The 116,199-nt window shown below is 35.8% G+C and overlaps 6 protein-coding genes across 10 annotated transcripts in view; 2 read left to right on the top strand and 4 right to left on the bottom strand.

Annotated features, from left to right (window-relative positions):
- The window catches only part of hopx (HOP homeobox), an 18,346-nt gene extending 3,532 nt beyond the window's left edge, over nt 1-14,814 (top strand). Inside the window, exon 3 of the mRNA XM_030145651.1 lies at nt 14,508-14,814. Within this exon, the coding sequence (XP_030001511.1) occupies nt 14,508-14,585 (78 nt within the window). The 3' untranslated portion in view covers nt 14,586-14,814. The remainder of the gene's footprint in view (nt 1-14,507) is intronic.
- An 8,837-nt stretch (nt 14,815-23,651) lies between these two features.
- spmap2l (sperm microtubule associated protein 2 like) lies at nt 23,652-58,004 on the bottom strand. 5 transcript variants are annotated; one of them, XM_030145650.1, is made up of 9 exons: nt 56,878-58,004; nt 56,769-56,799; nt 51,745-51,801; nt 49,166-49,300; nt 45,100-45,222; nt 38,109-38,250; nt 36,969-37,100; nt 36,350-36,504; nt 23,652-23,674 (listed from the first exon to the last, which is right to left on the bottom strand). In XM_030145650.1, the coding sequence occupies exons 1-8, from the start codon at nt 56,894-56,896 to the stop codon at nt 36,373-36,375; spliced, it is 771 nt and encodes a 256-aa protein (XP_030001510.1). In that variant the 5' UTR covers nt 56,897-58,004; the 3' UTR covers nt 23,652-23,674; nt 36,350-36,372. The 5 variants fall into 5 exon arrangements, with proteins under 5 accessions (XP_030001510.1, XP_030001507.1, XP_030001506.1 ...); XM_030145647.1 differs by lacking the exon at nt 23,652-23,674 and adding an exon at nt 27,151-27,657 and having other exon boundaries at nt 36,346-36,504; XM_030145646.1 differs by lacking the exon at nt 23,652-23,674 and adding an exon at nt 27,151-27,657.
- A 506-nt stretch (nt 58,005-58,510) lies between these two features.
- On the bottom strand, nt 58,511-65,447 carry LOC115427189 (ADP-ribosylation factor-like protein 9). Its single transcript, XM_030145645.1, has 4 exons — nt 65,025-65,447; nt 63,046-63,223; nt 61,875-62,050; nt 58,511-58,742 (listed from the first exon to the last, which is right to left on the bottom strand). Exons 1-4 carry the CDS (start codon nt 65,286-65,288, stop codon nt 58,566-58,568), a joined length of 795 nt encoding a protein of 264 aa, XP_030001505.1. The 5' UTR covers nt 65,289-65,447; the 3' UTR covers nt 58,511-58,565.
- Nucleotides 65,448-68,976: 3,529 nt separating this feature from the next.
- Nucleotides 68,977-70,109, bottom strand: LOC115426799 (snRNA-activating protein complex subunit 1-like). The gene has a single exon (XM_030145033.1). The coding sequence runs from the start codon at nt 70,027-70,029 to the stop codon at nt 68,977-68,979; it is 1,053 nt and encodes a 350-aa protein (XP_030000893.1). The 5' UTR covers nt 70,030-70,109.
- A 1,723-nt stretch (nt 70,110-71,832) lies between these two features.
- LOC115427356 (signal recognition particle subunit SRP72-like) lies at nt 71,833-83,654 on the bottom strand. The gene is made up of 20 exons (XM_030145883.1): nt 83,541-83,654; nt 82,744-82,863; nt 82,505-82,521; nt 82,265-82,381; nt 81,774-81,917; nt 80,968-81,079; nt 80,847-80,878; nt 79,928-80,052; nt 79,162-79,219; nt 78,913-79,044; nt 78,672-78,800; nt 78,216-78,288; nt 77,041-77,105; nt 76,778-76,873; nt 76,466-76,569; nt 75,211-75,288; nt 74,969-75,106; nt 74,789-74,826; nt 74,421-74,580; nt 71,833-72,885 (listed from the first exon to the last, which is right to left on the bottom strand). Exons 1-20 carry the CDS (start codon nt 83,638-83,640, stop codon nt 72,705-72,707), a joined length of 2,019 nt encoding a protein of 672 aa, XP_030001743.1. The 5' UTR covers nt 83,641-83,654; the 3' UTR covers nt 71,833-72,704.
- Nucleotides 83,655-84,531: 877 nt separating this feature from the next.
- LOC115427198 (leptin receptor overlapping transcript-like 1) lies at nt 84,532-88,896 on the top strand. The gene is given in 5 exon segments (XM_030145664.1): nt 84,532-84,631; nt 86,018-86,093; nt 87,208-87,394; nt 88,696-88,746; nt 88,749-88,896. Coding segments are annotated over 5 exon segments (396 nt in total). The 5' UTR covers nt 84,532-84,615; the 3' UTR covers nt 88,815-88,896.
- The last annotated feature ends 27,303 nt before the right edge of the window (nt 88,897-116,199 follow it).

The raw sequence follows: 116,199 nt of genomic DNA, 5'->3' as shown, positions 1-116,199 counted from the left end.
GAGTGTGTGATTTGCTGAATGCACTCGTCACACCAAAGGAGATTTCAAAAATAGTTGGAGTGTCCATAAAGACTGTTTATAATGGAAAGAAGAGAATGACTATGAGCAAAACTATTACGAGAAAGTCTGGAAGATACTATTAAAGAAGAATGGGAGAAGTTGTCACCCCAATATTTGAGGAACACTTGCACAAGTTTCAGGAAGCATGTGAAGGCAGTTATTGAGAAAGAAGGAGGACACATAGAATAAAAAAATGTTCTATTATGTCAATTTTCTTGTGGCAAATAAATTCTCATGACTTTCAATAAACTAATTGGTCATACACTGTCTTTCAATCCCTGCCTCAAAATATTGTAAATTTTGCTTCCCCACCCTGTACATTTGGGTTTTTTTTCCCCCCTACTTTCTCACATTAATCCTGTTCCTCTGCTGCACACATATACACTACAAACAAAAAGTTAAGGATATTTCTTTTTTTTTTTTGTCTTTTTTTTTTTTTTTTTTCCTCATTTTTGCCATTTATAAATAAAACTATTCGGTCATTTAAAAAAATGTGTTTCAATTCACACACAAAAAAGTAAAAAGCACTGTCCAAGAATCCCAACTTAAAAAAAAGAAAAAGACCAAAAATTAAAAATATCTGTAACTTTTTGTTTGTAGTGTATAAGATTTAAAGACCGCTTTTCTGAAAATTATCCCACAAGAAGAAAAATCATCACAGGGTTAATATTTTTCCCTTCTGTATTTATTTAATCCCTTATTTACACAGCTCGTCTCACTGAGGTCTGGATCTCTTTTTCAAGAGACATGTTTGCACTAAAAATTATAAACATATACAGATTAAGCACAGACAGATAATGCACAGAATTTCTTAATATTTAGAAGTATGATTACTAATAAAGTTGACCTCCCTCAAGTGAAATACAACAATGCAGCTTTTTTATTGTATGCAGCAGGGTATTTTAATGAGATCTGCAATAATGAATTGTTTAGTTGTTCACTATTAAACTAACCTTACAACTATTTGGATAACTAGTAAGTGATCCAGTGTGAAGGAGAGGAACAGCCTGTGTTAAGTAACCCCCAAACAGGCATCGGCGACCACAAGCTTCTCCTGATCTAAAACATTTAAGAATTTAAGAATAACTAATCCTATCAATACTGTTAAATAATTCAGGTAAAATGCAGTTTCTGAGCTTTTCACACTGATTCACCAGTAAAACCCACATAACAGTGGTTGTTGATAAATGTTTATGGTATATTTTGCTGAAAATGTTGGTTTTTCTACAGTTTTCCCTGCATTGATATGGAATCCATTTAATTTACTCTGAGCTTTTATGAAAAAGTACACAATCAGGAAATTAAATATAAGAAAACACCTGATTTTCACTGAAAAATGCATAATACAAAGAGTAATGTTATAATAAATGGTGACAAATCACTCAAAAAAAACTAAACACTTGGAAGTCAGCACAAAAACAGTTCTGGGTATTTAAGGGTTAATATGCACCAAAAGCTTTAACATAGAGTTGCTACACTTACCTGAACATCATAAAAAGCTGAAAAGTGTTGTAGTAACTCATCATCATGATGTTATTTTAGTTTTGTTGGTAAACTGAACACCTTTGGCTATTTTGGAAAGTCATTTAAGGAAATTACCTTAAGCTTATTAACTGTATTTGATAATAACCCTCAGGTATCCCGTCCAGCAAGGCTCTTACTAAACACCAAGTGTGCCTTTTTGGCACACTTGTGGAATAATGTCAAAAAAATTTTCATACAGTTTGTTTCTAATTCTTTTACACTTTTTTCTATTTCATCAACTTGAGCCGTAAATAAAAATACAAAATACTCAATAATTGTCACATTTTTTAACCCTTTAAATGCCGTGTTTGTAATGTAAACAAACCATTTTTTTGGATGCAAAAAACAAAAAAATATTTTTTTTCAATATACTACATAAAAAGTGGATCACATATTATTTGATTTTTTCATCCTGGCATATGTCAATGATTAACTCCAACATCGGTTACTTTGCATCATTATTTTTGGTGCTAGATCAAATGTTCAAAAATACTAGCATCTGTCACCAAGTGTGCCAAAAAGGTACACCTATAAATCAAACTATTAAATATTATATATTGATTTATTTTTCTGCTCTAATTTGATTTTATTTTTGTAAATCAAGGTCAGCTCTAATCATACATATCAAATGGAAGAAATAGTGCGTTTTAGGCACACTTGGGAGACAGATGCTAGTCTTGTAATTTTCTTTTGTTTACAATGTGCAAATTTTAGTTGGTGGGCAGAATTTTAAAGATCATGCAAAAATGAACAACTTTTGAATTCAAACCTTATTTAAATTATGAAAAATATTATAAAGTTTTTTAAAACGAAGTGCAAAGCGTGCCTAAAAAGCGCACCTGGATACCAGAGGGTTAACTTTCTTGGAAATAGTCTCAATCAAAGAAATAAATAACTTTGCATGGATTTATAGATCCACACTTAATATGCACCAAAAGCTTAAACATAGAGCTGCTACACTTACCTGAACATCGTAGTAACTCGTCATCATGATGTTATTTTAGTTTTGTTGGTAAACTGAACACCTTTGGCCTTTTTGGAAAGTCATTTTAGGCTTATCACCTTAAGCTTATTAACTGTATTTAAAATTAATTTTCTTAGAAACAGTCATAAAGATCAAACAAATAAATGACTTTGCATGGATATATAGATGACAGTATTTCTTCAATGCACATTTATTTTAAAGCTACTGCATCTAAAGCATTGCAGATGTTAATTATTGACCTTGGGAACATTTTGTAGGCATTCGTTCTCTATCACCCACATGTAAACACTCCCACATCACACTATCTAAGGAATGCCTCTGGCCTACTGTAAAGTCTGTAACTGTCACATCAGGAGCCAGATGTGAAGCTTCAGAGCGCCGATAACCAACCCAGTGGACGTAACGCCAGCTCCTCCAGTAGCATTCCACTCATAGATAGATCATCCTGTGCTTTCACTCACCATCTATAATGAGCTCAAATTTGGAACGAGACAGTCACGGTTCTATCATTTATGTACTTGTTGACACACAGGATAAAGTTACAGCCTTATATGTAAATTCAGACATGTGCCTTGACGTAATGTCATTTCACAGGCAAATCTCTGTCTGTGTGAAAAACTCCCATCTGTCACGTGGAACAGAGAATGTTGTTTGCATAATTGGCCTTTACACAGCAAACGTTTCACCAATCAGTGAATCATTGCTGTCAAACATGTGCCTGTCACTTGTTCTTCCATTCCGACTCTGCAAACTAGTTCGTCCAGATTTCTCAGAGCTGAGATAGTACAGGGAAAACCAAAAACAACCTGAAGGACATTTCAAGCACAGGGATGTCATAGTATCATTTCATTAAAAGCATGTGGCGCAACATGACATATAGCACCTATTACATGTCTTTCGCAACCTTTGCAACCCAGTACATGTTAATAAAACGTTGTCATAGTAGCATTTCTGAACTAAAAATATGTCAGCATTTGTAGTGTTTATCTAGCAAAGACACAGGGTGACACAAAAAAACGGGAACTTTTTAACAATCCAATAAAACCAAGAGTGATGGAAGAAAAATATTTGATTCATAGTAACTGAAACCTTAAACCATGCCATTTAAGAAACAATGATGGAATTTTCATTTTTTAAAAATTACTTCCTGTAGATGGCGTCCTCCTGTACGAATGCATTCTTGAAATCTGCTGTTGAGATTCCTCACTGACCGCTGCAACATCTCAGCTGGGATACTGTGAATTTCATCCTGAATTCTCTGTTTTAACTCATCCAGAGTTCTTGGTCGAGTCGTGTACACTTTACTCTTGAGATAGCCCCACAAGAATAAATCACAAACGGACAAATCTGGCGATCTAGGGGGCCAGGGAACGTTACCGAATCTTGAGATCACACGGTTACCGAACAATTCTCGCACAGCCGCCAATGGTTACTAAAATGGGGATATGTTTACTTGCTCAAGGTCACTGTCTCGCAGTGCTGCCACTTGCTCATGTCTGCCAATACGCACTTCAAAAATTCCCGTTTTTTTGGGTCACCCTGTATATCTTCTTAACCAGTCTGGATTTGACTAAATTTCTTGGAATGGCAGCAATATTGAATGCTTCATGACTAAAATTAGGCACTGACAGCATTTGGATTTGGTTAGAGACAAATGCCACTGTAAGTATATGATAGAAAAGTCTAAAAAGATGTGAAAAAATGACTTATTGTAATTAGTGATGTCCCGATCTGGATTTTTTTGCTTCCGATTCGATTTTTTTTATGATTACTTTTGCCAATACTGATCCGATACCAATACTTTTCACTATGAAATTTTGATTAAAATTTTGAGTCATTATTTATAGGTTATTATACTGTTCTTTTACTTGGGATCACAATTGGGCTGAATGTGGAACCTGAACTAAAACAAGTGTGACACCTTTGACTCTTATTAACTTTAGTATAATTTTTGCACTTTCCAAATTCATACCATGGGCTAAAGTAGAATCTTTGGTGGGCTAGTTTTGGCCCACGGGCTGTATGTTTGCACCCTTGCTTCAGCGCATCTATGGACAGGTCTGTTCAGGGATTATACAGGGGGTGCGTTCCGTGCCGTACGTACCTCACAATGAGTATGTGCAGCCCATACAACTGTACAAAGTGAAAGTGAAACTTAACATTCTTTAGTAATTCCTCTCAGTCTCGCACTGTTTTGCAGCTCATTTTCCTTTTGCCTATCTTCAGAAACTTTAATTTGAGTGGGGAGGGACATTTGTTTATTTGTGGTTTATTTGCCCCCCCCCCCACCACCCCCCCAAACCAGGCCCAGATTGGCCCAATCCCATGACTAAATCTGATCTGATTATCTAAAAAAAATGTCAGATTGGTTGCCGACTTACATCTGATCTTTAAATCAGATCGAGACATCCCTAATTGTAATCATTAAAGCTACAATGTGCAATATTTTGAAATTAAGCTTGTGCTAAGCAACAGCCATCAAAATTTGATTATTTCATGTTTTTTCCATGAGGTCTGTCAGTTGTGAGGGAGGATACAAGGTGCTATTACAGGATGGTATAGAACACTACAAACCTACAGTCGCGGAAAAAAATATTAGACCACCCTTGTTTTCTTCAATTTCTTGTTCATTTTAATGGCTGGTACAACTAAAGGTACATTTGTTTGGACAAATATAATGATAATAACAAAAAAAGCTCATAAGAGTTTAATTTCAGAGCTGATATCTATCCATTTTCCATGGTTTTCTTGATAATAACCAAAATCACTTCAGTTCTTACATCAATATCTATGACATTGTACTGACAAAAACAGTACTTTTAGGCATTCCATGTTTTCTTTTCTGTCTGTTTTAGTCACATGATACACACAGGAGTTAGAACTTGATTGCATAACTATTGTTTTTGATGACTTTTGATGGTCTGATAATTTTTTCCGCGACTAGTAATCAAGTACAAATAATGACAAATAAGTGTCTGTGTATGTGTTTCCAGTATCTTTCGGCATCTCTCCATTTCAAGTTCATGTTTGCTTTGCAACTAGAAAAAGGTTGCATACTGTAGCTTTAATATTTCAACTGTGCCATGATCTTTTCTGAACCCTAACCAAAATACCTTCATTGGCCTTAACTTAAAAACCTACAGGAGTCGGGATGGAAACCCCATTCTGTGAAGATAAAATCCTGGATCCATCCCAGCCACCTCATACTGAAGAACTACAAAAACAGCAGATCCTAGAATGATCGATTACATTCAGATTACACAAATCCATGTTCTGGACAAACACATGGCAGCAGTATTTTATTCTAGTGACTGTGTTGGAGCTTTTCAGTGTTGGTTATACAGTAAATCCAGTCAGTATCAGAATAGAAGTGTTCCTTTATTCGCCTTATCCTCAGCCTGGGTTGGAGGTTTAAAGTCTATTAGTTACGTGGTGTTAGAGCTCGTTCCCATTCAGTATATACAAACATTTCAAAGCAAGGAAGTGGAGGACAGGGTGAGGTAAAGGTCTGGTCCCTGATCAAAAGATCTGACTTCATTTCCAGCTGATGTTGTTTTGTTCTTCATGTTTCAAGTGTTTTGAATCTGTTAACAAAGCATTCACCGGAGAACGAACACTCCCCTTTTCACATTAACAACATTTACAATGTGCTTCAGCCTCGGCGCGGTGCGTTTGAGGTCCTTTCATAGACCATTTTATTTGTTTTCAGTGCTGCTGTGTCATAAGGTAGAGTCAAGTCTGAACGCCCTTGTTATATAATCTATTACAACTCAGTGGAGGAAAAATGACAGAAGCAGTATTGTGTAGCTCTGCAGGATTATAAATCTCATCAGTATTGTTCAGAAATGGCATGTGTATAATGCTTCTCTAGGCTTTTAAAGATCTTTTGAAGTTTAAGAAATGGACCAAAAACAAAAGAAAGTACAGAACTACCACTGAGAGCCCCGGATTTCTATTGAAAACTGGAAACAAAAACGGCATTAAAAGATAAAACCGTCAGAGACGTGATCCAGCGGAGTAAAAATATGGATTGATGAACTAAAATGACAAAAGAAGAGACGTTATGTAAATCCCAAAACACAGAGTGAATAAATAAATCCAGTCTTAAGAGAACAGTTGTAGGATTTATTTCGTTTCTGCATTGTTGAGCGCTATCCCAGACGACTCCAAATGGGAATCTCATGTGTTTTCACTGTAAAATGTGGAAACTGCTCCTCCTGCCAGATGCACATACTGCAAAGCCCAGTCCCGTGTCTTAAGGTCGCACTCCCAAATCCCTCCCTTTCCCCTCGGTGTTATCGGGATGATGTCAGCGTTGTTATGAATCCCTTGGCAACGTTAACCGCTAAACAGTGATGTTGCAGGTCATATGTGTGGAAGCACTAGCGCAGTCATCATCTGGTCAGAGCGTCGTCGCAGCCTTGAGCGGAGCGGTGAACTGGCTCCACAGAGAAACGGGCTCAGACAGTGCCAGCTTTCTCTGTTAACGTGATTTGGAAACATTCGTCTTCTGCGGTTTCCCTGACACAACTTCGCCCCGGGGTCACTGCCGCCTCTGTATGAGTCAGCGACCACACTTACATGCACCAAAAAATGTGACTGTGATGTGATTATTAAAGTAATTGAAGTCAGAAGAAACATAACTTCAGTTTATAAGCATTTTAAGGCATTGATGAATGAGCACAAATCACATACGCTGTGATTTTTGTTGTAGGAAATGTTCCTGAAGGGCAAAGTAAGATGCGTTTCTCACTTGTATTTGCAAACACAGCTGATCTGACTTGGCCCTTATTCTCCACTCCGTGAACGAGGGAGTGAGTGGGGGTAGAATGAGCAATAGATTAGGTGACATAGCAAGAAAAAAAGCTGAGAAATAGTAAATTAAAAGGTTATTTCTTGATTCTCTTGCCCACCAACCACACTTTTTCAAAACTCTATGGTAATGTTCTGCAGTAAAATACAGCTGATGCACACGATTCTTTATAATAGACTGTAGAGTTTTGTCTCAGACAGAACTGTGCAGTGCATGAGAAGAGTAGAAAGAGGAGAGAGCTGTGGAACCGGTTTGCTTTGTTTTTATTGTCGTCATGCGGCGTCCAGCGTCGTTGTTGTCTGTCATCCGTTACAAAAATTTCAATTGTCTTCTTCTCCGAAACTACAATTCCGATTGACTTCAAACTTGGTATACAGCTTCTTTATGATGATGTCAACAAAAGTTAGTGAAATTATTTGGATCCGGCTCTGATTCTGGATTTGGTGCGACTTTGAAAAATTTCCCCATTATAAGAGATAGGAAGTGGATCGATGCAATAACTCAGTAAATATAAATGATATCCAGTGTAAATTTCTACAGTCCAGCCCTGATGGGGAGATGACCAAAACATAATGGCCACATGCTGATCAGGATCTTCTTCTGGATCTGGGAACTTAGAGAAAATTTTACATGGGTTCTTATGGGGAAAAAATTTCAATCGTCTTTTTCTCCCAAACTACAGTTCTGATTGACTTCAAACTTGGTATACAGCTTCTTTATGATGATGTCAGCACAAGGTATTGACATTATTTCGATCCAGATCTGATTCTGGATTTGGTGCAACTTTGAAAAATTTTCCCATTACAAGAGTGGAAGAGGAAGTGGATTGATCCAATAAATCAGTATCAATGATATCAAGTTGGAATTTGAATTTTTTACAGATCTGATTGGAATATGACCAAAACATGGGCTGTTTTTGTAATAGAATAAATACACAGAACTGGGTGTAATAAATGGCATCTGGGTACATTTCCCAAAGCTTTTAATTTGGCTGGTAAGCTACAGGGCCATTGGCAGGGCCACCTTATCCTAATGGAAGGCCCCGGGGCTGAGGGAGGTGTTGTAGGCCCCCCAGTCCCATCCTTCAAAATTACTGAGCCTCATTATAAAATATAATATCTTAGTAATCTACAACAGCGAGTAGATTGTAACCAAGATGGATGGAAGTTTGACTTCATGATAAAAATGATAAAAAAATATTATCAACAACCATCAACTGTAGGGAAAAACATTTATTTAACAGCAGCAACAGAAACTATAAAGCCTGAGAACCCATGCACCTGCACATCGGCGTAAACTCAACCGCATGCTCTTTAATAATTCTGACTCCCGATCATGCTTTTCTCGTGCCAGTTTTCTTTTGTGGGCATCGCTCTCAAATTTCTTCTTCCCCGACATTTTGTAATTGAACGTGGCCTCTTGACACATGGGGGCTGGGCTGGGCTTACCGATTGGGATCAATAAGTAGCTTCAGACGTGCGTACAGTACGTATAAAAAGATTGACAGGAAAACTGACAAATTACAAATCGATGTTAGTTTATATGCTTATCGAGTCCGTAAAATGATAGGCCCCTTAAGTCAGTAGGCCCCTGGGCTTCAGCCCCGGTTAGCCCGTGCATTAAGGTGGCCTTGGCCATTGGTCCTATTTTTATACTCTTCCACCCATGTATGCTCCATGATGCAATTATTGACTGACTGGATACCTCCAGTCAGTCAATAATTCACTAATAACTCACTAACCAAAGGTTAACCCCAGAATCATCCCAAACACAACAAAACAAGAACAAAATATATAAACAAATGGTGCCAGGCACAACAAACAAACCCCGCCCCTTGCAAATACAGTATTGTAACTTATTTTGGCATCAGTCCAGCTGATGTCATCATGTCTATGCATGTGCCGATATCAGCATATCAATTGTCTCTATATATGTGCCAAGTTTGAAGTAAATTGAACCAAAATTGATGTTTTTATAGACATTTGAAATTTTGCCCATTATAAGTAAATGGGAGGAGAAAAATATTTTAAAAATTCATAAAAAATTGTAACTTTTACCTAATTTTCCCAAAATGTAATCACATCTTTTCTGGGTCACTGGCAATCTATAAAACCAGTTTGGTATGAATTCAACCAATAGTTTTGCTGCGACAGACATTTGAAATGTTGCCCATCATAAGTAAATAGGGAAAAAAAAGATTTTAAAAATTCATAAAAAAATTTGAACTTTGACCTACTGTTCCCAAAATGTAATCTGATCTATTCTGAGTCACTGGCAATCTATAAACCCAATTTTGGTATGGATTCAACCAACAGTTTTGCTGCTAGAGTGTTAACAAACAAACAAACAAACAAACAAACTGAACCAAAAACAATACCCCTTCCCTCTCATTCGGGGGGGGGGGGGTGTAATAATATAGAGATGGAGAGCAGGGTGTACACTAGTAAATATATCAGCATACACAGAAAATGTCATATCTTTGCCTTTACCGATTGTAAACACACTGTATTATGATGTTTCCAGAGTCATTAGCATAAGATTTTGCATCACAGCAAAGGTCAAAATTAACTAAGAAAGGTTTAGAAGTTCTGACCTTGAAGCTAGAAATCTGTATCTACACCGATCAGCCATAACATTATGACCACGGACTGGCTAAGTGGTATTAATTGTGATTATCTCACTCTAATGGGACCTGTAAGTGGGTGGGATATATTAGGTATCAAGTGAATATTTAGCCCAGAAACCGTTAGAAACAATGGGAAAGATTACCAATTATCCTGAGGTTGGGATGTCCTTCTTTAGTCCATTTTTTAGTTTTAGTTTTAGTTTAGTACTAACTACTGCAGACCAGGAACACCCAACTAGACCTGCAGTTGTGGAGATGTTCTAAACCCAGGCATCACCACCACCAAGATGGACCTTATTAAAATCACTCAGTTGCTCAATTTGCTGCTTCCAACACATCAGCTTAAAGGACTAAATGTTCAGTTACTGCCTGGTACATCCAACCCACTCAAAGCTAAGTAAGTAAGTAAATACAGCTTTATTTATATAGCACTTTTTAAAACATGTTACAAAGTGCTTGACATAAAGGGGAGATAGAGAAAATCAAATCAAATCAAATTTTAAGCCAATTTACAGAAACCCAACAGAATCCTCCAGGAGCAAACACTTATGACTGGTGACAGTGGCGAGGAAAAACTTCCCTTTAACAGGCAGAAACCTCGAGCAGACCCAGACTCCTGAAGGATGGCCGTCTGCCTTGGCCAGTTGGGGTTAGAGCGAGAACGTAAAGGAGGAGAAAAGAAAGAGCGATAGAGATAGAGAGAGACTGGGGGAGAGGGTGGAGAGGGGGGAGGTAGGGGGAGACGCATGCACAGATAACTGAACTAGAACATATATAGAGCAGTATAATAAACACTATCGTAACTATATGATGACGATAAAGGTGGAGAGAGGCAGGATCACAGCAGCAGGAACAGAGATGATCTTAGGAAAACCTGTGAAGATCCAGGGAAAAACCGGTGATGATCCTGGGATCACCAGTCTAATGGGATAATCAGTGTCATAATGTAATGACTCATTGGTGTAAACGTGTTAACAGAAGCAAAGATGAATAGTTTTCTTAGTATATCCATTGGTAACAACTACAAATAGAAGCTGAAGCACCAGTTTAAGTATTTAAAGTATCATACCAATGACTCTATGGACTCCCATTCAAAAAAAAAAAAAGGTATGAGTCAGTATAGTCTCATTCACTTTATTCAGAACCTGGACTGGCCTTGAATCGACTCCCGCTCCGATAACTAGTGATGCTGTCTGGTTCTGTCAGGAGTGCCATAAAAACACAAACCAAAGTCTCCAGAAACAGATAATTCTGAATCTGAGTCATCAACCTCATCATCCAGCTCTGAGTCATCTGTTTGTGTGTGTAATGAATTCTCTTCTTTATAACTCAGTTGCTGTTTTAGACTTCCCGACTTTCTATATATTGAGTATTTTTCCTCACCGTCAGCTTTTCTGCACTTTTGATTTTGGCAAGAACACGCTGTATATGATGAATACATTTACAGTTTATTACTCAACTCCTACAAGATCAATAGTGTGGGGTCAGTGTTCTGCATTTTCTCCAGAACACTTTCACTTTACCTCAGCCTCGGTGGAGCAGAACGAGAATACGATAACTAGTAATTTAACCGAACGGCCGATTGTTAATATAGTCAGACGCACCCGTGACTAAATGATGCAGTTTGTTGCCAGCTCTGTGTCTTTAAGCCTGTTTTATTTCCTCAAACCCTTCACATTTGTTCTGGTTTATAGTTCGTACGTCTTGTGAGAAATATGCAGCCGATCTAGAACTGTCCATGTTGCAATGGTTTGCCGACACCGCCTCTTCTACATGAATGCATCTAATAGATTAAAAAAAAAAAAAACTGGTCTGACAAAGCAAGTTAAGCTCTGTTGTGACAAACTACAGATTAGTGAGACCAGATACTCTGCACTATGGTTTCTTACCTGAATAAACACAAAGACTACAATGTCGAAGGAGATGATTAGGTTTCCTGTTTGTCATTTAGGTAGATTAGTTGCACCCTACAAATGCAAAGTTATTGTTTGCATGTAAATGTAGCTAATAGCCTAAGGATGATGTACAGTAAGTGCAAACAATGAAGCTGGAAACTCAGTATTTTTGTTTAAATCAACCTCGACAATACAGGAGCTCCACCTGTGTAACTTCTCAGGAATATTCATGTCACGGCTGTATTTTTCAGTCGTACCCGTTACCTCATCGTTCTTGTGTTTCAAGCTCTGCAGCAGTTTGGGCCAGAAGTACATTCTGTTTTATTTCTAAACCCAAGCTCCTACACTGTAAGCTTGGACTTTGTATTTACTAAAATGCTTTAATTACAATGGACTTAAATGATTAAAGTTTTATTACATTACTATAAAATGTTAAGTATATTCTACTAATTTGTAGACATAGCTGAAAGTACAAAAAAGTTTAAGTTGAATGGATTTAAATCACTAACTTTTAGTCATGACCACACCTTTTTATCTCCGCATTGCATTGTGGGTATTGGGCATGTTGTTGAAAATGTGTTATTTTTATGTGCAGGGGTTCATCGGGGTTGTGGCGTTAGTGTCAGTTTTGACTTAATGTGTGTATGGCAAGGTTATTATCGTTAACGAAAACTAACGGAATGACGAAAACTAGAATTGTAAAAGCATTTTTGTTAACTGAAATAAATAAAAACTATAATTAAAAGAAAAAAAAAACGGTAACTAACTGAAACTGTATTGTGTGCTTACAAAACTAACTAAAACGTATAAAAATTATGGATAAAATTACTTTAGTTTTCGTCTTTGCCAAAGTGGGATTGTTACGAAATCGATTTATTTCCCTGAAGCAATTTTAGCTGCTGGCACCGGATGATATTTAACGGTCCGTCACTTCTCGTCACTTGTTGTTTCCAGTCGTGTTCTGGTCCACACTCTACCTGGAAACATGGAGACTAAAGTTGGGAGAAAGCAGCAGAGTCCTGTCTGGGATTTATTTGAATTCGACGGCGAAGAAGAGAAAAGATATAAAAAAAAATAAAACTAAACTGAAACTAAGCATTTAGAAAATAACGAAACGAATAAAAACTAGCAAACCGGCTCTAAAAACTAATTAAAACTAACTGAATTAGAGAAAAAAAAGTATAAACTAAATAAAACTAAACGATAATGAAAAATCCAAAACTATTATAACCTTGGTGTATGGCAATGTTTACTGGTCTTTTTGCGTTTGTTTGTGTATTTTTGTAGAGCTCCACCATGAGTCAGAGCCATAGGCCGAACAGTGGCTTTCCTGTTCATTTAATATTGTGCTTGTTTAATGTAAATCTTTATGCCTTGCCAAATTCTAAGCATTTCCTGTACTGGCAAATTACTTTGAGCTATCCTCCTACCTAATTACTATCCATGCTGCAATATGTTAAGTTAAATAATTTCATAAAGCAATTTATATTACAAAAGATTTTACTTTAAATCATAGTGATGGGACTTTTGGCTCTTTGAAGGGAGCTGTTCAATCAGGAGCCGTTCACTGAAAAGAGCCGTTCAAAAGACTGGCTCTTTTATGTCTTTTACATTATTTTGAAACACCAATGTTTTAATGACTAAATAGGCTACATGTGATGATTGACATTACATTTTAAAGGTGTTTAATTGGCGTGGCAGTAAATATTATCTTTCCGTAAAAACAGAATAGTTAGTTCAAATGTGTGGGCTAAATACATGACATGAGAGGTGACATTAGGCAAATGCTGGAAATGGACCAAAAACATCCCAGTACATTATGTGGACTAGTCTGTAGCCTAAAAATGAAGAAGAAAATAAAACATTTTCTTATGAAATAACATTTTATTCTCCTCAAAACAAGAACAATAAATGGGTGTAAACATACGGAAAAAAAAAACTCCTTTTTCTTTGGCTCATTACTCACAGGTGGTCACTCACTCACTCTCAAACTTTTCTCCAGTTTCAACCAGTCTTCTAGCTCCGCCTCCTCCAGTATGCTCACCTCACGCTTCAAACTGTTGTTTTTTTGCTAACTTCTTGCCATGAGACATGCACTCTTTGTTTTCTGCTCGAACATTCTCCTCCTGCCCAATGCCTCCCCAGTGACGCTAAATTGACAGGCAATCGGACACTCCCTCCTTTTAAAAAAAAAAATAAATAAATAAAAATGAACTGCTCTTTACAAATACTCGATTCCCATTGTTCATTTCATAGACCCATTCAAAAGAATCGATTCGTTCGTGAACGTCACATCACTATTAAATTAACTTGGAATTGAGTCCAATGAACTGATGATATTAAGTTAATGTTTATACAAAGCAAGTGACATTGCAACAAATGTTAAGTTAAATTAATTTGGCTTTTGATGTGTTGCACTTAAAACAGCAATTCCATTCAAATCAAGCATTTAAGTTTAATACACTCAAGTTTTCATTACTCATTACTTGAATTTTTTTAGGCAACCGGTTTACTCATACTTTTTAAGTAAACTCAGCTCATCTGGTCTTACAGTGTATTACCAGTTTCCAACACCTCTTCTTTTTCTTTGTTTATTTCCTGCAGAAATGGTTCAAGCTACGTAACGTAAAGTGGAGGCAGGCGGAGGGTCTTCCAGCGCACGGCGGTTCGGTGTTGGACTGAGACTCTCTGACGACGGTGTGCCCTTGCCAATTCCTGAACCTCAGCGCTGAAATGTGTCTCTCCAGGACTCCCCAGGACTCCCCGATTCCCCCCTCATGTACCTTTCCTCTATTTTTTTTTTTTTTTTTTGTATCTATGAAGCTATTTTAACTTACAGAATGTGAAGCTGTCGATGTGTTGTTGCCAATATAATCTGTGTTTACAGAAATAAACCTATTATAAAGACTTACAAGAGTGTGCTTTGAGCTTTCATCTGGGATACACTGAGGAAGCTGGGTTATACAACGGTGGGATGAAGGTCCCATAGAGTGGGGGTCTGGAACTGTCTGCTTTTATTTGGCAGGGCTTTGTTTACATGCATGTCTGTCAGCAGGGAGCGGAGCTGGACGCAGAGCTGTTCACACGACTATAAAAGATGTAAGGAAGCACCGGCAGCACAATGGATGCTGCTGGAATCAGCTGCTGTCGTCCTGAAAGTTGTTGAGGCAAATCTGGAAAATTTCCAGCAGAGAGGGAGGAGGGGTGAGCGGACATGTGAGCCAGCTAAACTGAATGGCATCATGGGCTAAACAAATGACAGGTGATGTCATTTCATTGTCCCCTTCTCCCTGTGTGACCCAGCACTGTAAGAAGGATGTGATCTCACCGGCCTGTTTGAACCCGGCTCCAAAAAAAGACAGAATTTAGTCCAGCACTTTCCATTTCTGAAGCTGTTTGATTTATTAGTTTGTTAGAGATTTCACTTAAACTACCACTTATCTTGTCATTTGTGGCGAGAAATCCAAGAATGTAATGTGTTTGCACAATATCAAAGTAGAAATCGATGGTTTTCCTTCCTTTTTTTGATAAAATAATGGATTGTGTTCGTCAGAATGACTGTAGTTACAGTTATAATGGTCTACACGAACATATTTTAAGAAATAATGTCCCTTTCATGATACTTTTTTATGATTAAATAAGACTGTTTCCTTGTGTTTTTCCAGTTTTATACTTAACCCTCCGGTATCCCGTCCAGCAAGGCCCTTACTAAGCACCAAGTGTGCCTTTTTGGCACACTTGTGGAATAATGTCAAAAAAATTTTCATACAGTTTTTATTTCTTTTACACTTTTTTCTATCTCATCAACTTGAGCCATAAATAAAAATACCAAATACTCAATAATTGTCACATTTTTTAACCCTTTAAATGCCGTGTTTGTAATGTAAACAAACCATTTTTTTGGATGCGAAAAACAAAAAAAAAAAAATTTTTTTCAATATACTGCATAAAAAGTGGATCACATATTATTTTATTTTTTCATCCTGGCATATGTCAATGATTAACTCCAACATTGGTGAATTTGCATTATTATTTTTGGCGCTAGGTCAAATGTTCAAAAATACTAGCATCTGTCACCAAGTGTGCGTAAAATGCACACCTATAAATCCAACTATTAAATATTATATATTGATTAATTTTTCTGCTCTAATTGGATTTTATTTTTGTAAATCAAGGTCAGCCCTAATCATACACATCAAATAATCATTCATTTTACATTTTTTTTAACCTTTTAAACAATCTCTTTTCATCTTGATGTCACTACATTTTTTGATGCAAAAAACACAAAATATGTTTTGTTTTGTTTTTTTTTTCAAAATACTACATAAAAATTGGATTACATATTATTTGATTTTTGCAGCCTGGTATATGTCAATGATTAACAGCAACATTAACAACGTTAATAAATTAATTTAGACCCTCACCTCTCAAATGAAGCCCAGATATCAGTAAAAGCAAGATTTATGCCTTATTGGCTTTCAGATCAAAAACAGTGGATATAACAGAATAAATAGTGTGTTTTTGGCACACTTTGGAGACAGATGCTAGTCTTGTAATTTTCTTTTGTTTACAATGTGCAAATTTTAGTTGGTGGGCAGAATTTTAAAGATCATGCAAAAATGAACAACTTTTGAATTCAAACCTTATTTAAATTGTGAAAAATAATATGAAGTTGTTTAACACGAAGTGTAATGTGTGCCTAAAAAGCACACCCGGATACCGGAGGGTTAAATGTGTCTAAAAGTACCTCTAAACTTGCATGAATTTAGCTTGGAGAATCAGGATTTCAGTTTTAGGAAATGTTTTTAGATGGTGTCGATTTTATAAACATCAGTCATGTGCGCCTTCTCATGAAAAAACTCACATCCTTTTTTTCTATTACAGCGTCGCTTTAGTGTTTTGTTTGTGTATTTGCATTTGTTGTTGTATTGACACAGACAATGCTCATAAATCATCAGAAAGATTTCTATAACAGGGCTCATTTCCATCTGTTATCCAAGGACAGATGTTAAAAGGCAGCTTAAAAACATGAACCATCAAGAAAATAAAGAAAATATCGTGATTAATCTAAAACATGAATAAAACAGTGAGGGAAAAACAAACAAAAAAAAAAAGATCAAGTGCCAATCCATGCTATATATAACAATTCTAGCACAAAATGAATGAATGAATAAATAAATGAGTGGCTTAAATAGGCCAGCATAAATAATTGTATGATTTTCCACATTTTTCTGCAGATAAAACAACACAGAACTATGTTCACAAGAGGAAACAGACTTGTTTTTCACATTCAGACGTTCAGCCTCCCTCATTCTTTCTACTGAGTGAACTTTGTTAAACTAAACCCAGTGCTGTTAACCCTTATGGACTTCACAGTCGTCATTTTCTGACTGTTTTGGAGGCTGATCTCAGGAAATCCTGTTGTATGTCACTCCACTTCACCCCAACCCTAACCCCAACCCCAACCCTAACCCCAACCCTAACCCTAACCCTAACCCTAACCCTAACCCTAACCCAACCCTAACCCCAACCCCAACAATAACCCTAACCCTAACACCAACCCTAACCCTAACCCCTAACTCTAACCCCAACCCTAACCCCAACAATAACCCTAACACCAACCCTAACCCTAACCCCAACCCCTAACCCTAACCCCAACCCTAACCCCTAACCCTAACTCTAACCCCAACCCTAACCCTAACTCTAACCCCAACCCTAACCCTAACCCCAACAATAACCCTAACACCAACCCTAACCCTAACCCCAACCCCTAACCCTAACCCCAACCCTAACCCCAACCCCAACCCTGACCCCAACCCTAACACCAGCCCTAACCCTAACACCAACCCTAACCCTAACCCCAACCCTAACCCCAACCCTAACCCCAACCCCAACCCTAACACCAACCCTAACCCCAACCCCTAACCCTAACACAAACCCTAACCCCTAACCCCAACCCTAACCCCTAACCCCAACCCTAACACCAACCCTAACCCCTAACCCCAACCCTAACCCCAACCTCTAATCCTAACCCCAACCCCTAACCCTAATCCTAACCCCAACCCTGAACCCCAACCCTAACCCCAACCCTAACCCCAACCCTAACCCCAACCCCTAACACCAACCCTAACCAGTAACCCCAACCCCTAACCCCAACCCTAACTCTAACCCCAACCCTAACCCCAACCTTAACCCTAACACCAACCCCTAACACCAACCCTAACCCCAACCCCAACCCTAACCCCAACCCTAACCCTAACCCTAACCCTAACCCTAACCCTAACCCAACCCTAACCCCAACCCCAACAATAACCCTAACCCTAACACCAACCCTAACCCTAACCCCTAACTCTAACCCCAACCCTAACCCCAACAATAACCCTAACACCAACCCTAACCCTAACCCCAACCCCTAACCCTAACCCCAACCCTAACCCCTAACCCTAACTCTAACCCCAACCCTAACCCTAACTCTAACCCCAACCCTAACCCTAACCCCAACAATAACCCTAACACCAACCCTAACCCCAACCCCTAACCCTAACCCCAACCCTAACCCCAACCCCAACCCTGACCCCAACCCTAACACCAGCCCTAACCCTAACACCAACCCTAACCCTAACCCCAACCCTAACCCCAACCCTAACCCCAACCCCAACCCTAACACCAACCCTAACCCCAACCCCTAACCCTAACACAAACCCTAACCCCTAACCCCAACCCTAACCCCTAACCCCAACCCTAACACCAACCCTAACCCCTAACCCCAACCCTAACCCCAACCTCTAATCCTAACCCCAACCCCTAACCCTAATCCTAACCCCAACCCTGAACCCCAACCCTAACCCCAACCCTAACCCCAACCCCTAACACCAACCCTAACCAGTAACCCCAACCCCTAACCCCAACCCTAACTCTAACCCCAACCCTAACCCCAACCTTAACCCTAACACCAACCCCTAACACCAACCCTAACCCCAACCCTAACACCAACCCCTAACCCCAACCCTAACCCCTAACACCAACCCCCAACCCCTAACCCTAACACAAACCCTAACCCCTAACCCCAACCCTAACCCTAACACCAACCCTAACCCTAACCCCTAACCCCAACCTCTAATCCTAACCCCAACCCTGAACCCCAACCCTAACCCCAACCCTAACCCCAACCCCTAACACCAACCCTAACCCCAACCCTAACCCGTAACCCCAACCCCTAACCCCAACCCTAACTCTAACTCTAACCCCAACCCTAACCCCAACCTTAACCCTAACACCAACCCCTAACACCAACCCTAACCCCTAACACCAACCCTAATCCCTAACCCCAACCCTAACACCAACCCCAACCCCTAACCCCAACCCTAACCCCTAACACCAACCCCTAACCCCTAACACCAACCTTAACCCTAACACCAACCCCTAACACCAACCCTAACCCCTAACACTAACCCTAACCCTAACCCCAAACACCAACCCTAACCCCAACCCCTTTTCTTCTTATTATTGTTTTAACATTTTTACAATTTTAAAATATTTTTTAAAAATATTTTTAAAATTTGAAAAACAAATTATATTCCTCCTGAGACCCAAGGAAGTGAAAGTTTTAGCTTTTTTACAATAAATCTTGATTGGAAACTGCACAATGCAACAGTTTTTGAGATACATTTTAAAATTTTATTTATTTATTTATTTATTCATATGCAATGTCCTTTGGAATGGACAGCATTTCTTTAGTAATACTGTGAAACTTTTGTCCCCTACAGAGGACAAAAATGCATTGCTGGGTCTCAGGAGGATATAGTACGTAATATATAGGAAATAACAGCAATAGAACAATGTCAACATCCATTTTGTGAGTGAGTGAGTGAGTGAGTGAGTGAGTGAGTGAGTGAGTGAGTGAGTGAATGAATTCTTTGGTTTTGTAGTGAATCCAAGGTTCAGATGAAATTCTCTTGAAGATGAATGTGGATTAATTTGACCCACCTATGGAAGGTGGGGTTAGTAATACAAAAACTACAACTTCTTAAAATCTTTAAAACATTAGTTAAAAATTTAAATGGCATAATGTCAATAACATGTTTTTTTTAGGAATACCTGGAATATGAAATAATAACTTTTCATTACATAGATATTGGAAGAAAACAGCCTCACTTGGTCATTTTTGACCCACTTGAGCACCCTAAGGTTAATGTAGTCATGACTGCATAAGTCTGACTACTGTCCAATATGTGCCTACAGAAGTGGAGCAAGACAATGAGATGGGTTGAGTTGCCTATTTTAGAGAACAGAAAAGAAACCTTAACACAAATGCAGTGTGTGAAGAGACTGAAGAAGGCGAGGATGAGATTTCCTGCCAAAAGACCCGCGAGTGAAAACACCGATCGTGGGAAACGTCTGCACAACGGGCTCGACAGAAACCAACACCAGCCCAACAGGTAGGTCTACTGCTCATAAAACACACTGCAGCCTTTTACAGGGTGTAGTGACAGAGTGTTTACACTGGCATCTACCACACACACTAAATATGAACACACTGGATATGTTCATGCGTCATGTTGTTTACCTCTGGCTCGGACTTAACCCGATTAAAACCACCCAAAAACAAACAAGTCTATTTTCAGACTTTTATCCGACACTCGATCTTTAAGAGTAGAAATGTACAGCACACACACATCGGTGTCTGTTTCCTGAGCCTGGGGGTGTTTTCCTCTGTTTAACTGAGTGTGAAAAAAAGTCACACCCAGCAAAGAAAAACAAGCATATTTGTTTGTAGTGTGCACACCACACATAACACTCAATCAGTCAAGCTCCTGCAAAAAGCAAAGACACATGCAGACTCTGCCTCTACTACTGTATGTGTCCTCCTGTTAGGATTACTCAACACCTTCAGTTACTTTTCTGTTATTTCATAGTGATTTTTACTGCCTCCTGTTGTACAAACTTAAAAATTATGTGTTATATGTATATAGTCAAAAGATCTAACAAATCACAGAACGGTAGAGACAGACAGTACCACCTTCCAATGAGTCAGGTCCGGCATCGAAATGTGGTTCAACAAAACTCATAATAAACACAGTTGAATATCAAAGAGCGCTTCATATACATATACTAAGCAAATTTGTTCAGCACCAAAAGGAACCAGACTACCATTCTGCTGTTAGGATGCTGGACAAGACAAGTAGAAAAAAAAAAAAAAAAAGTAGTGTGAGATACTCCCTGGTAAAATGTCCAAATAAAAGAGGATACACAAGCAAAGGTGTCAGAAAAATGGGCAATGATGACTGGGAGTACAGTTGGTGTCGGCTGCTGCCTTATTGGTACAGACAGCTGCCTGTCAGTCAGCTGAGCTCATAAAAAAAGAAAAAAAGAAGAAGAAAAAAGAAAGAAGAGAGAAAAAAGAGCAAAGAGAAAAAATAATAAAAGAGAAAAAAAACAAAAAAACAAAGTGATGTGTGATAAATGGGTGCTTCTATGAAACTGGGCTCATTTTGGTGTCCGGCTTTTTAGATCCATTTAGACATATTTCCCCCCAGGAATGATGACCTCAGATAAATGCAAAAGAATTATACTCTTGCTCTGAGCCATCCCAAAATTAATGAATTTTTAATCAAATATTGGGGCCAAAATCAGGATTGTCATTTGATCTTAAAAACATGGCTTGGAATGGTTTTATATACCGCTATAAATAAAGACACTGTTAAATTTGTCGATCCTAGTGGTTTTTCTGATTCAGACATGTGGGTTTTTCATGAATCGGCAGTCTGTTTCCAGGTTTCGAGTGTAACCCATCGTGTCCACTGGTGTTACATGCAGAACCTGCCCAGTTAAACACAAATAAATCGTGAGTCATTTTGCAACAGCGGTTATTTTTGTGAAACGCTCTCTCGATTCCCAAAATGTATCTGTGAGAGAATAAAAAGATAAAAAATAAAAATAGTAGTGTGTCATTTTTGTGTCCTTTTTAGCATTTTACATGCAGATTTTTGTATAGAAATAATATGAGAATAATATAAAAATGTGTTTTATCTGAAAAAGAGTTTCTCTTTTATCTCAGTAAATATTTATTTTTAAAATGGACCCAAAGTGCTTCCAAAAACAATGGTTATGTAATCGAGTACTAACTCCTGTGTGTATCATGTAACTAAAACAGACAGAAAAGAAAACATGGAATGCCTAAAAGCACTGTTTTTATTGACATTGATATAAGAACTGAAGTGATTTTGGTTATCAAGAAAACCACGGAAAATATCTAGATATCAGATCTGAAATTAATATTGTATTGTTATCATTATATTTGTCCAAATAAATGTACCTTTAGTTGTACTAGGCATTAAAATGAACAAGAAACTGAAGAAACAAGGGTGGTCTAATATTTTTTTCCCACAACTGTATTAAACATTCAGTATTCATTTGTACAGTACTGTTTTGAAATAAAATACAAAGTCTGTACCCTGACATCATTTCTCACTTTTACTCTCAGTGTAAAAGGAAATAAATGTACAAATATGTTACACAGAATATATACAAATATGGATTTTCAAATACTAACATATATGGTACTTTAATTATTTATATATATATATACACAGGGTGGGGAAGCAAAATTTACAATGAACATTTAGTTGTTTTTTCTCAGCAGGCACTACGTCAATTGTTTTGAAACCAAACATATATTGATGTCATAATCATACCTAACACTATTATCCATACCTTTTCAGAAACTTTTGCCCATATGAGTAATCAGGAAAGCAAACGTCAAAGAGTGTGTGATTTGCTGAATGCACTCGTCACACCAAAGGAGATTTCAAAAATAGTTGGAGTGTCCATAAAGACTGTTTAGAATGGAAAGAAGAGAATGACTATGAGCAAAACTGTTACGAGAAAGTCTGGAAGATACTATTAAAGAAGAATGGGAGAAGTTGTCACCCCAATATTTGAGGAACACATGCACAAGTTTCAGGAAGCGTGTGAAGGCAGTTATTGAGAAAGAAGGAGGACACATAGAATAAAAACATTTTCTATTATGTCAGTTTTCTTGTGGCAAATAAATTCTCATGACTTTCAATAAACTAATTGGTCATACACTGTCTTTCAATCCCTGCCTCAAAATATTGTACATTTTGCTTCCCCACCCAAAGCAGGAGGGAAAAAAAAGTTTCAGATGCTGTTCACATTCACATAATCCATTTTCCATCCTGAACCTAAGTTTTTTTAAACAGATTTAAACATTTGAGAATTGGGCAACAAAGAAGTTTTCACTTACTATGATCAGCTGCTAAAGATAATATATGACCAACAAACTCTTACACCAGTAAATGAATTAGTTTTGGAATATGAACATCCAAAATCATTCACAGATATAAAATGTTTAATGTTTAATGTTAATCCATTTATTCTATTAATACATGTAAATAATTGGTGTGGGCAATAATTGGGGTGGTGCAGTGGTTAGCACTCGTGCCTCACAGCGAGAAGGTCCTGGGTTCGATTCCAACACCAGTCGATGGGGGGTGGGACCTTTCTGTCTGAGTTTGCATGTTCTCCCCGTGTCTGCGTGGGTTCTCTCCGGGTACTCCGGCTTCCTCCCACAATCCAAAGACATGCACTGATAGGTTAATTGGTTAATCTAAATTGCCCATAGGTGTGAATGTGAGAGTGATTGTTTGTCTCTATATGTTCAGCCCTGCGATGAACTGGTGACTTGTCCAGGGTGTACCCCGCCTTCGCCCCTATGTAGCTGGGACAGGCTCCAAGCGACCCCCGTGACCCTAGTGAGGATAAAGCGGGTTCAGAAAATGAATGAATGAATGAATAATTGGTGTAAAATGCAGTTTGTCATCTTTTCATGGTCATCATGACATTCAGAGGCTCTATAGTTACCATGGAAACACTAATGCTCTACAACATTGTAGTAAAATCCATGGAGTTGGATCAATGACACTTATTTTATGTTAAATTAACAATGTATTTTGCACAAAAAAGAAAGTTTTTCTTTAGTTTTTTTCTGTTTTGGATGTAGTAACCCTCAACTTTAACCTGAGCTTTAATGAACGTCTACATCACAGGTGTCAAACATGCGGCCCGGGGGCCAAATCTGGCCCGCCAAAGGGTCCAGTCCGGCCCTTGGGATGAATTTGTGAAAAGCAAAAATTCCACAAAGATATTAACTATCCTTTTAGTTCGAGTTCCACATTCAGACCAATTCAATCTCAAGTGGGCAGGACCAGTAGAATACTATCATAATAACATATAAATAATGACAACTTAATAGAATGGAAACAAAGACTGAAACAAGTGTACACTATGGAAAGAATGACCGCATCATTACAAATGAAAATGGATCTTTTTAAGCAGAGATGGCACATGGTCGAAGACTGTTTGTATAATTTAACTTTTTGGGTTGTTGATGAGAATTGCTCTTACAAGCCCTGACATGAGGTGTTTTGTATTTATATAGATGTGTGCATATGTATACAAATATATGAATATTTCGATATTTGGCAATGTATCTATAGATGTAGTATAATATTTGTAACAATAATAATACTATGTGGTGTAATTTTTTTTTTTTTTTATTTATGTCTTGTCTCAGATGTTTTGTTCTGTTTCATATTGTGCAAAAATCTAAATAAAAAGTAAAAAAAAAAAAAAAAAATAATAATAATAATGACAACTCCAAATTTTTCTCCCAGTAAATGTAAATATTTTCATGTATTTACACTAAAACAAAGTACAATTTCGCAAAAACTGTGAATAACCTGAACAAATATGAACAACCTGAAATGTCTTAAGTACAATTTTAACAAGATTCTGTCTGTTATTAAATGTTTTGTGTATTTGTAGATCCACTGTGATCTGTACGTTATAATGTACATGTGGAAATGATAAACTGAGGCAGAATGTTGTTAAAATGACACTTATTTTTTCAGTTTGTTCATGTTATTCACATCGTTTGAAAGGATAGCTTGTAGATGTAAACCTTTTCATCATGTAAATTTACTTTTTTCGCTCTAAAACATAGACAAAAGTTTGGAGTTGACATTATTTATATATGATTATGTTATTATTTTACCGGTTCGGCCCACTTCAGATCAAATTTAGCTGAATGTGGCCCCTGAAATAAAATGAGTTTGACACTCCTGCTCTACATTAAATATAAGAAAATACCTGATTTACACTTAGAAATGCAAAATACAGAGGAGAATTTTAGAGCGAATGGTGGAAAAATCACTTAAGAAAGGTTAAAAATAGAGAAAATTTTAGGTGGGACGTGCCACAAAAGTCACACTGGGTCTTTATGGGTTAAAAATCAAACATTATGGAGGAAGTAAAAGGTCAGAGGTGGTGATCCTGTGTGAAATGTGCTTGTGCTGCCTGTCGTCTTTTGTTGTCGAGTCAGTCCAGGGACAGGATGATCTGAGTGTGTGATGTCGGGCCATAAGAGTGTGTGGGAGTGTGTGCAGAATCTGAATGGAGGCTGGTTTTGTCTGTTGCTAAGAGGCTTCAGTGGAGTCGTGAGGAATCTGTCATTTAGGAGCTCCCAGCCTCTGTTTACGTCACTTTCTGCACCCTGACTTTTTGTTCCACTTCATGTGACAGATATAATTACTTAATCATTACTTTATTTGACTTTTTAACCACAATCCCAAAATTTATTCTGTTCTATTTCTTCCGTAAATCATCTGTTTTTAGATTTTTCTTTATTTAGGACATTCTGTTTGGAAGATCTAAGCTGGAACCACATGTCACATTTCCAAAAATAACCACACGTTACCAATTTTTCATATTGAAACCATTTGAAATTGGTCATTTTTGATGTATTATAGACCAACATTCAGATCACTTCAAGTCATTTTATTGTCAACAAAGTGGAAATTGTCTGTACACTAAAAATAACCGAAAACAAAGGATAAATCTAAAACACAGAATTAAACAAAGTCCATAACATTCATATGTCATTTATTTTTTTCATATTGAAGCTATTTGAACTGGTTGTTTTAAACATATTATAAGCCAAAACTCAGATCATTATAAGTCATTTTATTGTCAACAAAACAGCCTTCAGTGAAAATTGTCCAGTACAGGGTTAGTTGTTCTTTTTTCTATTATTCTATTTTTTTTTTTTTTTTCGTTTTGTTCTATTATTTTTTCCCCCTATGTTTTGTGTTATGTTTGTGTCTGAAATAAACTAAACTAAAATTTGTTAAAAAACAAACAAACAAACAAACAAACAAACAAACAAACAAACAAACCCATAAGTCCATAACATTCATGTCATTTATTTTTTCATATTGAAGCCATTTAAACTGGTTGTTTTTAACATATCATAAACCAAAACTCAGACCATTATAAGTAATTTTATTGTAAACAAAACAGCCTTCAGTAAAAATTGTCCAGTACAGGGTTAGTTGTTCTTTTTTCTATTATTCTATTTTTTTTTTTAATTTTTGTTTTGTTTTATTATTTTTTTCCCCCTATGTTTTGTGTTATGTTTGTGTTTGAAATAAACTAAACTAAAATTTGTTAAAAAAAAAACAAAAAACAAAAAACATAAGTCCATAACATTCATATGTCATTTATTTTTTTCATATTGAAGCCATTTGAACTAGTTGTTTTTAACATATTATAAACCAAAACTCAGATCATTATAAGTCATTTTATTGTCAACAAAACAGCCTTCAGTAAAAATTGTCCAGTACAGGGTTAGTTGTTCTTTTTTCTATTATTCTATTTTTTTTTTTAAATTTTTGTTTTGTTTTATTATTTTTTTCCCCCTATGTTTTGTGTTATGTTTGTGTTTGAAATAAACTAAACTAAAATTTGTTAAAAAAAAAAACCAAAAAAAAAAACCATAAGTCCATAACATTCATGTCATTTATTTTTTTCATATTGAAGCCATTTAAACTGGTTGTTTTTAACATATTATAAACCAAAAGTCAGACCATTATAATTATAATTAATTAATATTATTGTCAACAAAACAGCCTCCAGTACAGGGTTAGTTGTTCTTATATATATATATATATATATATATATATATATATATATATATATATATATATATATATATATATATACTTTTCAAGGTCTAGAAGAAAGCGTTTCAAAATTCCAGACTTTTCAAGGTCTGGAAGAAAGAGTTTCAAAATTCCAGACTTTTCAAGGTCTGGAAGAAAGCGTTTCAAAATTCCAGACTTTTCAAGGTCTGGAAGAAAGCATTTCAAAATTCCAGACTTTAAGGTCTGGGAGAAAGCGTTTCAAAATTCCAGACTTTTCAAGGTCTAGAAGAAAGCATTTCAAAATTCCAGACTTTTCAAGGTCTGGAAGAAAGCGTTTCAAAATTCAGGACTTTTCAAGGTCTAGAAGAAAGCGTTTCAAAATTCCAGACTTTTCAAGGTCGGGAAGAAAGTGTTTCAAAATTCCAGACTGTTCAAGGTCTAGAAGAAAGCGTTTCAAAATTCCAGACTTTTCAAGGTCTGGAAGAAAGCGTTTCAAAATTCCAGACTTTTCAAGGTCTGGAAGAAAGCATTTCAAAATTCCAGACTTTAAGGTCTGGGAGAAAGCGTTTCAAAATTCCAGACTTTTCAAAGACTTTCAAGACCTGCTCAAACACCCTGTAAGGGTAAAGTGAGCAGAACAGCAGGTCTGGAATCTTTCAGTCATTGCTGCGTAACCAAAACCGTCCTGTTCATCACTTCTGTTTTCTTTCTTCATACAGAAAAGAAATGAAGATACCCGTCACCATGGAAACCTGGAGAAACACAAACATAGCATCATACTAAAGGTCGACCAATCTCTGTTTTACACTTTTTGTCACTGTGTTCAAACTGTTTGCTGGATCATGGGACCTTCTAAATAATCCCAAAGGTTTTATTACGTGGTCTCTGAGGTGTTTCGGGGCTTTTTCAGGTCATTTTTTGTTGCTGTTACTTTAAGTATCCACTTGACTGGCCACAAGAAGCACTTGTCAAACTTGTAAGAACACTTTAAAAATATATACCCATAGTATAAACTTATTAAGCCACCTGTTCAAACCACTTGAATTTTATCATGAAGCACTTGTTAATGCTGCTGTGACCACTTCAACATCTGGAACATTCAGTAAAGTAAACCCCATCCAAAATGATCAGTCTCAATACACTACCAGAGGAGTACTGTAACCCCTCAAAAAGGTGTAGACAATTCCTGCAACACCTCAGGGAGCAAATATTAGAAACTTACACCAAAACTTGTCCATGATGACCATTTTTTGCACATACTACAGGGTAGGGAAGCAAAATTTACAATGAACATTTAGTTGTTTTTTCTCAGCAGGCACTACGTCAATTGTTTTGAAACCAAACATGCACTGATGTCATAATCATACCTAACACTATTATCCATACCTTTTCAGAAACTTTTGCCCATATGAGTAATCAGGAAAGCAAACGTCAAAGAGTGTGTGATTTGCTGAATGCACTCGTCACACCAAAGGAGATTTCAAAAATAGTTGGAGTGTCCATAAAGACTGTTTATAATGGAAAGAAGAGAATGACTATGAGCAAAACTGTTATGAGAAAGTCTGGAAGTGGAGGAAGCAACAAAAAACTTACCAAAGCTTTTATTAAAGCTCTCAAATCCAAAATCCTAAAGGATCCAACCAAATCCATGAGAAAAATGGCAATTGAACTTGAGGTAGACAACAAGACCGTTAGAAATGTAGTAAAATATGATTTGAAGTTAAAATCTTACACAAGAACACCAAAACACTTGTTGACAACAGCAACAAATCCAACTTTAGCAATTTTTGGGAATCATGTTTATAGCCGCCTTCTAGCCCAGATCTAAACCCTCTATTTGGGGCGTTTTAGAACATGCTACCAATAGAACATCACACAGCAATGTCGACCTTCTTAAAGATACTATTAAAGAAGAATGGGAGAAGTTGTCACCCGAATATTTAAGGAACACTTGCGCAAATTTCAGGAAGCGTGTGAAGGCAGTTATTGAGAACTGAATAAAAACATTTTCTATTATGTCAATTTTCTTGTGGCAAATAAATTCTCATGACTTTCAATAAACTAATTGGTCATACACTGTCTTTCAATCCCTGCCTCAAAATATTGTAAATTTTGCTTCCCCACCCTGTAGTTTTATTTACAAATGGCAAAAATGACAAAAAAAAGGACCAAAAAAAAAAAAGAAATATCCTTAACTTTTTGTTTGTAGTGTAGATGTATACTATGAGGATATTCTGGATACACCATAAATAGTTAATTAGGTAAATACTGAGTGTGCAGAATGAGGTCCAGTGCATGTATTGGTCCAACTGGTTGTCGTCCAAAACCTCTGCAGCATCAGTCAGAGCTGCTGCTGCCAGTTTCCCGCTGCTCTGGGAATATTTACCAAAGGGTTTTGTTTGGAGACAGTTCCTGTGACTCCACCCTGACTCGGCTGTTTGCACCGTTGCATCATGCAAAGTGAAATCACACGACAGATAAGTGTGTTTTCAGCATAAGATATATATTTATTAAAAAACAAACTCGTCAAGTGGAATTCGTACTAACAAATACCTGCAATCTGCATGAGAGCGTAACGGTTTATTTTTGATAAACGCTTCTGTGTTTCCTTTTGGGGACATCTTAGTTTAACCACTTCCTCTGTTTAGCTGAAAGCGGACTTTACACAACATCCTGCATGAGCTGGTTGGCACAAAACGCATGAGGCAAGAGTGTGAAGCAAAACACCAAGCAGAGAACATACTGTGGAATGTATGAGTATTTGGTGTTTTTATACACAGACCATAAAAAAAAAAAAAAAATTGCAGAATCCGCCATAATCCAACAAATACTGCTAATGTCAAGTGAATCACAAACTATTTTCTTCCAGCATTTGTTCAAATTATGAGCAAGTGGGAAGTAAAGTGTATATACAAGTAGTTTTTTTTTTTTTTTTTTTTTTTTTTTTTTTACTGAAAACCTGAAAAAAAAAACAGAGTGAAAAAAAAGGAAAATTTTAGTGTGAAAAAAATAGCAGGAAAAAAAAAGAGGGGAAAAAAATACCAGGAAAAAAAATTAGTGTGGAAAAAAAAACAAAACAGGAAAAACACTTAGTTGGTTTTAAACAGTACTAAATACTTCACATGCCTTGATGCCTTTGGGATTATTTAGAACTGTCTTCTTCCCTGGAGTCTCTGTGCAGGTTTTCCCTGGATCATCTCTGGACCTGCTGCTGTGGTCCTGCCTCTCCTGCCTTCATCATCATCATCACTCACTGATCCATATAGGGGGTGTGCTCCATAAGTGCCTTAACTGGCGACAAACTGAAAGTGAAACTAAACTTTGGACTTTCGACTGTTGACTTCTATGGGAAAAAAAAAAACATAAAAAGGCTCAGTGGGAAAAATACAAACCAGGAAAAAAATTTAGTGTGAAAAAAAAAAAAAAACACGGACAAAAAATTTAGTGTGGAAAAAGAAAAAAAAAAAAACAGGAAAAAATTTAGTGTGAAAAAATACCAGGAAAAAAATTAGTGGGGAAAAGAAATACCAGGAAAAAAATTTAGAGGGGGAAAAAATACCATGAAAAAAATTAGTGGGGAAAAGAAATACCAGGAAAAAAAATTAGTGGGGAAGTAAAGTGTATATACACGAATATATATATATATTTCTTTCTTTCTTTTTTTTTTTTACTGTGATTGACTATGTTTTGGAGACTTTTTACATTAAAACACAAATATCTGCACGTTCTACTCGTTACATTTTCTAAACAGGTTCATTACTTTAGTTTAATGTAACAGAGGGGAATTAAAATCACTTTGCATCTTTATAGACCTTCAAAACATAAAGACTGATTTTGAACCTAAATGGACAATAACTCATAGAAAAGACAACCCTCTGGTGTATTTACGATGCGTATCACACTAATAACAAGATGATGACGACATAAACAAACTGCGTAGTAAAAGTGTCATAATCATTCTATTTCTGTTGCTATTGAAAACTAATACAAAAAGTGAATGATTTTCTATTTAGCTGAAGTGGTTTAAAAGTCTCCAAATGACACTAACATGACATAAGGTTCCATTCTTTTTGCATACACTTCTCAGCAGCTACTTTTACGAAACTGTGATTTCTATTTTTTTTTCAAGTTTTGAATATTTTTCTTCACTCGATGCATGGGATGAATGAAAGGTCAAGGTCAAGTTTATTTATATAGTACATTTACAACAATGCAAAGTGCTGGACAAAGATATGGGTAAAAATTTGTGATGTCAAACAATTAAAATTTTTAATCAGATTAATCACAGGGTTGTTGTAGATTAATTTCAATGAATCCCGATTAAATATCATTCATTTTTAATCTATATTAATCACGTTTCGTTTTGCATGAGCAAACAGACTCAAGAAAGAAGGGACAATATATGCACTTAATGTGTTTATTAAACACCTTCAACAGTTTCAATAAAACAACTGTAAACAACTATTCCGTCTTGTTTTTTGTTTTTTTTGTCCTCATATTTCCATCCAGAGGCCCAACGTGCTGTTTAGTGTCTTCCATCTTTATGGGTTGGTTCTGCTGCCTGTCACTACTGGATCAACTGACCATTTGCACATGTGTGACGGTAACTCTACTTGGACAAACTGACCCAAATGCATTAGCAGAGACGTTCAGAGTCATTTTGTGTTGCAGATGGGTTAATTGCATTCAAATTTTTAATCAGATTAATCATGATGATGGATTAATCTGCATTAATGCGTTCAGTTGGACAGCTCTAATAAAAAATACAAGATATGATAAAACTAGTAAAAAAATATATAGATATATAAGATACGACATGCTAAAACTGATCAAACAGATACACAATAATAATAATAGTGATGAATAGTATCTAAAACAAAACCACAAGACACAACAAATAAAAGTCACTCACTTCTATTAAAAGCCAGCGCAAATAGGGGCGTCTTTAAAAGAGATTTAAAGTGCACATGTGAAATGTTGGGGCAAACAGGGTGTTGCTTATTAGGTCACCAAAATGAAATGACATTAACTTGATTTGTTCATTTCTGTTGCTCAAAAACTATTTCTGCAAGTGACAAGTGTTTATTTCACTAAAACGCACCCTCCTCCTCCTCCAACCCCCCCCCCCCCCCCCCCCCCCACACACACACACACACACACACACACACACACACACCTTCTACCTTGTGGTCCCGGGTCACAGTTACAGAGGGCTAATCCCAGATTAGCCTCTCAGCGCAACATGAGTTCAATCTCTTTTGATGTTGGGTCGGGCTCAAGCTGGGACCACTAACTAAAACCTGCTCTGAGGGCACATAACAGCACCGGGTCTCCACCTCTGAACCCATCCACTGAGAACATGTTTTCTGTAATGTTCACTTACAGGCTGGGGGGCTGCTAGCAGTTGAAAGGTTAACATGGTGGGCCCTTCATAAAATAAAAGTATCTGTAAATTTGTTGTGTGTGTGTGTGTGTGTGTGGAGGGAGGGGGGGGTCCATAAATGCCGAAACCAAAAGTGAAACTTAACTTTGGACATCTGACTCCTGGCATCTATGGGAAAAATAAAAAAAAACATAAAAAGGCTTAGTGGGAAAAATAAAAACTAGAAAAAAAATTTTGTGGGAAAAAAAAAAAAAAAAAAAAGGAAAAAAATTAGTGTGAAAAAAATAACAGGGAAAAAAATAGTGGGGAAAAAAAATACCAATTGAAAAATTTACTGGGGGCAAAAAAATACCTGGAAAAAAAATTACTGGGGAAAAAAATACCAGGAAAAATATTTACTGGGAAAAAAACTATCGGTTTTAAACAGTCCTAAGTACCTCACATATCACTAACTGACGCCTTTGGGATTAACCTCCTGCTGTGGTCCTGCCCCTCCTGCCTTCATCATCATAACTCACTTATCCATATGTATGCCATAACTGGCATGAAACTGAAAGTGAAACTTTACTTTGGACGTCTGATTCCCGGCGTCTATGGGAAGAATAAAAACCATAAAAAGGCTTAGTAGGAAAAATAAAAACCAGGAAAAAAATTTTGTGGGGAAAAAAAAACAGTAAAAAAAAAAACCCAGGAAAAAATTTAGTGTGAAAACAGGAAAAAATTTAGTGGACAAAATAAAAACAGGAAAAACACTTAGTCAGTGTTAAACAGTTCTAAATACCACACATATCACTAATTGATGCCTTTGGGATTATTTAGAACTGTCTTCTTCCCTGGAGTCTCTGTGCTTTATTGCCTCTCAGGTTTTCCCTGGATCATCTCTGGACCTGCTGCTGTGGTCCTGCCTCTCCTGCCTTCATCATCATCACTCACTTATCCAAATAGGGGGTGTGTTCCATAAGTGCCGTAACTGGCGTGAAACCGAAAGTGAAACTTAACTTTGGACGTCCGTGACGCAATGGGGCTTCCTGGTTGATCCTGCCAGTAGCATATGCTTGTCTCAAAGATTAAGCCATGCAAGTCTATGTACATACGGCTGGTGGAACTGCGAATGACTCATTAAATCAGTTATAGTTCTACGGGAAAAATACAAACCAGGAAAAAAAATTAGTGTGAAAAAAAAAAAACAGGAAAAAAATTTTGTGTGAAAAAAAAACAGGAGAAAAAAATTTAGTGTGAAAAAAATACCAGGAAAAAAATTTGTGTCAAAAAAATACTAGGAAAAAAAACAAGTTGGGAAAAAAATACCAAGAGAAAAAACTAGTGGGGGGGGGGAATACCAGGAAAAAAAATAGTGGGGGAAAAAATGCAGGGAAAAAAATTTACTGGGGAAAAAAATACCAGGAAAAAAATTTGTGTAAAAAAAATACTAGGAAAAAAAACAAGTTGGGGAAAAAAATACCAAGAGAAAAAAATTAGTGGGGGGAAAAATACCAGGAAAAAAAATAGCGGGGGGAAAAAAGGCTGGGAAAAAAATGCCAGGAAAAAAATTTACTGGGGAAAAAAATACCAGGAAAAAAAATAGTGGGGGAAAAAATGCCAGGAAAAAAAATACCAGGAAAAAAACATTAGTGGGGGACAAAAATACCGAGAAAAAAAATAGTGGGGGAAAAAAATACTGGGAAAAAAATGCCAGGAAAAAAATTTAATGGGGAAAAAAATACCAGGAAAAAATTTTGTGTGAAAAAACAGGGAAAAAATTTAGTGGGAAAAATAAAAAAACAGGAAAAAGACTTAGTTGGTTTTAAACAGTCCTAAATACACAATATATCACTAATTGATGCCTTTGGGATTATTTATCATCTCTGGACCTTTCTGGGCCCCATGAATTTGCCACCCCCCCCTTTCCCCCCCATTACTGCTCCCCATTTTACAGGCACCGACTGCGTTAAATAGGATTACAGTAGATTTCCATTGACTAAACTAAGGCCAGAGTGTGGTATTTTCAATCAGGCGTGACTGCTTAAAGGGGAAACAAGCTTCTGTAAAGGTTTTGGTAAATACACACACACACTGATGTTTCCTAATGAGGCGATGCTTTAAATATTTACTCATGGATACATCAGGGTTTCGCTTCTGGAGTTTTAACCGCTGGGTGAAAAGTCTCTTTAGAAATCTAATTACACACTGAATCTAAAAAAAAAAAAAAAAAAAGATGTCCTGTATATTTATGCAGCCAGTATGTGAGGATTAATGCACACGGGTATAATAAAAAATAAATCCAGTAAAAGTTCAAAGGAAAAAACTATATAAATTGGGCTTCTTAGACCTAACATCAGTCATGTTCTGTGCTCAGACTTTGCCAGAAATGTCTGTGGTTTGAAGCAGAAATATTTCATCATGACATAAATCAGTGGTTTCAATAGAACTGCAGAAAAACAGACATTACACAGGGTTCACACTGAAGTAATGGGCTTAAAATGAAAATATATGCAACACTTCTTTTTTGTTTTAATTTAGTTTGCTCATTTAAATACTATTCACTACTATTTTACATGATTTTTTCCCACTTTGTCACTTAAAAGTAGAGAAATTAATAAATAGGAATCTGAAAATGAAATAAAAATCAATGCATGTAATATAGTTTTATAACCCATTAACCCTTAGGGGTGTGAGCCTATTTTGGCCATTTCTGAGTACTTTTGATTTTGCCTTTATATACTCTGTAAAGAAATGTTTACTATACCCATGTTTGGTATCTTTTTTTCAGCACAACTTCATCTCTCTCATATGTCTATTATTTTTTCATTTTAACCTACTATATCAACATAAAAGGCTAAAAAACATTTTAAAAAATCCAATTTGAAAAAATTTATATAATTTTTTGCATAAATAACACAAAGATGCTTAACGAACCTTTTCAAAGACTTTAAAAGTGAATATTGGTTCCAAATATTAGGTATATAAAGTTAAAATTGTAATAAATTAAAACTATACTCAAATATTTGACATAAACTCTGGAATTCTCTTTATAATGAGCTGAAGGACTGTAAAAACATATTCCAACTGAAAAAAGTGTATAAAGACAGAACAATGAGATTATATGAACAGTTATAAGTTTTACATTTGGCTTCGTATTTGTTTTTGCATTTTGCGACATATTTATTTACTTATTTTGGACTGGTAAGATGTTTTTGCATCATTTTATCAGGTTTATATTTACTTATGTTTTGTACTTTCTGGACATGTAGTTTTGCACTTGGTTTTGTATTCATTTTGTACTATCTTTGGATGTATTTAGTTGGTTTGTCTGACTGTATACAGTATGATTTTATAGCTAGTTGTGTTTGGCTAACCATTAAGGCTATTATTATTTAGAAGGGGGAAGGAAATATAAGATTTTCTTCATCCTGCTGCTTTTCGAGCATGGGTGTGTACATGTTTGTTTACTTGATGATTATTGAATGTTTGCTGATGAAAGGCACAGCCATGAATGAAATAAATGAAATAAATAAAAAATAAAAGCATATCTTTACATAGGCGTTTTCTCCAGTCCCCCCCCTCCGGTCCTCCCGGTTTCCGCATCTGGTTCAGGTGGGGGTCATTTTCACCCTTACCTGTAATGCTAATGCAGTCTGTGGATTAGAATCCGCAGCTTTGGCCTGTTTTTATCCGTTTTGAAAAAGGACAAAAATATAATGCCTCCCCCCAACTCAGTTTCATATTTTTATTCACGTTTGTTTGCTCTGGTTTCAAAACATCATATCTCCAGGTGTATTTGCTTTATCAACATCAAATAAAAAGTGGGAGAGTGTTTCAAGTCTACACTTTCGAATGCAACTGCATGATCGACTTCCTACGCTACGACATGTTGAAAATGTCATGTGATTCAGTCAGAGGGGCCGGGACCGTGGACCCCTAAGGGTTAAAGTAGAAAACTATCAAATAGGAATCTGAAAATTAAATAAGGTTTGATGCTTCATAAGTCTAATCTTTAAAGGTGATCACAAACCAGCTTCATGTTTGAGACTCCAGTTTGCACAGACTGGATCGTGACTCACTTTGTGGAGTTGTCGAAGGCCTCTCAGCTGTTCAGGCTTTGCCTCGGGTGCCACTCTGGTTCTCGTGAAGGGATGTAGTCTTTGGAAAGCTGCTTCGGTGTTGCGAGGAGTTCAACACGTTCGCTCGCTGTGGCTCTCCTCGCCGCCCTCGAAACCTGTTTTTTTTTTTAAATGGACACACAAATGATTAATGACATCAGATTTACCAAAACACAAACCAGAAACATAAATACATAAAAACACATCTCAAAAATTAACGGCTGATGAAATAAATCCTGCCATTGCGTGCGAATATACAATACATTAAATAGTCATTTGGCAGAAAATGATTGGAAACTCCCATAATTATGTGAAAAAATTATGGGAGCTTTATAGTTTATGACAGAAATACTTCAACAGCTGGAAAACATCTTAATTGACTGTGTGATGTTGAGACACTCAGCCGCCTCCAAGACTATTTTATAAGAATGATCCAAAATGGTAATGATCCATTACTGTTATTGATCCTGTGGAGTTTTATTAAAATAATTACTGAAATGTTTTGAGTGATTACAAAATAAAAACTCTGTGATGAGATGATGTTAATAATGAAGAGAAATCAGTGAGTGGATGGTCTTACGGTCCAGATGGATTCCTCCGGACATCTCAGCTCATAACAGATGTTGCTCTGCCTCAGTCTGGGCAGTGACAGCTGGACCAGACGCTTTGAGATCCGAGCCGTTCTGGAGGCGAAAGAAACGACGGACGCACTCTAAGGAACAAAGCGGTGGAGAAGTTCAGAGTTTGTACAGGAGATCATTTTCTGAGCATGTCATCATCAGTATCAGAATCAGAATAGTGTTTATTGTCATTGTGTGTGCAATGAAATTAGAGTGATACTCGCAGAACAATACGAATAAAAAAAACTATGTAAGAAAATAAGAATAGAGCAAATATAAAACTACAAAAACTAAAAAGTAAAATAAGAAAATGGAATCTAGCATTTTACAAAAAGTAAAATAAGAATAGAACTAAAGGAAAAATAAAATAAAAACAGACAAAATATAAATAGACACAATATTAACTGTATGTATACAAGTCTATAAAACAGTACATATATATGTATAAATATTGAATAAATATTGCATTGTTACTGCGAGAACAGAGGATTTTGCGTGAACTTTAGAGGATTATTGCACATAATTCACATTATACATTACAATCTCCGCTCAATGAACACTTTGAAACTATTTGTTCCAAATATAAGGACTGAATTAGAAAATTAGAAAAAAACTGCTTTTGGTTTTCTGCTCCAAATGCCTGAAACAAGCTTCAGTCTGAGCTCCATCTACAAACAAGGATTCCTTTGACTCATTTTAAAGAGAGTTAAAACTCTGGAATCAAGATTTGTAAATGGTTTGTAAATGTTTTGATTCAATGTATATGTTTTTTTTCTATGTTTGCAAATGCTTCTATTATTGTAAAACTGTAATGATGTGACTGTATCGCTGCCGTCTGGGCCAGGTCTAACTTGAAAAAGAAATCCCCATCTCAATGGGAACAACCTGGTAAAATAACGGTTAAATTAAAACATTTTAAAAAATTATACAGGGTTATTGCACATGCATGACATTGCATCATAAAGTGTAAGTCATGTAAAGACTAGAAAATCCCTGGGTAAGGAGTAGGTGAATATTGGGATAAAGCACAAAGTACAGTATGTGAGTGACAAGAACACAAAATACCAGATGTAAATCCCAAACACAAGGATGGATCTGACCTCTCGGTTGCTCTGAAAGTCTGGATGGTTCATTTTGGGGTTGGAGAGCTGCAGCAGTCGGGGTGTGATCACAGTGGTTTTCAGTTTGGGATCAACGTGCCACATTGGACAGTTATTCTCACACTGAGGTGTATGAGGAGGCCTGAGGAACAAACACACACAACAGCGCTAAAATCATCTGTACTGACCTGTATTACAGAGTAAACTACAAATATGCATCATTTTTAAGAGTATATTCAACCCATAAATACCCAAACATCCACTGGTGACCAAAAGCATCTACCTGTTGATCCACTAATCATATCAATCCATGGAAATAATTGGTGTAAAATGCAGTTTGTCAGCTTTTTATGGTCAGCAGGTATGACCCATTTGGATGTTCAGAGGCTCCAAAATGAATGTGGAAACACCATCATCTTCTACAACACTGATTCACCAGTAAAACCCACAGAGTTGGATGAATGACAGTGGATGGAAATGCTTATTTTTACATTCAGATATTGATATCTTTGCTGAAACAGGCACATTTCTTCAGTTTTCTCTGTTTTGATATAACAACTTTGAATTTACACCAAGTTTTCATCTAGAACATCTAGATTGCGTGTGGGAAATTAAATATAAGGAAATACATGATTTACTGTGGAAAAAACAAAATACAGAGCGTAATATTATAATAAATGATGATAAATCACTTAAGAGTTAAATAGAGAGAGACCTTAATTTGGGAACTGCCACAAAAGTAGCACTGGGTCTTTATGGGTTAATTAACATTGTTCTAGTATGGATGCTGTATTATATTTTCACATTATATTAAGCTCTGATTCCTTATCATGCTGTATTTTTTTTTTTTTTTTTTTTTTTTTGTTAAATTTTATTCTTAAAGTCAGTGGTTCCCAAACTTTTTTGGCTCAAGCCCACTGAAAATGTATTTTATGTCTTCTTAGGACTGAAATTTAGAGAAATATATCTTAAATTATTGCCATGTCTACATTTTTACTGACTCTCCAACTTTCAGAAGTGTCAGAAAGTCTCTTCTTTGCATCTTATTATGTTATGTTTTTGTTGTTGCCTCTTTTACGTCGTTATATAGTTTTGTCATTTTCTGCATTTCACATATACATAAACGGTAAAAAAAAAAAAAAAAAAACCTTTCCAGAGAATACTCTTCTGCTATTTTAATTCAGGTAATGAATTCATATTTCATATTATTGTTGTGGTGACCCCGTAAAAATAGCTCTATGACCTATTTTGGGTCTTTAATTTACGTTTGGTTAAGGCAGCTTTAGAATAAAACTGATGATCAACACTTCCATAAAAGGCACAGATACAGGCAGTACTTTTTCAAAAATGTGATATTATGGTATGATCATATTCTATTATGCTGTGAGTTTGTTATTACTGCTTTAATTTAAATGTGAAATTGTTTGCTGGCCTATCCATATGGTCATTTTATATAAATCTAATACAATATACTGAATTTATTAATGTACACAATTTCATGATATATACATTACCCATGCCACAACAATGCACACTAGAAAAAACATTTGTTTCAGTCAGAGTTAGGGATGTATATTGGCAAGAATTTAATTATATTATACATAAAGTGATATATTTAGTAGGCAAGACATTTTTAAGTTGAGGAAAACTGTCATTATATGAAGAAAACACCAACATATGCATGAAAATGGGTAAATATCAGCAATTATGTTTTGGTTTTGAACTGAAAAAATAATCCAGACATTAATTTTTACATGTAAAATATATACCGGTATATTAAAAAAAATCAACTACTTCTTGAGAACCGAAACATTATGTATATAAATAAATAAATAAATAAATAAATAAATATTTCTTTATGCTCAAGCCAGGGGTTTTTGTTTGATTTCTAATGAACCTGTACATGTTCTTTGTCCTTAAATCTGTTTAATTGTGTCACTAGAACCTGATTTAGATTTTGGTTTTGGTGAAACATGGTAAGAGGATTACATTTTGTGCCTTGATGATAATTACTTTTTAAACTAGGACGTGAAAACAGTGATTAGTGTCGTCCAGGTTTTTAATCGCAAATAAAACCATCTCCGTTATTACAGTGAATTAAAAAGTAAACCCTGGATGAGTCGGTGCTTTTCTTCTGCTGTGTTCAGGTTTTATAAAAAGACTTCCGTGGCTGTCTGCGATCGTCCCAGGGGTCCTGAACTTTGGACAATGAGCTCTATTGTCTCCGATCCTTGGTCTCCCGCAGTCTGACACTGAAATAACAGATGTCCAAAGGCTGGCTTCCTCCAGCAGTTTGGAGACATTAGTGTTGGACCTGAGCCTCGAGATGCCTGGAGCCTTTTCTTTAGATTAAATATGATATTCTGTCATGATTCGAGCATAGAGTTTGGCTCGTATACTGTATGTGGACCCCCTCAGGGAAAATAAAAGATTTAGACAAAAACCACTGGTGACATAGAAGTATGTTGAGGATATCTTTCAAACTAAATTCTGGAGGAGTACATTGTGGTGATGGTGAACAAACTATAGTTTCAACAACAATATAGAAATGATGTTTCACTTGATATAGTTTGTTATTCTTGGCTGCGTTCTGTGTGTTATACTCCATAAACCTCTATTTTATACAAATAAAATATGCATTAGTGTTGATTAAAAACATTAGACATTTAGACTGAATGTTTTTTGAGACCTTTTCTGGAGAATCTTTAATCACTGATTCATTTTACAGATTTTAAAGACAGCATTTAATCTCTGGAATCAAGACTTGGTCTGTAAATGTTTCGACTGATTGTATATGCTTTTTTTTTCTATGTTTGCAAATGCTTTTATTATTATAAAACTGCACAGATGTGACTGTATCGCTGCTGACTTGGCCAGGTCTCCCATGAAAAAGAGATCTCCCATCTCATTGGGTCCAACCTGCGTAAATAAACGTTAAATTAAAAAAAACAACTAGAAAAGCACTCTGAGAGCGCAGACCTCCGCCAAGGCAGATAAGTGTCCCCCCCCGATCACCACCAAAATTTAATCATTTGTTCCTTGTGCCAGTATCAATATTTCCTGAAATTTTCATCCAGATCTGTCCATAACTTTTTGAAAGATCCGGATCAGTCTTTGCCATTTGATAGAACACCCCATTGTAAATCCCTGAGTCAAATTGCATGAGATTTGCACAATTCCCCCATATTGTGATTTCCACCATAAATATTAGTCCCATATTTATTTTACCTATATTTTAAGATTCCTTGACCATGAAAACATACCATTAGCAACTGGATTCATAATTATATCCTTATTAGTTCAGTAGTTATTCACGAAAATCACATTTCTCGTAATGGCGGTTTTCTTCTGGATCTAGCTCCTTAAGTATTAAAGCTACATGAAATCCGGTGGCATACTCCCGATGCGGAACTGACTGAGCTACATGATGGCGCTTGTCAGAAATTTCTACCTTTAATATTAAAGGCACAGTAGGCCAAAAAGTAAGGGCACCCCCATTTTTTATATAAATTGAGATAAAATCCGCCTTCTGGATCAGATCCGGATCAGCCTTTGAAATGTGATAGAGGACCCAATTGTCAATTCCTGAGTTAAATTTCATGAGTTTTGGTCAATAATTAAGCGAGATATTGGGAAACGAAAATTTTGGCCCCATTTACCACAATGTTAACGAAAATTTCAAAGTGATCCAGAATCCAGGATTTCTTCCGGATCACCCCCAAAAGTTAATCATTTCTTCCTTATCCCATTTCCAACAAACCCTGAAAATTTCAGCAAAATCTGTCCATAACTTTTTGAGTTATGTTGCACACTAACGGACAGACAAACAGACAAACAAACAAACCCTGGCAAAAACATAACCTCCTTGGCGGAGGTAATAACAATCAAATACATGACACAACATACTCTGTATTGCACGGATCTCTACTATTACCTCCGCCAAGGAGGTTATATTTTTGCCGGCATTGCTTTGTCTGTCTGTCCATGTGCAAGATAACTCAAAAAGTTATGGACAGATTTAGATGTAAATTTCAGGAAATGTTGATACTGGCACAAGGAACAAATGATTAAATTTTGGTGGTGATTGGGGGGGGGGCACTGATCTGTCTTGGCGGAGTTCTGCGCTCTCCGAATGCTTTTCTAGTTTATTATGTGGGGACCACGGATGAAAATTAACACTGACGCTAACTCCGGCATATTTACATGTTATACTGAAATGGAATGTGTGAATGTGTTCATTAATGTGCACTGTCCCACCTAAATAAAGACACATACATATATCTTTTCCTTTTAATATTTGCGGGTAAAAGTTTTTATCTGTTTTATCTGCTTGTCTGTTTTATCTATTTATCAGATTTTTGTTTGTTTGTTTCTCTCATGCCTATACTTTTTATTGCTTCCATGCTGTAATGCTTTTCATGTTTTATGTAAAGCACACTGAATTGTCTTGTGCATGAAATGTGCTATATAAATAAACCTGCCTTGCCGTACCTTCCTAGATTTAGAGGAGTTTATATGTGATCTCATGCCGTAGTAGGATTAATGTAGGAGTTATTACAGGGAGCTGGTTATTTAAGTGCAAATGTAAAATAAAAAGCAGTGGGATTAAATATTTTGAGGATCAGAAATGTGGACTCATGAACAAGAGCTTGACTCACTTCGAGGAAGATAAATTAAAAGATGAATAAATTAGATAAAATTTGCAAATAAGATTTTGTCTAAATGGGCAAAATCAGTGAAATACTGTGTCGACCATGGACAAAAGAATTGCAGTGGGTGAATCCTAGCAGAAAATAGACCATTTGTTCATTCATTATTAATTATGGAGGATGTTTTCACTCTGTCCTCTAAATAGGTCTATCAGTGTTAGTTTTGTGTACATAATCCACAGGAAAAATATGACAATCTGAAATCAAATGTCAAAATATGAAGTGCAATATTAGACCTACTGTTGTTCACAGTCTTCATTCTGTTGAATAAAAAAATGGTTGAACTCACTTTTGCTACTTGCACCTCTGTTATTTAATCAAGATATTTAAGACTTGTTAAGGACCTGCAGAAAACCTACAACAGGGGTGTCAAACATAAGGCCTGTGGGCCAAAACCAGACTGCCAAAGGGTCCAATCTGGCCCATGGGGTGAATTTGTGAAATGCAAAAACGACGATGAACATATTAACCCTCAAGGATGTCAGTCATTTTAGTTCAGGGGCCACATGCAGACTAATTTGATCTCAACCGGACCAAACCAGTGAAATACTGTCATAAAAACCTGTAAATAATGACAACTCCAAATTTTTCTCTTTGTTTTAGTGTAAAAATTTAAATGACGGAAGTTACAAATGCTGACTGGCTTAATATGTGGAAGATACACCAAACATCCACTACTACGAATAATGGGGTATGAGATTCCAATGTGCTGTGATGTACTGTATTTTTTTTTAACTTATCTGATGGAAATGTAGTGGGAAACGACATATACTTGGTTAAGATACTTTTAGTAGCTTGCAAAAAAGCTATCACAAGGAACTGGGGAAAGACAGAATCACCAACACAGGACCAGTGGATAGCAATTATTGATGGAATATACACAAACTGGAAAGGGTGACTCAAAGACAGTGACTACAATAAGGTCAAATGGACAAAAAGTGGAACAAAGGGACCGTTTATAGAGCTAAGAATGGTGGAAAGACTTGATAAAGCAAATGTACTGAAATATGTGTAATGGACCCAAGCAATGCTGGTTTGTTCGTTTTTTTGTTGTTTTGTCAAATATGTGTAAAAAATTTCAATTAAAAAAAAAATTAAATGACATTAGAATGTTTACATTTACAAACTATCCTTTCACAAAAAATGTGAATAACCTGAACAAATATGAACCTGAAATATCTTAATTAAGAGAAATAAGTGCAACTTTAACAATATTACTAAATGTTTTAGGCTTTAGTATATCTGTAAAACTGCAATCTGTAAATTTCAAAGCACATGTCTAAATGAGAAGTGGCATAATATTATTAAAAATTGTACTTATTTTTCTTTTTTTCTAGTTAATAACCTTTTTATTGGGGCATATTTTCAGTATACAGGGTGGGGAAGCAAAATGTACAATATTTTGAGGCAGGGATTGAAAGACAGTGTATGACCAATTAGTTTATTGAAAGTCATGAGAATTTATTTGCCACAAGAAAATGTACATAATAGAAAATGTTTTTATTGTATGTGTCCTCCTTCTTTCTCTACACGCTCCTTCTTCACACGCTTCCTGAAACTTGCGCAAGTGTTCCTCAAATATTCGGGTGACAACTTCTCCCATTCTTCTTTAATAGTATCTTCCAGACTTTCTCGTAATAGTTTTGCTCATAGTCATTCTCTTCTTTCCATTATAAACAGTCTTTATGGACACTCCAACTATTTTTGAAATCTCCTTTGGTGTGACGAGTGCATTCAGCAAATCACACACTCTTTGACGTTTGCTTTCCTGATTACTCATATGGGCAAAAGTTTCTGAAAAGGTATGGATAATAGTGTTAGGTATGATTATGACATCAATATATGTTTGGTTTCAAAACAATTGACGTAGTGCCTGCTGAGAAAAAACAACTAAATGTTCATTGTAAATTTTGCTTCCCCACCCTGTACATATCCTCTCAGCACAGGTATAAGCATGTCCAATTTTCCAGTTTTCCAAAAACCAACTAACAACAAACAAAAAAAACATTCACTCAATTACTGTACTTACTTTTCTTAAGGAATTCAAGGTTGCTTAAGGTTGTTCATATTATTCATATTTTTTAAAGGATAGTTTATAGATGCATACATTTTTTAACAAGAAAAGTTTAGAGTTGACATTATTTATAGGTTATTATGTTATTATGTTACTGGTTCCACTGAATGCGGCCTGAACTAAACTTTGTTCTACCGCTTCATTTCTGAATGTGGTGTTTTGCGTTTCTCATTAGATTTCACTTAAGTGATTGCGTTGTGGTTCTCACCCTGTTTCCTGGGAGCTGCGACTCCTGGTTCTGGGCGTTGACAAGCGGACAATGCGCTCGTACTGGGACGCCTTGGAGGAAGGATGGCGTGTCTTCCTGAAGACGCTCGCATCCTCCTCCATCCTGCAGGAAAATGGAAGTTATTACCACATCCATTACACATTGTGTTGTGTGTCTGGGACTAAAGAATGTCTCAAACAGGGGGAAGGCGAAGTGTGTGTGTGTGTGTGTGTGTGTGTGTGTGTGGGGGGGGGGGGGGGCGGTAAAGAACAATGGAGACGCAGCAACACAAAGAGCTGAGACTGGAAAATGTCTCCAGTGCTCAAAAATACAGAAATGTTGTTAAACACTTACTCGAGACTATGGAGTGACACGTGTCCACTATTAGATGTCGTCTGTGGAACATTTGACTGGGCTCTGACATCAAAGGGATAATGTTTAAAATGTGGCGTCCAGAAGTCAAGTTGTCTGTTGATATTCTACATTTTTCTTCTTGTCAACAAATCTCATTAAAAGACCAAAAAAACAACAATGAACAATGAAAACAATATTGGACAATTCCACACACTCACTCCATGACAGTCACAGGAGCATGTTGAGTGAGACTGATTCCACCCAGATCAGATACACCACTGAACCACACAGGAAATCATTCCCGTCTGTGACCATCAGACTGTTTAATTCCACCTAATACCCATATAATTAGAATTACACACAACTCTGTTTTTGCAAACTTATTATGTATATTTCTTTAATTATCATACTGATAATATACATACATATATACATTTAGTTTTCTACAGATTTTTAAATTAGAAGTCTTTTATTTACTGTTTTGTACAGCAAGTTTTTTTAGAGTATATACTAACCTTATTGTCAACCTGGTTACTAACCTGCCTGTTTTGTTCTGTCTGTTTTTTTGTCTTCTTGTGCTGTATGCAAAGCTGCTGAATACTTGAATTTCTCCCTCTGTCCATCCATCTATCATCCATCCATCACATATTGTACAAATTGCTTTGTGTCTGAATAAAGTAGTAGGTAAATAAATAAATAAATAAATAAATATGTACATTTAGAGCTTTATGTAGCCTATATTTATATATTTCTTTCTGTTTCTGTTGTATTGAGAATTCTTTCCTGCTACTTTTTATTCTTTGTGAATGGAGCGACTGCAACACCCAATAATATTCTGATTCTGAAATGATCCCATAAACAAGTGTTGTTTGTGTTGCCAGAGATGATTTCTCTGCACCACAGAAATCCACCACTGTGCAAAAAAATAAAACACGACCAACAGCCTACAGCTACTCTGAAAATACTCTAAACCAATTCCAACCAAACCAAAACCAACCAAACTAATTCCAAACCACTTCTGCTTGGTCTTTGTTAAAGCTACAGTTTCCAGCTGTTTTAATAAATAAATAAATAGAATAGCACTTAAAGGTTTCAAATCTTTATCTTGTGTTAAAGCCGGTTACAACTCAAGTATGTGCCCGTCCATCGAGATTACGCAAAAATGACAGCGCCGATTTCCAAAAAGTTTGGCAGAAGGATAAGATGTAGGTCACAGACAAACACACACAACACATTCTGAAGCAAATAAAAAGAAATAAAGGGTGGAATCTGGCAGTATTCATCTCTTTCTTTAACATTGTTAACACTGTAACAGTCAATTACACTAAGCAGTGACACCAACTGGAAAATGTAGATGATTACACTGGTCAACAACAAATTTATTGTTTAAGTTTTTTGAGCTGATTTAGGATAATTTCGGTGTGCTGAATCCAAAAATCACATTAATTTTGCTCGATCAGGTCAACTTTCTGAACTACGCTACATATTGGCTTTTTAACATTTTTGCTTACATTTATGGGCATTTTCACATCATATGATACAAAATTCTTTCATATTTCTTGCAATAAACGAGTTCTGAAGATTTTACTTTTGCCAATTTATGATTGTTTTTTTTAATATTACAGGTGAATGAAATGGCTTCCACTAGAAGATCTTGCAAAAATAAGCCTGACGTATTCTGCTACATCTGCGGTGAATACACCATTGTACCTAACAGGAATCCTGTTAGAAAATGATTTTTTTTCTCTTAAAACCTATTTTGGGTGAGAACTATATAAAAAAATCAACTGATAAAGTCACAAAAATATAATCAATTTTGTGAGAAGATCAAATTTTTCAAAATCAAATTAGCAAAAAAACCTGACCTGATTGAGAAAAACAGATGTCATTTTTGGATTTAGCGGTGCAAAATGGTCCTAATTCAGTTGAAAAAAACCTAGACGACTTGCAAAAAACATTTTTTTGCAACCCAGTGTAATTAGTGGTTTGTTTAGGGTTTAGGAGCAGGAAGAAGAGACTACGACCTCTCGGAGTAAACCTCTAGTTCTACAGTATATGTGTCCTGGTTTATGAGATTTATGCCATCCCCATTGAACTATTCCACCACATGCACTTTTAGATCTAATGTGAAAGCATATATTTGGCAGATGGGTAACATAGCAAATCCAAATTCCAGTTTTATTTTAACTTAAAGGTGCTGTAATAAAATAAACTTTATCTACCGAGTCCTAGAAGAGCTCACAAGAAAAACAGAAGTCTTATAATGTAACATACACTGTTGTTGGAATATAATATTTCACCTCTTCTCATAAAATGACTGTAACAATGTGATTTATTCTTGATAAAGTGTAACTGGGACTAAATATGTGACCATTGCACCAGGTCAAAGGGGATTACTGATGTGTATAAACAGGAAAAAAAAAAGAGGAATGTGTCCGAAAACAAAATTATTCCAACTTTACACTGCAAAAATCAAAATCTTACCATGTGTATTTTTCTCATTTCCAGTCAAAATATCTCATCACACTTAAAATAAGACATAATCACCTGAAAAGTAACTTGTAAGTGAGATATAGGAACTTATTTTTAGACAATAGATCTTGAAAATCTTATTTCAAGAAATCTTACCAAGATAATTTTCACTTGTTCCATTGGCAGATTTTTTTTGCTTGAATTAAGCAAAAAAAAATCTTGAATTAAGCAAAATATAAATAAATAAATAAAAACTATTAATGGAACAAGTGAAAATTATCTTGTTAAGATTTCTTGAAATAAGATTTTCAAGATCTATCGTCTAAAAATAAGTTCTTATACCTCACTGAAAAGTTACTCTTAGGCGATTATGTCTTATTTTGAAGTGTGATGAGATATTTTGACTAGAGATGAGAAAAATACATTGGTAAGACTTTGATTTTTTGCAGTGTAAGAGCAACAGCGAACATGCAAAATATAATGTATCTGCATAACCTCAATGTGAATATTTTATAAAATCCAAAATACTTCTGCAAATACAGTTTGTGTTGAAAAAAAAAAGTGCTATTTTTGAAACTGGACTATTCTTGAACTCTTCTGTTCTTCTTGAATGACTGATGTGATGTGAACAGCTTAATGACCTCAGAATATGTATAGATTTAGTTGACAGTGAACTAATAGATCTAATAAAATAATCAAATAAACTGATTATGTCTTCGTCTTTACAAATTATACTGAATGTAATCTGCTTTAAACCAAATCTGCAGGTGATGCTGTCGTCTTCAATTACAGTAAAGTCATGTTTACTGTGGGGCTGGACTTCCTGTGTGGGCTCCTGATTGAGTTACAGTGCATGTTACTGTGCTCTTAATGTGACAGCTGTTGGAAGAACATGTCAAAATAAAAGCCTGAGGAGCAGTAAGTATCATCACATTTTGTCCTCCATTAACACAGTCTGACAGCTCCCATGGGCGACCGCCTCCGACCGGAATGCACCTGCTGGCACTGCTCCCGAACATCACTTTACAGTTTCTACTTCCTGAATCGACTCGGCATCAAAAGCATCAGAGGGAAAAATGTCATTACTCTTGAGCTTCGCAAACATTTCCACTAATATGTCGATGCGGCTGAACACGCGGAGGTTGTGTAGCGTCGACACAAACAGAAGTCCTCTCATGCTTCTTTGATAGAGTCATCAATAATGTTTAAGGGGTGGGGGGTGCAGACGGGCTGCAGTTACCTCCAGTGGTCCTCCCATGCTGAGAAGTCTCTTTTGTTCTTGGACAGGTATTGGATTCTTGTACTTGGAACAGCTCCGAGCGCTGAAGAGGAGATGGGCCGGATGGGCTCCTGGTTACCCCAACTCAGCTTGTCACTGGACGATGGAAGTAAAAAAAAAAAAGAAGGAAAGTTTCCAACAATCAGATCGGAGATGATGAAAATAATAGTGCAGATCATAAAAACTAACTATTTGACAAAAACAAGATGTGAAAAAACAGATTTATTAGCTGGAATAAAAACAAGAAATGAGGCTGTACCAAAAAAAAAAAAAAAAAAATCCATGTAATCCCAAAATTATAGAGAAAATGTGTTAGGTTTCTATCATCATCAGCTGATTTCATAGATAACCATAGAATGTAAGACACTGAAACACATCTGTTAAGGTTCATCCATCCTAAACAAACACATTTTTAGGTTTTGAGCTTTTATTAAAACTATTTTTCTCGCCTTTCCTCTCATAAATTCCCCTAAATTGAAAATATGAACCAAGATAATAAATTGTGACATACTACTGTGATTCTACTTCTTATATAAATATGTATATAGCCTAGACTTTTATTACCATTATTTTTTTATATCGTTTGTTAGTTTTTTTATGCACATTTTCATGCACTATGCTGTTGCTGCCATAACCAGTGACTTTATCTGGTGTGGTATCAACAAAGTTTCATCGTATCTTATGTTCAGTTATGTTTTTTTTTATTTTTTTATATGGACCTCTGAATCTGAAATAAAGATTGATTAAAATAAAGACAGACTGATTATCTTAACTTACACAACTAAATTAAAACAGCAAACTAAAATGATTGCCCATATTAAGAAAATAAAAGACAAAAATTGAATGAAAACTAGGAAAATTACTCTAAATATAAAGCAAAACTGAAATTGAAAATAAAAAGTCAACATGAAACGGTCAAAAGTCAAAGGGAAAATGAATAATGGCTACTGCAAACCTGTTGGATTGTATTGCATTGTTTGTTTTTAGTACTGTCATATGCATGCATATTTTCATGCTCTTTATCCTGTTGCTGCCTTAACCGGTGAAGTTCCCTGTTGATGGATCAATGAAGTTTAATCATATCTTATCTTAAACAATTAAATTAAAACAGCAAACCTGCTTTAAGAAGTTATTAAAACTAAAATGATTCCCCATATTAACCTGTTTAACCCTGACCATATTTTCAGGGGAAAAACGCCTAAAAAGACATACCCAAAGTAAATGAAGAATTACTTCCCAATAACAAGGTTCATGTGGATGTTCTTGGTGTCTATGGACATTTACAGACCTCACAGAATCTATTCCCATTGTCTAAAATATAGTATCTATTACTATGCCTGAGTAAACTGTAACAAACTAAATGAGAAATTAGAATTTTTTATCCTTGCCTGTTTTTTTTTCGGCTGGATTGACAATGATATGCATAAATTAATTGTTTGTGTCGGAGATTTTTAATAGCATATATTTCACCCCACAAAGATTAAAAATCATGTTTGAACATTAAAGTTTGCACTAAAATACACTTTTGATGTACTTTTATTAACATTAGGATCTAAACTTGGAGCAAAAGTTAAAAAAAAACATTCATTGTTCTCATTTATTATATTTTTATAGAAGATGAATATTAATATAATTTTTTCGGCCTGCGGGTGGGCTGATAGGGCTAAAGGGGTTAGGAAAAAAAAACAAACTACATGAAAAATTGAGATTTTAGACTGGTAAAACTACTGGTTTTTGCAATAAGAATAATGAAAATAAGAGAAAAATGTGACATCTTTTTGTTCTAAGGTATGATTAAAAAATATAACAAAAAAACCCCAAAAAACAAGGGGAACTTACTTTAAGAACAGTTGTCTTTGTTTTGTTTTTAAACAGAGAACTTGTATGTAACGTGTATGTAAAATTTCAGGCTTTACCATTGTTGATTTTTTCAGACATGGTATACAAATGTGCTTAGTTGTCTGTTGTAAAATGTCTTTCCAAATGAAAAAAAAGAAAATAATAATAATTTAAAAAAAAAAAAAAAAAAGAAAATTAAGTAAAACTGAAATTAAAAACAAAAACTCAAAATGAAAGGAAAATAAAAACAAATAATGACTAATGCAAAGCTGTTAGAACCTCGATACAGACACAGGATAAATATTTTCCAATTGTGCAAATTAAAAAATGAGAGATGCATTAAATGAAAACGTAGCCTGAGGTTCATTTTTCCATTGTGTCGCCCTTTAACCGCACACTCAGAGCGAACCGGACATCTGTCTTTAATTATGCCTCATTATCTCGTTTAGAGAAATTGCGCCGAAGAAAGGAAACACTGACCACAGAGGCTCCCTCTCTGTTGGAGTCGGTTTCACACTGATCAATAAACAAACATGTGATCTGATGTGATGTAACAGCTGGAACGGGACTCGTCCTTCAGCTCCGATAATGTGACCCCACTGTAAACCAACCGTGTGGAGTTTTGTTTTTCTCCTGAGCCGTGTGCTGATCATCTCGTGGTATCAGATTTTTATTTACAGTCGTAAGTTTGAATGACTCACCAAGGAGTCGTAGCCCAAACTGTCTTTGAGGTTTTGTGCTGGGCCAGTTCCAAGATCCTGTAGAAGAAATATAACACACACAAAAAACACAAATCTACATTAAAAACCACTATATTTCACTGACTTTCGGCTCAGGAGAAGCGTGCAATCATCCAGTGGGTTTTCTACTTTCTGGCAGACGTGAAATTTCAAAACTCGGGTCTTTAGTTATAGTTGGTTTCAGTCTTTAAACCTCAACATGTCCACTAATCAAACCCAAAGACACTGATGTCAAAGTGTATATGCAGAGGTGAAAGAAGCATTCAGACATTCTAGTGCACAGGTGTCAAACATGCGGCCCGGGGGCCAAATCCGGCCCTCCAAAGGGTCCAGTCTGGCCCTTGGGATGAATTTGAGAAATGCAAAAATTACACTAAGATATTATCAGTCCTTTTAGTTCAGGTACCACATTCAGACCAATTCAATCTCAAGTGGGCAGGATTCAGTAAAATACTATCATAATAATCTATAAATACTCACAAATCCAAATTTCTCTCCTTGTAAATGTAAATATTTTCACATATTTACACGAAAACAAAGTATAATTGCACAAAAAATGTGAATAACCTGAACAAATATGAACAACCTGAAATGTCTTAAGAGAAGAAAGTACAATTTTAACAATATTCTGCCTGATATTAAATGTTTTGTGCGTTTGTAGATCCACTGTGATCTGCAAGTTATAATGTACATGTGTAAATGATAAACTGAGGCAGAATATTGTTAAAATTACACTTATTTTTTCAGTTTACTCATGCTATTCACATTGTTTGAAAAGATAGTTTGTAGTTGTATACATTTTCATTGTTTAATTTGACATTATTCACTCTAAAACACAGAGAAAATTTTGGAGTTGACATTATTTATATATACTTATCTTATTATTTTACTGGTTCGGCCCACTTCAGACCAAATTTTAGCTGAATGTGGCCCCTGAACTAAAATGAGTTTGACACCCCTGTTCTAGTGTTTTTGGATTCAAGACTGAGCTCATTTCATCTGCTTTATAAACTGTTAGTATTTATTTATTTATTTATATTTACATGTTTATTTATCTTTTTTTGGTGCAGATTTAACTTACATTGAACATTTGAATATTCAGGTTCAGAGGCACTAAGCATGTCCCATTCTTCCCACCCCCTCAGGAGTGGGAACTCCTGGTCCTACATAACATACTTAATGATAGTAATAAAAAATAGCAAAGTACTCATAAAACAAAACAGGTAAAATTAAAAAAAAAAGAAAAGGAAAAAAAAATAAAAGAAAAAAATGAAGCAAAGAAAAGAAATACGGCCTATTAATAGAGAAATCTGCTTATTCACAATTACATCCAACACACAAGATATGGACATGTAGTGTTATTAATATGATAAAAGGTGTGTATGGGAAAACTGCACTAAAAGCAAGTAGTATAGGGCTCCATGGTTAAATACTCAAAAAAAAACTTAAGACACTCTAAACTATAAAAAATGCTTTTAGTGCAATTTTCCCAAACTGTTGGTTGTTTAATCCACAACAATGCATCATATTAAATAAAATCATCACATGTCCGTCACATCGCACTGCCTTTAAAACATCTACAGGGTGGGGAAGCAAAATTTACAATGAACATTTAGTTGTTTTTTCTCAGCAGGCACTACGTCAATTGTTTTGAAACCAAACATATATTGATGTCATAATCATACCTAACACTATTATCCATACCTTTTCAGAAACTTTTGCCCATATGAGTAATCAGGAAAGCAAACGTCAAAGAGTGTGTGATTTGCTGAATGCACTCGTCACACCAAAGGAGATTTCAAAAATAGTTGGAGTGTCCATAAAGACCGTTTATAATGGAAAGAAGAGAATGACTATGAGCAAAACTATTACGAGAAAGTCTGGAAGATACTATTAAAGAAGAATGGGAGAAGCTGTCACCCGAATATTTGAGGAACACTTGCACAAGTTTCAGGAAGCGTGTGAAGGCAGTTATTGAGAAAGAAGGAGGACACATAGAATAAAAACATTTTCTATGATGTAAATTTTCTTGTGGCAAATAAATTCTCATGACTTTCAATAAACTAATTGGTCATACACTGTCTTTCAATCCCTGCCTCAAAATATTGTACATTTTGCTTCCCCACCCTGTACTCGTCATGAGCTCAGAAAACAGGTCTGTTGTCAACTTTATGACACTGTATTTTCCAGTGAATTGAAGGTGGTTCTTAAAGGGTTTATTTAACTGACATAGTAGGATGTTTTAACCCATAAAGACCCAAACATCCACCTGAAACCAAAACCATCTACTGATCTAAACTGTTTAATACCGGTTTAATCCACTAATCCTATCAATACGTGTAAATAATTGGTGTAAAATACAGTTTGTCATCTTTTCATGGTCATCACATGTGACCCATTTAGATGTTCGGAGGCTCTGTAGTTACCATGGAAACACTGTCATCTTCTACAACACTGATTCACCAGTAAAACCCATGGAGTTGGATCAATGACAGTGGATGGAGACACTGGGTTTATGTTCAGTTAATGATAGATTTTACTGAAAATGTAGCTTTTTTTCTTCAGTTTTCTCTTTTGATATAATACACTTTGAATTTACTCTGAGCTTTCATGAACATCTAAATTAAATATAGAAAATTAAACAGAGGAAAATATGTGATTTACACTGAAAAATGCTAAATGCAGAAGATAGTACCATAATAAATGGAGATAAATCACTGACGAAAGGTTAAATAGAGAGAAAAATAACACTCGGGAACTGTCACAAAAGTAGCACCAGGTCTTTATGGGTTAAATTCAAACTCAATTTATTACATTCAGATCTAAATCCATTGAAAACAAAGGGGATGATAAATTATAATCTGAAAAGTAACTACAACTGTGAGACAAATGTAGTGAAGCAGAAAGTATAATATTATACAATGGTGTAGTGAAGTAAAAGAACAAAGTTTAGAAAGTGTAAATATTCAAGTAAAGTACAAGTGTCGTGTTGGAACACATTTAGGACTGCGCTGTACATGAAATTATACTGGATTACACTATTATCCTTTTATATTGCAATATTGTTCTCTTCACTGTTTCACACTATTTATACAAAAAATAAAAATCTTATTCTTTATCCTATATTTCTATCCATATATTTATTGTATAACACATGGAGGCTAAGGTTAATCTGGAGTCAAATGCCATGTTTGTGTGCACAAACATGACCATTTCAATCAAGAAATCAAAGTTTTAGTTTCTGAAAATCATGAAAAATGCCTAAAAGACAAAATGGAGATCATCCTTGTTGAGACATTTTTTTTGATCAACAGAAATTAAAAGAAATTAATTCTTGTGATAAACCAATTATAAATGTATTTGTCCAGTCATATGTTGCATGTAGAGAATGTTTTGAATCAGCTTTTGTCTACAGTTCATATAACTTTAACAGATAATGACAATTGCAATTTGTGCCTAACATGGAAAAGATATGAGATTTAATTTTTTGTCCAGCTCTAACGTCAGTATATGTCGCTGAGAGAAGGGAAAGAAACAAAAAAGAAAAATGAAAAAAGGGTTGGTAGGTGAAGAAACAAAATTAATTTACTACTTCACCTTTACTGAAAATGTAGCTTTTTTTCTTCAGTTTTCTCTTTTGATATAATACACTTTGAATTTACTCTGAGTTTTCATGAACATCTAAATTAAATATAGAAAATTAAATGGAGGAATATACATGATTTGCACTGAAAAATGTTAAATGCAGAAGACAGTACCATAATAAATGTAGGTGAAGAACAATGAATACATATTACTGTAGACATGAAGAAGCCTTTCTTTGCTCTGTAACTATATTTATTAGGATCTCTGCTCAGATATTGTCCAAACTACTGTAATCCATCATGACTTTTGCCTCCCCAGACATCCATAAAACTGTTGTCAGAGAGCAGAAAATGTGTAACTCATAAAGACCCAATGTTTCTTTTGTGGAAACTCCAAAATGATTTTTTTTCTCTCTATTTAAACTTTCTTAAGTACTTTATCACCATTTGTTATAATATTACCCTCTGTATTTTCCATTTTTTCAGTGTAAATCACGCATTTTCCTAAACTTAATTCATTGATCATGTAGATGTTCATAAAAGCTCAGGGTAAATTCAAAGGTTATTATATCAAAACAGAGAAAGATGAAGAAAAACTGAATTTTTCACCAAAATATATCATTAACTGAATGTGAAAAAGGGTCTCCAACTACTGTCATTTATTAAATTCCATGGGTTTTACTGGTGAATCAGTGTTGGAGAGGATGACAGCGTTTCCACATTCACTGAAAAGCCTCTGAACGTCCAAATGATGATCATGAAAATGTTTTACCTCAATTACTTACATGTATTGATAGGATAGGTGGTTCAACAGTTATCAAACAGTTTAGCTCAGTAGATGGTTTTGGTTGCCAGTGGCTGCTGGGTCTTTGAGGGTTAAGATTGCCTTAAAATTTTCATTTCATCATAATTTATCTTAAGCTTTTGCTATGGTAGATGAGTCCTGAGTTTTTACTGCAAGTTTGTCATAACTCATTTAATTAGACTTTAAGTTTTACTGTTCATTTAATTTACTTTTGACATTTTTAATCATTGTTTTTTGTAGTTCTAGTCCATATTAAACAGGACTTCTGTCTCAGTACAATCCAAGATGAAAGACACTGAAGCATGGAGCCGGTCTGCAGTTTTTGGCCTGTTTGCTGGATCTGAAACAGTATCAGCTCCTCCTGGCTCTGACTCAGTCTCTCACCGATCAATAAAAAAAGAGGAAAAACTTCCAACAATCAAACCACAAAGGGGCGGTGATGATGAAAACGCTGGCGCACACACAGAATAATAATCTTCAGATTGTGCACATTACAAAATGAATATGGTTTCAACATGTTGCATCATTTCTTTTTCTTCGTAATCATGATTTGACCTCATTTTTGTTCCATTTGCACACATATTGTCGTCCTTTACCTGTTTGATGGTCCAAATCTGGGCTGAATACCTGCAAGAAGCAAAACATAAAAGGCATGAGAGTCATTTCCAAAGGTGATATCACACATTAAATAAGAATTAAACTCACCATATTTTCCAGAGAGCATCTCAGCTTGCAGGATCAGCCCGTCTGCCTGTTGATGGTGTCACACTAACCCCCGCTGTTGTCGGGACGCTGGGAGTCCTTAGCAACCAACTCCACACCTGAGGACTCCTTGAAACTGGAGTCAGCAGCCCCAACCCATCCATCTTCCTGTCTTAAGACTTCCTCTGCAGGATGTTAAGAGGAAAGTGATACGTCTGCAGTATTTTTCTGACAGCCGCCGTGTGTTTGGATCAGATTCCAAACACAGATGCACCTCAGTGCTCTGACTACAAACATCAGCAGCTATGTTAGGATGAGATTTTATCACGTCATTCCAAGATAAGATTTTTATTATCGTAAAAATGGCACCATGTGTTCAATAAAAAAAATAAAAATGCAACAATAATGTACTGTAAACTGTTTATTTAAGGGTGAAAAACCTGTTCATTTGTGAAAAATTTGGTTGAAATATCTTGATACAGAAAAAATATATATGACTTGTTGGTTAATGTACATGAAATGGTGCACAAGAAAGTTGCAGTTTACCCCAAACAACACACAGATGTTAACATATTTCATCAAATAAAAAAAACAAAAACAGTACTTGAACAAAAACACATGTAGAACAGAACTGTAACACACTCATGAGGAAGATGCTAAGAAAACGTGTAGTGTTTATTTCCTCTTTAAGATAAAGAGCAAAACTGTATAAAAGTGTGTAACAGTTAAAGCCATTTCCATCTCCCCTGCATAAACAAATAGGTGTGATCTATTAGAAATCCCCTGACAAACGACTGGTTATTACAGTAAATAACAAAAGTTGTTCTAATTACTTACAGATCCTGTCACCCAGGTGTGTTTTCAGTCTGCGGAAAACAATTACTGTAAAAAACAGATCTCATTCAAGTACCACTCACACGTACACAATAGCGACCCCAAATGGTAGAAAGAGGTCACTACAGGAAAAATAAAAACAAACACCCTGAAGTCATGTCATATACCAGCGACTTAAAGGAGTGATATTTTGCTTTTTTTTAAAAATGGAATTATGCATTTTAAAACATTTCCCTGTGGTCTCAATAAACTGTAAATGCTATGCTTGGGTCTGAATTCTTCATTAATTCAACTCCACAGGTCCATCTTCAACCCTATTTCTGAGTAATGACTCGAGACAGGTCGTTTTGAGCGCTGGCCCTTTAAACCCAAATGAGCCACTTCAAAGACCAATAATAAAAGTGGGTTTAGCAAAAATATGACCCCTTTAAAAGACTGGACTCTTAGTAAATTGTCACATTATGTGTGCAGAGAACAATTCCCATGATTCAAAGTGTAATGTGGGAAATGACAACTTTATCAGTGCAGATGAGATGTGTATCTTTGGTAAACTTTTATGTTCTGTAGGCCAACAGCGCCTCTGTTATTTAGTTATTTGGTAAAGTAGTGAGTTGTAAAGAAATACCTTTAAATCATAGGCAAAAAAGCAAGAAACTAGAACTGATTACCTTTAAGTTTAGAAGCGCTTTAAAGACCGAACTCTCACATATCAGAGCAAAAAGACTTAGAAAATAATAAATAAAAGCCAAAACGATGTAGTGAAAACACAGTCAAGTGAACAGAAAGTGCAAAAAAAAAAAAGTAATTTTATCAAGCACTAACAGGCAAAAGCCATGATAAAGGCCATGATAGTGGTTTTATCTTCCCTCAGAGACGATCTGGATGATCATCTCTCTAGCGTCCTCGACACCGGGGCTCGGCTCCACCCTGTTCTTGTTGACGTGGGTACCGATGATGAACAGCTTTCGATCTCCAGCGTCAGACAGCGACAGAGCGTCATGCAGGTCAGTGATGCTGCAGGCGCCGGGAAGGTCCTGCAACATTAAACAGGAGGGTGAAGGTAGAGCTTATCCTGTGTAATACTTTCCATTTCACCTGACGACACTTCCACTGGAGTTAATGCACAGACTTGTTTTAGTTCAGGGGGCCACATACAGACCAATCTGATCTGAAGCGGGCCGGACCAGTAAAATAATAACATAAAAACAACTCCAAATGTACGCCTTTGTTTCAGTACAGCAAAGTAAAATTACATTATACAAACTATCCTTTCATAAAATAGCAAACAACCTGAGCAACTGTATTAAACCTGAAATTTCTTAAGAGTAATATCATGCCTCATCTTTGCATTTTCACATGTGCATCCCAACTCACAGATCACAATGGATCTACAAATACACAAAGCATTTAGTAAAATTGCACTTTTCTTAAAAAATGTCAGGTTTTTCACACGTTATTTAAATTTTTTGGGAAAGGATAGTTTGTAAATGTAAACGTTTTCCTAATGTGATTTTACTTTTGCAATTTTTCACATTAAAACAAAGTGAAAAATTTGGAGTTGTCATAATTTATAGGTTATTATGAAACAATTTTACTGGTGTGATCAACTGAAGATCCAATTGGGCTAAATGTGGCCCCTGAACTAAAATGCCTTGTATCTTCAGTGTGATTTTTGCACTTTGCAAACTCAACATAAAAGAAGCACTTAACATTTCATATTTGTTGAGCTGAAACAACTAAAACTAAACTAAATGACCTGACTTAACTGTAATTACAAGACATTGATGAAAAAGTATAAATATTCACATTTCATGGGTTGACAAAAGCTCAGCATGTCTCCTCCTGCAAAGCTAATGCTAACAGAGTCATCCATTTATGACTTCTCTACATAATTAAATGGACAGAAATACTATAAATGTCCTGAAATCACAGGTGTTTGGTCCACTTGTCCTACAGTAGGAGTCAGTAAAGCAGTGATCATTTTCAACATGACAGAGACTTAAAGTTAGCAGAAAATATTTTAGCTAACTCTGTGCTTAGATGTTTTCTTTTGTGGTCCAGACATGTGTTTCTTCTCCAAAATAAATTCCTTTTAAATAGCCCATGAGCCTAAAATCATTTGAGAACATCTTGTAACCAACAAACCATGTTAAAAACAGCAGAACTCCAAACCCTCACACAGTGCTGCAGAGGGAATTATGTAAGAAGGCTCTTTTAAAGTCTTCTTATTTATTTATTTATTCTATTTTGCTCATCACCAAACACATGGTATGGAGCACAAACATTATGTCATAACAGAAAAAATAATATACATTCAATAATAACAAAATTCATTGAAAAAGAAGTAAAACCCTTTTAAAAAAGGTGCCTAAGTTATGGATTGTTTTTGGTTGTTCGGACTGAAGACGCATTACAAATTTATACATTGATGGATGCTGTGAGTAGTGTTTTGGCAAATACTTTTTCCTAAACCCAACAACCTGTACATTTGTACATTCAAATAAAACATGGAAATCGTCTCCCACACAACCGCAACAGCTCAAATGACAGGAGACTTCTTTCCAAACCTTTGTCTCATCTGGTGACTTTAGGGATCTTTGTGTTGTTTGTTCTAAAGCTACAAATTGCTTGCCTGTAACCAAGGTTTTCACATAACAGATATTTTTCAAGTTTATATTCCGATTTAACTTCAACATAAACATCACATGAAGTCAAATCCCTGATTTCATTCCACCATTTTTAATTGTGCTGTTTCAAGTTTAAAATCCCCTTTTAGACACTGAACAACTGAGGAACTTTTTATGACAGAGTAATAACGACACCAAAAACATACAACACCAACTCCCCCCAAAACTTGGGACATTGTGTAAAATATGATTTAAACACAGAATGCACTTTTGAATGCAGATTTACAAATCTCATAAACCAATATTTTATTCTCAATAGAACATAGAAAACATGTCAAATGTGTAAACTGAGCTTAACTGGTCCGTCTGCAGTCCAGACCTTTGACCAAATGAAAACATTTGGTGCATCATGAATTGAAAAACATAACAAAGAAGAACCAGGACATGGAACAGCTACAAGTCTATATCAGACAAGAATGGCCCAACATTCATTCCTCTGACGAACCTCCAACTTTTTAGAGACATGCTGCTAGCATCAAATATAAAGTTACCTTATTTCTTTCTTAAAATGGTACATTTAATATGTCCTCCATGTTCTACTGGCAATCAAATCAAATATGAGATTTACAAATCATTGCATTTTGTTTTCAATTTACACTTTACACAAGATCCAAACTTTCTTGAAGTTGTATAAAGTTTGGTCACTGACTGCGACAAGACGGCATTAAAAGCATCTATTTGTATGATTTATCTCATTATTGAGATTATTATTATATATTATTCTATTATTATTATTATCATCATTGTCACTATTACTACAAGGTTTCTACAAGTAAAATTTAAGACCTTTTAAGACTACTTTGAACAAAATTTAATGCCCATATCATGGTAAAAAAAAATTGACTCCCTAGAGTTTATGCATATTTATTTACTCCAATGCCTTGGTTCCTAACGTTCCAAGTCATTTCTCACTAGGGGCTGCAACGTCAGCGATAATTGGTTCCTAAATTCAATATAAATTGTCAGGTTGGACTGAATGGAACTGAGTACAATAACGTTACTTTCTTTGCAGCTTGGACATTTAACAGACATATTTAAACACAATACAGCCAACAAGTTTATGGCAACTAAACTTAAGACCTACCATATCAAATTTAATACCTTTAAAATACTTTAAGGTATTAAATGCAGATTTGTAAATTCAAGACTTAAGACTTTAAGACTCCGCGGGAACCCTGTATTATTATGTTATGAAATGATGCGCTGTCAGTCAAAAAGAAAAGAGGCATAAACTGCTGCAGGACTCTCTGACTCATTATGCCAGGTTTTATTGCTCTTCATAAACATTAAAAAGTTTTTTCTTCTCGTCTTGGTGTAATCCTTCAAAACATGTCAGTCAATTCAAAGGAGTCACAGAAGGTCAATATCTTCTGAGAAATTGTGTGTTTTTTTCCACAAAATTAGGCAAATCCCAGCTGAACACTAAATGACTCTGCCTTTTGTTGAGCAGACACTGGAGTGTTTTTCTGTCACACTCACCTGTTTGTTGGCCAGAACCATCAATGGAAGGTCGGGGTTAGAGGTCAGCAGCTCATGTAAGTGTGTCTTGGCGAGGGGGAAACGCTCTGGGTCGGACGAGTCGACCACATAAACCAGCAGCAGAGCTTTGGATATGTACTTCTGCCAATAGGGGCGCAGCTCCTCTTTACCTCCGACTGACAGAAAACACAGATTCAGTGAATAGTCTGCATCAGAAAAAGTATTAACGTATAGAGAAATGATTAAGTCTGCAGTATTTACATAATTGTTTTATAGGCAGTTTCTCAGGTGAGTAATAAAGACAGTTAAAAAAAATGTTAAGGTTGCAACTATATTCAAGGAAAAGTAATCAAGCATTCATTTTGTCAATGAATCTGATTGAATATGAAGAACTGCTGTAAATTTAATAAAGTCCATAGCAACATATTTAAGCTGGCATTTATGTTTTGGAAATCTAAACCCTAAATATTGTCAGTTCATTATTAAATATGATACAGAAAAGCATTAAATATTCATATAAGTGATGATACAATTTTAAAAATGTTTTACACTTTTACTTCAGGCCTTATTGATTATACTTTAGTGTAAACTTTCAAATAATGCAAAAATGGTTAAAATAAACCAACAACCACTCAAGAGAAAAGGGGGAAAAAGTAAAAATATGGCTGGAAGCAAATTTTAAAATAGAATAAATCTTTAGTATCACTGTCACAGGAACAATGAAAATTCATTTAGCAGCTCTGTTCTGTTTAGCAGCAAAAGCGATTAGTGCAAAAAGGATTGTTAAAAAAAACTACACAAAGCTCTAAAAAAAATGTAAGCATGGAAGCTGCAAGATAAAATTAAATATACATACACAACTAAAGTACTGCAAAAACAACCGATATATACAGAAAGCTGACTCTATACTAGAGATAAGAAATATGTACAACAAATAAGGGTATATACAGATTATAAAGGATATATAAAAAGGTAAGATTCAGAAAAAAAGGTGTATGGGTTGTCATTATTGTGAGTATTTTCTCTCTGGGTTACTGGTTTATTAACAAGACAAAGTCAAAATGATCTTCAAGTGTCTTCCAGTGTGTTTATCTGACTGATTAATCTTTCACGTCTGTTCAGAGAAGTACTGACCAGATCCACGACAGGACCATCTGTTCTTCAGACTTACTTTCTAGGAACTCGATGTTCAGGTCCTCTCTGTTGATGGAGATGGCATGAAGGCCCTGCGTTGGCTTCACTTCCTGTTCAGTGCTGCTGAAGGAGAAGTGGTGCAGCAGACTGGACTTACCGGCTCCGTCCAGACCCAGAACCAGCACCTGAGTCCCACGTGACTCCTCAGTCCTGGTCTATAACACACAGATGAGTACATAAAGGCTGCTCAGAAAGTGATTTTTATAAACACACAGGTGTGTGTATCAAATGGCCATTTTATCTGGAAAAGCTTCGACCGTTCAAAAGGCTGCAGATCTTAGAAATGACTAAAATGGTTCGTCATTTAACAATATAATTTAATTTCAGTGCTAAATTATTGATGGACACCGTACTTTAGGTGACTAACATATTTTGGAGGGAATAAAAATATGGTCATGTTGACAGGTGGTGAGCCGTTTGTGACTTCTCAAAATTATAGAATAGAATATCTTTATTGTCATTGTAACAGGTACAACAAAATTAAAGGTGCCATCCAATCTGTACATCATACATAAAACCTACTATAAAAATATATAGAGCTGCAAAGATTAAGTGAAGTTCTTGAATTTGATCAATAGAGAACTGGTTTGAGTAATTATTTAATGAAAAAAAAAAATTCAAAATTATTCGGTTGCTGAAATCTTTCCCGCTTTCTTAACATGTACTGTGTATTTGACAGGAAATTGAAAATCATTATGTTGTGAAACAAAACAGACATTTTGCACTTTCCGAAACATTTTTTCCCAATTTTATATTTAATTAAGGAAACTAATCATCAGATAAATCAAACATGGCACAAACTAAACTTATCATTATCAAAGCTTTTGGCCATGAGTGTTTGTTGTATACATACAATTAACAATGTATATATTTTAGGGCTGCACGATTTTGGCAAAAAATAAAATCCTGATTTTTTTCCCCCTAAAAACTCGATTTTTGATTTTGATTTTTGGGTAAAACTACAAAAAACAACAGAAGTTAGCATGTCGTTTTTGTGAGCAGCCCGCAATGCAAGCCACTGCTCTGACCTCAAATCTGTGATGGTATCACGTGATGAACCCACAGAAGTTTTTTTTTTTCTTCATTAAATCTTTATTGAATGAAGTAGAGTATACAAACAATGTATACAACAAGAAAATAACATAAGTTTGCCAGGGGGAATACACTACAATAAAATGTCATCAGAGCAAATACTTATTTATTTTTTTTTTTTTATAGCCTTTTTGTTTCCAGATTTATCTAAGAGCTTTAAATAAAGTTCAACATCTTTTAAAAAATAAATGTTTGGTTTTGTGTTCCAGAACGTACATTTGTGAATGAAAAATTTTGCAAGATGAAATCGATTAATCATGCAGCCCTAATATATTTATGTGATTTTTTGCTCATCTCTGTTTACTGCCCACTGATGTTGGGATCACATTAGTGTCACATAATAAATGTCTAATTTTTGTTTATCATTACATCTTCAATTCCTTGTTGGGACAGTAAATTACATCTCAATCTCAGTTGTTTTTTTTCTTTTTGTTTTTTCCTGCAAATCCATTTAGTAGATGCATTTCAATAGTAATGCAATGCAACCAGTCTGTTTTAGTTCATATGTACTACATTTCCCAGAATGCCCTACAGCCAGCAAACGTTCATTTAGCTAGTTTGAAGCTGTTAATTTGTACAATGTGTAACATTTTCGAAACAAGGACGCTTTTAAGCAATAAATTACCTTCTAAATATAGTGAATTCTGGTTTATTTTGGTGAAATACTGGTTTGAACCGTGTCTCTACTCTTCTTTTGTCATTTCGGTAACATATTTAAAGTTTGAGGTGACAAGCAGCTACATGTTCAGTTTTATTTCATGTTTTCATAGTGAGACCAAAGACACTAAAACCAGGAAAACAAACCAACATGTTCCCACACAAACCCTGAACCCGTGTCCCAGAAGGTGTGTCCGGTAAAGTTACCGTTTTTTCCTCCGGTACTTTCTGTGGCTCCGCGGTGACAACAGGCTCCACTGCGGACACAACCACCGCCTCTTCGGCTACGTCCTCCTCAGTTTTCCCGTCTTCTGTCCCTTCTTTTTCTTCTCTACAGGGTTCAGTTTTCTTTTCCGCATCTGGCTCCTTCTCCCCGGAGACAACAGACGCGTATTTCCAGATCACGAAGGCGAGTCCACCCGCGACCGCAACGGAGGCGCCGATGACACCGGCCGTTCTCAAACCGGACATGATGCTAAACCGTGAGCTAACCGATAAAAGTCACCAACTACCACCGTTCATCTGTCCGCCTCCGCCATTATCCGAGTTTTAACGGGCATTTAGCTTTGGACGGTGCACCTCAACAAGTGGATTAACAGACAGGAAGTTCCCAGGAACTTCTTCAAACGGTACTTCCGGTCTGAAGTGTGCGGAGTTTGTTGATGCAGTGGAGCATTATGACCTCCAGAGGGAGACGAAAACCCAAATACTACTACTACTACTGCTACTAATATTAACCCTTTCATGCACGAATAATGAGAACCTTCATCAAAATTTTTTCCTGAGTGTTTTTATTCCTCTTTAGGCATGAAAAAAACAATGCGATTGAAAATTTTCTTCTGAAAAATAAATCTAAAACATAAATTAAATAAAAAGAATATTAAAAAAAATAATAAAAATTTAAAAATACATAAAAAAAAAACCAATAATGGAGAAAAAAAAAAAAAATCTTATGAACCTATTTTTCATGAAGTTGCAAAAATGACCACTCAGCTGGACACCACACGTTTAATTTTTGACACACAGAAACATGTATTTACTGATAAATTGTGTGAAAACTATGGGGAGGGCTTTATGTATTTTTAAATTTTTTAAAAATATTTTTTATTTCATTTATTTTTTAGATTTATTTTTCAGAAGAAAATTTTCAATCGCATTGTTTTTTTCATGCCTAAAGAGGAATAAAAACACTCAGGAAACAATTTTGATGAAGGTTCTCATTATTCGTGCATGAAAGGGTTAATAAAGATATGTGTAAAAAACAAAAAAAAAGAAAAAAAAAAAAAGAAAAGAACCACAAAATCCATGAATATACAAGAGAACAGCTGTAGAATAGCTGTCCACTGTAGTGACTACTGTGCATGAAAGGGTTAATAACACTGGTCAACAACAAATTTATTGTTTAAGTTTTTTGAGCTGATTTAGGATAATTTTGGTGTGCTGAATCCAAAAATCACATTAATTTTACTCGATCAGGTCAACTTTCTGAACTATGCTACATATTGGCTTTTTAACATTTTTGCTTACATTTATGGGCATTTTCACATCATATGATACAAAATTCTTTCATATTTCTTGCAATAAATGAGTTCTGAAGATTTTACTTTTGCCAATTTATGATTAATGGGGTTTTTTTAATATTACAGGTGAATGAAATGGCTTCGACTAGAACACAGGTGTCAAACATGCGGCCCGGGGGCCAAAACCGGCCTGCCAAAGGTTCCAATCTGGCCCGCAAGATGAATTTACAAAGTGCAAAATGCAAAAATTACCCTGAAGATATTAACAGTCAAGGGCATCAAACTCCAAAATAATAGCATAATAACCTAGAAATAATGACTCCAAAATTTTCTTCTTGGTTTAATGTGAGAAAAATTATATGATATTATGCCTATAAATAAGGGCGACACCAATTTTTTCTCTTTGATTAATTGCAAAGAACATTAAATTCTGACATTCTTTGACAATAAAAATGTCAAGAACCTGAACAAATATGAACAACCTGGAAGGTCTAAAGAAAAATAAGTGTAATTTTAACAATATTCTGCCTGTTTTGTGCCTTGGTAGATCTGATCTGTAGTGCACATGTAGAAATCATAAGTTGAGGCATAATATTGATAAAATTGTACTTATTTTTCTTCCGAAATTTCACTTTCTTCCAGTTATTCACATCTTTTTTGTTTTGGATAGAAATAGTTTCATCATTTAATGTTATTTTTTGCACTAAAAAATCTGGAGTTGTCATTGTTTATAGGCTATTATGTTATTATTTTACTGGTCCGGCCCGCTGGAGATCAAATTGGGCTGAATGTGGCCCCTGAAAGAAAATGCGTTTGACACCATTGTACCTAACAGGAATCCTGTTAGAAAATGATTTTTTTCTCTTAAAACCTATTTTGGGTGAGAACTATATAAAAAAAAAAAAATCAACTGATAAAGTCACAAAAATGTCATCAATTTTGTGAGAAGATCAAATTTTTCAAAATCAAATTAGCAAAAAAACCTGACCTGATTGAGAAAAACAAATGTCATTTTTGGATTTAGTGGTGCAAAATGGTCCTAATATAGTTGAAAAAACCTAGACAACTTGCAAAAAACAGTTTTTTGTAACCCAGTGTAATGATAGCAGCTACATATGAACACTGGAAGATTTACAGAATAATGCACTACTGCCATTAACCCAGAGGTGTCAAACATGCAGTCCGGGGGCCAAATCCAGCCACCAAAGGGTCCAGTCTGGCCCATAGGATGAATTTGTGAAATACAAAAATTACACTGAAGATATTAATCATTTTAGTTCAGGTTCCACATACAGACCAATTTAATCTCAAGTGGGTCAGATCAGTAAAATACTACTATAAACACTCACAACTCCAAATTTTTCTTTGGAAATGTAAACATTTTCATGTCATTTTACTGTATTTACACTAAAACAAACTATCATTTCACAAAAATGCGAATACCCTGAACAAATTTATGAACGTTTTGAAATGTCTGAAGTGCAAGTTTACCAATATTCTGCCTGTTATTAAATGTTTTGTGTATTTGTTGATCCACTGTGATCTGTAAATTGTGATTTACTTGTGTAAATGATAAACTGAGACATAATATTGTTAAAATTGCACTTAGTTTTCTTAAGAAATTTCAGTTTGTTCATGTTATTCACATTGTTTTAAAGGATTGTTGATTGATGTAAACATTTTCATCACAAAATTGGACTATTTTTTAAAGGTGCAGGAGACTTTCGTGACCAATTTTTCATCAGATCTGTAAAACCTCAGTCATAGCCTACGTATCACGAATCTGTAAGTCTTTCTGTGATTACTCGCCTGAATCTCTGCATTATGGTGAACAATTTCCAAGTGTCATCCACTATGAACAGTCCATGTGTTTACAAACAGAGCCAGGAGGTCACTTGGGCATCTTTGGAATTTTGTTGCAACGTGCATTGTGGGAAGCAAAGGCTCGCACAGCCACCTGACTGACAGGACGCGGAAATGGCAGGAGCTCCCTTCCCTCTATGCATATTCCTCCACCGTTTCCGCGTCGTGTTTGTTTCATCCATATAATACCATATGGCTGTGCTGCTGCTGCTGCAGGCAGTAACGCGAACCTCCCTTTCCCACAATGCATGTCGTGACAAAATTCAGAAGATGCCCGAGTGACCTCCTGGTGCAGAATATAAACACATGGACTGTTTATGGTGGATGACACTTAGAAACTGTTGACCGTAATGCAAGAGATTCATGTGAGTAATCACAGAAAGACTTAAAGATTTGTGACACTTAGGCTATGACTGAGGTTTTACAGATCTGATGAAAAATGAGTCACGAAAGTCTCCCGCACCTTTAAGCTCTAAATTATAGAGGAAAGTTTGGAGTTGACATTATTTATATATTATGTTATTATTTCACTGGTCTGGCCCAGTTCCAATCAAATTTGGCTTAATGTGGCCCCTGAACTAAAATGAGTTTGACACCCTTACATTAATATGAAACTATTTAAATATTTATTAAATCACAACGTTCCACTCACAGATACATAAGGAGTGAAAATCACCTTAAATCAACTCACTGTAAAACATAAGTTTAAGTGATTAAACTGAGGAACAAAAACCAGATTTACTAACTTCAATGAGTCAGACCAGCTGCTTCATGGTTCACCTCCTAACTGACCCCCCCAGCTCTGGAGCAGTCAGGAGCCAGTTATTGATCCTTTTCTTGTCCTGAGTCACCCTGAGGTTCTTGTGGGTCCGAGCCCTCAGGGAAGGCTTCCTGCTCTGCATATTGGCGGCCTTCTGAACCTGTTCTGGCCCTGAGCTGGCATCCTCCATGGCCTCTGGCTGGCGGTGCCTTCTGGACCTGGACGCCTCCTGGAACTGGCTGTAGCTCTTCTGTTTGATGGAGGACAGGAGTCTGGCCCTGCTGCTGCACTGAGCCCCAGCTGCCTTTTCCTCATCCTCATCCTCATCTGAGTTCTTGTCTTTGTTATCATCTTGTGAGAAGGTCTTCTGCTGCCAACTGATGAAGGCTGACATGCAGTCCTTAAGGCCGGTCACAAAGTCCTGATGGGTCATGGAGATCTGCTTGGCCTTGACCTCCTCTGAAGTGGTTTTCATCTTCTCATAGTGGTTCTGAATATTGGCCATCTCATCAAAGATTTCTGCAGAAAGAAGCTCCTGGATTGCAGTGGTCCTTCCCAAAAAGCCTGCACACACTTCATTCTTCTTCTTCTTTCTCTGTTTTTGGAAGCTCAGCAGATGTGGCATGGCTGTGTAGTGAAAAGCTTTGGAGAACACAAGCTTTTGGTAAATATAAACAACATCATAGTGCCCGGAGGCGACAGATTCTTTGAGGAACTTCTGTACGTCACTCCAGTCCTTCAGAGCCAATCTGATCTTCAGGGGTGGTATGGCGAGTTGTGTGTGATAAAATCCAAACATCAGGTACAAACCTCCAACTCTGATCTGGAAGCTGTAAGGAGGTAAGAAATACTTCACAGCTGTGGCCAAAGTGACTCTGCAGAACCTCTTCATTTCATTCATGCTTGGTATCCCAAAGAACACATCTGAGAAGCCCATCTCCCTCCAGATGGATGAGAACACCTCATACCGGACTGAGTCTCTGTGCTGGAAACGACCCAGAAGCTCCTCCACATCTTCAGTCAGAGGATCAAAGAAGAACTCTGCGTAAGTAGGCGGACACCGGGGCATCCTGTCCACAAAACAAAACTTACAAACGGCAAGTCAGAAGCCTGAAAGAGTTCTGCACACAACCAGGAACAGGTGCAGTGTCTGATTGGCTGATTGAAGAGCAGCACCAGGTGGGAGGGGTCAATTACCAGATTGACCAATTAGGTAACATGTGATCACAGCTTTTTATCAATAGAAGCTTGAAATGCAACAAATTATACAAAAAGCCAACTCTGAAAAAAATAGGGTGCGTCTGAATAGTGTTTTTAGCTTATGAAGATTTGTAACTGAGTGAAATGACCAGATAAAGCCATGGTAAGATGTGTCTGAATTCTCTAAATGCAGCTTCCAGGGCCCACATTCAGCCCAATTTAATCCCAAATGGACCAGATCAGTAAATTAACAATGTTGTAACCTATAAATAATATCAACTCCAAACTTTACTTTGGAGTGAAAAAAGTGAAATTTCATTATGCAAATATCAACCAATAGTCCACCACCTAACATAGTTTTTTTTTATATAATAAAAATCTGTTTCTGCATCTACAGACACATTGTGTTAGAAGTTCACACATTTAACACTGGAGCAGGTGTAATGGAATTTTAATTTCTTTGTCAAACTCCCTTCTTTGACTCATGTCCTCACCTAAAACACTCCTTACGGTATCAAATATTCATGGGAAAGAATGCTTCTAAGACCAAAAGAGAGTTTGTTAGAGGTGCTCTTTGGAAAAAGGGATTCATAAAGTAGATAATAAACTGGAAGAAAGCTCCAAGGCACTCTTTAAACATTAAAATGCCTTCATTACCATGGCATGGTCGTATCTAGACCTTAAAAAACACTTCTACGTGTTTCGGCTTCAAGCCTTCATCAGGAAGTAGACTTACCCCCTACTGCATGTTAACTTTCTCATGTCCTTACCCCAGTGTTTTTCAACCTTGGGGTCAGGACCCCACATGGGGTCGCCTGGAATTCAAATGGGGTCACCTGAAATTTCTAGTAATTGATAAAAAAAAAACCCACAAAAACTTACTAATAAAAAAATATATGGTGAGTTGACAGAGACAATCCCAATACATAACAGACATGACAAACTGTGAAGCTGAAACTGAACCACTGTGGCACTGTTTATCTGTCAAATGTTCATTGTGGTCGGTTTCAGATGCTGCAGCTCTTTCATAATTCATAGTTTGAGTTCTAGTTTGTTCAGTATTAATTGTCAGCCTTGTAAATCCAAGCTGGACTGACTGAACATATCCTGACCAAGGAAAATAAAATTCTCACTTTGTGCAGTAATCTACACCTGGCTTTTCTGCCTCCGTCCAGAATAATATACATTATATAGACTAAATGTCATCTAAAATTAACGTTTATTGGCAACATAGTATAGCAAACTATTATATGATCAAAAACAAATTAATTTTAGCAAAAAAATGTCTCCGTTTTGAATGTCTGGGGTTGCCAGAAATTTGTGATGTTAAAATGGGGTCACGAGCCAAAAAAGGTTGGAAACCACTGCCTTACCCAAACACCCCCTAGTGTATGTTAACTTTCTCTTAAGGTAACAAAAGGTGACTGTTAAAACCCAGGGCTCATCACTCAATCAAAAAGCCCTTTGAAGAGACTGGAGGTGTCACCTGACAGACGAGATCCACCCCTATAAAGGTGGATCTCACTAGTAGTTCGGTGTATTTTCTTCACAATCACCACTCATTTGCAGAACTCACCTTTTCTTTTTTGCAAAGAAATAAAAACCTTGTTGGCCGGCTGAAGTCTCTATTTCATTATTCACCAGCAGCAGAGCAAAATTTCCACAACACAGGTTTCTCATTGTCAAGATTTTTATTAAGACTTAACAAAATGGGACACCTGTTTGGCCAAAATATTCTTTCTTCTTTTTCCTAAAACATGCATTTGCCTTTAAGAATGTAAATTATTTTGCTCGAATTTTTATCGACACGGATTCAAAAATAAATATTCTTTGAAACCACATCAAATGACTGAGGGACATGATCAGGAAACATGATGCAGACCCAACAAAGATGAAAAAAAGGACATTCTACCACATATGAAAGTTTGCAGCCTTGCATAAGCAGATGTCTTCATAAAAAAGGACTCCAAAGTAAATTTCTTTAACCTTAAATGAAAAGTGTTCCTATAAAACATGAATAGTTGTGAAGGACTTGATTATGGGATTTGTTTTAAACTTATTACAGGTGTTTACAAGTACAACACACCTCTGAAAAACTCGACATGTCAGAGGAGACATGACTGGAGTTTGGATTCGACTAAATGAATATTTACATTTGATAATAATAATGACGACATTCATGAACAATAGGTAACGTCTGTTCATTTCATTGTGACTGCAAGACGTCACATCTAAAAAAAAACACAAATCCAACAATCATCTGCTTTTACAGGGCGACAAAAAGTTCATTTCAGCAGACCTGAAGTCAGTTTTCATTAGAGTGGAACCTTCCAAGTGGCTATGCAAATATCTCCATCTTCCCTTCTGTAAATTAAAAAAAAAACACCCTGGTGATGATTGATGGTGTAGAAGGGTAAAAGTTTTGGTTACGAATATTTTAATGCAGGGCTGTAACAAAAAAACTAAACCACAAATTTAACATAAAAAAGCATTCTTGATGATTCTCGGCCACACAGATGTCAGTGAATCCCATGACCTCTCTGACTACCAGCCTCCTTTGCCTCCTTTCTTCTTCTTCTGTGGTGCCTTCTTGCGTGTGGCCCCTGAAGCCGCAGGTTTCTGCTGTCGGGGTGGGACCACGTTACTGGCGGCAGCTGAAGACGAGCCGGACGCGGACCCAGGTCTGGGGGACGTAGGGGGGCTACTGGCCGTCTTACTGGCATCACTGAAAAGAGGAGGTTAAAAAGAGGATAGACATTGATGTTGGAACGTAACATGAAGTGGCTGTTGAGTGGATTATTTGTCATTTTATGTCACCTTGCTCCTGTTTCCAAACATGACTTTTTTCAATCCAATCCTCGCCTTTATACCGAGTGTCGATGGAAAATATGTGATTCAGTCAGAAATTTTAAAGCACATACCGGGATGTAACTTACACATCTCCATTTCTGGGAAAAATCTTTATTATTAAGTTATTTACTGCTTAAATGCAACTCTTTATTGACACTTTATTTGAATTATACAACAAACCAGGGAATAAATCAGAATTTTTATGCCAAAACAATTATTTATTATTTAATTGACTGTACTTCTGTGCGTTATTTGAACAGATAGTCAAAAAGGAGGAGAGATAAGATATAAACACATAATTGTGTTTTGTGATAAAACACTATGATATGGCCAGATAAGTTACTCCTTAAACTTATTGCTCAGTTGTTTGGTTTATCTGGTCAACATTTTAAAAGGTAAATTACTGTAGAGAAAATATACTGAGGAAAAGCTGGCATTTCATCTGAAGAACAGTGCAGGGAACTTTGAGGAAAGATATAGGAAATGAACTTCATTTAAGAACAGGTCCCATTCTACTCATATGTGACAGAAGAAATGATCCGGTATAGACATTACAGCAGCCCTCCTTTTCTGTCTATATGTTTTTTATGTTTGCAATATTTGCTCTAAACACTGTTTAAATAAACAGGTAAAAAAAGATTGGATCATAAAATTAGTGTGACGGATACTACCAAATGGATATATTTTTGGATATTTTAAAATGAAGTGGCTATTGCCACAGTACTGTACATTGTCATTTGTCTACTACCACAGAGCCAATCAGTGCCCTCGTTATGTCATGTGAAGACTGGTAACCTGTCCCCCTGCTGCCACAGTACTGTGGTAATAAGCATCGCACATGTGTCTATCCGGTTACAGGAAAAGGCTAGGGGCCCAGTTACCAGAGGCTATGTCCAGACGTCGTGGTATTTTTCTTTTGCGGATTCTAAAAGTTTCGCATCCATACACATACCTTTTCAAGAAATATCTGCATCCAGGTGGAAATGGAAATAAAATGGTGTAATACATATGCCACACCTATATGTGGTGCTGTACACAAACACAGACAGAGCCACAGAGCACATTGCCATTTTAAAACAGTATTATCAATACAAGTTTGATAAAACATCTGCAAAAATTATAACTACAATCAAACAATGAAAACTGAGTTGATCCGGCTTACTTTATTTCACTGTTTTCTATTCCTGGCACATGTAAATCCCCTTTGGGTGAGACTGTGAATAATTTTATTTTTGGCCAAAACAGCAGCAGCTGGAAATCTCCACTGTGGTTTTATTGGCATCAAAACAAAAGGACAATCTGAGGTGCTTTTCTTCTATTAGATGAGTGGATTACTAGCTTTAAATTGCAGGAAATTGCAGCCAGACATGTGTGCGAGCAGGTGAGGTGTGTTTGCGTGTATCTACTCACAGCTCGGCTGAAGCTCCGGCCGTCGCCCCCTGTGTGCCTTTTCCTATTTGTTCCTTCTTCTTTCCCTTCTTTTTGCCTCTGTAGTAGGAGCGCTCCCTCATCGGCAGCCACCTCTCAGGGTCAGGGGTCGCTTTGGGGTCGTAGTTCTTGGGTAGTTTGCCTGAGGAGAAATAGAAGACCATGGACCATCACTGAAAGGAAGCATGTGGTTAAGAACTAGAGCTACTCAGTAAGAAAGCAGAACATAATACACGTATACTGTACATGAAGTCAGAAAAATACTGACCATCTTCAATACTGTTACAGAGAAAATCAGAGCTGGTGTCTAGTCCTGTTTCTAACCCTAACCCTGTTTCACATACACATACCTTTCTTTTTCTTCTTCTTCTTTTTGATGTCAACTTGGCTGTGAAGAGAATACAGATTTTAAGCTTAAAAGGAAATTATGCATATCAGCCAAAGTTCATCTTTCCTGAAAAAAAAAAGGACTGAAATGTGCATAAATCTTTAAAATGTAGCGCTGATGGTGCAGAACGATGGGCTTTTACCCTTGCTCTTTGGGAAGGTTCTCTCCTGTGACTTTAGCAGCCTTTTTCCTGACGTAAGTGGCTCCGTGGGAGTTTTCTAGCTCGTCCACATCCACGTTAAAGGACATGGTGTCTGCAGACGGTAGGTGCTTGCTGAGGCTGGAGAAAATTGTTAAGGTCATACTACTTGTTCTGAATAACCTTTGCATTTCAAATGTAGCTCAGACTGCAGGTAACCAGTGCCTGTTTCAGTGAAAGGATACGATTTGGCTTTATCTGTGTCCACCAGAGAATATGCAGAGATGAGTTGTGCCAGTGTGTGGATGTCGTTGGTATTTTGTCTGAGGGAAAGAACATATGTGTAAGTTAAACTGTAAAAGGGGAAAACAGCAGCATTTAGGAAAAAATACAGTATAAAGAGAGGTTTATGAGTAAAATGGCCTCCTGAAATAAAAATAGACAGGTCTAATATCATCTCAAAGGTATTTTATGTTATTTATAACTAATGTTTAGTGTAAAGTAAGCAAATCTCAGATGTTTATTAGCAGTAAGCATTTTTTATACTTTCAACTGGAACATGATGCCTGTATATTTCAACTTATGTCCAACCAAATTAAATATTTTATTTTTGTAAATCATGAAACTATGTGAAAAATGTTGCACAAGTCTCATTACACTAAATATGCTCACAAATCTGAACATCAGTGTGTAACCGTAAGGACCGTTACAAACATGCACCTCCAGTGTTTTCTGTAACTGAGAAAATTACAGATAATGTATTTTTTTTGTGCCCAACTGTGCTCCCTTCAGTCGCGGAAAAAATGATTAGATGATCAAAAGTCATCAAAAACATATGTTATACAATCAAGTACTAACTCCTGTGTGTATCATGTGACTAAAACAGACAGAAAAGAAAACATGGAATGCCTAAAAGCACTGTTTTGGCAGTACTATGCCATAGCTATCGATGTAAGTGATTTTGGTTATTATCAAGAAAACCATGGAAAATGGCTAGATATCAACTGTTAAATTAAACTCTTATGAGCTATTTTTGTTGTTATCATTATATTTGTCCAAACAATTGTACCTTTATTTGTACCAGTCACTAAAATGAACAAGAAATTGAAGAAAACAAGGGTGGTCTAATAATTTTTTACGCGACTGTATGTGTTAACAGTGTCTTCGAGATTGTCTCAGAATTATGATCATAACCATAACAGTCAAAACCATAACTACTGATCATGCAGCTGTGAATGAGAAAATTACTTTGGGTTTCAGCATATCATAGAAAAAACATTTTACAACCTGAAATACTTTCTGCATTTCTTTTCATTTGTAGAACTGCAGTTGAAATCAACTATATGTGCTGTATAATATTAGAATAGATCTGCCTGAAGATCTAAACAATAAACCATTCAACGGCTGTGAGATAACCTCTATGGAGAACACATTAAACATCTTTCCTCCCACACATCACTCATGCTGAAGTGGAGGACTGTTTAGCAGAGCTGTACTCACTTCCACAGCTGCTCCAGATCACTAATGGCTTCTTTCTTCCGCCCGTACTTAAGTTTGAAGTTGGCAGCTTCTCGTACAAGAGCCAAGTGTGCAGCAGATCCAGGCTGAGGAGGAAGGAGTAGGATGATTACACAACGGAAAAAACATATTCACATGTCAGACACTAGTGCAGATGCTGATTGCCTCTGTTTTCCTGTTTATTCAAAACTAAATGGAAACACAAAAGAAAAAGGTTTGAGAAGTTTTTTTTTTTCTTTCTCAAGAAAAAATAACAGTCAGTGTTCAGGTCAAATATTGAAGTCGCTCACAGACCTGTTCAGACTGGTAGTGACCGATAGCTTGTTTGAAAACATCAATAGCGCTGTCAATGTCTTCTTCATGGGAATACATCGTCACCAAAGCCGATACCTGAGGAGTCAAAAACATGTCTATCAGCTGGGCGGGAAGATTGTTTAAACTGAGCAAGAAAAAACCAAGTACCACTAAAAAAGACAGCAATCTAGACCTGATTTGAAAAAGAAATTCAGATACTCTTTTTTTTATCTCCAGAAAACAGTTGGTCATCTCAGACTTACCATCCCCGCTTTGTGCTTGAACTCTTCAATTGACCTCAGGACATCACAGGCTTTTGTTACATGACCTGAGGACAGGAAATCCAATATTAAAAAGTATAAGAGCAGCAGCTGCAGTATTGGATAATTTTAAGTATTAGTGAACAATAATTCTGTAACTTTTCAGCATAATGTCATACAAGTTATCCGAGAGGAAACAAAAGTTGTTTTCATGAACTGTCACTACAGAGGCAATAAAATAACTACAAAAAACACTTTTTTGTTAAAGGAGTGATATTTTGCTTTTTTTTTTAAATGGAATTATACATTTTAAAACATTTCCCTGTGGTCTATATAAATTGTAAATGCTATGCTTGGGTCTGAACTCTTCATTAATTCAACTCCACAGGTCAACCCTATTTCTGAGTAATGACACTAGAAAGGTCGTTTTGAGCGCCGGCCCTTTAAATCCAAATGAGCCACTTCACTTCACTTCACTTCACACCACCCCCTCCACGTTGACTGTGCTGCTCTGTCCCGTTCAACCAACAACTGAACATTATAAGGGAATCGGCTCGAAGTTTGGACATATTTTCAGTATGGACTACAACTGCTGCTGCTGACAAACAATTATGTCGTACTCTGAGAAATGTTCGTTGGAAGTCTTGACCTTATATGTGCAAATGTCGTGGCGTAGCTAATTATAAAGCGTAACAAATTAAGAAGGAATTGCAATGGGTTGTAGAAATCCACTCAATTTTTGTCGGAATGAATATAAAGATAACTTTGTAGCACCTGGAGGGTTCAAATTCAAACTTTATGAACTATTAGGGTCCAAATACACAAATAAATGAACCAAAGACTAATACAAGTGGGTTTAGCAAAATATGACCCCTTTAAGACAATAATCACAACAGAGAGTCAAAGTTCCCAGACAAATGTGAAAGACAAAGACTATGTCAAAGACTTCTACAAGAATTCTACAATGAAGGAATCGATGGAAAAATAGATTGCAAAAGTGTTAAGACTCTAATGCAGCTTATGTAGAAAAAATAATTTTGCTATTTTGATAAACTTTTTATTACATTTGTTTGAGAACTTTTTAACTTTCCTTCGTATTTACACTCTATTCAAGTAAAAACAATGTACCCCAACAAAACAGATCTCTCAATGTACCATGTATGAGAACATGGCAGTACCTTGTACTAAGTACAGTTGTGCCATTGTTAGTTTGATTCCTGAAGCACTCTCTGGATGTTGATCAGAGAATTGCTGCAACAGAAAACACAAGCAGATAGCACAGTCTTTTACAACAAACACAACACTGTAATTGTGAGTTTCTGTGTTAAAAGCTTCACTGAAATCAAGGATGTATTTAGCTTTAGCCTTAAACAAGGAAATCAAAATCTAAAACTTCATTCTAATCTGAACACAACAGCAGAAAATGGTTCAGTCTAAACATTCTGCATAGATTCTCAAAGATGGGTTTAAGGTCATGTAGTATAAATAGTAACTAAGATAACTGTAATATGCTTTAAATAATAGTTTAGAGTGTGGATACAGCAGTGGACAGATAAATAATACATGTGGTATACACAGAAAGAAAATATAGAGGGTCCGAACTAGACAGAACCAACAGAATCCCAGACTTTTACCTGTAGGAGCTCTATGGCCTTGGTGTGCTGCTTCTCTCTGCTCAGCTGAGCGACCTGGATGAGGACCGGTCGAGGGTGACCCGGGTTCTGAGACTGAAGACTGGATGACAGTTTTCTGCACTGGTCAGCCTGTTGATGGTAAATAGCAAAGTTAAAAAGAAAAATCAGCGGTAGCGAACCTGCAATTTTGAGAACCCAAAGTCTACTGTGAAGAACTGAGCCAGAGCAGCTGTAACAGTACCTGGTTTGTGTACATTGCCAGAAGGGCTTTGTTGAAGTCGATGGCCTGCAGCTGCTTCTTCGCCAGTTTGTATTCAACACCTTCTGCGTTTGTTAATTTCACCTTTTTCTTTGAGTCGAACACGTTTTGGTCCTGTGAGAAGAGGTTCACGAACATGTAAAATATGACATATGATGATACGGTAATGGACAGGGCTGTTTAGATGGAAATAGCCACAACATTTTTTTAATAAACAGGTCACACTCGCACCTTGTTTATTGTGATGATATTGTTGGCCGTCACAGCCAGAAGCCCCACATCTGACGGCCTGCACAGAAGTCACATTTCATGGGTAATACTGTTAATATTGTTCATAGATATACATACTGTCACATACTGTTAATACTGTAAATTTGTGTCAATTCATATTTTGTCCATTTTAATTTTTTATTCTACAGGGTGTCCCATAAGTCTCCATACATAGGAGACATAATACATATGGTTCTAACATGTATTTCTTTATATTTCTTCTTTATAGTTCTTCAGCAGTGGAGGACACGCATTGAAATGTGTTCCCGACAAAATGGCAGTCATATAGAGCATATTATATAAATAAAAAGGGTTTATGTCAAGAAACGTTTATTTTTCCTATGTATGGAGACTTATGGGACACCCTGTACTTGGCTCTATTCTCATGTTACTTTGTAAAATTATCTTATTTTTAGTGTTGTAATTTTATATTCGCTCTATTCTTATTTCTGTAGTACCGGTGTTTTGTTAATATTGTTGCACTGACTGCAGCAGCACTCCTAATTTCTTTGTACACACAATGACGATAAAGGCTATTGGATTCGACATATTTACAATGGTTATGGACAGAGGCCTTTAAAATACATGCAAGTGTAACTTTCTGCAAGCCTGTGTATGTAATATATTTGCTGAATGCTAAATTCTATCACAATACATGCAAAGAATCCTACAACATCTGTATTTCTATTGTATACAGGGAAAACTGAACTTGATAAAACAGACTCACTTGAGCTTGATGACCTGGTTGTAGAGCTGCAGTGCTTCATCTGTTCGACCTTGTAGCTGCATGACATAAGCCATCTGAGAGTGAATGACTGCCAGCTCTGACTCGATGTCCTCCTCAGTCACATCCTGAAAGGCACAAAACTGTCAATGTCAAACTTTAAACTATACCAATAACCTACTACATTTCAGTCACTTGTCACTTTATTTCCAGCTGTAAACTGTTGCTGCTGCTCATGCACCACCACCTTAAGCTATTGTTGTAGTTTATATACTATTCCATTCTGTTTACTATTTTACTCTATAGGCTTTTAATACAAGATGAGCTGGACATTTTGCTGTTATCTTACTTTTAAATTATTGTCGTCAGTGTTTGTTTTTATTGTTTTAATATTTAATGCATGAACCTTGTGTCAGTATTGTTTTATTCTATTTACTGTCTTTTACTTATATTCTGTTTCATGATTATGTACAGCACTTTGGGGCAGTAGTGTCTGTTTTGAAATGTGCTACATAAATAAACCTTGACCTTATTAATGCTGCATACACTAAGACTTGAGTAACTGTTTCATTCTGATCATGTCATACGGTTGAATTACAATAAAGTTGAGTCTGATCCTGCACATTACAATCATTACCCCAATGCTGAGCTAAAATATATTTCTTAGAGATATTTTGAATAGCTTTATAACTACAGCTGTTTACCCTTTAAAATAAGAACAATTCTTTCACATGATCCATTTGAAAAGTCCCATATTCTTTATCCATGCACAGTAACAATTTGATGCTTTGCAAGTTAATGATCTAGCCAAATAAATACAGAAGTATGCACAGTTAAAAAAAAAAAAAAATTAATTATTGTGGTTATATAATACATTTCCTCGATCACGTATAGGTCTGAATGAAAACAGAATACTACTCACAGAATCATCTGCCAGTGAAACCCTGCAGAGCTCTGAAAACCAAAAACAAAACGTCAGTATGAAATCAATGAGTGGTGAAGATAAAAACCTGACAGGAACAGTAAGACATAATTAGACTGACCTTCTGCTTCTCGTAGTTTATTCAGAGCCTCTTTGAGCTGTCCTTGTCCAATCAGAGCGCAGGCAGAGTTGTAGCACAGCTCATACGTTGACTCTGGGAGGCCTAGATCTTCCTGTAAAGTAAAATATTACACAGAATTCAGAAACCACAAACTCCGATAGAGGTAGTAATGTTCCCAGTAACACTGCAGTTAAAGTCCCACCATAAGAACACAGGAGGAATTGGAGGATTTCTGTCTATATACAACACAGAAAAATGCATTCTAGTGTTTATTTTCAGCAGACAACAATATTATAAGGGTGTCTTCATACCTAAAACTAATCTGACAGCTCATTAAACCAGAATTCAAAATAACATTTTACTTCTTTTGGTCTACAGTAGCTTTTCCATAACTTAGATATAGCTTAAAAAGAAGTCATTCAAATATATATTTACTTTTGATTGAATTGACATCTACCTGCAAAGTCTTTTTAATCAACCACTATTTTGATGGTTTTCACCGAAATGAAATAAGGTTGTCTTAACATCTTACTACATGTATTTCTGCATCTCATGTAAAGCACTTTGAATTGCGTCATGTCTGAATGGTACTCCAAGCCAACCTTGCTTTTTCTTCTCTAGTTTTAGTAAAAATGAAATACACTGAGGAAGTAGTTGAACACAAACACGACTGACATGTTTTATATTAAACCTTTGCTTTGGTTAAGGTATTTAAGAAATGTTAAGGTTTCATAACAACATGAACATAAGACTCAAACAAACCATCAGCTAATGGCCAAACATTTATTTTCTGGATGAATATTTACCAGAGGAGCTTCCTCCCACTGACTCATTGCAGCCACCACAGCAGCAAGGTTGGTCTTCCTCTCCTCCTCGTACTCGTCCTGGGAGTTCCTGATCAGATCAGTGTAGACAGACTTGCACTCATCATATCGCTCTAGTCTGTACAACTAGACAATGAAAGAAAAAAAAAAGACCAGTTAGCAAAGACCATTCCAAATTCAGAGGCATAAATGTTATAAACAAGCTTAAATATGACCACACATTAAGCAGAGAATAGACAAATATTGTTGTATATCTGGTAATTAAATTCAAGTAAAGTCTACATAGTAACCATAAAATAAAAGACCATTGTAGTAATCTCATAACTTTGAAGAAAGACAAATGACAAAAAGTAGAAATATCATAATGTGCATGGTTCATTTATAATTATAGATAAAAGTAGATTACCATCATCTGTTGGTAAAGTATACATAACAAAGGCGTTTATCAATGCTTAATAGTTTAATTAACTTACCACTTGACCATACAACTCCTTCAGCTTGTCTGTCTGTACAGGAGCATTTTCAATGGTCTTCAGGGAACTTTCCACTCTGTTCAGACGGTACTCACAGTATGCCTTCTCAAACACAACCTCACTGAAAGAAAAGAGATGCAAAGTTTTAAAATTAAAATGAGGAAAAACAACTAAGAAGAGTTACATGTGTATAAGACGGCATCGGGAATTTCAAAATAATATGGTTCTTAATGGTGAAACTACATCACTGCTAATTGCTGGACACTGTGTTTATGGACTTTCATCATCAATAACAGTGTGAATACCCTGATAGTGCCTCCAATACAAATACAAACTGGTAATAACACAGAAACTTCATTCTTTTATAACTTAACGCTTTTGTTTCTGTGTTCTACCTTTGTATCTAAGATGTCGTGTACTTATCACTGATATATGCCATGATACAGTCAATATTAAATATTTAAAAGTTCATAGATTACCTGCCAAGTACTTTGAATGGGTGTTCATGACATTCAGCGCCTCTTTGAAGCTGCCATTCTGTATAAGGCAAACTATTTTACAGTGAAGGGCCGTTACATCATCCCTGTTTTCGTGCAAAACTGCAAAAGAAAAGGTGACACATTGCAAAAAATTAAAATGCAGTTATCATGGCAGGCAAGCACAGTTCACATAAGTGATTAGAAACGCTGATCTGGGAACTCATATCCATGACTTACGATGTACTAAACACAACAACAATTTCCTATACAGTTAGTACAATGGTTTTATTTATATACATTGATAATACTGTTCAATATTATGAAACACCGTGCAAGCCCGTAATTGCAAATGACATAAAACAGCCATCGTATTTAAGCAGTATTTAAATGCTAACACAGACATGACAGCAGCTGCTCACATACATGATCTGTTTGACACACTGATGATAAGTTAGCTGCCATGCTAGGGACACGTCACTTGTCAGGACAGGACGGTGGATTTCTACAAACTACACGCTTACATCAATGTACATAATTATGTAGAATACAACTGGTCCAACAGCTACGGTATATACGACTTCGCCAGAGAGCACTACTTAATAAAAATAAATCTATTTCGGCACTGTTAATTCTCACAAATAACTGTGTAACAGTCATTAGCCTAGCCGCATGCTAACAGCTGGTCATGCAGTTAGCCACCGCTAACTGAGGCAAAGGGGAAAAGGTGCCATCTGTCCGTTAAACGAACGCAACTCTGAGGCTGCTTGAGGCTAAAGCTGATACACATGTAACCCTACTTCTAGTCAGAGCTTTGAGGGCTCTCGTGAAGTCTCCATTCTGTCCGCAGCGGTTAACTTCGGTCCACAGCGAAGCCACAGACACTCCTCCGCTCGCCATCTTCGCTGAATGGGCTGTGGATGACCGGAAACACTAGGTTTGAACTTCCGGGTGAATTACAGGATTTGTTGTTTTAATTATTATTAATTTTTTTATTTTGTTTAACGTAAAATAGATGAGATGAGTGATTAAATAGACGCAATTTAATGCTTATAAAACTGGATATGTTAGTTTTACAGAGAAAACTTTGTAGTGGCATAGGCAAATGAGGCTTTCAGGATACTCTGTAAAATTCTGCTTCACCCTGAGTAGCTAAAACATTTTTCCTCATCAGCGGATGGGGTCTGATGTTGGTTTGGGTGGTGTAATGAGTTTATGGCTTGAGCGTAAAACCCTTCTTCTCATTAAACTTGGAGTTGTATTAAATCAGGGGTGTCACACTCATTTTAGTTCAATGGGACACAAACAGCCCAATTTGATCTTGGAGCAGTAAAGTAATAACATAAAAACCTATAAATAATGACAACTCCAAATTTTCTTTTTGTTTTAATGTGAAAAAATTGCAAAACAAAATCACATTATGAAAATGTTACATCTGCTCACCATCCTTTCATAATAAATGCAAATAATCCATGAAGAATGTAAAATTTCTTAAGAAAAATAACTGCAATTTTAACAGTGTTATGTCTGTTACTAAATGCTTTGCGTCTTTGTAGATCTATGGCAATCTGTGACTTGTCTTTTATGTAATATTTTACCATATATTCTTGATAATGTATGGTAACTTTAAACTGTTACTGTACATTAAATACATTTGGCTGATAACATTTTGCTCTTATACTCCCTTCAACACTGCTGATGTATTTGGCTTTTACATTCATCTTATGTCTTCAACTTTTCCCCTATTATTTCTGACAGCACCTGAAAGCATCACGGCAGGCTGGCGGTGTCGAGGTTTGTCCGACTCAACACTCGAGGAGGGGGGGCACTGTTGTCATCTGCTTGGGCTGTGTGTCGAGCTTTTGTCCATGAGAGATGGCCGGGATTAAAGGTAACTAGATTGTATTTTTTATTTCTTCTGGAGACCATCTGAAGTGTGGAAGAGTCAGTGTAAAAGAGGCGAAATTTCCTCAGAGTAGGAGGGATGCGTTTTGGATGCTAACGGGAATGTAAGCTAGTGATCCGCAGGGCCAGTTGCTAGCAACATTGGCTAAATAGCCTGCACTCCCTCCGCTAGTGGCCTCTGAGTTTTTGAGGCCGAAGAATATTAACCAGTGATAATTAGTTAGTTGCTCTCAGTTTGATAAAAAATTGTTTATAAGCCCGTTTTAAACCACATGCTTGGTTAGCGGTATAATCACGTAGTTACCGTATGTAAGCTAGTGCTAGCTGCACCTGAAGTAATTGCACAGACGTTGATTGAAATGCCGTGCTTTTGAAACCACCCTTAGTGAGCTGTTAACTACCATCCACATTGTCCACACTGCTGAACATCCCAGTAGCATCTAACAGTGGGATTTATATTGCAAACGTAGTCGTGGTGCACGTGAAATCAGCTGATTCATCACATGATGGCTAAGGCAGGCAGGGCCCACCATCAGACATGAGCAGGGTCTCATGTGGAAAACCGGTTTAAGATTGACACCAGCTATTGTAATTATATTTGTGAGATCCAGAACATGGCTTTTCCCATTCATAAGGGTATTCTGTGTCTTTGAAATGCATTGAAATTGATGATGAATCGATGAAAATTAAGATTAGCCATTATTACGATCAGAAAGGATGGCTGTAACTTTGCACTTGCTGAAACTAAATGTAACATCTTTTTTAGAAAACGGGTTTGTTTAAAAATTAGGAGTGTAGTTTGGTATATCCAGTCTCGCATAACAGTTATACATACAGTGGTGGCCAAAATTATTCGAATATTTGCCATGTTTAAGAGGTTTCATCTGTTTGTTTTCTTCTTTTTTAAAATGCCCATAAAAGTAATGAAACATCTACAGAGTCACTATTATGCTCTATAAACCATAGAATAGAGCCATCAAACTGAGACATCATAAGGAGAAAAACAAGTTAGGACTATTTCACTGTCAATGTCACACAATCATGTTCCTTCACAGAAGAAACCAAATTGCTTGTGTACTCATTGTCAGGTATGATCATGGTTAAATTGACAGTGTTGGGGAATCTTGTGATTCTGTAGAATGCACAGGGCCTGCTCATTAAGTGAATACTAAAACTAATATTAAAAGTGAATAATAACAGGACTCACTTTATCTGATATCTGTTGTGCTCAGAGCAACATCCGCATGCTTCATGAACATTATGAAAGGAATTTTGGAGGATTGTCAGGTGTTCTAATACTTTTGGCCACCAGTGTATGGTTGTATATCCAGAGGAAGCTAACCACTGACCCTCTCTTCTGCTTCTCTTGTAGCTCTCATCAGCCTTTCTTTTGGAGGGGCCGTTGGCCTTATGTTTCTCATGCTAGGATGTGCCCTCCCTGTGTATGAGTAAGTACATCACATTCAGTCCATGTGTAAAGGATACTGCAGTTAGGTATCACGTGCAACACTATCCTGACCTTGCTGATGAACTAAAATATATGTTTTTTTGTTTTTGTTTTTTTTTACCTTGATGGACATTATAGTTATATTTTATTCTAAAACTTAAGTGTTTTTTGGTATGTGGATAGGTGCAGTAGTGTATGATCTTTTTCTTTTTTTAAACTTATTTATTGGAGACATAAACATTCAACATACAGTCATAAGACTTAGATTGTACATACGCAAAGACAACAACCTAAGTATCACATCAGATAGTTTCATACCAACAGATTTACACACAGACAAAATTAACAAAATGAAACATTATGAGGAACACAGGGGCCCATCTCCTTAGGAGTTTCTCCCTCTGGAGTCTTAAATTATAAGTTATATCCTCCAGTCTATAGAGTTCCCATACGCGGTCTTTCTATGATTGGAATGTTGGAATATTTGGTGTCTACCAAATGACAGTGATACCCTTAACTGCTGCTGCCAGGAGAATTTGAAGTAGATATATATTATCTCTACTTTCAACGCCCTCAGGAATGGCTCCTAGCAGGGCATGCAAGGGCTCCTTAGGTATGTGTATTCTGAATATGTCAAATAATGCGGTGTAGATGTCATCCCAGAAATCTGTTAGAGTCAGTGTTAATTAGTCTCACTCTGTGTTATTTGTGTCAAACCTGTCTTATTTGACTGTTTATAAAATACATAGTGTAAATTACCAAGCATTTCTTCAACTTCATGCGAACTCATTACACAACTGAGCTTTGTCAGACACATGGGGCTCAGTCAGATTTTTTTTTTTTTTTTAAAGATGTCTTTTTTATACATTCTAGCTCTTTAAGTCTAGGAAAGTCCTGTATAAATATGAAATTATTATTATTGTTATGACTACGTAAGTATGGACAAATACATTAAATATAGATTGAGCTCCTGTTTGGTTAAGAAACACCAGTGAACTGAGATCATAGTGTGCTAAGAGCCGAACAGTGTTTCATCCTTGAGTTCACCTGATGCACTCTCACTATCACAGTAGGTGGTTATTTTTCTTTATCTTGTATTATTTCCCTCTCTGCAGTACATACTGGCCTTTGTTCCTCCTCTTCTTCTACATCCTCTCTCCAATCCCGTACTGCATCTCGCGGAGGGTGGTTGATGACACAGACTCGGCCAGTAACGCCTGCAAAGAGCTGGCCATCTTCCTCACAACGGGCATCGTCATTTCAGCTTTTGGTCTGCCCATTGTCTTCGCAAGAGCTGATGTAGTAAGTCTGCATTTTAGTAGAAATGAGGGTTAGGTGAATAAGGGCAACAACAATGAAAAACAACAACTTCTGTTAAATAAAAAAAAAAAAGAAAAGAAATTTCACTTCCTGGAAAAAGTTTCTCTAGTGATCAGACAATGTAGCTACAGTTATAGTTGTCTTGAGCTCTGGGCATTATAAAGGTCAGAAAACGGCACCTTTAAAGTTTTCGGTTACGTAAAAAACATTTCCAATTTCCAGACATCTCACTCAATACAGTGCATCACATGTCAAACCTTAAAAAAAAATATGATGCATAGAATGGTGTGATTAGCTTTGAGTGAATTTAAGTTTGAGATTTTAATTTTGTGCTGACACATATAAACATGTTCTCACGTCATTAATTTTCACTGTTACCTTTGCTGAGCTTCTGTTTCCAGACACTGCTGCCCATAAGCTTTCTATTGGGGTAAAAAAAAAAAGACAGTGCTACCATGTTGGTGTGATTCTGCAGCTGTAGAGGACATGCTTTTTTTCCTTGAGGACCCTTATTGATATTTGGAGGTGGGTACAAAATTTGACGGAGGTGACCAACAAGAAAAACCCATTATAAAGTAGCAAAAATAGCTATTTGTATTTCAGGTGATTATACAGATAGAAAACACAATTATGAATATATTTTTCACTTCAACAATCATAGCCCTCGAACCTCAGTAAATCATAGACACGGAACTTTGATGTTACTGTTATTTGTTAGGTGTTTTTTTTTTTTTCTATCTCCCTCTTTCTTTTAGTTGTCTTTTACTGGCATTATGGAAAGTATTTTATAAATTTGGATTCACAATTTAGAATTGGCTTCTTGATTTCCGTCCTTAAAACCTGACAAAGCTAATTCCTTTGTACCACAGAGCTCCAATGTCATCAAAAACTGTTAAAGTAATAGAGAAATGCAACAAGCTGTGGTGACAACATTAAAGATGATTTTGAGTCAGTTGTGCGTAAGAGTTCAAAACCCCACAGTCATTAAAATATAATATATAAACCAAAGGGATTTGATGATTTCACAGGAACACCAAGGAGAGACAAAATCAACTCAGCAGTTACCCCAGCAGTTTGGATAATATAGTTGAAAGAGATGTCACAGAGGAGTGGAAAGAGCACAGACAAGCGCCAGCTGCTGTTAACGTCCAGAATATAACACTCATGTAGAACTCATTCTGTAAACTCTTACTGTTGACACCTCCAGGTTTTGTCCTAAATATGCAGGCTGGCAGCATGCAGGAGCATTTGTTAAACTGAATTATTAATGTGTCTCTTCGCAGATTGCCTGGGGGGCATGTGCGCTTGTGCTAACGGGGAACATAGTCATCTTCGGGGACCATCCCTGGGTTTCTTCCTGGTCTTCGGATCCAACGATGACTTCAGTTGGCAGCAGTGGTAAACAGCAGCGGCAGAGGGACCTTAGTCTGAACTGTTTTTATTAGCGTTACAATTAATATTGGTATTACTGTTTTGGTTCTTGTTGTTGTATTTATATGATGACCCGCCATTCATAGACTCACTCCAAACCAGTGCAATACTTTTTGTTCCTGCTGCATCATAACTGAACTGACAAAAGTTGGATGGAAAATGCTGACTTTGATTTGGAGTTGTTCTCATTTTAAGTTATGCTGTCTGACTTGTGTGTCGTGTTTGTTTCTCCATCCGTACGCCCGCTGTCACTTTGTAATCGGCTGGTGAACAACGGCTTTGTTATCTGTGAAATTGCATTAATCTGACCAAAAGGAGCAGGTCATCGCTGCATGACCTACTGCCTCCACTTGACAGATCTCTTAAGATTTTCGATACTAAGACTAGAGCAATACCGGTGCGCTGAGTTGAAGGTAAAAAGGGAGGAAAACTGATGCGGAGGCTCAGAGTTAACTCATCACATGGAGGAAAAACACTTATTTACCGCGGGGTTCTCATTAAGCAAAAACACTGTTTGATTTTTGTTTGTCGCAGTTTAAAGGTGATACTTGAGCTGTTAAAAGGCAGATTTAATACAGCTTATATTAGCACTTGTGAACTGTTGTCGCCACTACAACGCTCCACATCTTCAGTTCTGTTACATGTGGTTAATGTGGCTCAGTGACGTGCTAATGCTTTATCATGTCTGTTCTGATAAAGCAGTTTTCGTCTGAGCTGTGAGTTTGCTGCTTGTGAGGTTGTTTCCTCTCTCAAAGCGGCTGAAGCGACTTGGTTCGAATGCCCCCCCCCCCCCCCCCCCAAACCGCCACACAGATCAAATTTAAACTGACTCGGTGATGTCCCCCCGGTGCCAACCTGACAGAAGCTGCTTATTCACCGGGTTTGTTCTGCTTATGAGGGCTCTTACCTCGAGGGCTGGGCTCACTGGAAAGGATGTGTATTAGAATGATCTGATATTGATTAATAATCCAATATGCCAGGGTTGATTACAGCTTCAGCTCTGGTCGGTTCCCTCTGCACTAAGCACTGATTGGACCTTGTGTGTGACGATAAATTAAAAAAAAAAAAAAAAGTGAATTTCATACATGGCTATGTCAATGTGGGGCAAGTTATGAGCATAAAAAAGGACATAATTTTCTAATCAATTGTTGCCAAATTATTGACCTCTTTAGTGAGTAGCCATATAATAAGTGGGATAAACAAGTTATTGCAAAAAAAAAAAAAAAAACAAAGCAAAATTATTGCGATGCTCTACTTCAAGCAATAAGATACTAGCCGTAGAAAAAAAGTATTGGACCGGCCTTTGTTTTCTTCAGTTTCTTGTTCATTTTTAATGCCTGGTACAACTAAAGATGCATTTGTTTGGACAAATATAATAATAACAAAAAAAGTAGCTCAGAAGAGTTTCATTTCAGAGCTGATATCTATCCATTTTCCATTGTTTTCTTGATAACCAAAATCACTTCCGTTCTTACATCAATATCTATGGCATTGTACTGACAAAAAACAGTGCTTTTAGGCATTCCATGTTTTCTTTTCTGTCTGTTTTAGTCACATGATACACACAGGAGTTAGTACTTGATTGCATAACCATTGTTTTTGATGACTTTTAATGGTCTATAATTTTTCTGCGACTGTGTGTAAGAATACAGAGGGCTCCCTATACAATTTTACAGCATTATCCCTTTCATATCGGCACAAAATTGGTCTTGTAATTGAAGTAACCCTAACTGACTTAAGACAAACTGGGTAAAATGGTGGATTTTGCTAATCAAAATTGAATGGATAAAGGAAAATCGTAGCGATCCTCAGCCTGAGTTTCTGTTATTGTCAGCTTCAGGTCAAGGAAGCACGACAAGCCTCCAGCAGTTGCTAGGCAGGATTAGTAGAGGACAGAAGTGTTGCTGGAAACCGGGCCACCTAAGACCTGGGCTACTTATAACTAAGGCCTGCTCCGTCATTAACAGCTCTTAAGCTTTTAGATGTGACTGTTTTCATTCCTTTAAAGTGGAAGAACGCAGTGACACCGCTCAGAGTCACGACTGTTAGAATTTTCTGTAGAAGCACATTAGGTCCAGACATGGCCAACATGCTGTTGCATTATATCCACACACCAGCATTTTTTTAATTCTCCGGTTATGTGAAGGAAATGTTGTATCGGTTGATGTAATCTGTTACAGCTCTGGATGTGCAGTCAGTCAGGTGCAGCTTTCTAGTTTAACTGCGTTAGAGGAAGCTGAGAGAGGAATGACATTACCTCGTCGCTGCTGTGGCGTGCTGAGTATTAAAACATTTGCTTTTAGATGTGACTCGTTTGCTTTAGATGGTCAAGTATGAAAATGATGATTTCTTTAAGGTGTTATTAGGACTGGGTAAAAGATCCGATACTGGTACCAATACTGAAACACTGGCCTCTAAACCAGTTCCAAAACTTTCCCACATTTCACATCATGTTAAAATCTTTAGCTTTATTTATTTATTTCTCAAGAACCTGTTTAATATGACATGCTTAAAATTCAGGTTTTTTCAACTGTACGTTAACAAATTATCACTCATAAATGTATAAAAACCCAAGCACACAAGGCTTTTACATGCATGCACTGACACTTCTTAGGTATTTAAATTTGACATTTTTCATTATTTTTGGTGGTATCTATTCAGTCGGTGCCATAAAAGTATCAAAGTTCCGTACCCAGCCCTATGTACATATAAGCTAATGTCTTAAAAAGTATTTTGATTCATCTTATTATTTCAAGGTTCAAGTACTATGGATAGCTCAGAAGGTACTTTGACTATTGGTTTCCATTCATAGCAGTTTTTAAAGTCTCTGCTCTGTTACAAACTCCCCAGATCAAACCTCAGTGAAGGTGCTGAATGTATTGGAAACACAATGAAGACGGCAGCTTTTTGGCTTCATTAAAAAATAAAAAAGCTTGACGTTAAAAACTACTGACATGATTTGTTGATATTTATTCTAAATTCCACCCCTGTATCCAAATGAACGCTCGTAGTCTGGACAGGCAGGGTAACTCCACGTTTTGTTTCTGAAATGTAAACGTATGACACTGTGTGAACTATAAGCTAAATATGTCTCGAGTTTCTGATGTTGACTTCCCCCAAATGTGATTGAATCTGGTGTGTAGATGAAGAATGGGTTTTCCTGTGTTCCTGTTTTAAGACAAAACGTTCTGTTTTTTCTCACGGATGCAGGAGGATGTTGTATTTATTTATTTGATCGGACGCTTTGTGTCAATGTCCAACGCCATTTTCTATCTACAACTTTTGTGTTAAAGAGGCAGACGTCAGCATGGTGGTTTTCTTTTTTTAAATAAAGGCCATTTTGGAACATCCTCTCTCTCTTTGAATGACTATGCATGCGTTCACATTTTCACCACAATCACATCAGATACGAGACTTGGCAGGAAATAAGCTGATGTTTATCGACAGATGAGCGAACCAAAAAATCAATATAAAAAGACTTTAAATAATCACTGAATTGGGCAGAAGCCTGACAGCTCATCTTTGCCTTTGTTTTCTGTTATAATTTGTAGTTTTGGTTTGATGCACACATTTACTGAATGATTCTGTCACAACATATTTATTCATGGATGAATGAATCGATGAAGGTTTTATTTTGGACATGTAAAAAAAAAAAATACAACCACCAATAAAGCAAGCACCTGAAGCAAATTATCAGCACAAGACAGCCAACCAAAAATAAAAGTTTATACTATGATGCAAAGAAATATTGAATACAATTTTAGTGTTATTTATACATTCAAAAACAAAATGGTATTGTTTTACAGATGCAGACACCCACTGAAACACCTGATAAATTTAGCAGATGAGGAAAAAAGTACCAGTAACAGCAACACATACGGAGCTCGGGAAGGGACATGAAGAAAAAAAACACATAACGCAGTGTTTTTTTTTCTTCATGTCCCTTCCCGGGCTATGTACCACACATGGCCTGGACCTTTTTTTTTTAAAGATTTTCTTTTTTTTTTTTTTTTTTTTACATTTTTAACATAACTGTACATTATTTTGTATTTGGAGCCAGTTTACATGATGTACATTTTACAGGGTTTCTGGAGGTCATTAAAAAGCATTAGATTTTGTGAAAATTAAGGCCTTAAATGGCATTAAAAAAACAATAAATTTGATGTCCGGAGGCATTAAAAATTAAATACATTTGGTAGGAAAAAACCTTGTTTATTCATGATTTATTTTGATATATAAATATTAATAATTTTGATCTAAAGTATAGTGTGATGATTGACAGGTGGAACTTTAATTTGCTATGGTTTTATGGGCCGATGCATGAAGTCACAAACACCGATGCTTGGAATGCAACGTGTTGTGAGCGTGCTCATGCTGTGGTGAAAGAGCAGAGGGAAATATTAGCAAATGTTGGAAAAATGGGAAAATGCAAGTTCAACAGAAGTGGTTGGAGGAGGAACTATTCAGAACCTGGTTAGAGCCTGTCGACGGTAAACTGTCAGAAAACTACAGGGTGTACCATTAGTCTCCATACCATAGGAAAAATAACGATTGTCTTGACATAAACCCTTTTTATTTATATAATATGCTCTATATGACTGCCCTTTTGTCGGGAACACATTTCAATGCATGTCCTCACTGCTGAAGAACTATAAAGAAGAAATATAAAGAAATACATGTTAGAACCATATGTATTATGTCTCCTATGTATGGAGACTTATGGGACACCCTGTATATATAAAACTGTATCTGCAGTTGGACATGAGCATTACATTTATTTAAAGTGGCTTTAAAATGGCATTAAATTAGTTATGCTGATAGCTGCAGAAACCCTGTTTACTGTCATTACATGATATTTATATAAGTAACAGCACTGATGAAGAATTCCAAATTATCAGCATCATCGTTAAGATTAACATTTTATCAGATCTAATGTTAGAACCATTCATAGCCACTGTGTATTTAACCCTTTCATGCATGAATTATGAGAACCTTAATCAAGATTTTTTTTTTTTCCTGAGTGTTTTTATTCCTATTTCGACATGAAAAGAACAATGTGATTGAATTTTTTAATTTTTTTTATGAATCTATTTTTCACAGAGGTTACAAAAATGTCCACACAGCTGGACAGCATGCATTTGATTTCTGAAGCAAAGAAACATATATTTAAACCCCATCATCATAAAGTGATCTACTGTGTGAAAACTATGAAATATATATATTTTTTTAATGCAGCTAATCTAATGTTTTTGCACATTTATCATATTCTAATACTAGTTATTGGAGGTAATACACAAAAAAAAAAAAAAAGTTTGAGAAAATTAGCAGATTTACACTCAAACATGTTAGTGCAGATCAGGTTTATCAAGAACAGCAAAGTTACAGTCATGGTCTGAATGTCAGTGTAGATGATGCATGAGCGTCCACTGTGTTGGTTGATATCCTCCTGAGACCCAGGAAAGTGAACATTTTTAGTTTAGTTTTTTTTTTTTTTTTTTTACGTTAAACAGTCATCTTGGTTGGAAACTACATAATGCCAACAGTTTTTTCAGATACATTTTTGAAATTATTTTCATTTATTTTTTAACCCTTTCATGCATAGTGTCACTACAGTGGACAGTTATTCTACAGCTGCATCTCTGGTATATTCATGGGTTTTGTTTGTTTTAATTCCACATCAGCCAACACAGTGGACGCTTATACCTCATCCCTACTCTGCATTCATACCGTTACTGTAACTTTGCTGTTCTTGATAAACTGATCTGCAGTAACATGTTTCAGTGGTAAATCAATTGTTATTTGTTAAAAAAAAAAAAAAGTTTTTTTTTTGCATATTATCTCTATGAAAAGAGTAATAACCCGCATTAGAATATGTTAAAATGTGAGGAAAACAACAGATTTTATTTCATTGTTTTCTTATCACTTTCTGATATTGGGTTTTAAACATGTTTCTTTACTTCAAAAATTAAATGCAACACTTTGGTAACTCCATGAAAAAAACAACACTTGATCACATTGTTTTTTTCATGCCTATGGAGGAATACAACATTCAAGAAAAAAAAATCTTAACTAAGGTTCTCATAATTAATGCATGAAAGGGTAATGGAATGTCCTTCGCAATGAGCAGCATTTTTTTTAGTGAAAACTGTCAAACTGTTGTCCCCTACAGAGGACAAAATGCAGTGCTGGGTCTCAGGAGGACATGGAACTAAAAAACTAAACCCATGAACATACAGAGAACAGCTAGAGAATAGATGTCCACTGTAGTGACACTATGCATGAAAGGGTTAACATAACTATCACTTTTCCCATAGTTGTACACAATGAATGACTAGTTGTTAAATCCAATTTCTGCTGTTTTGGTTTAAAACAGCAGCTCCTATGATGACACGGTTAACACTGGCTTCTTACAGTATATTTATATCCAACCATGTTATCACCATCAAGTAATTTGTCGGAATTCAGTTTATTCTCATTAGAGGGAAATAATAAGAGCAGAAAACAGCTTTGGTTTGTCTCCATCTGCTGGTGGACCAACAGCTACACCATCATGCAAAGTGTAAAACTGAATTCATGACTCACTTGTGCTCCCTTCAACTGATTTATCGTCCTGTCATCTATAAACTACGGAAATAAAGTCTGAGGTGAGTCAAGTATTATATGAGTGCATAGTTTTATATTCAAAGACGAGCTGTAACTGCACTACTGACAGGACAGGTACAGTTATATACTTCATGGGTACTCTTGTTCATTTTTTAGGCCTTAGATTAAGAGTTTATTGTTTATATATTGATTTAGAAGAATTCTACCCCTGTTAATGTAAAATAAATAAATAAGGTCTGTAATCTGCACTATATCCTCCTTAGACCCAGGAAAGGGAGTTTTAGCTTCTTTTTTTTTACATTAACAATTGCCTTGATTAGAAAATGCTTAATGCAACAGTTTTTTCAGACACATTTTAACCCATAAAGACCCCAACAATCCATCATTAACCAAAAGCATCATTTATCTAAACTGTTTTAATATCTGTTGATCACTAATCCTATCACTACATGTAAATAATTGGTGTAAAATAGTTACCTCCGCCAAGGAGGTTATGTTTTTGCCAGGGTTGTCGGTCTGTCTGTTATGTCTGTTTGTCTGTCGTTAGTGTGCAACAATAACTCAAAAAGTTATGGACAGATTTGATGAAGTTTTCAGGGTTTGTTGGAAATGGGATAAGGAAGAAATGATTAATTTTGGTGGTGATCGGGGGTGGGGGGAACCCGCGGGGGGGGCCCACTGATCAGCCTGGCGGAGGTCTGTGCTCTCCGAGTGGTTCTAGTTTGTCATCTTTTCATGGTCATCAGACTAGACTCATTTGGACATTCAGAGGCTCCATAATGAACGTGGGAAACACCGTCATCTTCTACAACATTAATTCACCAGTAAAACCCATGGAGTTGGATCAATGACACTAGGTTTAGTTTCAGTTAATGATGGATTTTGCTGAAAAAGTCACTTTTTCTTCAGTTCTCTCTGTTTTGATATAATAACTTTTGAATTACTGAGGTTTTCATGAACACCAAAATTAAACAGGACATAAATACAGGAAAATACACAATTTAGAGTGGAAAATACAAAATACACAGGATAATATAATAACTAGAGGCACTCGGAGAGCGCAGACCCCCGCCAGGGCAGATCAGTGCCCGGAATTAGATTAAAATTTCAGGAAATGTTGATACTGGCACAAGGAACAAATGATTAAATTTTGGTGGTGATCGGGGGGGGGCCCACTGATCTGCCTTGGCGGAGGTTTGCACTCTACGAGTGCTTTTCTAGAAAAGACAGCGCAGACCTCCGCCAAGGCAGATCAGTGGGCCCCCGTGCCCCCCACCCCCCACCCCCGATCACGACCAAAATTTAATCATTTGTTCCTTGTGCCAGTATCAACATTTCCTGAAATTTTCATCCAAATCCATCCATAACTTTTTGAGTTATCTTGCACACAACAGACAAACAGACAGACAAATCAACGCCGACAAAAACATAACCTTCTTGGCGGAGGTAATAACGGTGATAAATCACTTAAGAAAGGTTAAATAGAGAGAAAAATTATTTGGGAACTAACACAAAAGTAGCACTGGGTCTTTATGGGTTAAAATCATTCTTATTTTTTCATTTATTTATTAATGGAATGTCCTTTGCAATGGACAACATTTTTTGAGTAAAACAGTAAAACTTTTGTCTCCTGCAGAGGACAAAATGCATTGCTGGGTCTCAGGAGCACAGTTGATAACATGCAATACTTCCTTTATTTACTTCTTACTTATATAGACACCAGTGAATGAATAAATAAATGAATAGATAGATAGATAGATAGCTAGCTAGCTAGCTAGCTAGAAGATAGATAGATAGATAGATAGATAGTAGATAGATAGATAGATAGATAGATAGATAGATAGATAGATAGATAGATAGATAGATATAGATAGATAGATAGATAGATGATAGATAGATAGATAGATAGATAAGCAAGCAAGCAAGCAAAAGGTCTAAGACTTGTGCCCACTACTGTACCTGTACTTGACAGGATTTCCATATAGAATTTCATACTGCTTCTCCACTTTATCTCAGAAACAAGTATTGTTCTTTAAAACCTTTTTATTCAGCTACAAACATTGTCACAAAGTACAAATCACTATGATACACTGCTGTAGATTACACCACATCATATACATTTGTTCAAATGAGCTCAGTCCCACATTTTGCTGATAATCCAACATCCTTTTGCTTAAGGATGGATGTCAGTTCAGACCTTATACCTGCAGTCACAGAAAAATTATTAGACCACCCTTTGTTTTCTTCGATTTCTTGTTCATTTTAATGCCTGGTACAACTAAAGGTACATTTGTTTGGATAAATATAATGATAACAACAAAAATAGCTCAGAAGAGTTTAATTTCAGAGCTGATATTTTCCATTGTTTTCTTGATAATAACCAAAATCACTTCAGTTCTTACATCAATATCTGACATTGTACTGACAAAAACAGTGTTTTTGGTCATTCCATGTTTTCTTTTCTGTCTGTTTTAGTCACATGATACACACAGGAGTTAGTACTTGATTGCATAATCATTGTTTTCGATGACTTTTGATGGTCTAAGAATTTTTTCCGCGACATAGGTAGCACAGTTGGGCATAAAAATACATTATCTGTAATTTTCTCAATTACAGAAAACATTGGAGCTGCATGTTTGTAACGGTCCTTGCAGTTACACAATGATGTTCAGATTTTTGAGCCTATTTAGTGTGATGAGACTTGTGCAACATTTTTCACATAAAGTTTCATGATTTACAAAAATTAGATATTTAATTTGGTAGGACATAAGTTGAAATACAGAGGCATCATGTTCCAGTTGAAAGTATAAAAAATGCTTCTATTAAACATTTGAGATTTGCCTACTTTACACTAAACATTAGTTATAAATTACATAAATACATTTAAGGTAATATTAGACCTTTCTATTTTATTTCAGGAGGCCATTTTACTTGTAAACTTCTCTTTCATATTCTATTTTTTTTCTAAATGCTGCTGTTTTCCCATTTTACAGTTAAATTTACTCATATATGTTCCTTCCCTCAGTTAGTGTTAGGGTTAGGGTTGTACTTGATTGCATAACCATTGTTTTTGATGACTTTTGATGGTCTAATAATTTTTCTCTGCGACTGTATTTAAGTATTTTCATAGTGTGGTATTAGTCCTTTTACCTATATAAAGGAGCTGAATTCCACTTTCTCAGTTGTAGTAATTTTCACATATTACATATCAGGGACATCTTCTGCATAATTAATCTTTGGGATCATAAATCTTCTAACCTGAGGCTGCTGATGTAAAAGGCTTCATTCTGCTAGATAGGACATGCCCACCGCTCCTACAGCTCCCACTGCCTTCAGGGAACATTTTTTTTAAACAATATCTACATATAAATTCAGATCAAGTCTGTAATTTTGTGCATCAAACAAGGGCTTGTTTTCCAGTTTTTACAAGCAGCACATCAGATGGAAACAAAGCACACCAGGTCTGAACATAAACTCCTACGCCTCCGTGTTATGACAACAGCAGCTTTGGATTAATGCTTAAACTTGCCCTTTACAGCTGCATGCCAGGTACGTCTTCTCCTTGATAAACTGCACGAGGAGAGTTAAATATTGCCCCAGTGGTTTTACATTCTGTCCTGTGTGACCGTATGGGACACGCCCGGTTTGCCCTGATCACCGCGAGAAGCTGCAGGAAAACGTAGACAGGGTAGATCAAATTTGTGCACTTCACACATCGGTGAGCATGAGGAGGTTTTTTCGAGCGCACAGAGATGAAGATTTCAGTCAGATCCAGTATCTGACAGCCAAATGTACCCGCCTGGCACATGACAAAGGTAAGACATGCACAGACTAAAAAAGACAAGACTTTGACCTCCAGGAGTTTATCTGTTTGAGGAATCCTATCAGTAATGCTTCAAAGAATATACAACTGTGTATAGAAGGGTTCTGTGTCATAGCAGATAAAGCCATTCATGTTTTTAGTGCTTCTTTGTGTTTCTGTAGGTGATAAAGTTCACATATCACTTCAGAAGTAAAAGCATGTAAACTGTAAAAATCTGTGAAAAATAAAAATAAGTTTTTCTAAATGTCACAGCATTAGTTTGAAGAGATTTTACAATAAAGTACAAAGAACTATGTGGGATTTAAAGATTCTTCAAACCAGAATTTATACTTTTTCAATGACTATGGCCTTGAAAAAGTAAAACTATGATTTAGTGCTGAAGTAGTGCAGTAAAAAGTGCAAGATTCCCATCTGGAATATAATATAGAATTAGTATAAAACAGAATAGGATAACATGCAACAACTTTCCAACATTTTTTTAAATATTATATTATATATATTATATTATATTATATAAGACATAGGCACAGTATCTAAGCTCAAGAAACAAAATAAAAAGTTGTTTGGCTGAATAGTCTGAATAGTGTTTTCTGGAAATAAGCTTCAATCAATCAATCAATCAATCAACAATCATTTTTTATATAGTACTTTCTCATACAGTAAAATGTAGCACAAAGCTTTCCAGGAATTTCTCCAGATTCCTCCAAATCTTTGGCTTCTCTTCTCCGCCATCATAGGTGAAATATCCAAATCTCTTCTTGTCTTTCTTTCAGTGACTATATTGTTTTCAAACCTAAAACCACAGATTTTCCTCATGTTTTTGTGGTCATATAACAGTCATCAATCCATCTTTACTCCTGCTTTTGCACCAAATCATAAATACGCATCAAAACATTTTTGGTTTTTCCTCATTTCTAGTACTATATTGCTTCTTTCCTAACCTTTTCTAAAATGTGCTGATGACCTGAATGACAGGACTTAATGTATATTTTAAGACAAATAAACAGACCAAATATTAAGAACATCATCTCCACGCTGTGCAATTAAAAAAAACCTAAACTTTAACCCATAAAGACCCAGTGCTACTTTTGTGGCACTTCCCAAGTTATTTTTTTCTCCATATGTATTCTTTCTTAAGTGATTTATCACTATTCATTTTAATATCCTCTATATTTTGCTTTTTTTTTTCAGTAAAAATCATGTATTTTCCTGAATTAAATTCACACATCATAGAGATGTTCATGAAAAGCCCAGTTTAAAGTTGAGGTTTATTAAATCAAAAACAAAGAAAACTAATGAAAAAGTGACTTTTTCAGCAAAGATATCAATAACTGAACATAAAAACAAGTGTGTCCATCCACTATCATTGATCCAACTCCGTGGGTTTTACTGGTGAATCAGTGTTGTAGAAGATGACGGTGTTTCCATGTTCATTACGGAGCCTCTGAATGTCCAAATGGGTCATATCTGATGACCATGAAAAGACACCAAACTGCATTTTACCAATTATTTACATGTATTAATAGGTTTAGTGGCTCAGAAGTTATTAAACATTTTACACCAGTAGATTATTTTGGTCGCCAGTGGCTGTTTGGGTCTTTATGGGTTAAAAATCAATACTTTCTGTTTTTACGCAAATTTTACAAACTAGCAATCAAACTTAGAAGATACATGGTGGAGGTATATGTATAAGTATTGTCAAAAACTGTACTTTAGAAAAATACTTGAGTAAATGTACTTAGTTACAAAGGAATAACAGATAATGACATTATGAGATGAAGAGTTGAGAGGTCAGAAAAACCGAAAAAGTAAATGAAACAGTAATGCATTAAACAGTGACATTTTAAGTTGTTTTTTGCTGATGACCAACAGATATTCCAACAGTCTTAAGTGACGCTGTGCAGGTTTAAATTAGATGATGAGGTGATATTTTTACTGCAGATGAGGACAGTTTCAGAGCAGAGAACAGAGCATTGGAGATGTTCTTAACATGAGAACAGTGATGAGGTGAGAGAGCTGGGAACGCTCACAACCTGGCGCGTAACCCTACATTTAGACTTTTATGGTTTTAAATTTATTGCAATTTAGTATTTGATGTTGTCAGCACTAAAAGAAACAGTATTTTCTATTAACCCATAAAGACCCAGTGCTACTTTTGTGACAATTCCCAAATTAATTTAACCTTTCCTAAGTGATTTATCAGCATTAATTATGATATTATTCTCTGTATTTTGCCTTTTTCAGTGTTAATCAGGTCTTTTCTTATATTTAACCCATAAAGACCCAAACAGCCGCTAACAACCAAAACCATCTGCTGATCAAACTGTTTAATACCTGTTGATCCACTAATCCTATCAATACATGTAAATAATTGGTGCAAAATACAATTTGTCATCTTTTCATGGTCATCAGATATGACCCATTTGGACGTTCAGAGGCTCTGTAGTTACCATGGAAACACCGTCATCTACAACATTGATTCACCAGTAAAACCCATGGAGTTGGATCAATGACAGTGGATGGATACACTTGGTTTATGTTCAGTTAATGATAGATTTTGCTGAAAAAGTCCCTTTTTCTTCAGTTTTCTCTGTTTTTTGGTATAATAACCCTCAAGTTTAATCTGGGCTTTTCTGAGCATCTACATGATCAGTGAATTAAATATGGGAAAATACCAAATTTTTACTGTAAAAACACAAAATACAGAGGATAATATTATAATAAATAGTGAAAAATTTAAGAAAAGTTAAAGATATAGGATAAACTATTTTAGAACTGCCACATAAGCAGCACTGGGTCTCTCCACATTTTGAGCTACTTTTGTGGCAGCTCCAAAATGACTTTTTTTTTTCTATATTTAACCATTCTTAAGTGATTTATTCCCATTTATTGTAATATTATCCTCTTTATTTTGAGTTTTTTAGTGGAAACCATGTATTTTTCTATATTTAATTTCCTGACCATGTAGATGTTCATAAAAGCTCAGATTAAAGTTGATTGTTATCACATTAGAAACAGAGAAAACTAGAGAAAAAGTGAGTTTTCAACAAAATATATCAAAAATTTAACATAAACCAAGTGTAAAGTATAAACCATCCACTGTTATTTATTAACCCTTTCATGCATGAATTATAAGAATCTTAATCAAGATTTTTTACCTGAGTATTTTAATTCCTCTTTAGGCATGAAAAGACAATGTGATTGACAATTTTTATGAACCTATTTTTCATGGAGTTACAAAAATATCCACTCAGCTGGATCTCACACATTTAATTTTTGAAGCAAAAAAACATGCATTTACTGGCATACGGTGTGAAAACTATGACATAAAAACATTTTTAATGTGTTTTCTCACATTTAACCTACTATAATACTAGTTATTAGTCAGACAGTAAAAAAAAAAAACGTTCTTGTAAAAAAAAAAACCCCAAAAAACCCTGTTAATTACAGTATAATAACGATTAGCATTTGATTTACACTCAAATATGTTAGTGCAGATCAGATTTATCAAGAACAGCAAAGATACAGTAATGGTGTGAATGTCAGTGTATGAATGATGCACCTCACTGCAAAAATCTAAAGCTTACCAAGTGTATTTTTTCCTCATTTCTAATCAAAATATCTCATCACTCTTAAAATAAGTCATAATCACCTAAAGAGTAACTTTTCAGTGAGATATAAGAACTTATTTTTAGACAACATATCTTGAAAATGTTATTTCAAGAACTCTTACCAAGATCATTTTCACTTGTTCCATTGGCAGATTTTTTTTGTTTGAATTAAGCAAAATAATCTTGAATTAAGTAAAAAAAAAAAAAAAAAAATCTGCCAATGAAACAAGTGAAACAGATTTGAATCGCTGTCCACTGTAGTGACCACTATGCATGAAAGGGTTAAACTCCATGGGTTTTACTGGTGAATCGATGTTGTAGAAGATGACAGTGTTTCCAGGTTCACTACGGAGCCTCTGAACGTCCAAATGGGTCATATCTGATGATGATTTAAAGCTGAGAAACTGCATTTTACCTCAATTATTTACATGTATTGATAGGATTAATGGATCAACAGATATTAAACAGTTTAGATCAGTAGATGGTTTTGGTCTCCAGTGGGTGTTTATGGGTTAAAGCGGGTCTAAGTAACAGACAAACAGCGTGTCTTGTGTTTGGCTGGTGATTGTGAACAGTGCTAGTTTGGTCTGATTTTGGCTGTGGGGTCTTTATGTGGCTGCAGCAGTGGTCGACAGGGACTTTCTGGTGTCCAGAGAAAGAGAGAGGAGGCTGCAGAATGAGCTGGAGGCGCTGACCAACCGCCTCCTCCACCAGGAGCAAATCAACATGGAGCTCAGGATGAAACAGGACCAGCTCATCTGCCAAATCCGCCAACAGCAGGTGAACACAGCGGAACTAACACAGCAGCTAAACACTCAGACAGTTAACATCTAAGTAAATGTGAGGAAAAAAGTCAAGTTACAACCGCTGCGTACTTCATACTTAAGCCACTAAGGGACAAAAGCACTCCAGTATTAACTCTCCTAACCAGTATGACCAGTATTCAGATCCTTAATGAAAGCAAAGTACTACTGTAATACTGCACTATAGTATGGAAATATTCCAATACAAGTACAAATACTGCATTCAATCAGTACCTCAGTAAAAGTCTAAGTATTTTCAGCAGAATGTACTTAAGTATGAAAAGTCAAAGTGCTGCAAAAGGTCAGTGTTTTAAAAAAAAATATTAGACCATCAAAAGTCATTGAAAACAATATTTATGCAATCAAGTACTAACTCCTGTGTGTATCATGTGACTAAAACTGACAGAAAAGAAAACATGGAATGCCTAAAAGCACTGTTTTTGTCAGTACAATGCCATAGATATTGAGTAAGAACTGAAGTGATTTTGGTTTTTATCAAGAAACATGGACAATGGATAGATATCAGCTCTGAGATTAACTACTATGAGCTATTTTTATTATCATTATATTTGTTCAATCAATGTACCTTTTCTTTTTTCTTTTCTTAAGAAAAAGAAAAAAGAAAAAAAAAGAAGATAATAATTGATCCGTGTCATGTACTACACACTGAGTATCAGCTATTACCATCAACAAGAAGGTTTAAAATGCCATGCTGTCATTTGACTATAATGAAATACTCATTCTCTATTATGATTTTAAATGATGGTAGACGATGAAATCTACATAAAAGCCATCAGAATATGGGCTCACAACCAGGGTGGGATAATATAGAACAAGAAAGATAATAATTTAGTAAATGATTCTATTAGTATTTGTAAACACTTTAGTAACATAATAATAATAAATATAAATATAAATAATAAATAAATAAATAAAAATAAAAAATAATGCATTTTGTGATTACTGAGATGATTTTAATATTATGATACGGAACATTTCCAAAAATAAAATCAAATTCTCAAAATATAAAAAAAAAAACAAAGAAAAAAACCAAACAAACAAATGTACCTTTAGTTGTACCAGGCAAGAAATTGAAGAAAACAAGGATGGTCTAATAATTTTTTGACTGTATGATGTTTCTGGTTTCATTATAGTGCTGCATTAATGTAAATGTCAAATTTTGCTTGAGTTAATCCTTAAATTTATCAAAAACAATAAAATTTAATACATCTGGACATTTCATGAGGGGGCAGAAAACTGTAATCTGGCAAGTAAAATAAAGCAATAAGTACAATATCTAGCTTTGTTAGTAGGATTTTTCTTCTTTTTCTGTTAATTTTACTTAATTTTACTTTAGTTTGTCTCCGCATTGTAGTTGTAGTACATCGCAAGGGGTTTATCCTCATAAATTAAATAAATAAATGACTTGCCTCTGAGATGTAGTGAAGTATAAGTATAAAACTGCAGTAAAGAATGTATTAGTATTTGGTCTTCCAGTACACACATGTTTAAGACTTCCGCTGTGACTTTACTTCATTGTTTTGCTGACTTTAACAGGTATTTTACTGGCTTAAATAAAAGCTCGTCTGTTGAAAGCTGCCTCCTGTTTCTGTCTCAACACGGTTAATGTGAATGCTGAGACAGGACCTTTCAGTAAAGTGCCATAAAACCAAAACTACAACGTAAAAGAGTCCAAAAAGCACCAGTCAATCTCCAGGTCTATTATCCTTTCATAGTTCTTTCACCAAATTGCGATTTCCAAAACAGCGTTCAGCTCTATTTGTACTTCAAATGTTGGTTTGGCAATTTGATTCTTATTTGGATAAACATACCTGAAGGCCAGTTTCTGCCTGATTCAGTGATTTCTTTTAATTTGTGTCATTTAACCTTCTAGTGTTTAACCTCATTGAAATCCCATAATTTGAATCCATGAAACCGTGACCATTCCAGAAGGCCACCTCTGCTGAAATTACGGTAATTGCACTGTAATTAGGCTACCAGTAAGTGCCAGTGTTAACATACTGTAAATGAAAAGCCTTTGGCAGCTGTTACCAACCTTTTTGGCTGCTTGTTGTAGGTTACACAGGTATGTTTTCAGCTTTGCAGATTGAAGAGGCTCACATCATCACTTTCTATTTAAAAACATAGAAAAAATGGAGAAAACAGCATGAGTGTGTTGCAGAAATGCATTTGTATTTTCTTTGTCTTTGTTCCATTAAGCCTTTGCAAATGTTTATGGTACTTTTTCAGACCCAAACCTCAGATCAGCTCATGGTGCAATTTTAGATATTTTCATTAGCCAATCAGCATCTTTAATAATCCTGAAAATAGGTTTGGTATTTTCATGTTGTAGCTGAACAGTAACAAATGAAGTGGAAGAAAGTAACTTCACACTGGAAATAAGTACAAATTAGAGGTTGTTAGTATTTTTATTGTTATAGTTAATCCAAATAATCTCAAATAACTCTTATTCCATAACATGTGTCTCACAGATTAAGTTATAATAATATAATAATATAATAATAATTTATTTGTATAGCACCTTTAAAACAAAGTTTACAAAGTGCTTTAACAGAGGGCACAACAGCAGGATACACGAAGCAAGTAAAAACACTAAAACAGAAGCGACACAATTAGAGAGATGTATGAACAAATTAATAATCAAACAGAATCAAATTTAAAAATTAAAATTAAAAGTTAAAAAGGGACAGACATCACATAAAAGCAAGTCTATAAAAATGTGTTTTAAGAAGTGATTTAAAAGATGTCACTGATTGAAGTTATGTGTTATCTTTTGGATGAAGATTTTACACCATGTATGTAAATACAAGCTTTTTAATGCAAATACAACCTGAAAACAAATGACTGGATATTAAGGTCAAATTCGCTGATGCCTCACACTAATGCTTCAATAATCTAATAATATCATACGTATAATATATCAATCAGAGGAACTGAAAAAAACTGCATTTTGCTGAAAAATTTCTTTACTGATAGGACTTTTACCTGTAATATCATTCTTTTTTTTTTTTTACTGGTACTTTTATATCTTCTTTTCACTTCCACCAGTGTGAATGAGTAGCTTTTCAAGAAACCTTTTGGTATTCATGATTAAAGATTTACTGTGTATGACTCATCGCTCATTTTCCTCTCACATAGATTTATTATAGTGTCAGGTTTGAACTTGCACTGAATTCTTTGACCTTCAAGTGTATTTGATGTGACGTGCATTTACTTAAAGGGCAAAAACTACTGCTTGCAGTCCTTGGATACCTGATTAATATGAACAATTTAATCTCTATGGAATTAGATAGATTAAATGAGATTAGATAGATAGATAGATAGATAGATAGATAGATAGATAGAGAGAGAGAGAGAGAGAGAGAGGGAGAGAGAGACAGAGAGAGAGAGAGAGAGTGATAGATAGATAGATAGATAGATAGATAGATATAGAGAGAGAGAGATAGAGAGAGAGAGACAAGATAGATAGATAGATAGATAGATAGATAGATATATATATAGAGACAGAGAGAGAGAGGATAGAGAGACGATAGATAGAGAGACGAGATAGATAGATGGATAGAGAGATAGATAGAGAGAGAGGATAGATAGATAGATAGATAGATAGATAGATAGATAGATAGATAGATAGATAGATAGATAGATATAGATATAGATGAGAGAGAGAGACAGATAGATAGATAGATAGATAGATAGATATAGATAGATAGATAGATAGATAGAGAGAGAGAGAGACGATAGATAGATAGATAGATATAGATAGATAGATAGATAGATAGATAGATAGATAGATAGAGAGAGAGAGAGAGACGATAGATAGATAGATAGATAGATAGAGAGAGAGAGAGAGAGAGAGACGATAGATAGATAGATAGATAGATAGAGAGAGAGGAGAGAGACGATAGATAGAGAGAGAGAGAGAGAGAGACGATAGATAGATAGATAGAGAGAGAGAGAGCGAGAGAGAGAGAGACGATAGATATATAGATAGATAGATAGATATAGATAGTAGAGAGAGAGAGAGAGAGAGACGATAGATAGATAGATAATAGAGAGAGAGAGAGAGATAGATAGATAGAGAGAGAGAGAGAGAGACGATAGATATATAGATAGATATAGAGAGAGAGAGAGCGAGAGAGAGAGACGATAATATATAGATAGATAGATAGATAGATAGATAGATAGATAGATAAGATAGATAGATAGATAGATAGATAGATAGATAGATAGATTTTATTTATCCCAAACTGGGAAATTAGAGTTGTTGTTGTATTTTATTGTATTGTTCATACACTTGCAAATGTGCAAAAATGTTCAATTAAATGTGCAAACTTAATCTAAACCCTTGATGAGCTTCAGCAGTTGCACCAGAAAATAAGTTCTAAAACTATATATGTTGTATAAACAGATGACTGAAGCACTATAAGGATGCAATAATTTTAAAAATCATGAACCTATCAAACATGCAAAACTTTACCTGGCAATTTTCATGTCTTCAGAGGTGAGGATCTCCTGTAAATTTGCGGTGCATTTCCATGTCTGTCCGCTGCAGGACTTGGTGCACTTGCTGCAGCAGCGTATGGTCCTCCTGGCAGAGGAAAGCTTCCGAGATGCAGAGCTGCTTCGACAGGTGGGCTCAGAGGTGCTGTGTCTCCAGAACTCTGAGGTGAGGTTACAGGGCCTTGTGGAGGAGATGCATGTTGAGGCCCAGCACAGAGCTGCTGTGGAACAGAGCCTCCAGGCGGAGCTGCATGCTGAGTCCCAGCGTAGAGCTGCACTGACAGACAGGCTCCAGGATGAGCTGCACAGTAAACAGTAATCTGAGATGTGTCGTTGAAAAGACAGAGACAGACAGAATGAACAACAAATGAGACTAAAACTAAAATACAAATAAATTAATGAATAAACGAATAGCTACCCAGACAAAATCAAGTCTTAACTAGATTGTTTTTACTGTTGCCACTGTTTTGTGAATCATCTTCTTGACAATTTGAACTTAATCCTTTATCAGGCATGTGACTATTTTTGGTAATTTCTGCACACATTACAAGACAGTGATAGCAGCAGTTCCAGTGAGGACAGTGAGTCAACAGTCTCAGGTCTAGGGCTGCACAATTAATCTATTTTAAATCGAAATCGGATTGTTTCAATAAGGCCGATTTTTAAAAACGGGAAATCATCAAATCGATTTCATCTTACGTGCTAAATTTTTCATTCACAAATGTACGTTCTGGAACACAAAACCAAACATTATTTATTTTTTAAAAGATGTTGAACTTTATTTAAAGCTGTTAGATAAATCTGGAAACAAAAAGGCAATAAAAAACCATCAGAATTTGCTCTGATGACATTTTATTGTAGAGTATTCCCCCTGGCAAACTTATGTTATTTTCTTGTTGTATACATTGTTTGTATACTCTACTTCATTCAATAAAGATTTAATGAAGAAAAAAAAACTTCTGTGGGTTCATCATGTGATACCATCACAGATTTGAGGTCAGAGCAGTGCCTTGCATTGCGGGCTGCTCACAAAAACGACATGCTGACTTCTGTTGTCTTTTGTAGTTTTACCCAAAAATCGAAATCGAAACTCGAGTTTTTAGGGGAAAAAAAATCGGGATTTTATTTTTTGCCAAAATCGTGCAGCCCTACTCAGGTCCAATGTGGTCTACAGGGTCTGTAAGGTCCACCTCTGCATGAACAGTGAGTGTACCTGCTTTGTTAGGTACCATGAAGTAATGGTACTAATGTAAGGAATGATGTTCAAAAGGGGAATGTGGATGTGGACAGGGGTCTGGATCAGCACTTATGTTGGTCTAATGTTCTAAAAGTGATGTTCTTTTCACCTTATGCGTGTTTTTTTTTGTGTTTTTTATATAACTTCTAGGATTTTTGTTTGTTTGTTTGTTTGTTTGTTTTTTGCCACTTATGGGCAAGGAATCAAATATAGTAACTTAATTGACCTGGATTTTCTACATGACAATAAAAATTCTGGAAAAATTACACAAAAGCAATAAAGTCTTGTTATGTCCTCCAATAACACACTAAGGTTGAAATTTTGAATTTCAGAGTACTTCTATGAGCACCCTGTAAAGGGTTAACCCGTAAATACCCAGTGCTACTTTTGTGGCAGCTCCCAAATGACTTTTTCCTTTTATCCTCCTGAGACCCAGCAATGCATTTTTGTCCACTGTAGGGGACAAAAGTTTGACGGTTTTACTTAAAAAATGCTGCCCATTTCAAAGGACATTCCATTAAAAATAAATAAAAAATAATAAAAATGTAAAAATGTATGTGTTGCATTATGCAGCTTCCAATCAAGACAATTGTTTAACGTAAAAAAGCTTAAATGTTCACTTTCCTGGGTCTCAGGAGGCTATTTAACCTTTCTTAGGTGATTTATTACCATTTATTGTAATAGTATCTTCTTCATTTTGCATGTATTTTTCTATATTTAATTCACTGATCATGTAGATGTTCAAAAAAGCTGAAATTAAAGTTGAGGATTATAATATCAGAAACAGAGAAAACTGAAGAAAAAGTGACATTTTCAGTAAACATAACATTAACTGAACATAAAACAAGCATCTCCATCCGTTGTCATTGATCCAACTCCATGGGTTTTACTGGTGAATCAATATTGTAGAAGATGACTGTGTTTCCACGGTAACTACGGAGCCTCTGAACGTCCAAATGGGTCATATCTGATGACCATGAAAAGATGACAAACTGTATTTTACACCAATTCTTTACATGGATTAATAGGATTAGCTGTTCAGAGGCTATTAAACATTTTCAATCAGTAAATGGTTCTGGTCCACGGTGGATGTTTGGGTTTTTATGGGTTAATGTTGTTTTGTGGAAAATAGAATGGATCAGTGCAGGTTGAAAATAATACTCAACAATGTTTTGGTCGTACTATTCCATGTGAACTTTGAGTTCAGTTCAGCTGCAGCACAAATGTTTCATTGTTGTGTCACTAACAATTTCCTCAGAACAACAAATCTTTAGGGTGAACGAACTGAAGTGAATTGCTTCCTGAAACGACTTGTTCATTTCTAAGTTCAGTTGCGCTTTAGGCCATTCTGTTCCCCAAAGTAACCACTAATGTAGCAGGAGTTAGCACATGATAATCAGTGGCCTAATTCATCATGTGGTTACACTTATAGAGGCACAAGAACACAAACACCCACACCTGTTTTAACAGATGTCCAAGATGAAACACAACTTATAAAATAAGAGTGGAAAGATGTGAACGTGAGCCCATTCAGGGATTAATTCAGGAGTACGACTGATGTGTAGATCAGTTATAAACACTTCAGGTCATAGTGGTTGTTTGTCTCATTAACCCTTTATAGGGCACTCATAGAAATAATCTGAAATTTAAAAGTTCAACCTTAGTGGAGGACATAACAATACTTTAGTACTTTTGTGACTTTTTTTTTTTTTATTGTTTTGTATAAATCAAGGTTAATCAAGTTACCATATTTGGTTCTTTGCCCATAAGTGGCTAAATAAATACATAAATAAATGAATAATAAATAAATAATGAATGAATGAATGAATAATATAAATAAATACATGAATGATAATAAATAAATAAATAAATACTAAAATAAAACATCCAAGAAGTACAGGTGTCCCAAAAAATTTGAAATAATTTCATCTCCTAATAATTTGTTTAAAATGCGTTTGCTCTTTTTGCTCAAAAAAGTGTAATCATTTTTATTGTTCTGCTTTCAGGAATAGACGTGCCGTTTACTGCAACAGAAAAGGCATTCTGTATACTGAAGTACGCCCAAACTCAGACAAATGTGACTGTAAAACGTGAATTTGTAAAAATTTCAGAAACAAGCGCCAACAGGAAAGCAGATTTGGATGTGGCATAATAAGTTTCAAGAGGAAGGAACCAAGGTTATTATCGTTAACGAAAACTAACCAAATAACGAAAAGCAGAATTGTCAAAACATTTTCGTTAACTGAAATAAATAAAAACTATAATTAAAAGAAAAAACGCTAACTAACTGAAACTGTATTGTGTACTTACAAAACTAACTAAAACATTTAAAAATTATGGATAAAATTCCCTTCGTTTTCATCTTTGTCAATGTCGGATTGATTCGAAATTTATTTGGCTCTAGCAATTTTAGCTAACGTCATCATACGGTACTTGCGTTTAGAGTCGTCTTCTGGTCCCCACTCTACCTGGAAACATGGAGACTAAAGTTGGGAGAAAGCAGCAAAGTCCTGTCTGGGATTTATTTGAATATGACAGAGAAGAAGAGAAAAGATATAAAAAAAAAAAAAAAACTAAAATTAATACTAGAACTAAACTAAAACTAAGCATTTAGAAAAAACAAAAACAAAAACTAATAAAAACTAGCAAACTTGCCCTAAAATAAATTAAAACTAACTGAATTAGAGAAAAAAAGTCAAACCTAATTAAAACTATAATGAAAAATCCAAAACTATTCTAGCCTTGGAAGGAACTCCACTACTGACTTGATGTGTGCCGTGTCACACGTTGAACATTTGTAATAACTTTGGAACATTATAAAATTACCATCCTCCAAAATTTTTCGTTTGAAATTTGTAGAAAAAAAAAAAAACATTTTATGTCCAAAATAAATCCTATTTAGTATCATTTCTCCTGACCATGGACATCTTAAATCAGGGATGTCAAACTCATTTCGGTTCAGGGGCCATATTTAGCCCAATCTGAACTCAAGTGGGCCAGACCAGTAAAAATGACTTAATAACCTATAAATAATGACAAATCCAAGTTTTTCATTTTGTTTTAGTACAAAAAAACCCCAGTTAAATTATGAAAATATTAACATTTTACAAAAAAGATGTGAAAAACCTGAAAAAACAGAAATTTCATTCAAAAAATTAGTGCAATTTTAACAATATTATGCCTCGACTTATTATTTATACATGTACATTTACACACAATGTTACATAAACATTTGGTAAAAGGCAGAATATTGTTACAATTTTGGAGTTCGAACTAAAATTTGAACAATTTCTACAATATTCCATCTCTTATTATTAACAACTCCAGATCACAGTGGATCCATACATGCACAAAACATTTAGTAACAGGCAGAATGTTGTTCAAATTGCACATTTCAGGTTATTCATCTTTGTTTTTATTTATGTATTTATTTCCATTTTATTGTGGAAAAAATAGTTTTGTAAATGTGAATATTTTCACAGTGTAATGTTATTTTTTCACAATTTTTCCACATAATTTTTCACAAAGAAAATTTGTAGTTGTCATTATTTATGGGTTATTGTGTTGTTATTTTTACTTGAGATCACATTGGTCTGTATGTGGAACCTGAACCAAAATGATTTTTGACGACCTCCACTGTTCAGGTTAATTTTTGCACTTTCATCCTGCGGGCCGGAATGGAACCTTTGATGGGCCAGATTTGGCCCCCGGGCCGCATGTTTGACACTTGTGTCTTAAATGATGTCAATTTTCTTGGGACACCCTGTATATATAAAAATAGAACAAAACACATGTAAGGTTAAAGGAACATTTATTTTAGAACATTAGAACCAACATTTTTAGAACATTAGACCAACATAAGTGCTGATCCAGACACCTGTGATCATTCCTTACATTAGTACCATTACTTCCTGGTACCTAACAAAGCAGGTCCACTCACTGTTCATGCAGAGGTGGACCTTACAGACCCTGTAGACCACATTAGACCTGAGATTGTTGACTCACTGTCCTCACTGGAACTAATGCCGTCACTGTCTTGTAATGCGTACGGAAATTACCAAAAATAGTCACTTCCCTGATAAAGGGTTAAGTGGCCAATTCTGCAAACAAATCTGATTCTAGAGTGAACATGCTGAAAAGAACTGTTTTGTTCACCTGCAGTAACTCTTTATATCCTTGTTGTATCACTCATAACTGTTACAACCAAGAAAAACACCAAAAAATGAATTTTAATCCAGATCAGTTCACAGACTTAAAAAAAAGAAACATTAAAATGAATAAAAACATTCAATTACCATCTCCAGTAAACTGAGGCCAAGTGCGGCTGTCACCAGCTGCTCTGCAAACCCACAGAGAAGAACCCCATCTCACAGTGTTGTCTCAAGACTAAATAAAACACCCAGCTCGAACATGAGATTTAAAGTCAGCAAAAACACAGTCGTCCTCTGTGTCTCAATCTGCTGACTTCTGAATCCCTGTGGAGACTTCGCAGAGCTGGATTATGGTCTGAATATGTTATCACACTGTATCAGGGATTCAGCCGCCCCCACAAGTGACAAGATGAAAGAAATCCTAACGTTAACAAAAAGCTAAAATATTTATGCTTTAATACTTCGCCCTAAAATTCTTCTTATTAAAAACCTTGAAATAGTCATGATAAAGAATGTAATTTGCTTACCTGTGACAGAGTAAATAGTCTAGGAGTCCAGATGAATCGGTAGATCTGTGTAACAACCACCTGTAAAAACAGCAAAATAAGAACGATTATTTTGGTTTCAATCAATCCAAGTCATCTGGAGTCTGAAAGCACCTCAAATGACTCTTCTCTTAACAATTTTTACCATTGCTTTTTATGACTGCTTTAAAAATAGAAAAGAAAAAGAAATACTGTCTCTTTACTCTTTATGGGTTTAAGGGGTGTGTTTATAGCACAGGGGTAATTCTTTTAAAGAGAAGGAAACTGGTTCAGACGGGCCTTTTCCTAAGTGTGTTTTTTAAATATATTAGTGGTCATAATGGTGGATTTTCCCATGGAGGAGATGCCTGTCTGTTTTTACCAGAATGTAAAAATCAGTAGCTGAAAGTGAGTTTTCTTTGGACAATAACTGATAAATACAGTCGTGGAAAAAATATTAGACCACCCCTTGTTTTCTTCAATTTCTTGTTCATTTTAATGCCTGCTACAACTAAAGGTACATTTGTTTGGATAAATATAATAAGAACAACAAAAATTGCTCATAAGAGTTTAATTTCAGAGCTGATATCTATCCATTTTCCATGTTTTCTTGATAATAACCAAATCACCTGATGTATCAAATATGACACAAAATTGAAACTCATACATGGAAACTGATATTTGAAAAAACATCTTTTGGGTTGTTCAGAAGGACCAATAAAGGCTCCAGTTTCAAAGAACTGGAATTTTCTGTCAATGATTTAATGGTTCAGGCTTTACAGGGTTAATTTATTTGGATAAACCCTTTACAATGTACTACAACTACAATGGAGAGACAAACTAAAGTAAAAGAAAGTAAAAAAACAAAAAGAAATCAATTAAAATCCAAACAAAGCTAAATATTGTACTTATTGTTTTACTTTACTTGTCAGATTAGTTTTTTATCCCCATCTTGTGAAACGTCATATCTCCAGATGTATTGATTTTTGTTGTTTTAGATAAACTGAAGGATTAACTCAAGCAAAAGTTAACATATACATTAATGCAGCACTATGATGGAACCAGAAACATCATATACAGTCACGGAAAAATTATCAGACCACCCTTGTTTTCTTCAATTTCTTATTCATTTTAATGCCTGGTACAACTAAATGTAGATTTGTTTGGACAAATATAATGATAACAACAAAAATAGCTCATAAGAGTTTAATTTCAGAGCTGATATCTATCCATTTTCCATGTTTTCTTCTGATAATAACCAATAATAACAATAGTAACTGATAATAACCAAAATCACTTCAGTTCTTACATCAATCTATGACATTGAACTGACCAAAACAGTGCTTTTAGGCATTCCATGTTTTCTTTTCTGTCTGTTTTAGTCACATGATACACACAGGAGTTAGTACTTGATTGCATAACCATTGTTTTTGATGACTTTTGATGGTCTAATAATTTTTTCCGTGACTGTATGATTCTGATGCATCCATAACTGTAGCAATCCAGTGAAACTAAAGTGACTTTATGAAACAATGTAATAAAATGCAGAATAACTGAGAAAATAATTGTCTTGCCTTCTTTTATAGTAAGACAGTGGAGTTGGAAAAGCTACAAGAGACCAATCAAACACTAGTGAAGGAGCTGGAGGATTTACATAGTGCACATCAGAAAGAGGTGAGTGTGAGTTGTACAGAAAAAGATACATAGACTGACAAACAACAAACATCATGTGGTATTTATTAAGTCAAAACAATAAAATTTGCCTGCGTTTTAGTATTTGATTAAACAATCCAATCCAACTTTATTTAAAGTACTTTAAATCAACCACAGTGATGTACAGAAGACTAAAAGCACATTTAAAAATAAAACGAAAGCACTGAGAAAACAATAAATCAAATAAATAAAAGCAGTTGAAATATAAAAACAGAAACAAAATGTCAACATTACAAGAGTGTTAAAAAGCCAAGGAGAACAGGTGGGTTTTAAGAAGAGATTTTAAAACAGGCTACTAGGAGGTCTGTCTGACATACAGAGGCAGGTTGTTCCACAATCTGGGACCAGAAACAGCAAAGGCCAGATCTCC

The sequence above is a fragment of the Sphaeramia orbicularis genome, chromosome 10 (assembly GCF_902148855.1).
Source record: "Sphaeramia orbicularis chromosome 10, fSphaOr1.1, whole genome shotgun sequence".
NCBI lineage: Eukaryota > Metazoa > Chordata > Actinopteri > Kurtiformes > Apogonidae > Sphaeramia > Sphaeramia orbicularis.
Note: the sequence above shows the minus strand (reverse complement) of the source record. Positions and strands in the feature narration are given on the sequence as shown.

Coding starts and splice junctions, on each gene's coding strand:
- LOC115427189 (XM_030145645.1), bottom strand. CDS start 65,288: ATGTCCGGTTTGAGAACGGCCGGTGTCATCGGCGCCTCCGTTGCGGTC. Junction 63,224..65,024: donor AAGTACCGGAGGAAAAAACG/GTAACTTTACCG, acceptor TGTGTGTTATAG/ACCAGGACTGAGGAGTCACG. Junction 62,051..63,045: donor GAACATCGAGTTCCTAGAAA/GTAAGTCTGAAG, acceptor GTTTTCTGTCAG/TCGGAGGTAAAGAGGAGCTG.
- spmap2l (XM_030145650.1), bottom strand. Junction 51,802..56,768: donor AGATTTGGACCATCAAACAG/GTAAAGGACGAC, acceptor TTTCTTCTACAG/GATCTTGGAACTGGCCCAGC. Junction 38,251..45,099: donor CGCAGCTCCCAGGAAACAGG/GTGAGAACCACA, acceptor TTTGTTCCTCAG/GCCTCCTCATACACCTCAGT.
- LOC115427356 (XM_030145883.1), bottom strand. CDS start 83,640: ATGGCGAGCGGAGGAGTGTCTGTGGCTTCGCTGTGGACCGAAGTTAAC. Junction 82,864..83,540: donor CCTCAAAGCTCTGACTAGAA/GTAGGGTTACAT, acceptor TTTCTTTTGCAG/TTTTGCACGAAAACAGGGAT. Junction 74,827..74,968: donor AACCTTCCCAAAGAGCAAGG/GTAAAAGCCCAT, acceptor TTCTCTTCACAG/CCAAGTTGACATCAAAAAGA.
- LOC115426799 (XM_030145033.1), bottom strand. CDS start 70,029: ATGCCCCGGTGTCCGCCTACTTACGCAGAGTTCTTCTTTGATCCTCTG.